The following is a 139969-nucleotide window of genomic DNA, read 5'->3' on the forward strand; positions in this document are numbered from 1 at the left end:
CTAAACAAAACAAAAACAAAAAAAAAAAAAAAAAAAAAAAAAAAAAACCAACAAACTTTTTTCCTTATTTTTCCTGTTGTTTGCATTTGTTACTGGATAAATGTTATATTTTTCATACCTGTCCAAAACAACAATTAAAAATAAATCCTTTACAAAATCAAGATAAATAACTCTAAACTTAAAAGCCAAGCTCATCTCATAGATTGCAAAATATATCTTGTTTTCCTCTTACAACAATCAATGCCTACCAAAAGAAAGAGAAAGAAGGGGCTTAGTTTGAAGGCATCCACAAATCAAACAGTTGGACTGCTTCATAATCACTGGAACATATCAGATCCCTGCAGGACTGGTGTGAATTGGTGCAAATGTCTTGCACATATGGGTTTTATCTGCCCATAGTGCAGGGGGACATGGCTTCTGTCTGGCTGTGAACCAGCAAAGAGCCACTGGACTAATAGGAAAAACTCCTTTACCTCATGGACACTTAGGGCTCAGCAAAAGTTTCTGTCTGTCAGCTGCCTTGCTGGTAGCCACTAGGGCATAAGGAAAGTTTGAACTGGTTTGAGTTCTGAAATCGAGTTCTCAAAGATTTTAAGATGTGTACATTCTTTGAACTTCAGTTTTCCAAAGATTTTTTTTCAAAGCTTTGCAGCTGTTGTTGCCATTTAAAAGCATGCTTTGAATGCTTTTTTTTTTTTTTTTTTTTTTTTTTTAAAAGATATACAACCTTTGGAAAAGAAGCTAAAGCCAGCTTCTCTCTTTTGACAAATACCATATCACATCAAGTTGACAGCAATGTTTGCAAAACCTTCTGCTCCTGGAGGGGCTTTCTGCAGGGCCACCAACACCAGAAGCCAGTGTAGAGGCAGGAGACTTTGAGAAGGAAGGCCACCAAGCACCCTCTCTGCTCACAGACTTGCAAGGTCCAAGAGTGCTCAAAGGCATTTTAGTTGCTCTTTCCTAAATTGCTCAGAACTACTTGCTCTTTGGCCAGCCACTATCTGGTCACATAAACGCAGAAGTCTTGGACTGAGCATTCTGGGACAGTGATGTTCTAAGGAAAAGGAATGTTCTGGACAGCAGGGGGTGCTGTGAAAGCACTTGAGAGAGAAACTCGAAAATGGTCACCCCACATCTGTAGCCCACAACAGGGCTCAGGTGAGCTCAGCAGGTGGAGGTGGTGATGAAGGCCAGGGTACAGGGCATTCGTTCCCCAGTACCACCTGTTGTTTGGCTGTGCATCTCTCAGAAAGTGGAGGAGACACAGTACTGTGGAAGCCAGAAGTAAGTCTCTTCATAGTTCCCTTCACATGTTCTAGTTGGTAATGAAGCTCACTGCTGCTTCTTTTAGCCTATTACTATCTAACTGTATAAAAAAATTATTTTCCCTCCTGTTTATAATTTTCCTTTAAATATTGGAAGGTTGTAATGAGGTCTCACTGGAGTCTCTCTTCTCCAAGCTGAACAAACCCAGGTCTGCCAGCCTTTATTTATGGGGGAGGTGCTCCAGCCCTCTGGCCATCTTAGTGAATTTCCTCTGGACTCTGTGCTGGGGGCCCCAGACTTGGATACAGTACTCCAGACAAGGCCTCGCAGGGGTAGAGAGGGACAATCCCCTCCCTTGCTTTCCTGGTCACACTTCTGATGGCACCCAGGATACAGTTGGCTGTGTGGGCTGCAAGCACACACTGCTGGCTCATGTTAAGTTTTTCATCAGCCAGGACCCATAGGTCCTTCTCAACAGGGCTGTTTTCAATGAGTTCTTCTCCCAGTCCGTATGCATACCCAGGATTGGCTGCCCCAGGAGTAACGCTTTGCACTAGGCTTTGTTGAACTTCATTAAGTTTATATGAGCCCACCTTTCAAGTTTGACAAATGCCCTTCTGATGGCATCTCTTCCTTCTGTCCTATCAACTTGACAGGAGTTGTGCCACTCAGCTTGATATTTGAGATATGTGAGGAGCGGCTGAGGTCCCTGAGTCTGCTTGGCCCAATGCAGAGCAGGCTGAGGGGAGGCCTCATGGTAGCCGTTGCAGGCTCAGTGTTGTGAAAAGGAGGGGGTAAGGCTTTGAGGTGTGGCTGGATTAGTATTAGATCATCAAACCATGTTGGTGGAGTAGGGGAAACAATGTTAAGGGCTCTGGAGGCTGGAGCAGAGATCCACAGGCATCACAAGAGGACCGGTCTCAACATGGTCTTGGCTGTGCCATGGATGGAGACCAGGAAGAGAGGTGGGACAGAGGCAGCTTTCTTATGTCTGAAGGTGCCCAGCACTACTAGCTATTTGATACCAACTTTGATACCAGCTCCAAGGTTCCAAGAGATCCTTCCTAATGAGCAGCATGCCAAGGACACTGGTTCCTGTAGGTGCTTTCCAGCATCTCATCCAAGTGCTGACCTGTCTTAGCTGTCCAGCCCCTTCTTGAGTGTTACTCTTGTTGGTCTTAATACAAAAGAAGGCAGCATCCTTTGGACCTGGTGCTAGAGAATCTTATTAAAATAGATGGGTTGTAATGGGCCCTCACTGGACCAGTCTTTAGTGAAAGGGATCTCCCTGCCCTACACAGGCTTCTGGAGACTTCTGAAACTTTGGAAAGAAATGTTAAGATGAGCTCTTGTGAGGCTTTATGATGAGCCAGCATGGGAATGGGGCCAAGGGCAGAAGACATGGAATTCAAGAGTGATACCATCCATGAATCAAATGTAGGTCTCAGCAGACATGGGCACCTTAGGCTGCCCTGCAGGTTTTGGGGAGCTGTGAGGAATGATCACCACTTTTGAATGACCTGAAACACTTTCAGATATTGATGAGTGTGCAGAGCCCCACCAGACACACACAGTATTACTCAGATTATATGCTTGAAGGAAGAAATTCCTGCAGTCTATGGAGAGAGAAGACAAAATGTAATGTTTTATCTGCACAAACAGTCACTGACAGATGCAGACGATCTCAGGAGAAAAGGCAAATGGGAAACCCATTCACAGGTTCACAGGTAATGCGCCTGATCCCTCTACTCTGGCCTCATAGCCCTTCTCTCTTTAGTTTCATTTCTACAGACCGTTCAGAGGAAAAACAGCATCTCTGGTCCTGTCCCCCTGGATGATGTCTGGACAGAACCTTCTGTGCACAGAGATGTCCCCACCTTGCAAAGCTCCTGACACACTCATCTGTGGTGTCCCACCAAAGCTTCTGCTCAGAGGCTTGCTCATCCGTGGTCTTTTGGTCCAGTGACTTGTGGGTCGATCATGACTTGGGGAGTACCTCCTGCTGTGTTTCTGCTGTTCAGCCATCCACAGGTTAGGTGGAACAGACCCCTGTAGGTCTCCAGCTAGTCTCAAAGCAGGACAATTTTCTAGCCAGATTAGGCTACTCCTAATCTTTGCTTTGTCCTGTTCAGTTTTAAGCATCTTCAGAAATTAACATTCCAGCAATCCAGGACCTGTTCCATTGCTTAATTGCATTTACTAAGATTTTTCCCTAAAATCTAGATGTATTTCTGGGCCTTTCACCAACTGCTGATCTTATCCTGCAGGTCACTGGGCAAGAGGTGGTTCGTTATGATGACCTTTCTTGGGACAACATTTGAGAGGTATTGAGACAGGAAATACCATTCCTGTTACACTGTAGGATCATTAGAAGTCATTAGACTCTCTGCTCTCTACAGAAGCAGCTTGCCCCACATGGGAAGCTGTTGCAAAAGCTTCTTCTTGATATCCAGTAACATCTCAAATATCTTATGCTCCAGCAATTGCATGCCAATGGCTTTCCCTGACACTTCTTAACCTTTTACTTATATCTACATTCTTCTTGGGTAACTCTGGTGAAGATTTTCAGTGCAAGGTAACAATGTCTTGCATAAAAGGAGCCTTGGATGATCAATTTGATAATCAAACATTATTTAACCATATGGCACTTCTCAACATTTTTTTAACTCTCCTTTCCTGCTTTGTCAGGTCCAAGTCCAAGCCTGCTTGGACTTGCTGCTTGAAAGTTTATTTGAGGGCAGGGCTCCCTTGCATTGGTATTCCTAGCTTGGTATTTTGCCAGCAGCATGTAGTCATTCTCTATGCAGGAGAGGCTGTAAATGTGGCCATATGGACTGAGTAGGAAAGCAGAGGGCAGTGAAGTCATGGGCAGAGGTGTTCGTAGGTGTCCAAGTTCCTGCAAATAATCTGTACATCTTGTGCTAAACACACTGCTGAATTTGCTCTATCCACCACAAGTACTGGCGATACATGCTCTAGTTTGCACAAGTCACTGTAACAGAGTTTGGAAAAAGACCACAAAACAAGCTTGCGGGTAAATAAACTCTGCAGTTCAGATTGCTCAGACTGCTGCCAGCCCTGGTCTGAGTCCGGACATTTGTGCTCCAAGAAACCACGTGTTACAAAACCAGCCCACTTCCTCTAGGACCTTGGTTGACTGTGGGGAAAAGGACCTGTAATTAAACAAAGCTCTTGCTAGTGCCACATCCTGCTATTTCACACAAGTGTTTCAATTTAGGAAAACTAATAATAAAACAATAATTCTGCCGATGAAAACCACAGTAAGCGTGGGTTCATCCAAGCCAGAGTCATTTCACTTTGACAAAGAAATATGCTAAGAAAAGGTGGCGATACAACACCAAAAAAGTGATAAGCGCTTTTTTTTTTTTATCATGCTGCCCTTCAGATTACAGAAGAGGAGGCTGCAATCCACATTCAGAAGTATGGAAAAAAATGCAGTTGTCAGATGTGGATATTCTGGATGACATGCTTGTTACCCAACAATTTGTTATCTCCTTTCAAGATGCATTGCTTTGCTCTTGCCCTCTTTGAGGTTCAGGACACCCTTCCTGAATTATCCTGGAGAGGAAGAGCAGGCAGCATCATTGCAGAGAGGTCAGGTTTTGTGTCCTTGATGGACAAACCTCAGCCTCTGTGTGTGCCTTTATAAGCCAAGGTAACCGGCTCATTTTGTGTCATTGTCCTTCCCAACTGCACGGACGGGCCTGGAGCAGAAGGTCAGGTTGAGCTGAATTGTGTACTTTCCTTCTAGCTCATGCTGTTGCTGAAAGAAATGTTTCCAACGGAGTCAAAAGGTGTTCTTTGTTGCTCCTGCTATTCATTTCTGCTTCTAGAGACACGCATCAAGAGCTTGAGCATTTTGGTCTCTGTAGTAGTTTCCTCTAGAGAGTCTGCTTTGCAGTTGTGCATCTGAGCAATGAGGGTTTTGTGAGCATCAGCTCTGCTGCAGTGAGCTCAGGGAGTAGTGCAAACCTCATGCCTCTGGTTGGACATTTTTCTGATTCTCTGTCCCTTCTGAGGTCATGTGTGTGTCTCCACATCGATAGCTTTGGCTTTGTTGGATCCTGCTTGTGTTATGGTCTCTCCTCTGAGAAAGGCACTGCTGGACTTTTGTCAAATGTGTGGGCTGTTGGTGTTTTCTAGTAGACTCCTTTGTTTAGTGCGGGGGGATAAACACTGGCAGGACTGGGTTAATGGACCCTCAATACCTGGGGTCTGAGCTCAGAGGTGCTATAAGATGCCGCAGAACCTCCAAAGAAGATGAAATGGGATCTGATGGGAGTGCTCTGCTGGTGGAAGCAGGGGATGCCCTGCTGCAGGCTGGCTCTGGAATGCACCAAGTACCTGCGGTATTTTCCAGGAGTACTGATGAAACTTAGATGTCTTGCATGCAGGAGATGTGGACCATCATTTCATTTGGGCTGTATGTGATCTTACCTATGTATTCTGAAACCCTACTGCCTATTAATGAACATGCTGAATGCTACAGTGTCTAATCTCTTTCCTTCCTCCTTTGGCACAGAGGTTTGATCTCTTGGGATAGCAGGACAAGTTGTTAAACATAAATGGGTAAATGACTAAATGCCAGTGCTCTCACTGACACTTGTGGGCTTTGAGTCAGAGCTTGTGCTAGGTCTGGGCTATTGAGGTGTGCCATTGCAATATTTAAATAACGTTGACTTGGACAGCAGAGCCTTCAGTCACGTCCTCCAGGTTGTATGCAACATCTTAGTGCTTCTTCCTACCGACAGAGCCCACTGCTCAGCTGGGTGAGGGGATGGGCTGCTGCATTTTAGAGGGGACTTCTGCAAGTCTTTGGTCCAAGTACTACAAGTGGGACCATCCCCTGTGTTAGATCAGATCACCCTGTGTACAGCCAAGCCTTGAAAACCAAAATGTAGATCCCTCTTTCTTTGTTACCTTGTCCCAAGGCAGCTTGCACGTCCTACACTCTTGCATGCAGTCTGAACCCCCCACACAAGTTCCTCATTACAGCACCTACTTCTTCTTTGTCAGCCTCAGACTGGCTGGCCAAAGGCAGTGCAGGGCTTACAGCTCTTCTGGACAGGCAAGGGAATCTTTCTGACAAATGCAGAAAAGCAGGCTCTCTTGGCACAGCATCTCTGACACAGCCTTGCTGGTCTTTGGCAGTTTATGCCATCTTAATGTCAATGGCTACAAAAAAAAATCATAATTTAAAGGTAAATAAGTTATGTTGTTGCAGTACCTCAAATTCAATGGACAAGGGGTTAGCATTGCTTCTCATTCACTGCCACATTTTACTATTTTTATAAGTAAATGCTACAGAAAGTTGAATACAAACAATTCTGTCCACCCCAACAAGGGAAAGAAACTGTTTCCTAAGAAGGGTGTGCAGCAGGAAAACACAATTGGAATGAAAATCTGGGATAAGTTTTGCAACAGGACAATAGTGCTGAGATTATTGTTATAACCTGTGGAAGGATGACTCATCTGACATCTGCTAATTTCTATGCAGGCCAGGCTTCTCGCTCCTTATGACCTGTGCTGCTTGCTGAGGTAGCTATTTCAGTAATATGGTCTGTCTTTGACTTCCATAGACAGGGCCTGGATTGGGAAGCACTGAAACCTGGGTTTTGGTGAGAAGCAACACCAACACACTAATGCACATTGCACAAAGCTGGGTACTAGCTAGCATTAATGGATGTGGCCCCCAGACTTATGCTGACAACATTCTACATCAGCATGGCCACATTTAGGTGCAGAGACCCTAGTCAGTCATGATGGCTGTGGCAGTGGCCTCCTGCCCTCACATGCCCCTTTCATCCCCTGGGGACACTCAGGCAATGTTTGGCGGTGCCCCTAGTACTCCATCTTGTTCACACCAGACCCACTGTCCCCTAGGTGTGACAGCGAGATGTGGCTGCTGTTGGTGGCCCTGGGCCTGGCCCAGGAGCTGGCTGATGCCATCCCACGTGGAGAACTGAGCCATGAAAACCCCGAGCAGTTCATGAACATTGTAAGTGCTTCAGGAAAGAGTCCTCCCCAAGGTACCCTGTTCTCTGCCTGCGGTCAGCCTTGTTGGGGAGGGCATGAGATGTGGCCAGAAACAAGTTTTTCTGATTTTTCTGCTGGTATCTCTCACTTCATGCCTTCTGCATGAAGTTGGCTACTCTCTGGTGGTTCTCCAGAATAGATGGCTCTGCTGGTGCATGTGAAGGTGACACCACGCCATGATGGCACGTTGTGGCCATGTCAGCCTCAGAATGCTGGACAGCAGTAGGTCACCTCTTCCATTGCCCTTCTGTCCATGCAGAGTGAGAAGATCCACTTCCAAGGGTACCCCAGTGAGGAGTATGATGTGCTGACTGAGGACGGCTATTTCCTCAGTGTGAACCGGATTCCCCATGGCAGAGGCAACACTGGGGACTCAGGTGAGGTTGATTTCACCAGGCAAATAGCATAGTTATGAACCTGTTCAGAAACAAGACTATGTACAGGAGGAAAGTTGTACAAAGCATACTTTCCTGGGGCAAACCCTCAGTCCTGGATCAGGGTTTCCTGACATCTCAGAGACAGAGATCTCAAATATTCACTGAGATCCATGAGGATATTTTCTTTCCATCGAGGAAGGGATTTTCTTGTGTAAAGTATCTGATTTCTTCTCATTCAGGATCCAGGTCACCTGTGCTGATAGTGCATGGGTTCAGCTTAGATGGTGGTGACTGGGTGGACAATCTCCCTGATAGCAGCCTGGGCTTCATCCTGGCGGATGCAGGATATGATGTATGGATTGGAAACTGCCGGGGCAACAGCTGGTCCCGACGGCACCTGAACCTCTCTGTTGACCAGGAGGAGTTTTGGGACTTCAGGTGAGGAAGAGCATGAGGATTGGGCCAGGAATCAGGGCTGCTGGTGTTACCCACCCCAAATCCTTGGGAGGTTGCGAACAGCTGGAGAGTGGGAAATGGGCATCCTCTCCAGCCCCTCTTTTGCTTTCCAGCTTCCATGAGATGGCCATATATGATGTCCCAGCCATGGTGAATTTCATCCTGCAGCACACTGGGCAGGAGAAGCTTTTCTACATTGGCCATGCTCAGGGCAACTCTCTGGGTGAGTGGGAACAAGGAGCTGGATGTGCAAAGAGTTTACTATGTGTTATGCCTTATTCTATCTTTAGATATGCTCCCCTTCCCCTTCTCTTCCAGCAGAAGTTTGTTCAGAGGAAAAGATCACCTGTTCCCATCTATCCCAGCTCTGAGCTGCTAGTCAAATCTCCTTCTGAAGGATCACTTTCTAACAACAAAAAAAAAATTTCAACAAGATCCCGGGTCAGAGATATCCTCAGTCAAACTAGGCATTTTGACATATATGGCACTATTGTTGCTGCTGGGGTTATTGTTATGATCTCTTGCTGTTTTTCAGGTTTCATAGCATTTTCAAGCATGCCACACCTGGCTGAGAAAATCAGGCTGTTCTTTGCTTTGGCTCCTCTTTACACCTTTCATCATGTTAAAGGCCCTGTGTTAAAGATTGCATTTCTACCAGACGCACTGTTGAAGGTATGGTAATATTTTTTGTGCTATTCCCATGCATTTTCCCAAAGAACTAATTAAATGTAAGTGATTTGGGTAAGTCACATCCTTTGTGTCGTGATAGCTCTCCAGCTGTCATTCAATGAAACTACACCTGCGCCTGGTCTTGAAGATCCCAAACAACAGGCTGTCCCTGTGTCCAGTTGAACACGCACGGGTTTTACTCTAAACCCATACTTGTTCCTGTTTTTAAACAGAGGGGAAGATGAATTGTATGAGACTGGCTATCTCAGGCAGAACTTTTGGAGCACCAAGATGATGGGCACAACAGCATGGGGTGGAAAGGACAGTGATGGCTCCATGCTGTTCTGAGGCTCGGATGTGATGTGGAGAAGCCTGCTTGTGAGGCTGAGTGGCTCAAATGTGTCCCCAGCCTTACTGAGTAGCTACCTGACAATGCTGACTGAGGTCAAGAGGGTCCTGCTAAGAGAAGACGTATGTTGCAGGAGATGCAGTGACCTGTTTTTTTCACTCTTGCAGATAATATTTGGAACAAAACAACTAACCCTGGTGGGAAGGGAGGAGAGAGCCATTCTTGCTAAGACATGCAGCAACATGCTAATAGCTGAAGTCTGTGAAAATGAGATCTTCCTTATTGGTGGATACAACAAGAAGAACTTGAATGTAGTAGGTGCATCAGCTTCTTTAGTCACAGTGACACACTCCATTTCTAATTTCCCTGAGCTTTCCCTAGACAAATGGAAACAGATACTGAGATTCAAAAGCCAGGGTTTCCTCATTCCTGGAAAGCACTGCCAGGTGATTTTCTCCTATCCTGCCCTGAGTGTGTTTTACCTAGATGCTGTGGGGTAAATATTCTCTGCATGGCAGAGATTAAGATGACAGCATGAGAAAGTGGTTATCAGTTATGCACCAAACAAAAACATCTTTGACTGGTCTGGTTGTATCTACATTTTAAAGTGATGGTTTATGACATATATTTAAAAGCAGCTACTCATCTCTGAATAGAGTAGAGATACTTTCACATGTAAAAATTACATAGCAGTTACAAGACAGATTTTATTATGATTATGATTTTCATCATTCTGAAATCACTTTGAAAATACTTCCTTTTCTTCAGAGTCGACTGGATGTATACCTCGCTCATTTTCCAGACTATACATCAGTAAAAACCCTTCTCCACTGGGGACAGGTAGTTACTCTGATTTTATAATTACTATAGCAAATGTCTTTTGATCTGTGAATATGGTATTTTAAAATGTTGCTTCGTTCACCCTAGAAGCGGATAAGGAAATAGTGTGCAAAGTTAACAAAAGTAATTTGATATTACTACACCAAAGAGTAGTAGATAATAGTGAAGAAGTCTGGTACAGTCTTGGGTAAGCACCCTATGGAGGTATTTTTGGGATGCTCTCTTTGCTCCAGTGTGCTTGATCCAGAGTGTTTGTTACCTGAGTTCTTAAAGCACATGCAAGGTGAAGACATGATCTGAGACAGCTAGCATGGCTTTGCCAAGGGCAGATAGTACCTGACCAGTGTTGTGGCCTTCTGTGATGGAGTGACAGTAGACAAAGGAAGAGCACCAGTAGACAAAGGAAGAGCAAGTGATGTCATGGACCTGGATTTCTGCAACGCCTTTCATATAGTCCCACATCACATTCTTATCTATATATTACAAAGGTATGGATTTGAAGGCTGGACTATTCAGTGTAACAAAAGCTCTTTGAGTGGTCATAGCCAGAGTGTTGTGGTTAATGGCTCTATGTCCAGGTGGAAGTTTGTGAAGAGTGGTGAAGATGGGTCCATCTTAGACTGCTGCTTTTCAACATCTTCATAAATGACACAGTGGGACTGAGTGCATCCTTAATAAGTTTGATGACGACACTAAGATGAATGGTGCAGAAAAAAAGGGATGCCATACTAAGGGACGCAAAGAAGTTTGAGCAGTAGGCCCAGAAGAGGGCTGTGAAGATGATGTGAGGACTGGAGCGCCTGTCCTACATGGAAAAGTTGAGGGAGATGAGCTTGTTGAGCCCAGAGGACAGAAAAGCTCCAGGGAGAAAGCAGCCGTCCCGTACTTAAAAGGAGGGAGACTGACTTTCTACACAGTCTGATAGCAATAGGACATGAAGGAGGGAGTTAAAACTAAAAGAGGGCAGGTTTAGAATATATGCTAGGAGGAAAGTCTTTACTCAGAGAGTGGTGAAGCACTGGCACAGGCTGTCCAGAGAAGTTGTGGATGCCTATCTCTGGAGGTGCTGAAGGCCAGGTAGGATGGGGCCTCGGGCAACATGGTTTAGTGGGTGGCAACCCTGCCCACAGCAGGGGGGTTGGAACTGGATGGGCTTTAAGGTCCTTTCCAATCCAAACTGTTCAATGATTCTATGATTCAATTATTCCACGATTATGATTCTTAACACTTTCTGCTTCAGACTGCCAAAACTGGGGAGTTCAAGCAGTTTGACTACGGGGAGAAGAATCAGGAGAAGTACAACCAGGTAGGCAGGAGCTTGTGGATGAAGAGGATGACGCTGGCTGTGTGGGATGAGGGTCGCATACTCCAGTGGCTGATGTGGCTAGAGTCTTCTAGGATGTTAGACACAGTACGTCACACCTATTAGTATCTATTAGCATTATTAATGTCATAGCCGATGAATAACTACCTCATTTCCCCCAGACCACCCCGCCCTTCTACAGGATAGAAGACATGACAGTGCCGACTGCACTGTGGAGTGGTGGGCAGGACTGGGTGAACCCGCCTCCGGAGACCAGTCGCTTGCTCTTCCGTATCACCAACATCATCCACCATGAGCACTTCCCGGACTGGAACCACTTTGACCACCATTGGGGTAAGGATGCCCCACAGCGCATGTACAGACAGATTGTCACTCTGATGGATAAAAATTAATGAAGAGACTACATGTTGGCCTAGGGTGAAGGAACCATTTGTTCCCACAATCTCAGTGACACGAGTTTTGGATGAGGTGTGCTGCTCTCCTCTTCCCTTTTAAAAAATATCTCCTATCACCCTATTCTGCACCAATTCAATGAGTTAAAAAAATCACTGCTTGAATTCTGTCTGCCCTCTGTGACTGGAAATTGCAATAAACTCTTGTATAACAACTTAACTGCACCTTTTGCTTGGTAGGCGCACCGTGTTTGTGCTTGCACGCCACTGCTGGGGAGGGGTGTGCAGAAGATCCTGGCAATATTTTTTTTATTTTTCTTGGCTCAAAGTATTGATTGTCTGGGGCATACTGTGGCCTGGTTGGCCCCAGGCTTCCTACCAATGCCAGAATAAGTTATCCCTTGGCTACAGGTGAGCTCCCACAGCGACCTGAAGAACCTGGGGGATGTGTAATACAAAAGAATATCCTTCCTCTTGCCAATGGAGAGTGGCCTCAGCCACAAAATCAATACTTCCTTGCCAGCTCTGATGCATTGCCAGTACACACAGCTTGATGAAAAGGCATTTTGATCTGACTTTTTACTCCAGAAATTGAGCATGTAATTTGGGGTGTGAGTTTTGGTGAAGGAGGGGTGGCACGAGGCCTCATCCAAGGACCTGGAAAGGTGAGAGTGGGATAGTGCTGACTTCAAGAGAGAAATATGCAACTTGGAAGAAAGTGGAAGAAAAGAAAGAGGTAGCTGCAAACCATAAGTCCAAGAGATTGTGAAAGAGCAACCCTTCAGTAGAAGGGAGATTTAAGCTAGGTAATAGGAAGAAGTTCTTTACTAAGAGGATGCTGAGGCACTGGAACAAGTTGCCCAGGGAAGCTATGGTTGCCTCATCCTTGGAGGTGTTCAGCTTCAGGTTGGATGGGAACCTGTGCAGCCTGATCTAGTGGGTGACCACCCAGCCCATGGCAGTGGGGTTGAAATTAAGTAACCTTTAAGATCCCTTCCAATACAAACCTATGATTCTACAATTCTCTAATTTGATGATCTGAGCTGTGTCGTTTGGCTAGGTCTTTAGTAGGAGATAACTCACCTAAAATAGTGTCCCACATGACCTCCTGGCAAAAATGACAAAAACTCAGCTATGCTTCATAACAATTTTTGAATTTAACATTCCTACATTGTTGTCTAAAAAAATATCTATCTTCTTAGTATCTTGGAAATCTGACTTTCTGTCTGTCTTCCTTTCACTCTCCCCACTCCTCTCCCTCCATCCATCTCTCTCTCTGTCTCTCAATATATCAGGCAGCCAGCCACTATTCCATAGATCTATTCATCTATCAATCCTATCCTCCAAATGCTATGTGATGTTCTGTCATGAAGCCTACTTAAGATGGAGCTGCATTTGAACAGCACTGTGAACAAAATGTAGGGGCTGAAAACAGAATTTCCTTTCAAAGAACCTTGGCATGACAGATTCCACATAGATTTTGTTTGACCCTGCTCTCACTGCATACTACTGCTGCCCTGTGTTTTGTTGCAAGGCTGGGATGGGTGGCAGGCATTGTCCTCCTTGGCTGGCAGCCTCAGAGTACTATGTGGACAGTGTTTGCCGTTTCAGGGTGCTCGAGGCCAGGGATCACCCAAACCCCTGGTGTTTTCAGTACGGCATTCCCAGACTGCCTACCTGTCCCTGTATGTTTGCTGCCTGAGCACCCTGTGTTAGATCCACAGGAGACAAGCTGTTCATGGCATGGGGAAAGAGGGGTGTCCAGGGGACCTTAACCTTGTTCCCCACTGCAGTGCCTAACCCGAAGCAAGCCCTTAATGGACCTGGGGAAGAGACCTACTGGGGGCATGAAAGCAATATGCACAAAACCAGACAAGATGGTGGTTAAATGGGATATCAGTGTTCGCTTCTCAAAACCATCATTCACTGTGCATATCTACTTCTGAGGGATGCTGGAATAGAGGCCTCCAAAGGCAACACTTCAGCGATCCTATTATAAGGGAACTGAAAAAATAGTGGTCTAATGGCCATGGCAGACCTTTGTGGCTTATTTTGCTGAATCGTTGGCCACAGGTGAAGAAGAGCAAACTCATCAACTCTCAGTGTGTTTTGGGTATGTGTGTGGGCATGTGCAAGGAAACAGGTTCCAAGAGAGGATGCAAATTTGCCACGGATTCAGTAATAAATACTGGAGATAGAAACTTTAGAAACAGAAGCAGTACCTAAATGATGTTTAATGATCTGCCCCATGATCAGAACAGATCTAGTTCTCATCAGCAACTCAAGGACTCAGGAGAGAATCTCAGCATGAAAATCTGATTAAAGAGCTGGATGATTACATACAGCAACTCCAGAAGATCAAAGATTTCCAAGAAACAGACAATAGCATTTCCCCATCTCAGTTTGCTCACAAGCAAGGGCACTTAGCAGCATTGGGTGTGGCAAGCACATTCAATGCACAGCCCAATAGCATGCTAGCCCTGTCTGTTGATTAAATGTGCTAACTGATTTCCTGTAGAGTTGTGCACGAGTCTGCCTGCAAGTCTCTACACACATTAACACATGTGCATTGTGGTTCAAAGAGGAAGGTTTTAGGAGAATCATAGAATAACTGATCATCCCGGGCTGGAAAGGATCCAGAAGGATCACTGAGTCCAACTCCTGCCTCCACATTGGACCACCCAGAAATCAGACTATGTATCTGAGATTGACCAAATACTTCATGCATTCCAGTGGCTTAACTTCCAGAACTCCGAAAATTCTGAGTACTAGCAGTCCAATGATAATAAAAATGTTGTCAATACAGGTAGAATTAAGACTTGTGAGGTCTGTTTGCAACATCTGAATGTCTCATCTTTTAACCCACATAAATATACTTAAAGAACAAAGTATAGCTTTTTATATTGTTCTTAAATATACTTAAAGAACAAAGTATAGCTCTAAACTCAAACTGACATCAGGCAAGTAGCTTGTGGGACTGGGATCCTGGTCTCAAAGCATCAATTGCCAGAAGGCATTAGGTGTGTACTCAAATAACATGTTGAGAAATGCAGGTAGCATCATAGTTAAGCCATCGATAGATTGCCTGATAGAAGGTTTATAACAGTAAATTAGACATCAGTATGTAGGATTGGAGGCTTTTGCTGTCTATTTGCAACACAATGCCAAGGCTAATGAGAACTAATCACGTACACACTTGAGATTGCACCTCTGAATAATACACTTTAGGTTCTTCTTTCAAGTTAAAGGGAAGTCAGACTTGTGTTATTTCGGCAAATAATAAGAACTCGAAGAAACTTCTGTTCACCATTTTATATTTCATTTCCAATGGGAAAAACTGGAAATACAATTACTGCCATGTTGCAAGGAGGCAGACGGGAATGCAATCCCACATCTGCCTTGTTACTGCTTCTTGTTCTGAAACAGGATCACAGGAAAATCCAGGGTGGATAGTCACCTGCTCCAACCACCTGCTGAGAGCGGGGCTGCCATGACAGAGCTAGGGGCTCAGAGACCCTTCATGCATAACTGAAGTCTTCTGGTCGCCATTGGGAAGCAGGGGTGAAGAAAAAAAGCCTTTTGTGAAGCCATGTCAAACTCAAATTTGCTGAAATCTGCCCAGAAGAACAGCTTGGAGGTTTACTGCCCCCTGATCATGAAGAACCTGTTCAAATGGGGGCTGGGATTTCCATCCAAAACCTCTCAAAGTTCAGTTGATGTGCTCATGATCCATTTTGCTCATACTGCAGTTTGATCTCTTCAATTATTTAGAATGGTAAAAATAGGGCAAAGATGTATTTCTTCCCACACTAGCAGTAATTAGCCTGAAATTCTGGAGAGCAGTCAAAAACAGAGGGCAGCATTTTGCTCTCCATCCAGACAAGGAGGTCAAAATACCAGGAAATATGTTGGCCTCACAGTGGATTAGTGTGGTTACTGTGGCCTCACAAATTTATGTTGTGAGTTGCTATTTTGGGAACAGGTGAAAAGCAGGGGATTGAGAAGTTCTTATGCTATGCACCAACAGATCTGTGCTTTTGTTGTTGGTGGAGGTTGTTTTTTTTTTTCCTTTGGGTTTTTTTTTTTTTTTTTTTTTTACCTTTTTGCTGTTTCTGAATAAGAAAGCTATAAATTTCTGTTCATAGCTGTTAAAAAAATGAACAAAACAAAACACAGAAATGAAGCCCTTGAAACTGGAATAATCCATGGTGAATGAGCTGAAATCTGGGGACTGAAAGACAGGAAAAGATATGAGTGGATGTGGAGAGGAAATACTACCTGTGAAATTTGTTTGTGCGCAGTGTGATTCTCTTGTCTGAACAGCAATGTGCTCATCATTCTCTGATACTAGAAGGAAACACAGTGCTGAGCCTGTCCCAAAACTCACGTTTTTCTGTCTCCCTTGGCAGTTCTCTGACTTCCACTCCTCATTGTCAGGAACCCACAAGGATCATCAAGTCAAACTCCTGGCTCCACATGGAACTACCTAAAATCCAGATCATATATCCGAGAGCAATGTCCAAATGGTCTTTTTCAAGCCAGATCATTCTGTGAATATTAGAGGACAACCCAGGCAGGGTTTGGGGATGTGACATGATGTTCAACATGAAATCAGACCACTGCTTTGCCAAAGGCATTGCAGGGTGAAAGAGGTGGCAGACCGTGCGGGTTGGGACAAAGACATGTGTCCTTCTGTGGCTCAGTTAATGTCACCTTCCTCCAGAATGACTGACAAGGTGCAAGTGACAAACACTAGCACAGGCACCAAAATCGCCACCTCAAACATCAGCAAGCTCATCCAAACAACAAAACACACAACTCTCTGTTCCCAAAACCAGGTCCAAGGAGCTCTTGCCCCAGTCTCTATTTCAGTCCCATGCCCACAGATACTGTGGGAGCAATCACTGTGGTTGTCTTGACACCCATGGTGGAAACGTATGGCACGTTTCACCAGGAGGAGCTCAGTGCAGGATGGAAGTATTATGACTGTCATAATTCATAGTTTCTCTTGCAGCAGTAAGCTGAGTTAATCCCTGAAGGACCTTCTAACCATGTTGTTCTAAAATACTGTGTCCCATCTCTTCTGCTTTTGTGCAAACATGCATAAACTCCACAGTGGTGCTGCACATCAACATATGATTAGTAAATATTAGTTGTTTCTCTGCACAAAATGTTCCACCATTGCATATCCTTGAAAAAAAAGCAGCATATTACAGACGTCCTAGTTCCAAAAGTGGGACAAGCTTTGTGTAATTTTCAAGTATTTCTATGATTTCCTTTTTTGCTTCTGTTCCAAGGTATATTCTAGCAGGCAAGACTCATTGGGCTCAGGCTGGAGGCACTGCCTGCAGAGCTGCTGCCCTGTCAGACCCAGCTGTGTGCTGGGAAAGAATTTAGCTTTTACTTTTATTGACCTTCTGGAGGCTCCTCCTGGCCATCAGGTGTCCTATTAGGGTTCATCTAAATGGTGGCCCAGTTTTGGGGGTATTAATTGCTCCTACCCAGAAAACTGCAAAGGACAAGTTGTTTCTGGGAAGCGGGAAAGAGGATTAAAAAAAATAAATTAATGTGTTTAAACAGGATTAATTTGAGCTAGATTTTGTGCTACTGAAAGATGCTTAAGGAATCTGTTAAAGATAGAAAATTAAACAATTGCATAAGCTGATAATCTGATCAGCTGATAAAATTTACAAATCCTTTTTTTTTTCTTTCTTTTTTTTAGAAGAGGCAAAAGTATTTACTGAAATACTCTGGAGACAGACTGTCTTGAAGAAAGTGTATTACACCAAATGGCAATTCTATAGAAAGTTTCTGCAGCAGGAGCAGAAGCAACATATTTAGAGGAAAAAAAGCATTAAATCATACATTATTTATGACAAGAAATGTGGCCTTGTGATAAAAAAGGAAACCACAGCGAATGCATCTTCACTTCATAAATAACTTTCATTAAGTTTTCATTTCTGCATGCTTACTCTGTTCTTCACAGAAGAAAGGCTTACAACAGGACTTATAAAGAATGCAGCAGATGACAAAATGCAGAGCATCATTATGTCAAGGAACAAATACAGGGCACGTTCTTGCAGGTTTCTTTTCCAAGAACTGTTCTATGAAACTTCTCACCAAAGGATGCTGTGGCTGCTGAAAGACTTCACAGAGCAAGTGTGCAACGACTTGCAAAATCCATCATGGAATATTAAATAGTATCACAAATGGATTGGGAGGATGGGAGATTATCATTCCTAACAATTCAGGCTGTGTTTCTCCAGGTATGCAGGAAGTCTGAAATGAAGAAACATTTTCCTGACGCTTGCAAAGAAATGCTGCAAATGCTCCAAACCTAATGAGTTGGCTAAGGCAGATTTTAACACAATTTGTCCCCTAACTGTGAATATACATATATGTAGAAGATACCTTTCTTAATGACAACCAGACTTGATCTTATTTCTTTGCGAATTACTCATATTGACAATAATATTCACTCAAATGTGGGCAGAACCTTCTGCCAGCAGCTATCTGCCTGTATGATCTATTGCACAGATTATGTAATATTACAGACGATTTATGTGGCACTCCTTGTTCTGTCCCATGTAAACACTGAATTTGAAGAAAGCTCTTTAGTCAGAAAATACGCAACTCAAAATAAATGATTCAGTCTTACTACCAAAATATCTCAGATAAACCCAAAGACGTAGGCAGTGCGTACGTTCCTTAAGCAGTTTCTTCCTTTGGATTTTGTAATCACATACCAGAATTACAGGACTGCTGGACTGTCCTTTTAATTGCTTTTCGGGATTTATGTTTCTCATTTATTCCTCTTTGGTTTCTCAGATGTCGAAAAGAAATAAACACATCCAAAATGTGATTAATTACCATTTTTATTGAATTTTAAAGACACTGGAGCCATAATGCATTTCAGGAGATGCAGTGTTGCTCTAATTTCTCTCCACAGATCTGCTAGATCTCTTTGATCCATCTTGGAAGATTTAAAGGTCCTCTACTGGTCTTAATACAGGAGCAGTAAATTTTGTGTCCCTGCTGAAGCCACAAGCCACAAATAAGCTAAATCATGATGGGGTAGTAATTATGTTAGCACTTTCATACTTCTTACATGGTATAACAGAAGATCCACCTGAATGAAAGGAAGAAGATAGTTTGACCAAAGATGGAAAGTATGGACTGCACTGTAATAAAATGAGCAGAGCTCAAGTGCAATTATTGTTCATTGGAAATAAAAAGAACATGCAAACGTTTTTTTTCTAGAAAGAAAAAATATTATTTTCTCTAGAAAGGTTATTAAAAGATGCGGTGCAACCTTATATGCAACAATTTTGCCATCCAAATAGGCAATCCTATGTTTTGGTGTTGGGTCGGGGCAATCCCCGACAGGGAGAAGGACTCATTAAAAACAGCACCGCCCGATCACACGGCGGCTTGCCGCCCTGCACAGCGCGCACGAGGCGTGGCTCAGTGCGGCCCCGCCCCGCGACGATGGCGCGGGTGCTGGTGGTGGGTGCGGGGTTGACGGGAGGTGCCTGCGCGGCGCTGCTGCGGGGGGCGACGCGGGAACGGCTCTGCGTGTGGGACAAGGCGCGCGGCGCAGGTGGGCTCGCGAGGGACGGCCGGGCGGGGAGCGGCGGGAGGCGGGAGAGAGAGCGCTGAGCGACTGTCCGCCTGTCCGCCGCAGGGGGCCGCATGAGCACGAGCCGCAGCGCGCGAGACGCCTCCTGCACTGCCGACCTGGGCGCGCAGTACGTCAGCCGGCGCGCGGAGTCGCGCGGCAGGTGAGCGGGGGCGCGCGCGGGCGGCGGCCGCGCGCCTGAGGCCGTGCCGGCCTCTCCTGGGCCGGGCTAAGGGAATGAGCTGGTGGTGGGTTTCACCGGCGCGTCTGCATCCCTCTGCTTTTCTCTTGTCAAGTTTCTACGAGGAGCTCCTGTCTCGTGGCATCCTGGAGCCGCTGTCTGCGCGCATTGAGGGATTGGCGGAGAAAGAGGGCAGCTGTGACTACGTGGCGCCTCAGGGCATCTCCTCCGTTGTCAAGTATTACTTGCTTCAATCCGGTAATGGTTAAACGCCTTTGTGTGAAATTAAGCCTTTTAATTGCTGCGTTCCCGAATGGTCTAACTGGTGACTTAAATGTGGAAGGTAGTAATTTGTTTGTTTTTATGGATCTTGGAGTTACTGAACGGCATAAACAGAACAGTGAGCATTGGACGTTTCCCGCCCTGCAGACGCTTTGCTGACTTCAGATGTGAAAAATGCCTACGAATAGAAGGTCTGCAGGACCTTGCAGGACCTTGGCCTGTGTCCCATGCCCACTTGGTGCCATCCTGAGCAGGTTCAGCCCACTGAAGTTGCAGGAAATCAATCTGGCAGTTTCCTATCCACACGTGGAGATGAATCACGTTATTAAGGACTCAGAGGAGTGCCAGCCCTAGAGCAAGGATGATAGGAACTTTCCAGGTGATGAGGATCATGGAACCATAAGGGTTGGAAGGGACCCTCTGTTAAAGCAGGTTCCCTGGAGTAAGTCACACAGGACGGTGTCTAGCTGGGTTTTGAATATCTCTGGAGAAGGAAACTCCACAACCTCTCCAGATCTGCTTTTTAGTGCAATATCCTGACTGTTAAACCAATGCAACCTGATTTGTGAGATTTTGCGCGTAGATGGTTTGTGTGCTTGGCAGTTAGTAAGCCATCCAGTTACTAAGAGGATCTACTGTGCATTTTCTACATGGCATTCAGCTATATGTATTTAATTTTTTCAAACCAGATGCAGATGTCTGCTACGAACGCCACGTAACTCATATCTCTCTCCAAGATGGGAAGTGGGAAGTCTCCAGCAAAATGGGATCACCGGAACTGTTTGATGTAGTCATTCTCACTATGCCTGTTCCACAAATCCTTCAGCTGCAGGGTGACATTGTAAACAGTAAGTGTATACCTCAAAACTGCAGGCATTTAGCCTAAAATGGTGATCTGTGTATCTTGTATAGCAAAAAAGCACTCAATACACTGAACTGTCTGTTCAATTCCATTCCGATAGGATGAATATGAAATTGATAGAAGACAGGTGATTTCAAGGCTGTATGGGCACGCAGTGTGACTAAAATTGTAAGTGCTATAAAGAGGGAAAAAGCTGGGAGCAGATCTCTTTTGTCCCAAGTCTAGAAGTTGAAAACTTGTTCCTTCCAGCTTGTTTACTGTTTTTGGCTGCCCCCTGGGGGTTGTATTCCCTAATCATTATCAAATCTCAATTATCCTTCAGTGATTAACTAGAATAAATGTGTTTAAAGTGGACTTGATGTGTTTGCTGTGAGACTGTTCCAAGTCAAGGCATGCTCACAGAATGGCCCCAGTGAGGATTTACAGGGCAGAGTCTGAATACAGCTCTGAGTGCTGATGCTCTGTGGAAGCCAGGAAGTGTAGCCAAGCTCTGGGAGAGCCATGTGTGAATTTATCAAGATAGCTGCTCTTCTGTACCAAGAACATACTGCATCTGGCTAATATATGCTCTTTGACTGTGCTTGCAGCATCTAAGACCAGCCTTGTGGCTTTGTTGTGAGTTGGCGTTGGTGTCACAAGGTTCGTTGCATCTTTGCTGCCAGCTCCTGAAGTAGACACTGTAAAGTCGGTGGGTTTCCAGCTCTTTGGTCTGTGGCAGCTACCCCGGTGTTCTGAAGATGAAGAGCTGACATTGGCTCCTCGTGTCCTGCTGTGTCTTGGGTTTTAACTCATTTAAGCTCGTGTCTGTCTGTAACGTGTCTCCTCCTCACTAGCTGCAAAAGATTAGGATGGCCAAGCTGAAAGCATGCACTTGAGCAGTATGCATAGCTTGCATTAGCTGGAAAGCATTGTACAGCCTTTTTCCAAGGGAAAAACTTTCTTTCACAAAATCACAATTGTAGGAGTTGGAAGAGACCTTTGAAAATCATCTACTCCAACCCCCCTGCTAAAGCAGGTTCCCTACAGCTGGTCACACAAAAAAGAATCCAGGTGGGTTTTGAATATCTCCTGAGAAGGACACAGCCTTTGTGGGCAGCTTGTTCCAGTGCTCTGTCACCACAGTTTAGAAGTTGTTTCTCATGTTTAGATGGAACTTTCTGCATACCAGTTTGTGACCACTGTCCCTTGTCCTGTCACTTGGCACCACTGAAAACAGTTTGACCTCATCCATTTGACTCCTGTGCTTTAGATTTTAATAGGCGTTGATGAGATTCCCACTGTCTTCTCCAGGCTGAAAAGTCCCAAGCCTTTCCTCGTAAGGGAGGTGCTCAAGGCCCCTAATCATCTTTGTGACCTTCTGCTGGACTCTTTCCAGCAATTCCCTGTCTTTCTTGAACTGAGGAGCCTAGAACTGGACAGAGTACTCCAGATACACTCCTCACCAGGCAGGGTAGAGGGAATGGATAATGTCCCTTGACCTGATGGCCACATTCTTAATGTACCCCAAGATACTGTGGCCACAAGGGCACACTGCTAAGATTGTGGTCAACCTATTGTTCACCAGAACATGCAAATCCTTCTCAACAGAGCTTCTTTCTCGTCCCTAGCCTGTATAGATCCTAACCTCCTGTAGAACTGTGTGAATGTGTTATCCCTCCCCAGGCGACTCTGCGTTTGCCCTTGTTGAACCTCATAAGCTTCCTTTCTGCTCAGCTCTCCAGTCCGTCCAGGTCTTGCTACATAGCAGCACAGGCTTCTGTTGTGTCGGCCACTCCTCCCAGTTTTGCACCATCAGCAAACTTGTTCTGTCCCTTCATTCAGGTAATTGATGAAGATTTTAAACGAAGTGGAACCTAGTACTGACTGTTGGGGAACACTGCTAGTTACATGCCTCCAAGTAGTCTACAACTGATCATGACACTTTCTGCTATGTCTGTCAGATGGTTCTCAATCCACCTCACTGTCCACTCATCTGTCCCACATTCCTTAAGCTTAGTTATGAGAAAGTTAGGGGAGACAGTGTCAAAAGCCTTACTGAAGTCAAGGTACAAAACATCCACTGCTTTCCCCTCATCTACCTAGTTGGTTGTGACATCATAGAAAACTACCAACTTGGTTGAGCATGATTTCCCCATGCTGAATCTGTGCTGATTACTGCTGGTAACCTTTTTTTTTCCACTTGCTTGGAGATGGCGTCCAGAATAAGTTGCTCCATTACCTTCCATGGTACAGAGGTGAGACTGATAGGCTTGCGATTTCCCTGCTCATCCTTCTTGTCCTTTCTGAACACTGAAGTGATTCTGGCTTTCCTCCAGCCCTCAGGCACCTTTCATTTCTCCGTGACTTTTCATAGGTGATAGAAGGTGGTTTGGCAGTCACCTCTGCCAGCTCCCTCAGTAGTTGTGAGTGCATCTCATTGGGGCGCATGGATTTGCATGCGTTGAGGATGATCTCTTACCAGACCCTCCTTGAACAAGGGAAAGTCTTCCTTTCTCCAGACACTCTCTCTTACCTCCAGGGTCTGTTATGCCCGAGAGGTAATCTTAGCAGTGAAGGCTGTAGCAAAGAAGGTGTGCAGTAACTTCACCTTCTTAGTGACTTCCAGGGCACCCACCTCATTCAGTAACATTTCCCTTCCCATATTGTGAAGTGTCTCAGTTTGGAAAAGCACATACTTTCCTTCAGTCCTGCTGAAGTTCAGGTTCCTTTGCAAAGTAGAATTGTTGCCCTGAAACCTTATTTCTGCTGCTTTTTCATTTTGTATATGATAGTAGTACCTTTACTTAATGTTTGTCTTTAAAACTATTTGAGTTGAACCAGACTAATATTAAATGATAATACAGGAAGGTAAAAACGTATGCATTTAAATTACAAACTTGGTACCCTGCATGCACTTTGGGAGACATTGTCTAGAGGAAAGTACTCTGGTGAAGGCTTAATTCTTCTCTTGTAAAAGCAGCAAGTGGAAGTACTGGAGCAAATAGATTGTTCTAGTGGAATAGTTATATGTGTATTGGCATCTTGAAGAGAATTTCCAATTTACATGACTGCGAGAAAGATTAAAGTTCTGAAATTAACTGGATTTAATACACATTTAATTCCCATGCAGTTTTGGTGGATGGGAACTGAATGAAGTACCTGTGGTATATGTGTGTAGTATGACTTTGTGGGCATTGGGGCTCTTCATTGGTTGAAACTGCATTAAAACACTTTGAAATAATGATAGCATAGAGGGGGAAAAAAAAGAAGCTCATAAAATTTAATAGAAACCAGTGGAAGCAGAAGACTTCCAAGCATGTGCCAGCTTTGCGTTTCTGTCCCCTTTTAAAATGTTGGCATGCCCTTTTTTTTTTTTTTTTTTTTTCTCCTGGATAATTGAATCCATTTCTGTCCAAAAAAGCAGCCAGGTCCCCTCAAGATGTAATTAAGGTGAACAGTTCATTTCACTTGCTCTTGGGTTGCTGGAACTGTCAGACATTTTTTGCAGCATCCTTTTCTTATCTTCTTAGTAACTGCAGGACTAACTTATCCAAGGGAACTCAACAAGTCTTCTTTCTTCCTACCCCTTCCTCTCCCTCTCTCTGCCTTTACTTTACAAGCTTGAGTATTCACATGAGCAAGCAAAGTGGTAATTCTACCCTTGCAGAAGTTTTACCTTTTGCTGTACGAGTGTGATGGTTAACTCTCTTACATCAGTATTTCTCTTCTACTTGAGCATATTTAAGTGTTGGAGTATTGTGTTTTTAATCAGTGGTCCTGCAAATGGTCTCCTTAAACACATGTAGTATGTCTCTTTAATAAGAATGCATTTTGGACACGTGTGCTATTGTTTTCAGAGATGCGTCCTGAAAATTGGACTCCTGTATTTGCAGTTAAATGAAAACTTCCTGGCCTGATTCACCCCTATGATTGTTATCCTTTGCTGGTAGTTCAGTCTGGCAGCAGTGAAGTTGCTGAAGAAGCATGAGCGCTATCAAAAGGGACTTCATCAGGATTGCGGTAGCTAGCTGACAGAGCAGAACAGAGATGGTATTTTCCTCTGTCCTTTCAGTGCCAGGGAGGGATACTGAATGGACCAGGAAAACTCAGCTAGTAAATACGTGGCTATGAGGCTGGTGCCATCACAGGAATTTTGGCTTTTTAAACCATGGAGCAGTTTACTTGGCACCTGTTCTTATGGCTGCAGATAGGTCCCAACTGTCTCAAAGGGGGAAACAGCTCCTAGCCCAGGAGCTGGCACGGTTCCTTGGGGGAGCTTTAAATTAGATATCAATGGGCAAGGGGATAAAACCAGGTTTGCTGGAGATGAGCATAGGGGAAGAATGGCAGGGCTGGGAGGTGAGGCCAGTTGCTCAGCTGAAGTGCATCTACACCACTGCTTGCAGCATGGGCAATAAGCAGAACTTGGAAGCTGTTGTGTGGCAGGCAAACTATGACTTAATTGTCATTACTGAAGCACAGTAAGATCACTCCCATGACTGGAGTGCTGCAATGGATGACTACAAGCTCCTCACAAGGGATAGGGAAAGAAGGAAGGACGATGGCTTGGCTTGCTACTTTAGAGAGTGTTTCAGTGTTGTAGAGTTTGAGGCTGGGGATTATAAGGCCAAGTCTCTATGGGTAAGGATTGGAAAAGGCCAGCAACTCTGACATCCTGGTGGGAGTCTGTTATAGACTACCTAACCAGCATGAAGAGACGGGCGAGACATTTTATGAACAACTGGCAGAAGTCATGCATTTGCCAGCCTTTGTTCTTATAGAGAACTTCCAGCTTCCCTGATACATGCTGGAAAAACAGTACAGTATAGAGGAAGCAGTCAAGCAAGTTGCTTGAGTGTGTGGAAGCTAACCTACTGACACAGCTGGTATGAAAGCCTACAAGGGGGGATGCCCTCTATACCTACTGTTCCCAAACAGAGGACTGACAGTAGATGTGGTTGTTAGGAGCTGTCTTGAGCAGAGCAATCACAAAATGATAGAGCTCTCAATTAGTGGTGAAGTCAGAAGGGAGGTCAGCAAAACTGCTACTTTGGGCATCTGGAGGGTAGACTTGTAACTGTTCAGTACACTGGTAGAGGGTCCCGTCGAAGTCCTTTTGGAGGGCAGAGGGGTCCAGGAAGGCTGGACATTTCCTCAAGAAAGAAATTTCAAATGAGCAGGAGCAGGATGTCCCCATGTGCTGTAAGATGAGCCAGAAAGGAAGAAGGTTGGTATGGTTCAACAGGGAGCTTTTGCTTAGACTCCAGGAGAAGAAGAGAGTTTACCTCCTATGGAAAGAGGAACAGGCAACTTGAGGAGAGCACAAGGAAGTTCCTAGGATATGCAGGAGAAAACTAGAAAGGTTAAAGCCAGCATGAGGTCAACTTGGGCACTGTAGTGAAATACAACAAAAAACTGTTCTTACAAACATATTAACAGTAAGAGGAAGACTAAGTTGAATCTCATCTTTCCTGGATGTGGAGGGGAATGTGTTCACATGATAAGAAAAAAGCTGAGGAGGCTCAGAGGAGACCTCACTGCACTCTACAACCTCCTGAAGAGAGGTTGTGGCGAAGAGGGATTTGGCCTTTTCTCCCAGGCAACAAGCAGGCCATGGGTTAATGGCCGCAAGTTGTATCAGAGGAGGTTTAGGTTGGACATAAGAAAGAACTATTTCTCTCAGAGAGTGGTCAGGCAGTGTTCAAGAGGCATCTGGATGACGTGCTGTGAGATATGGTTTAGTGCTTGTGGTGGCAATGGTGATGAGAAGATGGTTGGACTAGATGATCTTATAGGTTGTTTCCAACCTTGTGATTCTATGATTCTGTGATTCTCAGTGCCTTCAGTACTTGTCTCTAATTGACAGACCAGTCATCCTTTGGATACACAGCCTTCCCGACCTGGAAGTCTAGGGTGAAGAGCAGAATAAATCCCCTATGATTCAGGTGGAAACAGAAATACTACTCCACCTGGACTCCCACTTTGCTACAAGAAAGACATTGAGGCCCTGTGGTGTCCACAGAAGGGCAGCAAAGCTGTGATAGCTGATTAGTGGAGAAGCATGTGTCTCTACAAACCCTTTATTTATGTATACTTTTATATGTGTGTGTATATATGTATTTTGTTTTGTTTACTTCTATTGCTCTGTTTGTATTCTTGAAATTGATCCAGCATTTATCAGTTTTTAAGTGAAGAGGGGCAGAGAAGAAAGTGACTTGCTACAGTCAATCTTCTTAGATTTATTCATCTTTATCTTCATTTTCAGTCTTACTCTCTCTACAGCTAGTGCTCCTAAATTGATGCATCAGTTATGTATTTAGAAATAATAAAGGCAGAATTAATAACATTGCTACTGGAAGTCTTAAGCTTTGAAATATCTTGCAGTGGTAATGCCTGAATTGATGGGCTGTAAACTGATCATTGTTATGACAGCACCCTTTGATGCTGTTATCTGATGCCACTGCGCATCTCTGATTTGCTTTAGTCAGTTTTTGTCCAGGAACTATGTGTTTCTGTCTTGTGCTTACTTGAAATTACAGTGGAATCACGGAACGAAAGCAGTAATGAGGAAAAACAAAAACAAAAACACCTACATCTTCATGTTCTTGTTCTTTACAGGGCACGCAGTACCTAAAGAGTTGGTGCCTTCCTGAGCTTTAGACTGAGGCAGCAGAAAATGGTTATCTACTTGCAAGGTGTTTGGAACAACGTTAGGTGGCAGCAATCAAATGATTTTTAGGACTTTGAATTTGCTTGACTGTATTTAGTGCACTTAACTTGTATTTGGATTTTACATATTTTGGCAATAATTACTGTGGTTATGCAGAAGTTAAAAGGAAGATGAATATATGTGTTTATGAGTTTTGTAACGTAAATTCAGTGTCAAGAAGGAATACATTTGCTTAAAAGCTGAATCTTTGAAAGTGAGAAGATGAAATTTTACAAATATTTACCACCCGGTGCTATTTCAGACAAGGTCTTTCAGTTGTAACCTTCTAGAATCCTAGATTTTCACACAAATTCCCATGTGGTCACTAATCAATGTGGCCTTTTTTAATTTATTTTCAAATGAGACTGACAAACTTACTTATAAGTTCTGTTTTCTTTAAGGTGTTTGGCAACATGGCAATTAAAGATCACAACAATCCCAAGTAGATTCTATTTTTGCATTAGTGATGTTTTCATTAAGTTGCTTTTACTTGGAATTTAAAATTATAGTTCTGCATGTTTAATCTGCTAATAAAAAGGAATGTTGTGGCTTTTGTTTTGAGCCTGACCAATTTTTTTCATCTGTCTGAATGTCCCACATGTTTTAAATAATACAAGCTGATGAGAAGATTCAAGTAAAATAGGACTATTTACTTGGAGAGTATATAATGCGAATTAGGAAAGCAAAACTTCCACAGCTTTTCATGACTCTCAAGTTCTTGCTTGAGTACTTTATGTACATGTTTATTTTTGGATAGGCTTATGATAAATTCTCAGTTTTGTAGTTCCATTTCCAAGCAGTCTTAGCAGGCCTTATCCAGACCTTGAGTTTACTCTTCTTACCTAACAAATCTACCATGTCCAATGTACACATGTACGCTGAGGGGTTAGTTACTTGTTGGACCTAGGAGCTGAGGTCACACCGTGCAAATATTTGTGCTTTCTGGAAATACAAGTAGTTATTAATTTTGCATGAGAGTGGTTGTTGGTATTAATGTGGTCTTTTCAAAACAGGTCACTCCTTTGAAATGGTTGCATCCTAGTACTGGCTGAGGTTCTTGTATTGGAAGGCTCAGTGTTGGTGAAATCAGGTAGAACACTGACGGGGGTGTGAGGCAGCAGTTGTTGGGCTTAACAGTGCTCTTACAGAGATGTGGGACATCTTTCTCTTCTACGAAACCCTCCATCCTTGCCACAGGAGAGCAGTTACAGGATGCAGCAGGACACACCATGGCTCTCCTCTGCTGTAAGTCTCTGTTATGGTGGGACAAGTGAGAAGCAGTGCACCACTGTCTGTTCAACTGCTGTTGTAACCACGTTACCTGCATTTAAAGTGCCCTTAGCTGTTACCTGCCCTCTGACTTCTGCAGCTCAGGTAATGCCTTCCATCTCAGGGAACACTTTGTTTTTTACTTTTTTTTTTTTTTTTTTTTTTTTTTTTAAAGTCAAATTGCAACATCAGAAAAAGTCACGTTGCATGTTCTTCAGTGGCTGTTTGACTTACTTAGCCTATTTTTAGATTTATCTGGATTGTTTATAATGCTTTTTTTTTCCTGCAGTTATTAATTGAACACATTGAAGGCCTATCAGGTCAGATAGGCCACCACACTGATTTGCATCACTTTTGTCTTAGAAGTGTGAGGTTCAAACCTGTTGTGTGTGAGCATGAGAGGTTTGCAAAAGAGAAAGAAATAGCAGATGTGTTAGATAAAGTGCTGCTTTGCATTTTATTGTTGACAGTCAACACTGCTTCTTTTCTGTCTGTTAAACAGCTGAAATTTTGATTTGACAGATCTGAAAAAAAAGCAACAAAACAACAGGATACAATGCTAAAAGACAAAGCCTGCTGCCTTGTAGTGTTACGGGGAACACTTTCTTAAGCAGTCCTGTGAGTTGTTCCACTCTACCTCCAGCAAGTCTGTTGTATCAGCGCAGCTGTCTGTGAGACCACAGCAATGCAACTTCCCCTGCCCCAAAAGGCATGGAGGTTATTTTTAGTGGGATCAGTTGCAAATCTGCAGTTTGCCATGTGGTCCACAGACTTACTGGTGTAATGTGTGCTTCCAGCAAGGGGAGGGGAATAGCATAGGATCTGTGTAACCGTGTGAGCAAAGAAGTGCTTGTGATTCTGTGGTTTGAATTCTAAGCTTAGGTTTCCTGTCTAGTCCCAGGAGAGGTTCAGAGCACCTGCACCTTCAACTGTCAGCAGAATGTGTTGGTTTAGCTAAACTGATTTTTAAAAGTTACATCTGATATGTCAGGCAATGCTGCTTTTGTGTGTTGATGTGTAAGTCAGCCTGATCTACCCATCTGCAATTACTATAACCTGGCTATACTTTTTGTCCCTACTGTGTGCTGGTTGGCAGAATGCTGCAATGCCAATGGGTTTGATTTTGGGATGCTATTTAATGCCACTTGAGCATCTTTCATCAAACTGTAGAATGGCTTGGGCTGGAAGGGGCCTTGAAGTCCATCCAACCCATGCTGTGGGCTGGTTGCCCCTCACTACTTCAGTCTGTCCAGGGTTCCATCCAGCCTGGTGTTGAAGGTCTCCAGGGATGGGACATCTACAGTTTCTCTGGCCAGCCTGTGCCTGGGCCTCATCACCCAAATTTTATGTCATCATCTACGTGGGTTGCTCCAAAAGTAGTGCTTCCTACTTATTTCTTTGGAAACTACATTAGATACAGTGACACTGTTTGATAGAGCAAATTCTCAGCTACAAAACACTGTTTTTTGACACAGTCATGAGCATTAGCTATGCATTTTCACCAGCAATGGACAAAAGTCAATGCTATGCTCATGTAGGGGAAAAAAAAAATGTGCCACCAGAGGTGACCGGCTGCTACGATGGCATCATTGCTGAACACACCACCCACCACCTCACTGTGCTCGCATCCACCCTATGGTCTCCTGAGACATTCAGCAAGGTTGATGAATGTCAGTGGTGCCTTTTTTCTGCACTGAAGACTTAATTATGCAGCTTTTCTTCATGTTGCCATTTTGTCATGTGCACGTTTTGCCTTTTTGCAAAATAGTGAAGGTGTTGGTATACACAGACTGTACTTGGAACAGAACAAATAAGTGATCTAAAATTTATTTATCTGAACAATAAACACAGATACCTCTCAGTTTTTCCCAACAGCAGTCTTTGGTAATGTCCAGGGATTGCGTTTAAACAGAGAAATGTTTCCAAAGCTGCTCTTTGCTTTGAGCCTACAGAAAAAAATATTATCTGCCAAAAATATACAAACAGACTGAGCAACTCTGAAATTTCTTTATTCATGTTTCATGGAACATGCATTTAATGAGCTGATGGTTTCTGTGTTGTGAGAATCCCGAATGTGCCACTCAGAGCTTATTCTTCAGTTAAGTCTTGATAAGGAATTCATATTAGATTTTTATTTTTAAATACAGAATGTTAAGAAGGAAGAAGGGTGGGGGCTGTTGCAGCAAAAAAAATCAGACAGGTGTTTACATTGTCATAGAGGCTTAGAGCAATGGCCTTTTTCTTCTGTAATTCCAATCCAGAATATAACTTAGTATTTCAGCTGTATGTGTGGAATCTACCTGCGCTGTCTTAAAGCCCATGTTTACTCCTGACTGCACTTCCCTAGGATTTCCAAATCCACCTTTCCAGGGCTTATCCTGTGACAAGACTGCATACTCAATTCTGCACTTTGGTCACAACCTCCCCCGTGCAATGCTGCAGGCTTGGGGCTGAAAAGCTGTGCAACAGAAAACAATCTGAGGGCATTAGTCAACAGCTGGCTGAAGATGCAGTGTGCCCAGATAGCGAAGAAAGCCAGAGGCGTCTTGGCTTGTATCTGAAACAGTACAGTCATCAGGACCAGGAGATGATTGTTCCCCTGTACTCAGCACTTGTGAGGTCATGCCTCGGGTTCTGTGTTCAGTTTTGGGTCCCTCACTACAAGAATAACGTAGAGGCCCAGCTGTTTGTCCAGAGAAGGGCAGTGGATCTGTGAGGGATCTTAGGAAAAATGTTGAGGGAACTAGAATTGTTTAGACCTTATTGCTCTCCATAACTCGCTGCAAGGAGGTTGTGGCAAGGTGGAGGTTAGCCTCTTCTCCCACGTAGCAAGAAACAGGATGACAGGGAATGGCCTCAAGTTGCACCAAGGGAGATTCAGGTTGGATACTAGGAAAAATGTCGTCTTCTAAAGGGTGGTGAGGTATTGGAACAGGCTACCCAGGGAAGTGGTGTAGTCACCATCCTGGAGGCATTCAAGAAATGTGCATATATGGCACTGAGGGACATGATTTGGTGGGCAGTATTGGTGGTGACGGGTTGATGACTGGACTAGATGATCTTAGATGTCTTTTTGAACTTTTATCATTCTGTTGTATGACTTCATTCTTTAAAATAAATTAATAAAATAAAAGCTGAGACTTTGTTCAGATTCGTGTGATTTCACCTAATTTCAAGACAGAATCTATCTTCATAACCCAGTATTTCAGAAGTTGCTATTCAGGTTTATTGTTACTTTCAGTACTTTGTGCCATGATTTGTCTCTGAAAGTTCTTAATGTCCAGGGTGTGTTTATGAAAATGAGCTCTGTCCTGAGGCTTCTAATCGTGAGACCAAGTCCACTGTTCTGACCCACATGGGTTTCCAGCGAGCCAGCAGTTGGAGGCTGGTGCTCACCTGATTGTTTATAGATCTGGGACAGGGAATGGAGGTGGAAGTTTGTGAAAGTGAGCACATTTGTAAAACAGTGTGCCTAGAGGTACAATCTTGCATTTGTCATACACCTTAATGGATTGTTTAAGAAATCGAGGTATTGTTTGAACTTCATTGAAAAATCAGGTGTGAGGCTTACCAAAGTCCTTTGGGACTTATTAATTTATGATAATTTCTGTTTTCTTTAGGAACTGTTTTAGCATCTGCCATCAGTTCTTTGTTCAGGGATGTTTTGAGGAGTTGAAAACTTTATTTCACACGTGCTTGACGGAACAACTTTAAGTATTGCTTCAGTTTTTAATTAGTGTCATTTATAATGGCTGGTCTAGCTAATAGAAATATAGCAGTTGAATGCAAAAGATTCAGATGTTTCCTGATTTCCCCCCAGAATTGTTTTGGGCTTTGCTTTTTTCCTGCTTTTATTGATGAACTACTGAAGTTTCTGTCTTTATCTTTTATATGTCAAATCTGATGACAAGAAGATTAAAAACACTACTTCATAGCTTATCAGCAGTTGTAATGTGTGTAGTTGTGAGTGTTGGGTCTCACTGATTAGGATTTGCCATTAGAGTGATCAGAGTGGGCTTGAATGTGGTTTATGTTTTGATTAGAAAGCACCTGCTGCATCATAGTTTTCCCAATCTGCTGTTGTCCAATAGATTTAGCAGGCAGTCTCACAGCCCCAGTGCTCATTTAATACAGGGAATAGGTAGGCTAGGTGAGGAAAGATGATTTTATTGTTTGACGTTATAGCACTCTGTGTTACAAATTGTTAAAAATGTGAAGGCAACATTACTAATAGGGTCTAAAACAATTCTTTCACTTGATTTATTCCAAAGAACAGGAGTATGCAAGTAAGTCCTGTTGCATCAGTAGTTTCTATTTCCTGCAGTAATGCTTTAAAAACACAACTAAACTGAAATGTGGCTGATTGGTGCTCCTCTATGACAGATAAAGAGCATAATTGTATACCTGTGTACAAAGAAGGCTTTATTGATCTCTTCTCATGGTTTTGTACATCAGGAGATGTTTCTGCTTTGTTTTAAGTGAAGCTCAAAGACTTGAGAAAAAGTCATTTTGCATTTCTACCTTTTGAGGAGTGACCCAAACTAATATGTATGTGTGGACTTCAGCATCAGGTAACTTCTTGAACTGAGCTGCCAATAACTTAGATATCCAGCAACTGCGTTTGTAAAATGAGTGTTTCAAATTTGGTGTCTGCCCTGCATAGAATAAGTAAGCCCTGAAGTGTAGCTGAAAAAAGTATTTCTAAAACTATGTATGGCAGTGGAGTCGCTGTTGTGACAGTGTCTGCCAAAGTGGTGGTTGGGAGGGAATGGCAGTGAACGTGGCAGCTACAAGTTGAGCAGGACAGCTGCCTATGGAAATACAGGAATGCAAACTGTATTGAATGTATCATGTGCAGACAGCAAGTGCACTGTTTGTCTTGCAGACTGCTAAGTGACTGGAGAACAAGAAAGCAATGTGTGTTTTTATAAAGCATAACAGAAATAGACTTTCTGTCTGTTTGTGTATCCTTTCCTCACCAGCACAGCTGGAAGTGCATTCATCAAAAATAGTCTCATCTATTTTGAATTAGGAATGCTTGCTGCAAAAATAAGCTCAAAAGCAACTGTAGTGGAAATGCTGAGTCACGGCTTGACCCAGTGATTGAGCACCTGGTAGGAAGGCATGGCCAACTCAGGGGAGCTCAGGTGTATGCAGTGCAACTGAGTGACCTGAAGGGGAGGAGCCAGGATCTGCCGCTTCCCTGACCTCATTTAAGGGCTGGCAGTGGAGTAGGTAGGTAGGTAGGTGGGTGGGTGGGTGGGTGGGTGGTGGTGGTGCTTTATTGTTTGTTTTTTGTTGTTTTTTTTATACTTCTGCGCATGTTGCTGTTGTGTTTGAGCAAATCTGCTCTTGCTGCAGCCTGAGACCTTGCTGCTCTGCTCATTGTTGCACTTTCCATTGTGTTACATGATTGTGTTACGCCAGCATTCCTATTTTATAGCTTATATTATGCTTTGAGGTAACTTAGAAGCAGGCAAGAGAATTAAATTGGAAATAACTTGTTTTTAAGTAGCTGAACTGAAGTTTATGACTGACAGAATATAAAGATTAGCTTCTTCTTTAAGATACAGTTGCCTAACAAGAGCTTAATTTTCTACTCTGAAGAAGGTGTGGTTCTTCCCAAAACAAGGAAAGTTTCCTGTAATTTGAGTTATAAATGTTTATCTGCAAAGAATTATTGGAATAATTGAATACAAACTTAAATTGAATCAAAATGTCTGGGGCCTCAGTGTACATTCCCATACTTTCATTGCAGCTAATGGAGTTTACAAAGTAAATAGGTGCTTAAATTTCAGGGAAGATGTAAACCAAATTTTTTCTAATATTTTGTCAGTGTTTACAGGAGGCTATTTTCTCTTTACAGTACAGCATGGAATTTAAACAGTATCAAGTTGAAGAGAAAATAGAAATTGTCTTCAGTGTGCAAAAATGGTGTAGTTTGACATTTCTTCATCTCCATGTTATTACCACCTTATAGGTCGCTAGCATTTCCCACCTATTTTCTTAAGGCATTAATTAATAGATACCTGTGGGTAAGTGCAGAAAGTCTGTTTACATCATGCCTGTGCTACAGGACCTGACAAGAGGAGCACCTGTTAAGTTGGATAAAAGTAGCCGAAGTGGCTAAAAAGCAGGATAAATGTTCTCTGATGCCATCAGAATATGCCTTCCAGGAAGGCATGTAGTCTTAATTTGTGTATTGCTTAAAGTCCTGTAAAAGGTAATAATTTTGGCAAGGAAATGTAGTAGTGTTGTTTTTGTTTTTTGTGGGTTTTTTTTTTGTTTGTTTTTTGTTTTTTTTTTTTTTTAACTCCAACTCTTCAAGTTTTATCCTATTCATTCCTTAGATTCACATCTGTCTTTTTAGCTCTGATTTTTCTGATGAGAGCAGATACAGTGCTATGCTGTACAGTGGAAGAAGCGCAATACTGTTAGGTCTTTAGAAAATAAACACATGACATCCTTGTTGTTTTGTTTTGTTTTCTTTTTTATGTTTAGGAGGTGGTAAAATGTCGTACTAATCCCATGGGAAAAGATCTGACAGTTCCTTGTGGACAGCTTCAGCTCAAGGTTCATAACAGAAAATTAACTTTCACATCTTGCACGTGCTCTAAAATGGTGTGGCAGCGTAGGGCTTTGGCAGTGACCTAAGCAGGGTTTTCAGATGGCTTGCTGACCTGGATTATGTATTAATACCATTTTGACTTTGTATTTTTTAAGCCCTCGTAAATCTCCTGGCAGTGAAACTGCTGCTGATATGCTTGTATTTGCAGGCAGTGAGATACATACATACTTGGTTTCTTTTAAATGCACGTTTATTCTTTTGCTGTCATGTTTCCTTTAGCCATAAGTGTTATTTCCCTGCTTTTCTTTTTCCTTTTTTTGCATCAGTCTGGCAGTATCTGCATTTTGCTGTAAAGTCAAATGCTGAGTATTATAATTTTTTTCATGACACTTGCAAGTCTCTAAGCAGCATTTTATGAGATCAGAATTTTTACTACTTTTGGCTTTCTCAAATTTAGCTATTATTGTCAATAGTTGCCCCCCCAGTAGTTGGAAAAAAAAAAAAAAAAAAAAAAAAATTCTCAGGAAGGGCTTGTTGTGGCACAGGAAGGGGAGAGTTATGCTTTTTAGTACAGCTTTTGGCATGGTGTACTAACAACAAGGAATTTTTTTTTTTCCTCTTCCATCTGGTATTTTTTCATCTCCTGGTAGATTGTGGTTCATCTGTCAGTGACTTTCAAGGAATTATTTTTTATTTTTTCTCTAGTGTTGTGTTTAAAAATGCTGGTGCTCTACAGCAGAGACATACCTTTGTAACAAGTAAAAAAGAAAGACCTTGGGGAGCCAGGTTTTTAAATTTTATACTTGACTGTGTCTCTGAAGTTGTCTGTGTGGTATGCATGCTCTTATTTAAGAAAGCTGAATAAATTAGAGTGGAGAGAGGCCGTTTTCAATCAGATGCAGCTTGCTTTCCTAACATGTGCTATGCATATTTGGTTGCATGTGTAAATCATTCAGAAAGTCTGAGATGACAGGATGCGAAGTGAATGAATGTGTGATAAAAAATAGATAAAAACATGCAGCACACATGATACAACTGAAGCCACATGAAGCAACTTACCAGCTGTGGGTGAGGTGTTGCTTTTTTTTTTTTTTTTTTTTTTTTTAAGCTAATACAAGTTCTGTCTTTTAGTGATTTATATTTTAGTCATATCCAAGTATCAGGCAAGGAAATTACTTTTTAAAAACTATTATTAATGGAAAAGTAATCTAACAAAAACTGCTGTTGGAATGTGGACCTGTGAGCTCCGTAGTTTGAATGTGGTTTGTATGCTCACGCTGTTTCAGCTTTGTGGAAGACTTGCCTTTTCTTCACCAGTACAGCAGCCTGTGCAAATGGAAGTGAATGTGTAGTGCACGGACAAGCGCTGAGGGTTGGTTCAATTCAGACTAGATTTTGAGAGAAGATAGCTGGTCTGGTGCCTTTTCCAGTCTCTTGCTCTGCAGACCAGCACAGTTATAGTAAAGAACATGGAAGCATAGCATAGCCTTTAATAAAATATCCAATATTTACAAAACTTATTTGAATTAATCTACAAAAACTCCTTCCCTTGTATAGTACCATGACTTTTATGTTTTCAGGGTCTCTGAGGCTAATTCCAAGCATCTGCGTGACCTGTCTTTTTAGGTTTTCCATATTTGGAAAACAAGTCTTCATCACTGAAGAACTGTAATACTTAGAAAGTGTTGCTTTTGTTTTGCCCTTTCATTAAGGGCAGCCTTAATAGGAGGTGGAGCACAGTGAACAGTGCCGTGATGGCTGATCAGCTTTATATCTCTACACATTGCCAGGGAAGGAAAGAAAACTGTTCTTGGGAGAGATCATTGTGTAACTCAGAACTGGAAATGCTGAGTGGAGTTACAGCACTTCCCTTTTGGTATGTTTTAGATCACTAAAGGAGTCATGATAGAAGAAAGAAATGAGGTAGTTTAACACAGAACATGGTGAAGAAAGAAGTTTTTCCTTTGTCACGCATAGTTTAAAAGAACATGAGGAAGGAGAAAGAAGAACATGGCTTCAGTAAAAGAAACTGCTAGTGCTGCATGTTGGAGGTACACTTTGCAAAACCCACACGTTACAAATTTTATTGTAGAAAAATCTGAACAATTCCTAGTGGAAGCTATGTTTCTTTGCAGAAGAGCAGGTAATTCCTGAGCGATTTTTTTATATGTAGAATAGTGCTGCGTTTCTACCAGAAAATTCACTGATGAACACACTGCTTGTTTGCTTTTTTCTACTACAGGATGTTTGACTCAATAACGTTAATATCTGTGGCTTGTTGGTCTGATTACATCCAAGTGATTAGTACTATTTAAACAAATTTTTAAAAATTGATTATTTGGAAATTGATTGATGTGTATCTTCCTTTTCCAGCATTCATTGTCATTGTTCATTGTGGCAGATATTATATAAAAAGGGAAGCATGAATATTTCAGATCTGGATGTTAGTTTTAAATCTGCTCATACTTTTTATGGTGACTATATTGCATCAATAGTGGTAGCACAGACTTTGTCACGTTCTCCTGTGGTTTTCAGATTGTTCCTTATATATTTATTTATATTACAGGTATTCGCAAATTCGTTAAATATATATAAATAATTGAATGCTGTCAGCTGTGAACATTTCAGTCATTTTTTTCATACAGATTGTTTCTTTTTTTCCTGTTTTAATACCACTCCATGCTTAGAAGAAGCAGGATCTTACTGTGGTCTTATTAGCTTTGTGGAGTAGGGTTGTGATTTACCACCTATGTAAAGCTTGGGGCTTTCTGTGTTACATCCCCACGCAAACAAGTGAAGTTACAGTCAATTCTAGAGAGTAGATTTTGCCACTTCCTATACAATATGGACTTTATAAATGAAGCCAAAAGGCTTTATTCTGCTGAGTCACACTCCAGAACAAGACAGCTACAGAAAAGTTAATGTAGTTTGCTTCTGGTTCCAGTGCTGACTTTGAAGTTCTCTTCTGTACTTGCTTCTCTTTTTTTTTTTTTTTTTTTTTTTTTTTTTTTTATCCTTAAAAATAAAGTTTGCTTTTTTTCAACTCGAGTTGCAGTATGACTCAACATGCATGCTCCTGCATGTGTTTTCTGAGCTCTATTATTACAGTTCTCCCTTTCAGTTGCAGCAGTGTTATCAACTGTCAGCAGTCTGCAGGTTTTGTGCACTTCACATAAAGCTGTTTTATGAAAAAGGGAAGTGGAAAATGATCAGCTTTCACGAGTCTGAAGTGTACTGTGCCCCAAGGTGATGAGTAACAATAAATTGTTATTTTTGATGCCTATGATTCCCTGTTTCGTGGCTTTGAAATACAGCTGACAAGTCATTGAAACATTTTTGGGGGATGCAGGTTTGCAGCCAATAGAGTATAATGGTAATAATATAATTCATGAAAAAGGCAATATGAAATAGATGCCTGAAACTGTTGTGAGCAAAGACCATTTGCATCTTTTTTCAATAATGCTAACTATTGATTGGCTTTAATGCTAGGTGATATAACAATGCTTGACTTTAATTACCGAGCATTGGAAGAGTGTCATTTTGGTTCTTGCACCAAAGAGCAGTGGGGGACTTAACATCTGCTCCATATCTTAAAAGCTGCAGAGTCCAAAACTAAGTATTAAAGAACATAGTGTTGACTGATATTAGCAGCAGGATTGCAGGCTTATGTGAAATCTTTGTGATCGATTTAAATCTCTGACCCTAACAGTAGTTGGGTTGCTTGTGGGGTCTCCATCTGCTGAATGGCTTGGGAAGGGAAGAAAAGAAAGCCCGTAGAGAAATAAACCCTAGAGTTTAGTTTACATTCATATCAGTTGAGTCAATCCATTTTTTGCATGAAGAAAATCGTACTAAAAAGCTCCAAACGTGTAATTTTCAATGGTATCTTGAAGGCCTTACCAGTTTCTTCTTGAAACTTCTGATGCCACGCCTTTGTTACAATCACTGCTTGTAGCTTTATAGAACCATAGAAACATTAGAACACTTGAAGGCCATCTGGTCCTGCAGTGAACAGGGATGCTACAGCTACATCAGATTGCTCAGAATCCTGTCCAGCCTGACCTTGAATATGGAGCCAGCTGTGCTCTGATCATGCCTTTGATGCTGTTTGTGAATGAGCAGTGCTTGCACTGGGCCAGCAATGTGGGTTTGGGGACCTCAGACACAGCAGAGCAGTGTCTGGAGGTTTTGTTTCCTTGGGTTTGTCAATGGAGCGCAGCGTGATTGTATTTAAGTTTGTTCATCTTCAGGTGGTGCTAGTGGGCCAACCTGCAGCAGACAGCAGCGGAATGGTTAGTCTTCTGTAGGCCCCTCTTCCTTCTCCAGGCCCTCTTAACTACAGCCAACTAAGGAGCAGTGCTACTGTAATAATATTAAATGCTTAGCTTTAGGGAACTCTGCTTACCCTGCTTTGAGGGTTTTTTCCCCCCATTAACTTAATTTCTTGTTTGAATAAGAATTAGTGCTTTGAATAGAAGACATGGGTTCTTTTGGACTCCACCGGAGAGTTGAGATGTTGGGCCATGAATGAAGACATTCTACATGTAAGGGGCCGGAGGCTGAGGGGTGGACTTAGCTATGGATGCTATTGTACAGGTTATTCATGACTGTGTAACGTACCACAATTAAACAAGCCAAGAGGATGAAACCTCTGGGTGGAAGGGTGATGTCAAAAGTACGAATATGGGGAGGTGTGGCAGTTTGATTACATCACCTTGCCATGAACTCTTGATGGTAAGCCTTATGTGCTCACCACGGTGGAGGCAGCCACTGGGTGGCTTGAAACATACACAGCATCCCATCCTACTGCCTGAAACACCAGATTAGGTCTCAAGTCCTGTGGTGACGTGGCTCCAGAAAGAATTGAGTCTAATAATGGGACTCATTTCAAAAATTATCTTGTAAATACTTGGCCTGTAGATCGTGGCATTGAGTGGATTTATCATATCTCCTATCACCAGCTTCTGGTAAAATTGAATGATACAGTGGGTTGTTAAAAACTATGTTGAAAGCAATGGGTGGTGAAACATTTAAACACTGGGAGAAGCATTTGGCAGAGGCTACCTGCTTGGTCTGTACTTGAGGATATATCTATTGAAATAGTCCTGCCCAATCCAGCTCCCTAAAAGCTATGGAGGGAGATAAGATCCCTGTACTACATGTAAAGAGTATGTTGTGAAAAGCAGTTTGGGTCTTTCCAGCTTCTGGAAAGGGCAAACCTCTGTGGAACTGTTTTTGCTCAGAGACCCGGGTGTGCTTGGTGCGTAATGCAGAACAATGTTCAGTGTTTACCGCAAGGGAATTTAATGTTGGGGGTAGGCAGTCAGTAATTCCATGTATATGTGTGTGTGCTTAATGCATGTGAATTATTGTTTGTTTCTGTACATGATACATATAAAGCATGATGTAGTGATGTGCAATAAGGGATGGAATGTCATGGTTTTATGATTTTTGTTATTGATATTCCACGTCATAACATCGTGTAGTGCACTGGGGTTAATGAGTTAATGCTTCAGTTCCATGGATTGTTCTGTTCTGAGAACAACTACATTTCCCACTTCCTACTCCCAACTCCTCAGGAGTTCTTGAGAACTCCTCCATCTCCCACTGTTCCATTTCCTTTTAGAGGGAAAGATAAAACTGCTTGCCCTGGTCCCTTCATTTGCTGCTCATCACTGTGCTGTGTGCTCCCTAGCCGTCTCACCTTCAGCATTAGAGTGAAGTTTTTTATTTGGTTTTGGACACCCTCTCTCATTTGATTTATTAGCTTCAATTCCTGTTACATTGTATTAAATTGTGTTATTTTGCATTCTGTTATCACATTTAGTAAATCAGTTTTCTCCCTTAGCTTGTTGCTGCTGTTTTGTTTTTAGGCCCACCTCTATACTGTTTCCCCTTTTTCCTCCTTCTCCCACTCCTCTGCTCCATTAGTCACAGAACTGGGCTGAGCCAGCCCAAAACAGTTGACAGTGTTTAACTGCAATTTTGGTATAGGTATTTGTTTTGCCCCAGGTTAATTTTAAATCTGTTTGTCATAATTGTGTGGAAGACATTTGAGTTAGAGTTGGTAGGAGACAATACAGCTTGTGTTACTCTGGATTTCTGTGTTTAGGTAGTCATCTTGGGAAAGCTTTGTTAAATTAGGAGAAAAAGAAATTAAGGAACTGCCCGTGCAAAAAAATAAATAAATAAATAAATAATGTCCCAACAGAAAGGAAAAGTGGAAGTAAAATATGGAATCCCTGAACTCAGGAATAGAAGGAAGAAAGGAGAGTAGTCAGAAGAAGAAATTCTGATTATAAAATCGATGGAAAATATTGAACATATTTAAAAAAAATAATTACACGAATATGCAGTAATGTGTGTCTTCTCAGAAACATAACAAAACAGGAGTAAGAGAATCTTGGGATAGTACATAGGAAAAACAAATCTGTTGTTAAAATAGTTCTGTCAGAAATTAATCATCACCAAATAAAGGGGAGGCTGGATCCTGTAGTGTGTTCAAGTCTTAGCAGATAGCAGAGTCTCATTGACTCTTATCATAACTAGGTTTTACTGAGTGTACTGTTAAGTATATCGAGTGTTGAAGGAGGGAGGAGATTGCCTCTTTCTTTTTCAAGAAAACCAAAACATGAAGACCTGTCTTCTGAAGAAGGATATGAGCCCTGTAGAGCTACTGAGAATGAAAAGGGGAAAAATAAATCTGGCTGAAGGTGAGGAGAGGTATTGATTTTCATGGGAAAAAAAGTAGCTAAATTGTAGTTCACAGTCTATGTTCTCACATGCAGATATGATTGAGGCTCTTAGTGCAATGTAAGGATTCAGCTATGTCTTGCTATAGAAAAAGCCTGAAATCTGCAGGCTATCCTAAAGAACTTGACTGGGTTTGTTACAAACATAACACTAGCAAAATTAAAACCAATTCTGAATGTTGTGTAACATCCTGCCTGTAGAAGGCACAGCTGCGTTTCAGTCAGCCAATTTGAAAGAAAAGGTAGTTGATCCCCCTGTGCTAAAACGGTGAAGCAAAGATGGTAATTGTTAAGTCTTGCAGAAGAGAAAGATAATTACTACCAACCACCATAGTTATTTTTTTTTCCCCCAAACTGTTACTTGATTAACATAATCAAGTTACAGTTGGAGCAGTTGTTCTCAGTTAGTACTTGGCTTGCCAATTATGGCTTCTATTTCGGACTTGAAAGAGGCAGGCAAGGTTAGTGAGCTTGATCGCATGTCTATTCCTTCTCTGCGCTATCTGCTAAACTAATGGAGGGTATGGCTTCTCTCAGCAGCATGTGCCTCACTTAGATCCTTAAACAATCAAAGACACAGCAGTGCAGTTAAATTTAAGATACTTTCACTTCTAAGAAGATTTAGCACTTCTATTTCCTGACATTTTTTAAATCTTCCCTGAAAACGCATTTCAGAATAAATAAAAAGCTAATTTAGGAGACCTGACAAAATGACACGAGATGACACAGCTGCAAACTGAATTGAAAAATCCTCCAAGAAAGGACACTTACACACCGTAATTCTGAATATTCGTCAGAACCAGTCCCTTCAATGTCTTTTCATATGAAATTTCCTAATGTGTTAGATGCAGGTTTTTGTGTCAGTAAGGGAGGAACTTCTCGTCAACCTTCTGTCCTCAGTCCCTCCTGGATATCTAGTATAGACTTTCCCCACCAGATGACTAAAACATGTCCAGCAAGATGTCCGTTTTGTTCTTTCTGTTATGTGTACTACAATTGACAGACTTCTAAGCCCATGAAACTGCCTTTTTCCATTTCAGGCTGGCTTTCCTGGATACTGCTCTGTGTGGTTGGGTTAAAGTAGAGCCGTGTGAGGACTATGCATCCCAGTTTTCTGCATCAGAAATATCTCAGTCTTCTAGATCTTCTTAGTTTCTCCTTCACAGTTCTCATATCAGGAGTTTTCCTTTTTCCTTCTCAAGTCTTGGTTCTTCTGGATGTCTGGTGTTAACGATTCTGCAGTGGTAACAAAGTGAGGAACTTTTCTCAAAAGACGTATATTTTCCAGTCTGTCTTTCTAAGCCTTGTCCTTACCCCCTTGCATATACTGGGTTTCTGGCCAGCTAAACACATCATAGGACCAGAGAATATTTCAGTTTGAATGGAACCTTGGGAGGTCCCCCAAGGTCTTGCTTGAAGCATGGTCAGACAGTGGAGTCAGAGCAGACTGCTCAGGGTTTATCTGGCCATATCCTAAAAACTCCAGTTTCAGAGACTGCACAACCTTCCCGGGAAACCTGCTACTCTGCTTGCCTGTCCACAGGGGTGAAAAGTTTTTTGTTGTGTTTTGTTTTTTGTTTTTAGTTCTGGTGTGAAGGCTCCCAAAGCCTTTTCATCTTGAGGCAAATTCCCTCAGCCTGTCTTCCTTGGGTAGGTGTTGCTCTTGCCCCCAACCATCTCACTGTCATCTTTTGGGGTCCTCTGATAGCTTTTACACTATCACAGAGAAAGACAAATAATAATTCCATTACTAGAAAGTTGAATCAGTTTTTGCTGCTTACAAACCACCGTTGCTGTTCAGTGTCAAAAGTATAGTTTATGTTTTTGTCTCTGAACTGGGCGAACTCCTTCTAAATGGTAGCATGTATTAAAAGTACGTTCTATTTCCTGTTATTAAGCAGTCCCCAGCGCCAGTGTTTTGACTTTCCCATGGTCCTTTGACTCTGTGCTAGGAACCCTTGTGTGCCTCTCTTAACCAGCAGTGCTTCTGATTTTAATACTCTGCAAGCTCCAGAAGTTCTGTTCTTTGCTTCTGTTAGCGTCTGCCTTCATCATACATGGTCAGCAGAAGCTTATGGGATTTAATGAGATTTTTAAAATACTTTGACCGCGAGAAAACTTACGATGTTTTTCCAGCAGATGTCTGGAGTTGAAAACTTTCAGTCAAATAGGCATGGAGGCAGTTCTGAAAAACTGGGGGTCTGAGGTTTTGCTGGAGCAGTACCCACTGCTTCGAGAAAGGGCTGTGCCAAGATGCTGCCAGTAGCACTTACCTGTCCTGAAGAGCAAACAAGAAGGGGAGGCAGAAGCATGAAGTAAAATAAAATATATATTGTATATATATTAATATGTGACACACAAGCCACACTTCCTTGTTGGTTATGTCAGTTCTTTGTATTTTTCTGTGATCTAAAAATTTCTTTCTTTGCTTTATTTTATTTTATTTTTTTTTCCCTCTGTTTGGGGGAAATTAGAGCGAGTGTTCCCTTCATATGGGAACAGTTGGTATCAAAACTGGCTTCATTTCTACATTAATAAATGCTCATGTCAGAGCGGTGCAAGTACTGACTTCGGTGGTCTGGCTGACTTTCTGCAATTTACATAGTTTTTCAATGGTAATATTTTATTCTGTAGAAAAGATCTGCAAGGAAGTGTAATCAAATGGCCCCAGCAGGGGTTGGAGTGCCTTAAAAACTGCTGAATTTTACAGTGGCTGCAATAACAAATGCCTTTAGAAAATGAAGGATTTTGCTCTTCCCGTATCATGCCTGCGGTCTGTATATGAAATGAAGCGGTGCATACAGGTGTTTGCAGGCTGAGCTCTGGGTCATTTACCAGATGTTTCTGCTTAAATAGGAACTTTTGCTTAAATAGGCACTTCTGAGGGGTGCAGTACTCTCAGCTTCATGATTTTTATAGTTTGCCTGGGAAATGACGTGTAGAGCCTCCAGACCAGTTCCCTAGACCTTCAGTCACTGTTGAACAAGAAAGTTCTGTTTCCATCAATACACGCAACCAGACCCAATTGTCTTATGATTCATGTGTATGGGCATCAGCATTACCAGAATTCAGGAAAGGAAAATACAGGTAGGCTGATGAGCAGGATGTGCTGCTCCTTGGCCTTTGTCAGTTTGTTACATCAGTTTCATCAATGCTGCAGTACCATGAAAAACTATGGTGTTGTCTAGGAGAGTCTGAGATCTTTTCTCAAAATGTTGTCCAGTGTGACTGCACTCTTATCCTTTTGCACTTCAGTGCATGGGGGTGTTGGTGGAGTGAGAACCTTTGATACAAAGTAAGCCTGTCATAATCTAGCCTGACAGTTTCATCAGCCTATGTTGCACAGTTCCAGAAAAGTGGGTTGGATCCTGTTGCACAGAGATTTTTGTGCTGTATGTTTCTGGGCTGCCAATATAGCGTGGTTTGTCTTCTGCTGTGTCTGCAGAAGTCATGCCTGTGCATAAGAGGGAATAATTTATCCTCTTGTATGAAGGCAGACTTTGCTCTTCATTCCAGCCACTTGCCAGGCTTTAGTGCCTCTCTGTGATCCCCAGTGTCATGTTTTGCTTCTGGGGGTTGTGTAACAGTCTTTTTTTATATGCATTAGCTCTGCTTCATAGGAAGTTCATATGATGCAGTTGGCAGAAAGGTGGGTAAGGAAAAATTAGAGAAATAAGCCTGGTGGGAATACAGGGTTTGGAGCATGGCAGCATGAGCTCTGTGGGAACATGGAAGTAGAACAACATGGGAGCAGATAATAGAATCACAGAGTGGTCTGGGTTGAAAAGGACCACAATGCTCATCTGGTTCCAACCCCCTGCTATGTGCAGGATCGCCAACCAGCAGACCAGGCTGCCCAGAGCCACATCCAGCCTGGCCTTGAATGCCTCCAGGGATGGGGCATCCACAACCTCCTTGGGCAACCTGTTCCAGTGCCTCACCATCTTCTGTGTGAAAAACTTCCTCCTAATATCTAACCTAAACCTCCCCTGTCTTAGTTTAAAACCATTCCCCCTTGTCTTATCACTATCTACCCGTGCAAACAACAGTAGTTATCACAGAAATCACAGAGAGGAAACAAAGGCTAGATTGGGAGATATTAGAAGGCCTTTGTACTGCTCAGATGACAATAGCTTACCTAAAAAAAGGGATGGGAACTCAGCAAGGAGTGCTGGAAAAATAACAACTTTTTAGGAAGATTAAATTCAACGTCTTTCATGCAAGAGGTTCCATAGCAGAGATGCTTAAACTTTTTAAAACCAGGCAATGCAGATTTGCAGTAAAGAGGCCCACCAGTCCTTCCCATTCAGCTAGGACAGAAAGGGACACAAGCTGCTTTGCTGAAGGAATTGGTTTGCACTTTTGTTCACCTCCTAGATTCAGGCTCTGATTTCATGTACAATTCTGTACTTTCTTGAGATGCTTTCTAACAAAGAAGAAAATAAATCAGTATTGCACAGGTATAGTATGCATTTTCATAATACACGGTTATGTGTAATCTCTGCCCTAAATTTCGAGTTGTTTTTAGAAATGCTGGTTAATTGATAGTTCATTACCCGTTGAGGTGTAAACTTCAGAAACTCTCAATGCATTTTTTAAAATATATCTTCACAAATTTCCAGTGGCTGTGATCATTTGCGAGATGTCCTTTCATTACAGAGCACTTAAAACATTGTCTCACAGAACTGAAAGAATTAGCTGTAAATCAAAGGACAAAACTTGCAGGTAATAAGTTTTTCATGTGGCCTGTCTTTAAGTTAAGGTTTTAATTCTGCACAGAGAATATTCTACTAGAATTCTTATTTTGGAATAGAAACCTTCTGCTGAGTTCTCATCAATTTTTCTCCTGTAGGAAAGCTGATAATTCAGGCACTCCTAATTAGACCTTGTATCTCTGGTTCTATTTCTGGGAGGCAGTTGGCTAGCTAACAATAAATGGGCATCATTATCGTGCCAGCTCACCATTGTCAACGATTTGATGTCAGCAGTTTCACTTATTGAAGCTACAAATCATAAGTCATCGATTTTATTAGAATTACAAATCTGATGGAAAATTTGGAGATGTTTGCTGGATATTTTTTAACTTAGAATTCTAAGTATTTTCAGGATGATGAAGGGGTCTAATGTCCAGCTCAGCTGGCTAATGTGACAGTTTGCTTATAACACAGGAACGGGGCAGTACTGCAGCACTTGTTATATGTGAGCATGGGAGCAGACACCTCTGCTTTCTCTCTATGGCTTTAGACCTTCCTTGGGCCTTGATAAGATCTGTGCACAGTTTCAATAGAAAGCTGGCTGCTAAAGTTTGCAGTTTGGACTGTTGGACACCATGGGAACACAACATTGGAGATGATTCTTGCAAAATGAAGTCTGCTGGCCATTTCAGAGAATACCTGTTTTAGCCTACTTATCAACATGCTTTTGTGTGCAGTGATCTGATCCAGCCTAGCAGACTCCTTCTGTAAACTGCATCTATGACAGCACCATGTGTGGAAAGATTTGGAGAAAGTCTGGCTGATGTGCACGAGCTACAGGGGTACTTTAGGCTTGCACAGTTTTTAAAAGAGAGTATATGATGTGTGTTTCTATGTGTCAGTGGGTATACTCACATTGTGAAGCACGTACATCAGCGCATACACAGATACACGTACGTACGTGGTATCCTTTAAAATTGTAGGGTTCGTTTCATTGATGAAGTTCCCAAAGTTGACAAGCAGTGCATGTCATTTTTGAAAACTGCCTCTTATCACAGTATTGAACAGTCAAATGGAAACGTCTGGAAAGTCAGTAGTTCCTCATCAGAAGGTTGTCCCTGAAAGGTTCCTTGCAAGTCATGTTACATAGCTTCCTTTCACATTTCCTCTTATCCGGTATGTCTTATCTGTTTCAGTTTCTTCTCTGCATTGATTCCGAGGAGAACAGGAGTAAATGAAACCCATTCAGGAGGGATTCAAGATTGCCAGAGGGACATACTGGCACTATGTAAGCTAGAAGGTGACAGGAAGCTTCAAGTGGCAATGAAATTAAAGGAAATCAGGGCTCTGATTGCCCAGTAAAAGAAAATTCCTTCTACAAAGGTGGTAGTTCATGGTTTTTTGTGTGTTGTTTTTCACACAGTCGGATTGAATAATGTTTTTTTTTTCCAGTGGGTCTTTGACTCCAGCTGTCAAATGAGGTGATCTGTTTGAGTGTTCCTGTTAAGTAGATCGGATAGATACTAACTGTCTGTCTGGGGTCTGCTTAGGGCTTCAGTTTGACATGGGGTTTTGCTATCATTCTTTTAATGAAGTTGGTCAGACACAGCTGCAGGGTAAACAGGATGTGATTATAGCAACTATAGGTACTTTTGAACAGACCATTGAAACGTTGGAGTGAATCCAGTCTGACTGGATAAACATCCTGATTATCTGAATCACTGTATTGGAAATTTGATCTTATGATAAGCTAACCACTGAATACAGGTCATCATCAGACTTCTTAATGTAGCTTTTAAATAAGCTTTTTTTTTAAATTCTTTTTTTATTAAAAATTAAATTATTTAATATAAATAAATTATTTAATTATATTTATTATTTAATTATATATTTAATTATATTAAATATATATTTAATTATATTAATTATATATTATATATATATATTTAATATATATTATATATTATTATATTATATATATTATATATATTATATATATATAATATATAATATTATATATTATATATATTTAATTATATTAAATATAAATTATTTAATATAAAATAAATTATTAATTTATTAAAAATTAAATTTATAAATTATAAATTAAAATATATTAAATAATAATAAATATTATTATTAAAAATTAAAAATTCTTAAATTTTTTTTTTAATTCTTAAATAAGCTTTTAAACCTGCTTAGGCAAGTAAGATCTTTGAACTTCTTCACTGTTCCTTCCATCATGTGTATACAACTCCATGTCAACTAGAAAATCGCCTGTAATCTGCATGAGCTTCCAGATGAAATGTTGCCAGCTGGCACTCTCAGTCTGATGGTGACAAAGCCACAGTACAGTGATGTGATCTTAGTCCTACAGTATTCTGTTATCTCGGTATTACAGTGCTCAGCTCTAGAGAGGACATGCCTTGAGTACTGTGTTCAGTTTTGGGCTCCTCGCTACAAGGACGTGGAGGCCCTGGAAGGTGTCCAGGGAAGGGCAATGAAGCTGCAAGGGACCTGGAGCACAGGCCTTAAGGGAGCGGCTGAGGGAAATGGAATTATTTAGTCTTGAGAAGAAGCGGTTCAGGGGAGACCTTACTACTCTCCACAGCTACCTGAAAAGAGGCTACAATGAGGTGGGGGTCAGCCTCTTCTCCCATGTAACTACCAGTAGGACTAGAGATCTGTAGGACTCAAGTTGCAGGAGGGAAGATTCAGGTTGGATGTTAGGAAATAATGATTCTCTGAAAGTGCGGTCAGGTGCTGAAATGGGCTGGCCGGGGAGGTGGTGGAGTCACTGTCCCTAAAGGTGTTCAGTAAACCTTTAGATGTTGTACTGAGGAACATGGTTTAGTGGGAAATATTGCTGGTAGGCAGACGGTTGGACTGGATGATTTTGGAGATCTTTTCCAACCTTGGTGACTCTATGATTCTGTGTTTCTGTAATTCTATCTGTGACTGCATGTCTAAAGCTTAATTTTCAGGTGGTGATAATTCTGTTGGTTAGATGCTAAGGGCTGTTTGGGGAAGCCTGTAATATTTCAAGTAGTGTGAATCCCTTCCCTAGCTGCTGTCAGGTCTTGTGCTATTGTAGCCTTGTTCGTTCAGGCTGAGAATTGTATTTTCTATTTGTATCTTTTAAAATAAAAAGAATTCCATAAGTATTCATGTTTGAGTTACTGGTTGATACATATGCATTTGGGACTTTTTCTTCCCTCTATCTTCCATACAGTTTACAAACCAGGGTACAGGTTTATTCTTGTCTCACTACTGAAGCCCAGTGCAGGCTTTTATAAATGAAATCAGATTTCAATGTAACTTGCAGTTGTTAAGAATTTTTTTAGTTACTTTTCACATTTTTTCACATATTACACAGCAGCTAGGAAAAAGTAATCTGCTTTAGTTTGGAGCTGTGTATTCTATATAATATGGAACAAAGGGGGTATGTGAAAGTACTTGATAAGCAGTTCCATTAAAACCAAATAAGCAGAAAGCACATACATGCACAGTGTTTTAAGCAAGCAGTGGAATTGTTGCCTTGAGATGGCAGTGAAGCTGGCAGTTTGACTTGACAGCATTCCTGTCTGGCAGACACCGTGGAGCTTTCTGATGGCTGAGACTTGTTCTGACAGACCTTTGCAGGCCTATTGGCATGAATTGGCTGCAGGAGAGGAAGGACTGAGACTTCACTGAGCACCTGCCGGGAGTGGCTGCCACTGGCAGGAGTGCCAGAGTAAGTAAAGGGAAAAAGAGCCAATGTTACAGCTGGCTCTGTAATGCCCTGCTACATAGGCAAGCAGGGAAGGCGCATATGAGCTCAGGGGCAGAGCAGGGCCAGTGGGAACCATCCCTTGGAAATGCAGTATCCGCAATTTCGTCTGCTTGAAATGAAGGCTGTCGCAGAGTTTGAGGTAGTTCCTCTGCAGGCATAGGTAATTGTGTATTTTGAAGAAGTAGCACTGAGCAACTTTATACAGTTTAGTAGTTACTTTGTTTTCTTTGAGAAATTAGTAACTTCAATTTGGTTCTGGCAACTGTATCAGTTTAAAATTTGTCTTTGTGGCCTTGTTCATACACTCGGTTCAGGTGGGATGGTACTCCCTGTTCTGGATTTAGTAGTGAAGAGTACAAGGACTCTTCAGGCTCAGTGGCCCTGCGCATCCAAAGAAGATGGTGCTGCAGCTGGTAGTAGAGCTGAGAGTGGCAGTGCAAGGAGGGGCATAGGAGGAAACCAGGGAAAAACACAGTTTGGTCCTTACCATGGAATCCCCCTCCAGGCCCTTTCCCAAATCCTATAGTGTGGTGACAAAAATTCCTTTCTGGATTGGACATCCAGGAAGCTGGGTGCAGCAGGGCCTGCACTGTGACGGGGTGGGCCATTTGGAGTTGCAGATAGCCACAGCTCTCTGGACTGATGACACAGCAGAGTTTCCATGTTGACATGCTCCCCACATACAGCACTCTTGAGGAAGTGTGGTAGTACAGATGTGACATTTGTACTTCCTTTCTGTTCCTAACCAGCAGGATTTGTTTTAAATAGGCTTTTTCTTTTTTTTTTTTTAGGGTGGTTAAACAGCAACATTTGCACTTCTCTGTTTTGCGGAATTATTAGTTTCTTCAAAACTGTGGAATTTCTAGTTTAACTTGAACAGGACTTGAGTCTTAAATCTGCTGCAGGAGCTGCCTAAATTTGTAGATGCATTGCAACTTAACCACAAAGCAGACAGACATGTGTTCCTCTTCTGCTAACTGAAGTGAGAAAAAATAGTTATGTACAATTTAAACTACAGAAAATTGTTTTCATTTTCCTTTTATGAGACAGGTATATGTTTTGGAGAGTGATTTGCATGGTTTTGGGGTTTAGTTTCTAAGAGTAAAAGTGGAAGGAAGTCTGCAGTTTATGGGACTCTGAGATTGAATGAGTACAGAGTGGGCATTTTTGGTTACAGAGCTGCACGGGGCTTAAATCTGTTATGCAGAAAAGGACATGGGACTGTATAAACTTGTTTTGGTTTTTATTCCCGTCTGCTAAGCTGCTGTGCTTTTGGCTTGTTAAAAACGTATGTGACTTTTTGAACTTTTAAGTAGTATGCACACATGCTAGTCAAGTCTTTGCTGTAATATTGCAGTCAGATCTCATTGAGCTATTTGTTGTTTGTCTGGCTGATATGTTCTTTGTGTGTATAGTTCATTCATTTTAGTTGTAAAGGAGCTCCCATTCATAAGCTCATGAGGTACAGACACCAGTAGATTAGAAGAATGACTGCCTGTCCAGGGCACTGCAGCACTGCCTTCCAGAAAAACTTGGAGTAATTACTCACACAGCTCTTGCGGAATGAAACTTGACTGCTTGATACTTAATAAACAGAGGTCTGCTTATCATATAAGAAGTAGGAGATTGTTGATTTCACAGCAGTACTAAGTGTTTTCATTTATATTCAGAATGAGAAGTACATAAAAAAAAAAAAAAAAAAAAAAATTACAGATGAATTTCCCAAGGCTTGGAATTACATAATAAAAATTGTATTAGAAAAATGTAACCTGCAAAACACGTTGTTAAAAGGTTCCTTTGTTTTTTGTTGTTGTTTTTTGTTTTTTTTCTGGAGCCATACTAGAAAAACATGAGCAAACATTCAGGGTTTTTTGGGTCTCTTTTTGGAAATGCACTCTTTAGTCAGGTAGACGTATTATTTATTACGTAAATCTTCCCAAACTTTCAGAAGAGTTAGCCCCAGGTGAAGCTTGCTGAAGTCATAAGCAGGCAAGTAGAAGAGCCACTCGGCCACCTCACTCTGGCAATTTCGGAAGGAATTGAAAGTGATCTGGAGCAAGCTGGAGCTGGTTCAGGGCTGAATGTAGAGACCATGCTTAAATATGTCTGTTTTTCAATTTTGTCCACATTCAAACACCAGAATTTGCCAGTTGGAGATGGAGACGTGCATTAAATTATGTATGTTCTTAAATATGATGTCATTAAACCTAACACAGCAGGTACATATTTCACTCTCAGACTTTAGGGGGAGACCCATGAATGGAAAAGAAACATCCTGTGTTGGTTTGAGTGAGCAAGCTATCTTTACTCCTTCCAAACAAGTAGAATTACTGTATTTTCTCAGTAATTCTTAATGGTTTGATCCTTATTATGTGTCTCTTGCTGTGTCATCTGATGAATGCCACGAGTTAAATATAGTACACTCATTAAGCCACCCGCAAATAGACTTTCCTCCTGTCTCATCCCAGCCAGCTTTAAGAGTGACTGGTATGTGTGTTCATTTACCATATCCCACACCGCATGACTTTCTGAGGATGGAACTGAGAACACATAGCAGTCCAGTTCCGTGATTAGAAATGAGATTATGGATTAGAAAGCCCAGAAGGACCACTATGACCACATAAAACAGTCCCCTGCAGGCCATAACGCTGTTACAATCAGGGCCAATGGGGGAAAGAAAGACCCAATCTTGGTATAAGCATCTTCAGTGTTGAATGACACAAGTGATGCTTGGTACATTAGTGGGATTTGCTCTGGTTTTTGATTTTTGGCTTTTGGGAAGAGTGAGAGTGCATTCATTCCTTCCCTCTGAATGTTTTGTTTCTCTCACCGTTACAAATGTCAGGCCTTTATGTGAGTCTAGATTTAGCTAGCTGTTCACTCTTGTTAGACTTGTGTCTTTCGGAGTCAAAAATGCTCTATCGAATGTTTGATTCCCATATTTATGCAATTACAGCGTGCTTAACTTATTTCTTGGCCTTTTATTTATGAGCACTTTTCATTAAAAAACATCTTTCAATGCCATGTCTCCATGTGTTCCTGAACAGGACTTGTTGCGTGTGCCAGTTCTGTAGTTACTACGCTGAATAAACTTCAATGTTAAGATATCTTTTATGTGGCTGGTTTTATTGTCACAAAATTGTCCAGTATTCCCTTAAAATATTTTTGAGAAGGCCAACTACAAAAGGAAGTTAGCAGTGGGGACATTTGCTTAAGCACAGATGACAATTGCAGGAACTACGAGGGTAACCCACCTAGAAAAAAATAAAATTACCTGTGTCTAGAGACGCTATCTGTTCCAACAGTCTTCAGCATCCTGCCTCTGTCCTCCTCAGAGCAGATTGCTTGCACTACTTAAACCCGGAGGCAAAAGTTTCTTCTGCAGCTTTGCAATAGCACTGAGGCTGTGGCTGGAGTCGCTGGTGCGATGATGCAGCCTTCTTCCCACAGTTTCCCTAGAGACAGATAAGTTCTTTTGAAATTAACATAAATGACTGGGAAAGGATCCTGTTTGCCTCTGGACAAAGAGCAGTGGGATTAGACCTAGACACATGGTGTTCATGCTGAAATGAGGGCTGGAAGAAGATGGGAGGCTGTGTGCTGGGAACATTCCTGCTTGGGATAGGCAGACTGAAGAAGTCAGTGTGCAGTGCTGTTGAAAATAAGTACATGCATGCTCTGAATCACTTTGGTAGAAAAATATTAATGTCATTTTTGTATTTATCAGCCTTTGTCTGTTTTGATCTGTTTTATCAGCATCTGATGAATTGCTGTCATGAAGTGTCATTCCAGCAACCTCTGTTTCTCTACAGAGTAGGTGATTGCCTTGTTCATTTTGGGTAAAACATGGGTTCTGAAGCCACTGGTGAAATTTCCAGTGACTTTAATGAGGTTAGTATTTAATCTTAGAAATAAATATTGTAGACACTATTCTTTGTGAATGAGGCAGCAGATTTGAGCCAAAGCTATATCAAATCTCAGACCTGGAAGTCTGCTTTAAAGGTCATTTTTCATTTCATGGACAGCAGTGGTTCCTTGGTGCTGTGGGACATGTGGATGTCCATGATTTCAAGTCACAGCTGGTTACGTGAGCTGCTATTCAATCTTTCTTGTTTCAGTCCAGGGATGTAGAAGTGATCTCACTCAAATGAATTTATTTATAGAATCACAGAATGGCCTGGCTTGAAAAGGACGACAATGCTCATCCAGTTCCAACCCTCTGCTATGTGCAGGGTTGCCAACCACCAGACCAGGCTGCCCAGAGCCACATTCAGCCTGGCCTTGAATGCCTCCAGGGATGGGGCATCCACAACCCCCATTTGAAATCAGAGCTCTTAATGCAGAAGTCAGTCAGTGCCTGATGTTCTCTGCAGAACCGTTGTTGGTAAACAGCATTGTTACATATCCTTTATGGTCATCATGTAATTTGAGCACTGAGGTGGCTTTACTTTTTGTTTGATAGTATACAAAGTCTCTTATTAGACTGGGACCTGGAGTGCTAGATGTATTCCAGATGCAGGGACAGGGTTTTGCTCTTTACTGCCCTTCCTATAAATCACAACACAGCAAGTGGGCAGGGACAATGTAGTAGGCCAAGCCACTAGATATGATGGCAAAGTTAACTTCTACTTGTGGAGTATGATACACTTGTTCAACTTTGTAGCCATAGGAAACTTAATTAAAATAACATGTTTTAATGAGACAGGTGCACTATGTGTGAGCTTAGAGAGCAGACCATCTGTTAAGATCTAGAACACAATTTTGGGAAGGAATTACTTCCAGGAAATTGGGTAGTTTTTCTCTGTATCAGGATGTTCGGGTTTTTTTTTTTCCCAACTTCTGGTGGGTAAAGTGAAAAAATCCCCTGTTAGCTCAGGGTCAAGGGTTCAAAGCCAGAATCAAAGGGACACTTCCTGGCAACCAGCAGTGGTCTCCCTGAAAATCAGACTGTTTTCTTCAGGCCAGTGTCTGACCTGCTGAGTGCTCGTGTGCATTGCATGACTGTAGGATTCTGCATGTGATGTAGAAGTTGGAAGTTACCTGTTACTTACCCTGACCTAGGCACTTTTTCCAAACTGAAGATAGCTGGGCTGGTTGTTAGGTAGAAGGATTGATTTCTTGTGGACAGACTGAGCTGTAATTGATTTTCCCTTCAGTATGTAGTTGTTTAGAGATCCTTCTAGGACAAGGAACCACACTAGTAGTTTTCCAGCAGGATGGTCTGCAATGTAGGAAGATTTTCATGGATCTTTTATTCTTACACATGAAGTTTGCTAATTTGGGTTGTCTATTTTTAAGTTGAAAAGGGCTTCTATTAGTTACTGTTAATATGATAATGTTTAGTTGTTTATTCTGGATGATATTTAAACATACACAAGTTGATCCAAGGAAGCAAAATAATATTCTGGGAATCCTGGTCCGCTCACACAACAGGTTTCTGCTGCCTTTGTGACAAGTTCAAGTTCTGCAGAATGAAGAGATTTGTCTAAAATAAGTAATTTTCCATCCCAGTGATGGAGAGTGAACCTTCTGAACAGTAACTTTAAGATGTAGTGGCCATGTTATTCCGCTTTCAGTGTGTTGATTTTGGACCTTTTCAGGCTTTTTCCCTTATTGGGTATGAATTAACAGTGATACAACACAGAATAAAAGGGTAGAGTGGAATGTTATCCAGGAAATGATCGGTATCATCTTTTCCAACAAAGCAGTGCTTATCGCTGCAGTTCTATGCAACCTAAATAATTTTTCTCTAAACACTTCAGCAGGAGCAGGTGTCCTGTGGCGTTGAGGGGGTTTCTGCTGTGAAAAAGATATTTGGTCCCAGTTTTGTAGTGCTCAATCAAGGTCTTTGTTTTTTTGTTTTTTTGTTTTTTTTAATGTAATTCTGCTCCACAGAAGAGTTTTTAATCTGCTGCCATAATTGTTATAATTCTTTATCTTTTCCTGACTTGAGCTTGTCTGTTACAATGGAGCTTCAAGAGTTTTCTCTGGCAATACGTTGGTAGAAAGCTTTGATTGTGCCAGGCAGCTAGTCAGATAGAAATAGTGTTTTTGCAGCAGTCAGGATTGTATTTTTTCATGTGGTTACAGCAGTATATCAGGTTTTTATTCTGCAGCATATAGTGGGTTTGGTTTTGGTTTGTGTTTTTTAAATCTGGAGTTAAAGAGTCACCTTATATTCTAAGCTCCTTTGACCACATTTAAATTGATTTTAAGCTTTTTTTTAGTCAGTGGGCAGTTATAAAGTGTGAAAAGAAAGGTCAGAAAGCAAACAGACTCAGCTCTACCCTCATTGTTGAAGCCTGACCTAGAAGCTGGGCATAGTAAAGTTTAGTGATGCTACTAACAATATAATGTTTTACACAGCAACATCAGTTCCCTAAAACCTTTCTGTGCAACCATTGGTGCCTGAGAGCTGGAAGTGATGTTGCCCTGCATGTCTCTGCGCTCCTTTGGCTGACATTCAGCCCACTTGCAGCAAATGGCTGCACTACCAGTGCTTTTTGCATGCCTGTGTGCTGAGGGCTTGATGTGGGAGCAGAGGTTGGCATCCTGCTTTTGGGACTCAATGTATGCAAGCTCTGTCTTCCCCTTAGCCAAGTTGCAGGCAGTAAGTTGAATGGGCTGTTTGGCTCAGTGCTTGGGTACTTTTTGCCCTCTTTTTTTCCTCTATCTTCTATGAATTCTATTTTTCACTAGGACTCCACTGCTAAAATAGGAACTTCCTTGCCATTCCCATTCCTTAGAAATTATTCACTAACGCCAGACAGTCACTCTTCTTTTAAAAGAGTCTGTTTGGTAACTGCTCTTGCCAGCTGTTTGGTAAATAATAACGGCTATTTCATCCTTATAGCCTTGTGTCTTATCAGAAATGGAGTACTGTGTTTCCTCTGTCAAACCATGTACAGAATGAAAAGCAAGAGTAATTGAGAGATACAATAGAACATCCCTTTTCTAGCTGAGATACTAGGTCACTTGTTTTGAATGTGAAAGTCATAGTTTCGTATTATCTAATGTAAGCTGTACAGACTGATATCCAGTAGGGCAAAGGGCAGAGGGAGCAGCACTTTCTCCTTCAGATCTGCTTTCTAAAGGTGCAGAAAATTCCTTCATGTTCTTCCTCTGGGTCCCCAGTCCTTGTGAGAGTATGGTCTGCATGCTACCTGTGCATGAATCAACCCAACCTTTGGAAGAAAAGCCAACGTTCAAATGCTCGCTGTCCTGTAATTTCTTCCCAGCTACAAGGAGGAGTGGGGTAAAATAAAGTGACTAAGCACAAAACAGCTTTCAACTCACTGAAACATGCAGATTGGGGTCAGAAGGCAGTTTGCACAGCTCCTCTTTAACTATCCCACCTCTCAGACATCTTATTCCTTTGGATGCTTCTTAAGACCAAAATTGGACGCAGCATTTCGGTATCCATCTGATAGGTGTTGTACATAATCTCCTCCTACTTGCTACTCTAGCTTCCGGTGTTTTTATACATATCTTTATAAATAATAAGAGCTCTCTCAGTACTGCATTTCTATTTTCTTATGCATCCTTGTCTGATAAAAGCTCTCTCACTTTTTTCTTTTCCTGTCTTTGGGCAATAATATAATTGAATATTCCTGCATTCATTACATTTTTAGTGTATTTTACCATGGTATCTGCTGATGAGCCTGACTGATTGTGCGGGCCTGTTCGTTTATTGTCTTAACATTTCTTGTTATTTTATGCAAATGTAGAATGAAGTCAAAACCTGTTTGTGATTAGTCGTAATGTTTGTGATTAGTAGTGATTCAGTTACAGAATACAATATTTTTTTAAATTTTAATTTAATTTTAATTACTTTATGAGAGAGATCTATTCTAGCATGGCTTTGTGCTTTAGAAGAATAATCACAACTCATATTCGTTGGGAGAAGAAAAGAATTCCCTAGGCAACTCTTCTGATCATTTACAGTGGAAGTCTTCAAACAGATTTTTAAGTTTGGACAGTGTGTCTTAGAGCCTGAGGCTTGCCATGGTTTTCAGAGATGGGGAGAAGATCATTTTTTTTCTCTTTAATTTATATTTTATTATCAAATGTTAAGCTATAGACAGTAGTAAATTAAATTTCTCTGCTTACTAACCTAAACTTTCTAAGAAGCCTGCAAGCTGTGGGTAGCAACACTTCTGAAATTCAGGCATTACCAATTGTAACCCTTAGTTGGTCTGCTAACCTCTGGCCAATACGATGGGCATTCAGGGTAAAACCCTGTGAGCTTGCTTCCCACTTGAGCTTTAAATACAGATCTAGCATGTAGCGATGTGTGTAGTCAAAAGCTGTCTGCATAACACATCTGGGGACGCAGATCAGTGCTTTCCGGGTACATCTGTGCTAGCAGTAGCAGCGTGGGATGCAGTGGTCCACTGTGAGCATGATATTTAGTGTTCTGCAATTACAGACAAAGAGTACTGGTTTAAGTTAAATGCAGAAACAAATAAATTGATTGTCTTTTTTCTTAAGGAATTCACAGTGACATCTGTAAACCTCATGTAGACGTACATCTACATTTGGATGGACTCCTGTCAGTAATAGTCTCAGTAGTATCCATCAAACTGGATTTATTCCATCAGCATGTTTTTGTGTCTCTTACATCAATATCAAATATTTGTTTAAATGTTAGTAAGAAAACGTGAAGAACAGAAGGGCCTACCTCTTTGTGTGGCTGTGATCCGGACCTGAAGAAAGTGCAGGGACCCCAAAACTGGTTTCTGCTGCAAAATATTGCACAGATGAATGAGAAAGTAGAAAAAATGGTCTTATCTTAAGCAGTATCTCCAATAACCACAGCACCCCAGAGTTAAGGTAACAGAACATCGTAGAGGCTTTCAGACATACAGTACCAGCCAAGGCAACTTTAATTATTAAACCACATAATCGAAAATGAAGTACCCTGCCAATTCAGTAAAAGAACTCATCTCATTGTCTTGTCTAAATTTAGGGAGACAGAACATCTGCTATGGAAATGCACAAAAGTATCTGTTAATCTTAGTTGTGAGCCTTCACTCTGACCTACCTCTGCCTTATTTTAGTTCTCTTTCCCAATTCACATTTTTCTCGATACATCCTTTACTTTTTTGAAAAGTGACCATCCTTAAACTTTTTACTTCATAAATCTGTTATCTCTGCCATGTTTTACATCATCTTTTCTTCCTTCCCTTTTGCCTTGTAAATACATCTTGTCCCCCTGTACGTACTGCCTGGTGCTTTAATTCTCATCTCTTTTACTTCTTTCCCTTGCGTTTCTTTATTCAAGTACAGTTTATTCCCTCCTCTCCCCTTCCTTGCCCTTTCCACCCCCTGCATTAGATTCTTACATTTGCTGTGCTGAAATATATCAGAAAGTATGTTTTCCTCTGCTCTCTCATCCTCGTAGAGATGTTACACATAAGAATTCAAATATGCTTCTAAAAATAGTGAAGTGTAAAACTGTTTCAGTTTTTCAGTCTTTGCTGTATTAAAATTGGGAGGAAAGCCCCATGAAATCTATAACTAATTCAGTTGCAGGAAAAAAAATAGGAACAAAACAAAAACAAAAAAGAAATATACAGACACTGTGTATGTGATTAAAGAAAAAAGAAGTAAATGTAAACCTCACATATAGCACATGCAGCTTGAAGTAGCATTTCATATCCTGAGACTTTTTGCCTGTGTGGTGGGGATTAGTGTGCATTCCACACTTCTGGTGGGTAATACTAAAGGCACTAGAACTTGGTGTGAGATTAAAAGAAAATGGTTTATCTGGGGAAGGTTTTAAAGAAGGCATGAGAAATGGGTTCTGAAAGATGTGGGATGGTAGTGCAGGAGATGTCTGACAAACAGATGGTTGGGAAGCCTTGGCATTTCCCATTGTCCTGTGGAATCATCCTTTCCTGCAATTGGATGTGTGTCATCTTTCAAAGTTGCTTGAATGTTTCTGAAATGAAAACAAATGGATTGGATTTTTTTTTAACGTTTTTTACGCAATATTGTAAATAATAAGCTTTATGTTATATACCAGTTTTCATGACATGATTAGAAAGTGTGTAAGTGATGTTAAGTATTAAGTGATATTCTAGTATGTGATGTTCTAGTATTATGTAGCTTAATCTCAGGATACAGATTCTTGAAACTTTGTGTCTTAAGTTCTGTTGAGCTAATTATTAGTTGACAGCTTGTAATAATAAACTTTTCCTGTAGCATCTTTTGTAATAATAAAATTTGTTTTTCAGAAAAAAGATATTTTCTTCCTGAAAGCATAAACATTGTGGTTTTGTTTCCTTACAGCACCTATAATAACAGTAAAGCAGGTAGACAGATTCACTGGTTGCATTTAATAAGAATTTGGGGTGAATTAAAGGCTTCATGGTAGCAATAGGATGTGATTAGGCAAAGCTCTGGCAATCAGAAAATTGCTAGTGCTGGGTAGCAGATGCCCTGCTCTGGGTGTTGCCTTTATACATGCTTTTTTATGACAGGTTATGTTTAGCAGCCGTTTGTTTTCTTGGTCACAAGGTGAGAAACAAGCATCTTTGCCTTGTAGCATCTTCCTGAATCTTTCACACTTTCTGCCTTGTGCTCTACTGTCTTTCTTCTGATACCTCTTGTGTTTTCCTAGTACTTATTTTATAGGTAGGCATGTTGACAAGATGAGCATGGTCCTCTCATTCCTCCCCTAGTGGAATATGAGCCCATCCTCTAAAATTATTTGTATGCCTTTGAAAACAACAACTTGAAAGCCTCATTGGGAGTTTAAACTACATTTGAATATATTCCTATATTTAAGCTCATGATGAGAAGATTTATTCCAAGAGTAGAAAATGACAGACTTTATCTAAATATAGTTTAGTCCGTATTTTCTACAAAATATTTGTGTGATTTGTCATTAATTTTCTAGGAACTTGATACTGGAATTTCTCTGTACCTGTGCCTTTCCTCTGCTTCTTACCAGTAGCTTTCTGAAGGGATTGCAATCCATTTTAATTTATAAAATACATTTAATATTATTATCAACAACTCTACTTTACACCCTTCGCTTTTACTTCTTCCTGATAATAAACTAAGAATGCTTGTATGCTTGAAAAGGAAAGCAAAAGAAGTTAATTTTTTCTGATAGGCAGAGATTTCTAGTGGCTTCCTCAATAATTAATGCCTGAAAGCATTTTCTCCATTACTTATTTAAATTGAAATATCTTTGTTACCCATTATTGTGAAGCTGCATTTTGATCCTGTGAGTGCGCATTACCACCGTCTGATATTGTGCTGCAGGTATTGACTTAGTTTAGCAATAGGAAGACATGGCAAGGACTGGATCTGAGCTAAGATCTTGAGGGCAAGCCTCTGATAGCTGTGCAAAGCTTGGCGTGCCATTAGGTTCATCTGCTGCAGTCAGTGAGGAGCTGCATTGCAGCAGCCACAAGCACTGGGCAAAATTCATGTATTTATTCCATCCGAGTCATTACACAGGGAAGTAAGACAGCATTTTTCCTTGTTGCCATGAAAAGCTTTTAATGCTGTTTTGGCAACTAGTGTCATATTCCAAGAAAATAAATCTTCTCACTTCATCATGCAGCTCAATGCAGTGTACAGCAGGTGCATAAATAATTTGCTAAATGTTTTATGATTAAAATTATGTAAGTAATGAGCTTTTACGTTTTGGTGCCAGAGAATAAAAGAACTCTATGTAACAGTTGGTAACTTATGTAGGAAGAAACTTATGTTAAGTCCTCAGTAATAATAAGAGACAGCAGGAAGATGAACCTGAATTAATTTGTAGATTAGTTTGTGAATTAATCCAGAGGAGATGTGGCAATGAGCTTAATTTATTTTTTAGTAAGTATTGCTCTGCTTATAGTATGAAAAGCGTGTTTGCAGTAGTGCTAATGAGAGCAATGTGATAGCATAGCTTATACATTCTGTGTTATTATCTGCAGATGCCTACAATGCAGCGTGCATTTGTGAAATATATGTAGATAATATGTATTATATACAGACATACAGTATGTGTGTATTACATGTATTTTATTCGGTCTTTATTACATAATTTCTTGGAACTGTTTGCAGGTGTACCAAATTTCCAAATAAATCCCAAATCTCTTGTCCAATCCTTAGTACTCAGGTTCTTTTTTGGAAGGAGTCAGTATGTCTTCCTGGCTCCATACAGGTTTTTATTTCTTTTCCTTCCCCAGAAAATCTGGAAGAAGCATAGAATCATTAAGGTTAGAAAAGACCTCTAAGTTCATCTAGTCTAACTGTCCACCTACCAACCAATATTGCCCAGTAACTGTGTCCCAGGTACTACATCTAGCCTTACACCTTCAGGGATGGTGACTCCATCGCTTCCCTGGGTAACCTGTTCCAGTGCCTAACCAATCTTTTGGAAAAGAAATTCTTTCTAATATCCAACCTGAACCTCCAGTAGCACAACTTGAGGCCAGTGCCTTATGTCCTGTCACCACAGCCTCATTTCAGTTGGTTGTAGAGAGCTATGAGATTTCCTCCAAGCCTCATTTTTGCAGACTGAACAATCTCAGTTCCCTCAGCCGTTTCTCATAAGGCCTGTGCTCCAGACCCTTCACCAGATTTTTTGTCCTTCTCTGGACACACTCCAACGTCAAAACGTCCTCTTGCAGTGAGGTCCTAAAACTCAATACAATATTCAAGGTATCTCACTAGAGCTGAGTATAGGGGATGATCACCTCCCTGGTCCTGCTGACTGCACTATTTCTGATACAAGCCAGGATGCCATTGGCCTTCTTGGCTACCTGGGCTCACATTCAGCTGAATGTCAACTAACACCACCAGATCCTTTTCCTTTGTGTAGCTTGCTAGCCACTTTGCCCCAAGCCTGTAGTGTTGCCTGGAGTTGTTGTGGCCAAAGAGCAGGACCCAGCACTCGGTCTTGTTGAATTTCATCCTCTTGGCCTCAGCCCTGTGAACTGGCCTGTCCAGATCCCTCTGATGCCTTCCTACCATCTACACGCTTACTGAGAGTGCACTCAATCCCTTCATCCAGGTCATCAGTAAAGAAATTAATCAAGACAGGCCCAGTACTAACACCTGCGGATCACCAGTCGTTACCAGTCATCATCTGGATTTAACTCCATTCACCAGCACCTTCTGGGCCCAGCCTTCCATCCAGTTCTTTGCCCAGCAAAGAGTGTACCTGTCCAAACCACATGATGCCAGCTTCTTAAGGAAGATACTGTGGGAGACAGTAATTGAAGGCTTTGCTGAAGTCCAGATACATCACATCAACAACCTTTCCCTCATCTGCCAGACGGGTCACTCGATCATAGGGGATGAGGTTGGTCAAGCAGGACCTGCCTTTCATGAACCCATGCTGTCTGGGTCTGATCCCCCAGTTGTCCTGCCGTGAGATCTCCCTCAAGATAATCTGTTCCATAACCTTCTCTGGCACCGTGGTTGGGGTGACAGGCCTGTAATTCCCTAGTTCATCACATTGGCAAATTTCTGGTCATTTAGGACCTCTCGTGTTGACCAGGACCACTGATAGGCAGTGGAAGGCATATTGGCAATCGCATCCACCAGCTCCCTCATCACCCTTGGGTGAATCCCATCTTACCATTAGTTTATTTGTAAAAACATTTTTTGTTGTCCTTAATCACAATGGCCAAGATGAGCTAATGCTGGGCTTTAGCCTTTCCAATTTTCTCCCTTCATAGCCTAGCAGTTTCCTTGTGCGCTCTCCCTGAGTTGCCTGTCCCTTCTTCCCCAGGGGATAAATTCATTTTCTCCCAGAATCTCAGAAAAAGTTCCTTGTTCAGCCACACAAGTCCTCTTCTTTTCTGGCTCATCTTACGGCGCAGAAGCTTCCCAGCTAAAAGGTTTGCATCTCAAACCATGACAGAACTGCTTTCATTCCCTGAGTGGGTGGTGATGTGATTTTAAGGAGAGCTCAGACCGTGATACTCAGTTCTTGTCTCCTCCTTCAGTTTTACTTGCTTATGAATTTCATATCCTGTTCTTTGTAACATGGGGATCAGGTCAAAGGCTGCACTCATGGCCTTCTACCCTGCTACCACTGCCTAAAAATGTTCTGTTTCACTCCTTACAGCAACAGTTGACTCAAATGCAATGTACAGTGTTGTAGGAAATAAATGTGAATGTTTATTGTGCAAATTGATGAAGATTTTAGTTTAATAATTATTTGATTGGTAGTCATCTTGGTTAGTGCAGCTAGGGGACATATATTGAAGCTTAGCTCTTCTCAGAATCATTAGAAACCTCATAAAAATCTGCTTTTTTTTCTGCTTTTTTGCTTTCTGCTTAATTGTCATTCTCTAAATATGCATTTGACTTTCCTTCACGTGCCATAAACTTTAGATAAAGTGGCTTTCTGTCAAGTCAGTCAGGACTACAATGATTTGAAATAATTATTTAAGTTATCCTGAGGCTGGACATGCACACAAGACCAAGCACTGCATTGCATTCAAACAGCAGTATTCAAACAGAGCCTAACAAGAAAAGGCAAACTATATAGAAGTGTTCAGTGAGTATTTCAATGCAAATACAGGCGCAGTTATGTTTAACTGTTCTGCTGTGTGTTTTAAAATCTCAAGCAGTTTGATAAGGAAGCTGAGCTTAAAAGCCCACTCATTCTCATAACCTCTGCTCCCTCCTACGCAAACACAGAAGCAGGAACAGTCTGCATCTTGAAATGGTCATGGCAGTGGCAGAGAGCCAGCGTCATGGCGTGGTGTCAGCTCTAACGGCCATGCAGCAGGGGACTGCCTGGGTCTTCTCTCCTTTTTCACCCTGTGACTAGACACCTTGGAGCAACAGCTTCATGCTCAGGAAATCCATGTACAAGCTCAACAAGCCTTCTTAGGAAAAACATCCTTCATGGAAGGCTTCAGGTAATATACCACTCTGAATAATTTATGTTCCAAACAGAGCAATAGTAGCAGCACTTCACCAGCTGTGAAAATAAGCGGTGTCTCCATGTACTTCAGCTCAGCTGCCTATGCTGCTATAAAATCTATTAACATGGTACCAGGCTAAAAATATGTGTTACCGTTTAACCACAGAGTTCCCTTTTAAACTTTTTTTTACTACAGATGACCACGAGCCACTTAAAGATATTTGTGTCACTGATGGCATCTAGTTGATGAATATGTGTCAGCATATCAGTAAGTCAGATACTGCAAATAAAGTCTTGACCAAGGCAATCTGAGAAAATAACAAAACCTTATGAGGATAGCATCAATTGCGAGCTTATTGAAGTGAGAAGAGTGTATGACTACAGAAATAATGTGTGGAAGAATGGAAAGCCTTTCTACTCAAGGAGCAAGTTGAGCAGCATTAGGATATCCCAGGGGTCCTTGTGATGTAAAAAGTTTTAATTCATCTGCTGCAAAACATTCAGTACCTACCAAATTTGGAAAAGATGGCCAGATTCCTCCTGGGTGTAGAGGCATCTTGTTATCCATCCCTGATGTTGACCTTTCAGGAGAGCAGGGAACATTTTCTTGGCAAATACTTCGAAGTGGGAATGGGTGCCGAGGCACATTTGCTGACAAAGCTTCATCCAAAATTTTTGTTGCTGAAACTCAAACAGAGGGGGGTAAAGGGCAACCTTCCTCCTGTAATCCCTGAGGATGGATACTGGAGGCTGTTTCATTCCATTACACAAATCACATTAGCTGTCAGGCTGTTTCCATTTCTCATTGTCTGACCTGTTTGCTACAAATGGCTTAAGGAAGTGCAGAAAGCAGGCCTACGTGGAGCAGGGGTGACACTGAACTGGGAGGATAGTCCTGGAAGGTCATAAAGCTGAACATAGGCTCTAAAAGCATTCCCACTAAAGCTAAAGATGTACCAAAGTTTGTCTGTACTTCCCTGTGCACTTATCCCACAAGAGCTCAGTACAAGTATCCCAGCTGAGCTCTGGAACCATGTGGGGACTTCATGGGGAGAAAAGAACACGCTGGCTTTTAGAAGTACTGAATTAGGAATAGTAAAACATTCCAAAACATTTTTTTAACTGCATCTTACATTTTACGATCTTCTTTTCCCTGTGGTTTGCCCTATTCTCAGCAGCTGTGACTACAGCAACAGGTGCGCAAAACTTTGAACTGACCTGAATCCTTTGGCCTCCCGTTGTTCCTTTCCTATCTCTGCTTGCTCAAAAGTGCAGTTGTGAGTCCAGTCCTCACCAGAGTCCCTGCTGGTGAATGGTTCGGGTGTTTCCTTTCTTCTGCAGATTAAGGTGCACTTTTCAACCCTTCCTCTGCTTGCTGGTGAGGCTTAGTGCTGAACTCCTGTGTGGTGCAGTGCCTGTACTCCCTGCTTGCCAGCTGAAAGCTCTCCTCATGTTGGCCAAAGGGGATCTCTAGGTCCTCTCCTTCCCACAGTGTGAGTGAGGCAGCGAGGTGACAGTAAAGTCCTGGAACAGCAGATAAAAGACCCTGGCTGTATTTATGGGGTGTGAAAGATAAGTAATCCACTCTGCTGTCAGTGTCTGGAGAAACAGCAAATAAAGTATACATATCCCTTGCTTTGATGTGATGGAATCTCCAGAGGATGCTTACTTCAGTGGTGTTCCCAGTGCAGTTGTACTGAGTTTTTCAGTGGAAACTGTATGATTTTTGTGTCTTTGTGCATTGCTTCAAAAATATCACTGTGGTTGGCTTTTGTATGCTGGATAATTCTGTGTTCTGAAAGCTGTTTGGTTTGGGTTTTTTTTCCCCCCCCCAAAATGTTATTAAAATCATCTTAACCAGTTTTGTTGGAATGGCAAAAATTAATAATTATTTTACGGTTTCATACACAACATTAAAGCAACAGTCTGGTTTTCATTTAAATCAATCAAAGCATGGAAATTGAGAGTGAAGGCTCTGTTCGTGTCCTTAGATCAACTTGCCCTTTTGAAACATAAAAAGAATGAAACATCAGCCTTAAAACCTGTAGCATTGGTCTTGCATACCGTTCAGGTTTTTGGTTGTCAGTTTTGCTGGTAGATTTTGACCATGATATCGCTTTATTGTCATCTCAAACAATATAATCTTCCTCTGCCTTTTAAATTTGACTGGCAGAGCACAGAGGGTCGTTGTTGGTGGTGCAGAGTCCGGTTGGAGGCCTGTAACTAGCGGTGTTCCTCAGGGGTCTGTGCTGGGTCTGGTCTTGTTCAACATCTTCATCAATGACCTTGATGAGGGGATAATGGCCACTCTCAGCAAGTTTGCCGATGATACGAAGTTGGGAGGATTGGCTGACACACCTGAAGGCTGTGCTGCCATTCAGCAAGACCTGGATAGGCTGGAGAGCTGGGCAGAAAAAAACCGGATGAGGTTTAACAAAAGCAAGTGTAGAGTCTTGCATCTGGGGAGGAATAATTCCATGCACCAGTACAGGTTGGGGGATGACCTGCTGGAGGGGAGCTCTGCGGAAAGGGACCTGGGTGTCCTGGTGGACGGCAGGTTGGCCATGAGCCAGCAGTGTGCCCTTGTGGCCAAAAAGGCCAATGGCTTACTGGGGTGCATTAAAACGAGCGTGGCCAGCAGGTCAAAGGAGGTGATCCTCCCCCTCTACTCTGCCCTGGTAAGACCTCATCTGGAGTACTGCGTCCAGTTCTGGGCTCCTCAGTACAAAAAAGACAGGGATCTCTTGGAAAGAGTCCAGCGGAGGGCCATGAAGATGGTGAAGGGCCTGGAGCATCTCCCCTATGAGGAAAGGCTGAGTGAACTGGGTCTGTTCAGCCTTGAGAAAAGGAGACTGAGAGGGGACCTGATCTGGGTCTATAAATATCTAAGGTGTGGGGGGCAGAATGGCGAGGCCGGACTCTTTTCAGTGGTGAGTGGAGACAGGACAAGGGGAAACGGCCAGAAACTGCAGCATAGGAAGTTCCGCACAAACATGCGCAAGAACTTCTTTACAGTGAGGGTGACGGAGCACTGGAACAGGCTGCCCAGGGAGGTGGTGGAGTCTCCTTCTCTGGAGATGTTCAAGACCTGCCTGGATGCCTACCTGTGCGACCTACTGTAGGGAACCTGCTTTGGCAGGGGGGTTGGACTTGATGATCTCTGGAGGTCCCTTCCAACCCCTACAATTCTGTGATTCTGTGATTCTGTGAAATTTGCAACAGTTTAGAGTCTCATGAACTACAGGCATACTTTTTCAAAAACCTAGGCACCTCTTGTTGATCTTTCTGCCAGCATTGTCCTTCCAGGCTCCATATGTAGGTATGGGCTTAACAACTGTCTATAGAACTGTAACTTTACCTTGGTGACGGCGCTACTCTTCAGCATCCACCCCCCAACAACCCCAGACACCTTCTGCAACTTTACAGCCTGTGAAGACAGGTCTGTAAAGCAATGTCAAGTCTTAAACGAGGTGCTTAGAGCCAGCTGGCTGGCAATACTGAGCTTGTGAAGGTTGTACCCACTGAAGCACTCCACACAATAAACAAGCAAATGTCACTCTGCAGGTATGATCTTACACAGACCAGAGGTGGGATATAGAGCGAGCCATGCAGCCCGAACACCGCTGCAATTTTTACCAATCTCAGATATTCGCAGAGCACGAAGTTTTCTTTGTGCTAAGCTCTGCTGGGGGTATTTGCTTCTTGGGTTGAAAGAGGTTTTGTTCATTTTCTTCCCTCCAGGAGAAATAATTGCCAGACAAAAAGTGATGGTTTAGATGGGATATTACAGCTTTATATTTATTTGCTCATTCATAGGATTTTAATTTTCTTTTGAAGCACAGCAAATATATGTAAATACATTGTGACTACTTGTAATGAAAGGGGCCCAGTGGTGACAGACTCTTCAGAATTCCACTGTTCATAGTCCTTACCTGGATGAAGTGACACCCAAGGGCAGACAGCAAGGCTGTGTTCTCATGTCTTGCAATGCTGGCTGGGGAGAGGGAAGTGTGAGAATGGGAATGTTGGGACACATCTGTCCCCACTGTCGTGTGATCTATATTTGGAAATTGGCACAAAGTGTTACTGAAGTTGGTAACATCGCTGTTTGGAGTAGGCATGGAAGGATCTCCGAGACAGCTCGTAGATGCTGACACTGAGGGCCTATACTGTTGAATTCACAGCTTGAGAGGAGAGTGGGGAATGTTTCCCGTTAGGTGGGGTGCTCAAGGTCTCATCATGTTGGCATCCTTTTCTCTGGGGCAGTTCTCCAGCAAGCCCCATGTGTGTGCCTAATCCCCTTCTTGACACTGATGGGAGTCGCCTGGTTCCTCAACCAGGACATGCTTTGGGTCAAGTGAGAAGAAATGGCTTTGAAGAGCAGCTCTTGCATCACCATTACTGGGTCTTGGTCACAAACCAATGGTAAGATGAATGGGATACTACACCATAATTTAGGTGAAGGCAGCTTTGCCAAGGGAAGTTGACCACAGGCACCAGGGGGTCTTTGACCCAATACTTATAGCACTTTCTGAAATCCATGAGGAGGAACGGATCACAGAATCACAGAGTGGCTTGGGTTGGAAGGGACCTCAAGGATCATGAATCTCCAACTTCCCTGCCACATGCAGGGCTGCTAACCTCCACATGTAATACTAGACCAGGCTGCCCAGGGCCCCGTCCATCTGAGCACCTCCAGGGATGGACGGGGCAGCCACAGCCTCTCTGGGGGGAATCACCACCCTCTGACTGCGATCTTTCAACCAATTTCTTATCATCGGGTAGTCCAACTCAGCCTTCATCTGTTGAAGCCAGTTTTCCTTTTACATTTACCAAAGGAGGTAGAACAGATCCTCCTTAAAAAGATACAGGTCCAGGAGCAGGTGTCCCCACAACTTCGCAGAGGGGAAATTAAACAGGAGAGAGAAAGGAAGCTTATTAAGAGTACATTTTGCTCATCCAGTCCTGTCTCTTGTCCTTTGTCTTCCTCTTGCCACATTACTACCATCTCCAGTGCCAAATCCTTTATTTCTCCTCCTTTCCCCTCTCCAGCTGTAAAGGACCAACAAGAATCTGGTTACCCCTTATGGAATGTGACACCAGTGTTCACAAGTTGATTGTTGCTTTTATCTGCCCCTCATATTTCTCTGTCTCCAGAAGTATTTATACTAAAATAATTTAAATCTCTGGGCCTTTTAGGGGGGTGCATTTCAAGGTTTATTACAGAAGAGATTTGGGATAACATCTGACTTCCAGTGTTCTGGTGTGCTGGTGATTAGGTAAAGCTGGTGTAGGTGCAGAAGCTGTGATAAAGTGGGGGAAAACAGCCAGGAACCTGAGTTAGAACAGCCCTCTGAGGTCACATCTGGAAGCTGACAGCAGTTCTGTGTGGGCACAGGAATGGCACCATTACCTACTTGTCTTCTGCATGTAAAGCTTTTTAGTGTGCTCATGGTCTCTTCTGGGCTTCTCTGTGCATAGAGCAGTTTATGAAGCTCAAAGACTCCTCCTCCAGTGCATAACACAGATTAGATGCCCCCCATCCTGGATGTGTGAAGGCCCTCACAATATTTCTGCTGGGGTAAGCTTCTTTTGAGCAAATGATGTAGGCTGGGCAAGACCAGGGGATATGCTGACCTCAGTCTGGAAAGCGGCCATTCCCCTGTGAGGTGAATGTTTCCTTGAGTTTGCCACCAGGTCCAGCGCTGAAGAATCCTCTCTGGCACTTTTCATTCACTAGTATACATACAGTTGCTGCATGCTGAAATGGCAGCCAGAGCCCTGACATGTCTTTTATAGTATTAAATAGAATCCAGACGTCAGCAGCCTTAATGCTTGTGAGAGGTGAGTACACCAGCAGCAGTGGGAATGGATCTTTTTGCTGACCAGTAGGCTCTGAGTTCCATGGCAGTTTTTGCAAGGACTTCTCAATGTGATTGAATATGCTCTCAGCTGTGTGTCCTGCAGTAAAATGTTCTGCTAGCATGGCTGAATCAGGACTCAAGAGTCCCTTGATACTGGACCAAGCAAGGAGGTTTGATTTATAGCTTGGGTACTGGACTATCACACTGGCACAGCAGGAAATATCTGTTCCCAAAGAGAGAACACATGCTGGTGTAGCATGTGGTGAAGCCTTTCTGTTTTGGATGTTTTGAGGAGCAATGTTAGGCATGACAGCAAGGCCAGTCATAATTTGATGCATGCTAATGTTGTCATATGGAAGTGGCTGTGGAGTGGGCAAGGCATGCAGGCAAACCAGGCTTCATGCGTGGGGCTTGTCTATCCCAGGATGAACTACTTTGGGCAGCATTTTGTGAAGACTGGAAAACTGAGGCAAAAAGCAGATGTTAATGGGAAGCAATTGGAAGACAGAATTAATCACAGGGAGAAGTGGATTCACAGTTGCTCTGAAATGTTCTAACCTGCCATAAAATGCCTTCAGCTAAAGTTATTGAACTTCACTACAAACTCTTTGTGGAACCTTCTCCTTTCTGAGAGTTTCTCAGGTTGTCCCCGCTCATGCTGTGCTAAAAAATATTTAGGATAAGTTCTTCTTTGCTTTCAATCACAAATGTGCTAGTAGTCTGGCTATTTCAGTACAACCCAAAAACATAGTGCTGAAGTGAAATGCCATGGTGTTTTTTATGTCTGTTTGAATTGCAGTTAAGACACTGGAGGGTCTATGTGGCTATTTCTCCCAGAAGTTCAAGAGTTCCTGTGTTTGTTGTTTGGTTTTTTTTGTTTGTTTGTTTTTGTTTTGTTTTGTTTTGTTTTTAATATATGAAGTCATTTGTTGGGTTCTTTTTGCAAAGTCATGTGATCGTTCACTTTATCTGTTGGGGCAAACTGACACATTTTATTCCTGCCAAGAAATACCTGTTCACCTTCAGAGAAAATGTTTGGGAAGAGGTCAGCTGGCATCAAAGTCTCGCAATGTTATCTAGAAGATAAACAACCCACAGATGGGGAGGGTTGCACATGAAGGACGTACTCTGTATAATGTGCCATTAAAACTTCATGAAGAGGTGTCCCAGAAAAATATTACAAAGCACTAGGGTTAGTATTAGATTCTTAGTTTTAGCAGTCTGGTTGTTTTCAGGAAGGAGTAATCAGCTTAACCACAGAATTCATGCATTTAATGTTCTGAGAGAAAAAGGACAGTCTGAATTGTCTCGGCTTTTTTGCATTTTTTTTTTCCCCCACAGTAATTAATGAAAGGCAAAAGCAGCAACTGGAATCAGCAAGCTACTCCTCCCGCTATGCTCTGGGACTTTTTTATGAAGTCGGTGCACGGATTGATGTCCCCTGGGCTGCAAAGTACATCACCGATAATCCCTGCATACGCTTCATCTCCATCGATAATAAGAAACGCAATGTAGGTCAGTGCTCCCATTATTTCCCTTAAACACAGTGACAATAGAGGGAGTAGATCATGAAAAATGCTGTTTAATTGAGTGTTGATATTCTGAACAGAACAAGTATTTAACTCTAAGCCATGGTAGATAGCATTTAATGTCACATTTAGCCTGTAATAAAATACACAATGAAAGCGGGAAGGTCCTCAGAAAATCACCACCCAACACATGGTTTACATTACTGCATTTATGAAACCAGTGTCAGGGGATTTGAAACATCAAAATGTTGCTATTCCAAGAAAGTGTTTGAGTTCCTTTGTTTAAACATTGATTCATAACCATGCCAATTTATCTCCCGTCATCCATTACTTTTCAACTCCTGTTCTTTCCACTAACTACACTTGGAAGTAGTAACAAGTTATATAATTGAGGCTGCCTAGTCTAATTCAGAGTTCGCTAGTTTGCTTTCATAATCATGGAAAAATCCTTCAAATGGCTGCATGTTGTACAGCTGCTCAGTAAAGCTTGGAGAACATCCCACTAGGTAGACACTTCTCATCTGTTTCTGGAAGATAGCAATGAAATAGCTATATGTTTTATTTATTAAATATATTCCATATACCAAGAGGTCTGGGAAATATATTGGCATAGAGTATCTCTAGAATAACTGCTAGCAATCAAGCAAGTTGGGAACTGAAAATACTTCCCAACTCTATTGCTTGCTCACATTGAAATGATGACTGAGTTTAGCCATGTTGGTGAAGGGGGAATGAAAATCTGCACACCTTTAGGGTGCCATAATAAGCATGGTGACACACTGCTACAGAGCAAGGAAGGATTCTCATCATATAAAAATTCAAGAGGTAGTTATTACACATCATGACATTCACTGTGCTAAAACATGTTCAGATTTAGATGTAGGAGACTCCTGTACACAGTCTCTCTTGTTCAAGCGGGATTCATTATTTCCTGCCAGCAGTCCATAAACACCAGCGATGTTACTCACACTGGGCATTGCAAACTTTGCCCTTACATCAAAACACCCTCACCAGTTTATGCTGAGAGCAATGTTGATGAACAAACTCACCGCTGTGCAAGCCCAATTTTATTATTTGTGCAAATAATTTAGTGTAGTTGTATGAATAGGCTAAATTCTTAAAAGAAAAAAAAATGGCTGACAAATAATATGCTGGTGGGCTTCTTCCTGCAAGAGCCAATAGCAAGTGCATAAGAAAGAATATTAAAAAAAAACAGATACAGAGTGATTTTCTTCCTCTGTCATTGTCTTCTTGTTGCTGACAAAGTGCAGCTGGATGTTTTCCTGCATGCAACATCTTCGCTGTTGAGTTTAAGGATGAGTTACCTGGTGGTTAATAGCACCTACTGGTGTTTCTCTCCCAGCCACCTGATTCTGGTGGAGCAGAAGACACAGCCCAGGTGAGGAACTCACCCATCCTTTCCTTTTCTGATCACTCGTGGATTCGGAGCACCAACAATGAGAGCAATGAATATGTAACAAAAATCAAGTTATCAAATCAGCAGTTGCTGTGTCTGGTAGTTCCAAAGGAAATTCATCCAAAGAGCAAGCAAAGTATTTGTTGGGGCATATTGTTAACAGCTAACTACTAGAACATCTGTGTTGACACATACCTTTCTCACTGAGATTTCCTATCATGAGAGAGATCTGTTTACACAAGTCGTTTTTTTCCAGCAACTGAAGATGATTTCTGTCCCATGAGGCCCTCCTTGTGATATATAAACAGTCAACCATATGTCTTAGCTGTACTGTCTTTCTTGGTGAACTTGCATTTTGCAGATTTGAGCTTAGGTCAAAGGTGTGTAATCAACAAGTATACAGATGTTGAATTGACAAGTATACAGAGAACCTAGGCTGGTCTTTAGAGAGCATATAGCTGAAAAGATTATCATGTTGGAAAGGGATCATCAGAAATGAATGGAAAAGCTTATCTGTGTCCTGGGCTCACAGGAAAAACTCCAGGAGGAGCAATCTTGAAAGAGAGATCCTTCCTCAGTGTCAGTCAGCCCTTAAATGGAGTCCAGGCTCCAGTCCTTCTGGTCACACAGCTGACCAGACATTCATCTTTACTCCATTCTTCAACCTTAACTGATCTTGATTCATCGGAGGAAGATGGGTGACAATGTGTCAGTGATCAGAGAGAGAAAGCAGAAATGTTCAGGCCAAAATTTATGTTAGTGTTCAGTTCCCTGGGTGAAGAAGCAGCTGAAACCTATCAGGACTGATCCTTTCCAGAGAGCCAGCATATTAATGCCTGAATGCTCCCTACTTCCACTTCCCCTCCTCTAGGCCGTATACACTCTCCTATATACATTGTATGCAGTGCATCCCTCCTTCATTACTTCAGTCTTAGGAGGGAAATTTGCTTTTCTGCCCATCGGATGTGGCTGCAGTACTTATCAGGTGTGTGTTCTCAGCAGTGTTGTAATTATACAACAGGATCAGTTTGTTGGTACGAATTAGAAATGGCAGAGAGGCGGGTCTGTCTATCATTCTCCAGAAGTATCAGCCTTTGCTCCTAGGGCTGAATGCTGCCGTGAGGACAGCTTTCCCATATGCAGTGTTGCAGTGAAGTACATCTCCATCTATAGAGGTAATATGCTCAAAAGTTACATAAGAAGGAGCCTACAAAAATGTATGTTGAATTCCCTGCGCACTATGTATGAATATTAAATATTTGTCTGATTGGCTGCCTTAAACACTCCATCAATATTTAAAACTGGTCGGGTTGGGGAGGGACAGTGGTAATCCTTCGGTATTTCAAGCCTCATTTCTGAAATACTGCAGTCTTTGCAGTTCTTTGTATTCCAGAGGATTAAAGATAGATGACGCACAAAAATCGAAGCAGTACTCTTCTTTTACGTGAGGATTGTGACGTTATATAATTTAGAGGGAAGGTTTATTTTGCAGGTTTTCAAGATCAGTGTAATTTGAGTATCTTTTTCTAATTTTAAAATAATTTTTGAAAGTGAATCCTCCCATGCTTATTTTCTAGGATTGCTGAAGTTATTCATTATTCTTTTATATATATTTTTTTTTAAATTATTTTTTCCCCCTAGTTTTATGAGGCTCTCTGCACTGTCCAGCAGTATTTCTATGCACTTTCCTCTCAGCCCTGCTTTTAGAGTTTGTTTGACATGGCAGTGATAAAACCCTTTTCCTTCCTCTCATGTTATCCAGAATCAGAATGGGTTTTGGACATCAAAGCACAACTCCCAGTTCAGAGTAAAACTTCCTTAGGGGTAGGGAGCAACCAAGTGTTATTTTTTTTCATTGGCATCTATTCTGACTCCAGGTTTTGCACCACTGGACAGGAATGAGAGAAATTCTTGACACAATTCCTATAGGAGCCTGTCAACACATCATACTCCCAGAATCCTATGGATACCGTACTGACCACTTGCCAAATGAATACTAAAGGTCTCAGGCACTGATGGAGTTCTTTGCTAAAGAAACATTCAGCTTCAGGCCTTTGTGGATTCCAGGGATCAAGCTAATTGCACCATTTAAATCTCTACAATTTTTTTTTTGGTTCAGAGACTCTGAACCCTGACCTTGGGATAGATTCTTCAACTGTACCAGACAAAAGCAGCTTTTGCATTTTGCAAGAGAGAAGATTTTGATGAGCAGACAGTTCACACTGGGCTTTCTCTGACAAGTGGTATGCTGTACTTTTATTGGGGTGTTCATGAGTTTTTTGGTTCTGCAAACACTTAAACTGTCTATTCCCTTCCTTCCCTTAAGACTAGTGGTAAGGAGGATGTGGCCACAATGGGAGCAGAGTTTACACCTGGGCTTACCATGGTGAATTGGGTACTCTAGGCTTACCAGGGCAGAACAAAGTCTCTGTGGGAGGACTTGGCAACATGAGCTGTTCATATTGCCACTACGCTGCTGTAAAGAATGAGTGCAAGGAATGGTCATAAGTCTTTATTATCGTAATAGTGCAACCATGCTTCTAGCCCTAGCAACTTTGCTTCACCCAGGACACCGTACTTTTCCATCTTATATTCTGCATTAAATGTGCTATCCAAATGTAGAAGCCACCTTTCTGACACCAGATGTTCCTGAGTGACAAGCCAAAGTGCTGGCTCTGTTTTTCCTGGTCTTTTTCAGAGTAACTTTTATTAGCTCCGTCATTTTTTCTGGACGATTATCGTTCTAGCAGGCTTAATACTGCATACGTTCTCTCAAGTCCTTTCACTTTGAACTTCTATAAATAGTTTGGCTCTGTCTTCAGCCCTTTAGGATATGGAAGATGCACTTAGATCCTCTCTTTTTAATTCCTAGCTTCTATTTTTCAACCCTTTTCTTTTCCCCTTTTCCCTTTCCTTGGATTTAGTTTCAGACTTACTAAGAAGTTCTAGTCAGGCTGATAGTGCAGCTGGAGTTTGATCATAGAATCATAGAGTCGTTTCAGTTAGAAAAGACCTCTAAGGCCCGGCTGTTAATCCAGCACTGCCAAGCCTACCACTAAACCACGTCCCTAATCTCCACATCTACGTGTCTTTTAAAAACCTGTGGAGTTGGTGACCTCACTGCTTCCCTGAGAAGCCTGTTCCAGTACTTCACAACCCTTGTAGAGAAGAAATTTTTCCTGATATCCAGCTTTAGCCTTCCCTGGCACTACTTGAGGCAGTTTGCTCTTGTCCTATCACTTGTTTCTTGGGTGTAGAGACCCTAATATTTTTAACTTGTCTGGGAGGGAGTGGTGGAACTTCCTACTTTGAAAAAAAGAAACAAATTGTTCACATCCTTCCTACCGCTCCTTTCAGCCCTTCAGGCTGCTCAGAATAACTCAGGTAGTTAGTGATCGTGGCCAAGACATGGTGGTGGCAAAGATGTCTCTGGGAGGAAGGTTTTGTTAAATCTGGATCTCACATCAAAGCCTGGCTCTGCCCATCTACTCATCCTCATGAAATAGCAACTCCAGCATCTTCGAGGTCCTCAAAGCGGGCATGTAGCCACTGCTGTGACAACACCACTGCCACAGGCAGGATGTGGGGCTGGATGGGAAAATATGCCAAAGTTCACACAGTTCCTTTCTGTTTACATGGATGCACACTGAGTCTTGAAAATCCTCATGTTCTTCACTTTTCATGTGCTGATGTTGATTCTGTTTGATGAAAAAGAAATTCACTCTAAAATGAAGAAAACACTGAAACAAAGAAAACCTACATTTTTAGGCCTGCATCTTCTATATGCCACCAAGGAGAGGTTGAACATAGGGCACAAGTCCGGATGCCAGCACTCAGGGGGAGGCATGACATCAGTGCAGCTTTGGTGTAGCATGGGCTGGAAGGACTAAAACACCAGGCAGAAGCAGGCTGCTCCCAAGTTTCCATGGGATCCCTCAGTGACTGTGGATTGGAGGGGGTACTCTGCCAACACTGGCAGAATGGCTGCTGGCTAATGATGTATTTATAAAAGCTGCAGCCAACTCTGCTGTCTCATCTGAGCTCTGATCTACCCCTTCCACCACATCAACTGATTGGATTAATTGCTGTGCAGCTGGGATGAGAGGAGGGAGAACTGAGAGCAGATGAAAGCTTTTTGCTGCCTCCATTTGCCTTCACATCATTACCCACACTTTGCCGAGCATTCCCTGGCTTGCTGCATCTCCCATGATGCTTTGTCATCTACCATCACGGCCACAGAGTGTTCACATCTCACCACAAATAAAGGAAATGAAAATCTCATGAGAAGCCCTGCCAAGTTTTTAGTTTTTAAACTAACCATTACAGCCTGATCTAAACACACTGGGAAGAAAATACCAGGCTTGCTCTTGCTGCAGCTGAACTTGCAGTCATTCATACCTGGTGCAAGAGCTCTAAGGCACTGAGGCTGAGATACCCCCATTGCTTTCAGGGAAAAATCTATTTTAAACTCCTCCGTTAGCCAATATTTTTGTAGGAAAAAAAAAAGACTTGAAGCTAAATTTGATCCCTGCAGTCTGCGTATTTCAGTACTGGAAGGCTGTGACTCAGTGGTCTCTGGAAGCTCTCCAAGCTATGAGTAGCTCTAAGGAGGAATTAAAAACTCGAACTGCCTGTTCTTCTGAAACTTGCTTTGTACATGCTATAGAAGAGATGTGAGATCTGGAAGAAGCAGGCCCTGTCCAAGAATCATTGGCTACAGCAAGTCACAGCAAGCAATGAGTATTTATGGTAATAAAATGCTTAGTTGTTAATGAGCGTTTTTACCAACTTTATGTGGAAGAATTTGCCAAATCACATGTACGAAAAAAAAATATCCGCTTCCCTACTTCGTTATCTATCCCTGGCAATACATACAGACAACAGGCTTGGAATACCTGTTTTCCACCTCAAAGTGGGAAGGACAGACTGAGTGGGGTTCCCATGAATTTTGCAGACATTTGAAAAACCTGATGTGAACAGAGGTAATGGCCTGTGCTAGTTCGTGAAACCAGTGTAGGGATGGGAAATCTCAGGAAGGTGAGACTGAAGGTTACCCTCAGGCAGCCAGTTCACCGGGGAAGAAGATGGCCTCTTTGGTTGAGTCTCTGCTTCTAGGTCTTGTTTCACTCAACTGTCTTCACACCAGATCTGCCTTACCTCCATCCGATATCCACGCTGGTTGTAGATCATGCACTTTTTTTCCACCCACATTTAGTAGAAGTTGACTGAGCCACTTAAGAAAGAGACTGAGTGTAAGGATCATCCAAGTTGAAGTGAAAACCATCATTTCATGTTTTCTGTGAGTGCTTGGACTAGGCCCTGATGTGTCTTAGTTGTGTAATCTGAAGAGATCAGCAAATAAGCAGAAAGTTTATCAGGAAATGAAGTTTAGGTTGCTTCTGAAAGGTGGAATATGTTGGCTTCTCAAAGGAGGAGCCTTATGTATCCACAGTGACAATGAAGATGTAAAGATTTCTATCAGGTTGGTTTCTATGGTTTGGAAAGCCTCTTTCTGCATGGATTATCTGGTCAGAAAATGCTCATTTTCTGCAAATGAAATATTTTTCTAGGAATTTGATAGTTCAAACAGAGGTTTAGCCTGAAAAGACTTTGCTTCTAAGGGAGGGAGTAGCAATGTCTTAGGCTGCAGCAAGCATTTGCTCAAATGCAACAGCCGTGGGCACAGAAATAAAGGATGTAAGCTGCTTACCTCTGGGAGGTCTACAAGTAGGAAGGGATCTCCAGAGAGATACCTTTGTATCCACTGCCAACCCTTCAATGAGGTCTTGGAGGGTGTGGATCCTCACTCCATCCCTTCCAGTCACTCAGGTCCATTGCATGTACCTGAGCTCCCCTGGGTTGGCCCTGCCTTCCCACCAGATGCTCAATCACTGCTTCGGGCTGTGACTGAGCATTTTCACTACACACAGATTGCATGAAGCTTAACACTCTTCAAAACCTGTATGTAGACAACCCCATGTTGATGTCCTGGAAGTCACTAGAACAGCAAAACTAAAGTTGAGTTCACTTGTGTAGATCAAGATAATGATTTATCAAGCCAACCTGTCCTGGCTTCTGTTTCCCTTCTCCTCCACAAAAGTAAAGTATTGGTTTTATTCTAGTGTCAATTATGTAGGTAGTATTGCATGGCCAATATGCAATCCATTATAGAGTAAGCAGATGTTTTTCACTGCAAACTCTGCAAACACTATTCCTTCTTTTGTCCTTTGCCTTGGGGTTCCTCTAGGAGAAAAGTAGAGGTATTGCAATGGGAAAGCCATTACAAATATTGAAAAAAGTCTTGATTTCTCTACTGCGCTTCTTGTAAATAACTTGTATTGTTTCTTGTGTTTCTCCCACTGGAGGAACAGGGTGGTGCTGCAGATACATATTTAGTTCTAGGCTAGAGAGAGACACAATGAGCAGTATTGAGGGAATGTGTAATTAATGAGTAATCTTTAAGAAGCATCTCTCTTCTTCATTTCAGAGTCTCCTGAAATTGGACCCTCAGTTGTAGTTCATACAACGGTGACGTTTGGAAGAGAGCATCTGGATTCAGACCCTGCAGAGGTGCAGCAGCTAATTCTCAGCCACCTGGAGAATCTTGTTCCCTCCCTGCCCAAAGCAGCTAGTGTAAAGTGTCACAAGTGGAGATACTCACAGGTAACCCATGGTTGATCAAGCAGCTGGGAGGGTGTTGTTATGGAACAGGCACAGTGGGTATCCTGAGAAAAAGGACATCATGCAGCCCGGTGGTGTTCATCCTCAGAGCCAGGAGAAGGAAGAGATATCCATGCAATATCCATAATGCCCTCCTCCAAGTGGCCACGAGCAGTGTTCATGGCTGGCTAGCTATAGCCAGATCACTTCTAGTCATGTTTTCATGTAGTAGACCTGGCTTAGTGTTAAGTTATGCAACAATCCTCATAAGAAGGAATAGGAGCAGTGCACAGGAAGGAAGTAAATCCCACATGCTTTGCTGAGATTTTTTTGGTATTTAAAAATATGACTAACTCTGTCTTTTCTGCCTCTGAAAGCATGTGGCTTTATTAGCAAAACTCCTACCCTACCACAGAATAGTGAGAGTTCTTGTGTTTGGATATACTAATTGTTACTATTTGATTTGGCCCGCTTCAATTTAACAGTATGTTATGCAAAAAGTATTTTAATGTAAACTACCTAAGGGTAGTAAAATGTGTATATTTTACAGACGTCTCTTAAAAATCCAAGGAAATTGTTGGCAATTTCCTCACGGATTGGTGTATATCTACGTGTTTACCCAAAGCCTCTTAAGTTAAATTACATTGGTGAAACTGAATGTGGAAGTCAATGCAAAATATTTACTTAAGGCAGTCCCCTAAAAATTTCTCCTTTTATGAAGTCTGGAAAAGTTACTGTAGATGATGGCTGTGAAGTCTGCTTGTACCCCTTGATTAGCATCCAGCGACGAGAATCTGGTCTCGTTAGGACAAAGTTTATTTTTCTGTGAATTAGTTATTGGTAGTCTGCAAGTCACTTTCCAGTGCACAGTGTTTGTTGTCATATGAAAAAGGCATTAACATATGCATTTATGTGTTAGATACTTCATATCATGTGTTTTGTATGTTCCTGTTTATTGGTTCAGGGTTTGTTTTTTTGTTAGTTATGGCATGTCTGTACAGTTGCCATTGTTAATTCACCCTTTTCTGATTCTGTCTTCTTTTCTTCTGCATTACCTTTTTCCTTCAAACTGCATGTGAGCACAAACGCTGGAGGTGTTACGGAAATTTTGATCAAGTGCTTGGTTGATCAAGTCTGGAAAGGGCTCCCAAAACAAAGTAAGAAGTATTTCTAAACAAAATTAGACAAGGCTATGCTGGTAAAACAGTTGCTACCAGAAATCTGTCACTTCATCCACACTTATCGTGAAGAGAAACAGCATGCAGCTGAACTATGCAATTCTGCCCCTGGGATTCTTTTTTCTCTTAGCTGCAATAACTTTAACACTGTGTTCAGCCACATTTCCACCAGATTGCAGGAACAATGTTTGTTCAGAAGATAATGCTGATGTTCATGACATTGAACTTTTCTCAAACACCATGCCACTGTACAACTTAAAGCTCTTCCCACTATCTTCTGCCTCTCTTGCGTGCTACCTACTCTGCTGCTACCAACTAAAATCACCAGTTCCAGTGGTTGCTTGAGTTTTATGTCTGTGTCACAGGAAGAATTATCGCTAATCTTTAATTCAGTGGGTGAATGTAAATATGTAATTGCGAATAAGTTAGCATAGGTCAGATCAGTTACCTCAGTAAGAGATCTCTATTGCCAGGTGTGCACCCTGTAAAATAATCACTACCGGAATTAAATATCTGGAACAGAGTTCCCCCTTTATCATAAAGCTGTCTTTACTTTCAGTTATAATAACCTGTTGTCTTTGAAGCAAGGGGAACTGATAAGATTGGTGCATCTTTCCCCTGACTCTTTTAGACAGGATTTATCCTGCTTGTTAATTAAATCCGTCTGTAGTGTCCTTCACATGGCCAAACACAATCCTGGGATTAAAATGCAGACATTACAATTATCCATGGCAGATGAGGGATTAGGACTTCCAAACTTCTACTTACACTACTGATCAGCGCAGATGCAATTCTGGATCCCCTGCTTTAATTATGATAAGACACTATTAGCGTTCAGAGCCACGAGCATCCCAAACCATCCCTTGTACAGAGGCACTTTACATGTGCAAGGGATTTTGGCAAAACACAGAATCATAGAATCTGAATAGAATCAAAACACAGAATCTGGACCACAGAAAGACTTCTTCAGGTCTCTAGTTCAGCCTTTTGCTTAAAGCATAACCGTTGCCAATTCTAGATCAATTCCACCATGGGTTTTTCCTGCTGAGTATTAAAGTCTTCATGGAATCATAGAATGGCCTGAATTGAAAAGGAACACAATGACTATCTCGTTCCAACCCCCTGCTATGTGCAGGGTCACCAACCAGCAGACCAGGCTGCCCAGAGCCACATCCAGCCTGGCCTTGAATGCCTCCAGGGATGGGGCATCCACAACCTCCTTGGGCAACCTGTGAACAGTGCATCACCCCTCTCTGTGTGAAAACTTCTTCCTAATATCCAACCTAAACCTCCCCTATCTCAGTTTAAAACCATTCCCCCTTGTCCTATCACTATCCACCCTTGTAAAAGTCACTAAGTCTTCCAAGGTTGGAGATCCGGCAGGGTGGGCTATGTAGCTGAAAGTAATTTTGGACAATACCTGTTCTAAATGCATATGACTGGGATTTTTTTTGTTAGACTTCACTACATACACCTGTGCATTGCATCTCACTTTTTGCCTCTACATATGTATATGTGTGCATGCTTACTGCTTTTGTAGTGAGGATTATTTTTGGTAATGCACTGATTTCTGTGGCTGCTCTATAACTGTGGGCCTTCTTCTTGCCAACGGTGAGCTACATCTGAGTCACTGGAAGAATTCCCTGGACTTGGCAAGTTGCCTTGGGTCTTGATCTTGTTCACTGGAGCTGACACTGCCACAATAGAGCTCAGTAACAGTTTACTGTACAGGAACCCAAAACGTATCTTTGGACCAAAAGCAAGGCAGAAAATCAAGGGAATATGGAAAAAAAATTACATTCTGATTGATCTCTGTTTATGCTCCATTGTTGTGCTGCTTTTTTTCCTCTCTCTTTGTCACTCTTGATGTTTTTTCTTCTATTTCAGCATTTCATCCTTGGGTCATGTTTCGTCATTCCTTTTACCAGAACATCTCTTCCAATGTTTCTTCTCTCATAACTACATCATCAATCTGTGCTGCATTGTCTCACTCTTCTCTTTTTCGTTTTACGTGGACCTTCTTTGCCATCATGCTTACCATTGCTGCTCCTGCTACCTTATCTCTGTTCTGACATACACCAGTGCTACTCTGGAATGTACTGGCTTGGTACAATGTGGACAGTCAGTGTTTTCCTTCTCCTGCCATGCTGTCCCACTCTCTGGCTCTCAGAGGAGCCAACAGAGGGGATATATACAAGGAAAAGAGGAGCAGAGCTGGTCCATGTGAATCTTTTGGTTCCTCTGGGGCTGTGCTGCTCAACTTCTGTCCATTAAGTCAGTGTGGCATCACAGTGATCCTAATTTAAGAGAATAGACAGGATAACATAAAAAGCCAATGGCTTTTCTAATCTATGTTTAGATCTTGTAAGACCATGAGATCTAGCACACGTGCTTGGCCAGATTTCCAGCATAGTGGTGTTGGTGCACAGTTCCCGTGCCTGCTCTCTTTGTGAATCAGAGGGCAGAGGACTTGGTTTATTTGGATTAAATGTCTTTGCTCTATTAACATTTAAATGCTTTGCCTCACCTGTAGTCTCAGATGATGAAGGAAGCAAATAAAGCCAACAACTATGGAGCACAGTAGTTGAATCCTTCGAAGTTTCTGTATTGATTTCTGTGTGTTCAGGCCATGAACTTCTTTACTGTTTGATGTTTTGTCATGTCCCATTTCAGAGTGTTTACCTCCTGAACTCCTAATTTTTTTACACATTTTGTGATGGGAAGATTTTGAAACAAAAGAAACCATTTTCATGTGAAGGCTTTTGGGTTGAACTGCCCATCATGAACTATCCAGGATCAGGCTTTATTTCTGCTGAAACAGACTGAGAATAAGACAGGACAGGGCAGTAAAATTTCTGCTTTCCATATGCAGGAGAGCATTATTATAATTACTTAACTCCTCAAGATAAATATTTTACTATTTGATGGTTAATATTAGAATCTAAACTCTGGGATGGAAAGAGCATTTCATATGAAGACATTTTTCTAGGTAGTACTGATCTTTCTGGCATTGAATCCAGGTAAATAATATACTTTCTTTTGTATCTCCCTGTTTCTTTTCTTTTTCAGGTTACAAAAGCAGTGCCCAATTGTTCAGGACAAATGATTCTTCATACTCAACCTCTCCTGATTTGTGGGGGCGATGGATTTACTTGTTCCAACTTTGATGGCTGCATAGAGTCTGCCATGAGTCTTGCAGAGACTGTGAGGTCTAATTTATAACTGTTGCCGTTCACTGCTAAACATAGTCTAGATTTATGATTAATTTTTTTTATGATGGATTGAATTTTAGTTTAGTATGAAATCCACTGGCTTCTATCTTGCAAAAAATAAAGTAATAAAGGAAGACCTAGTGGTGTTCTGTAATAATTACTGAAATGGAATTTAAATTAATTTTCCAGGGTCTGTGATGAGTGGTTACTTTGCTTGATATCTCTAGTCAAAGCCACTGAGTTCTAGCAGCTGTGCTTTCCAAGTTGGATGGCTTGCTGTAATTCTAACCATGTCTCCTGGTGTGGACAAAACACAAAGGAGGCATTCTGGATCTCTGCCACCCTGCTTTCTTACCCTGCAGCTTTCTGAAGCCCTGGTTGCGGCTGGTGGAAGAGCTCATGACAAGAGATTGATGCTGCTGCAGGAAATGATGTGCCCCCAAAATAGACTGTTGGCCATGTTAGAGTGACCAGTGCCTTGTGTCTGTGTGCTGGCACAGGCCGCCACATCAGGAACAGCTTTTTCCTCCTCCCAGGCAATGGAGCAGTCACGGTAACAGCAGCAGGTGGCTTAGCTGCTTTCTCTGGCAAATGCAGAGAAGGAGGGGAAATAATTGAAGCATATTCCATGATAGAGTGTTAATAAGAAAACTATGCTGACGTTTCCCATTTGCAGTTAAATCACCACTGCAATAAAAACTAATTTAAAGTAAACAGTTTGTTTGAAAGCAGGATGAGTTCTAGACAGCTCTATACTTTTCTTTGGCAGAACAAGTGTAGAAATGCAGCAGCAGGTCTAGGGAAGTATATAAATACAGATGTGAGTGAATGAACAGGGAATATGATTTGAATTCCTAAAATAATAGAAAACAAGTGTAACTGTGTCGAAAATACTACCTGTCAGGTTCAAGTACTTCTAAGTACTTCTACTAAACAACGTTTCTGGGAAATCCATTTTAAAATTGCTTAGTAATTAACCAAAGAAATCATTTATACTAAGTTTGAATTTACCTTGCCCTCCTAAATCAAATGCCACAAGTTTAGCACTTCTATGTACTACAGCAATAAAAACAAAAAATACTACTTTCCACAGGCAGAATTTTAACCATGCATCCATTAAAGAACTACAATTCTGCCTCTTCCTTAAATCCTCTAATTTCACAAAAAATCCTGCATTCACAGGGAACTGAACATAGTAGTTTAATGCTGCTTTTGGCTATTCCTAATGGAGTATTTTAAGTGACCAAGAATGTTAAGACTTAAATTATTTTTTAAAACATCTTCAAAATATATTTTATGGCACCAGCTGGATTCATTGATTATTTTCTACTTTTCTGAAGTAATCAAGTATAAAACTCAATGTTACTGTGTCTGCTCCAATCAGCTCTGAACCTGTAGGTTTCCATCACTGAATGGTGAGCACATATGTGAGCAGGTCTTCTGCACTTGAATTCCTTTTTCCCAAGGAGAAAGGTAGCCATTCTACATGGCCCTGGAATAAACTAACTTGTCGAGGAGTTTAGTACTGGTTTGGTCTAGCTCAAAGGCAACTGAAGTCCAAGCTGAATCAAAGTTTGATATTGCAGTGTTGGAAAACCTAGATGAAAAGAAGCAAAACAGAGGAACTAGTTATATTTTTCATATTTGCTTTTCAGCTTCCATCCAGGTGTCCTCCAGGAATAGGTTCTTAAAGGAGAAACATTTATTCTCTGATGCTGAACCACACACAACAGTATCCCACTGGGTGGTCAGTACCCTTAGAAGCTGCCACCATGGCAGTGGGGAACACCATTGCTAGACCCGTTTGATGGCTTATGGGACTCTATCCAACCAGTTGTTGTCTATCCAAACTCTGCCTTAGTGCACAGAGAAGGATGTGGGAATAAAGTCAGTTGTGTCCTTGCAAGAGTGAAGGGGCAGCTTGCAGGTTTACCTGTCTGCTTGGATATGCTCTTTTAGTCTTCGCTCTTTCTGTCCCTTGTTTCAAAGCCGCTTAAAGCACACTAAAATTTGCACTTCCTTTCCCTTCTTCAATTCTGAATGCTACTGAACCACTGAAAAGCCAAATGTATAACCTTCCTGAAAAGCATGTGGCATGCAGAAAACAGAAAATGAGACATCTTTGACATAACACTAAATTGTCTCTGTAGCTGCCTCACAAATAGGGATGCTCCAGAGAGTAATGATGCCTGACGTCAGAAGCAGACCTAAGTACTGCAAATGGCAGAAAGGCAAAGCTACCTCTGACCCTAGCCATTCAGCCATCCTACAGTTTTGGTCATTGTTAGACCTCAGAATACCTGGTAATCACAGATTCAGAGATTTTAAGGCCAGAATTCTGATCAAACTTGAATCATGGTGAGTCTCAAATGCTAAGTGCTCCCATCATTCCCAATTTCATGACAGTCTATCAAAATGCCTCTTTCTTATTGTTTCTTCAGATTCAGTCAATTTAAACAATTTTTTTTTTTTTTTTTTTAAGATGGAGTGTTAAGTACTCACGGACACATTCCTCTGCAGGAAATCCCCAGCATGGGGCAGCTTGGTCTCCCTGTAGCAATGTCTGATTTCCTATATACAGGGAGACAATGTGGCCAGGTTTCCCATTCAAGGTTGGTAGTGAGTGGTGGGTCATGAGTGGTGATGTTTCAAAGAGGCCACTGCATCCTAACAGATACAGGCAGCAGACTTGTCTGGTGGATTTCCTCAGCCTTGCTCAGATGGAGGGAATTTTTGGTTAACTGGCATATCCATCAATTATGAGCCATGTCTCCCTGTTCCCAGACATGGCAATGGTTGTGTATGATCTGCTGGATGTCACAAACCGCAGCTAATGCCCAAAGACTTCAGCTGAGTTAAAACATTTCAGCTCTCAAATGACTACATTATTGTCTTCCTCTTGAAGGAAAGATGGGGCCATAGATGTTCAAAGCATTTTAACTCGCTGTTGTGTTAACTTGCACCCAGTGACTATCCCTTGGCTGAGCTCTTCATCCCTTCACTGAACCCATCAGAGCCACAAAGCTCATCTCCAAAAAGTGCTATTACAGACCTGTTTATAGAGCTCCCTTTACTCTCAGCTTTACAACCATCCTGATATTTATTGGATAAGAAACATGGCCTGGCACACAAGGCCCAGGTGGTTTCTGCAGTATGCTGAAAGATAACTTTCTGACACAGGTGGTGGAGGAGCCAAAAAGGAGGGGTGTGCTAATTGACCTTGCTTTTACTAACAAGGAAGGGCTTGTCAGGGATGTGAAGACTGGGGGAAGGTTGGGATGCAGTGATGATGAGATGGTGGATTTCAAGATTTTGTGTGGAAGAAACAATGCAATAAGTAGAATTGCTTCTACCCTGGACTTCAAGAGAGTCAACTTCTTCAAAGACCAATTTGGAGGTATCGTATGGATTGGAGTGTTAGAAGGTAAGGAGGCTCATGAGAGCTGGCGCTTAAACACCACTTCTTCCAAGCTCAAGATTGGTGCATCCCTAAGAATAAGAAATCAGGGAAAGCGGCAAGAGGCCTGTGTGGATGAACAAAGAAGTCATGGATAAACTGAAAGGAAAGAAAAAGGTCCATGAAATGTGGAAAAAGGGCCTGTCCACCTGGGAAGAATGTAGGAATGTTGCCAGGGCCTGCAGGGATCACAGAATCATAGAATGGCCTGGATTGAAAAGGACCTCAAAGTTTCAACCCCCCTGCTATGTGCAGGATTGCCAACCAGCAGACCAGGCTGCCCAGAGCCACATCCAGCCTGGCCTTGAATGCCTCCAGGGATGGGGCATCCACAACCTCCTTGGGCAACCTGTGAACAGTGTATCACCCCTCTCTGTGTGAAAACTTCTTCCTAATATCCAACCTAAACCTCCCCTATCTCAGTTTAAAACCATTCCCCCTTGTCCTATCACTATCCACTCTCATATACAGCTGTTCCCACTCCTGTTTATATCTTCCTTTCAAGCATTGGAAAGCCACAATGAGGTCTCCCCAGAACCTTCTTTTCTGCAAGCTAAACAAGCCCAGTTCCCTCAATCTTTCTTCATAGGAGAGGTGCTCCAGCCCTCTGATCATCTTAGTGGCCCTCCTCTGGACCCATTCCAAGACCTCTGCATTTTTCTTGTACTCCAAGCTTGGGTGTAGTGCTCCAGATGGGGCCTCACAAGAGCCGAACAATCCATCGTTGAAATCCATACCTCTCCAATTTAGAGAGAAGAATATGGTGAGGGACCACATCAAAGGCTTTGCAGAAGTCCTAACAGATGACATCCATTGCCCTTCCCCTGTCCACTGATGCCATCACTCCATCATAGAAGACCACCAGATTGGTCAGGCACAATCTGCCCTTGGTGAAACCATGCTGGCTGTCTCAAATCATCTCTTTATCTCATATGTGCCTTAACATAGCTTCTAGGAGGATCTACTCCATGATCTACCCAGATACAGAAGTGAGGCTCACCAGCCTGTAGTTCCCCAGGTCATCCTATTGACCTTTCTTAAAAATAGTTGTAATGTTTCCCTTTTTCCAGTCACTGGGGACTTCACCAGACAGCCATGATTTTACAAATATGGTGGAGAGTGGCTCAGCAATCACATCAACCACCTCTCAGAACCTTAGGATGGATATGTGGCCCCATGGACTTACATACATTCAGTTTCATGAGGAGGTCTTAGACTTGTTCCACTGTTACAGTGGGATGGAATCCACTCCTCTCACCCACACCTAGGGCTTCAGGGTCCTGGCAGCCATGGGGAGGAGCCTGAACATCAGTGAAGACCAAGGCAAAGCACTTACTGAGCACCTCAGCTTTTTCCACGGCAGAGGAAGCCAGATATCTGTCCTCATTTATCAGAGGGGGAATGCTCTCTTTGGCCTGCCTCCTCCTGCCTATGTACCCGTAGAACCCCTTCTTTTTATTTTTCATGTCCCTTGCCAAGTTCAGCTCTATCTGTGCCTTGGCTTTCCTAATCTTATTTCTACCTGTGCAGACAATGTCCCTATATTCTTTCCAGGCTACACAACCCTGCTTCCATTTCCTGCGCTTTTCCTTTTTTCTCTGTTTAAGCTGCAGTTCCTTGCTCAGCCATGCTGGTCGCCTGCCTCCCCTGCTCAACTTCTGCTGGGGAATGGAGAGCTCTTGTGTTCTCAGAAGGATGTCCTTAAAGAGCTGCCAGCTTTGTTCTGCTCCTATACCCTCAAGGACACTTTCCCAGGGGATCCCATCTAGCAATTCCTTGAGTAGCCAGAAGTTTGCTCTCCTGGAGCTCAGGGTCCTGACTACTTTTTCTAGGCCTGCATTCCTCCAGATCACAAATTTCATAATGGCATTTTCACTGCCTCCAGTCTGAACTTCTCTAACACTTTCCTCCACATTTGTGAGCACCAGGTCCTGTAGGACTTCACCTAGGGTCAGTCCATCAAATACCTGGACCAGAAAGTTATGCTCAACGGACTCCAGAAATCTCCTGGATTGTCTGCCACCCGCCGTGCCACTATCCCAACAGATAGGGTGTTGAAATCTCCCATCAGAACAAGAGCCTGCAAGAGCAACACTCCCTGCTGCTGAAGCAAGGAGGCCTCATCAACAGGCTCCCTCCGATCAGGTGGCCTGTAGCAGAGTCAGAGGGTGGTCATCAGTAGCGCAGAGCCTGACTGGAGGCCTGTAACTAGCAGTGTTCCCCCGGAGTCAGTGCTGGGTCCAGTCCTGCTCAGCATCTTCATCAGCAACCTGCTGATGATACAAAGCTGGGAGGAGTGGATGGCATGCTGGAAGGCTGTGCTACCATTCAACAAGATCTGTACAGACTGGAGAGCTGGGCAGGAAGGAACCTGATGAGATTTAACAAGGGCAAGTGTAGAGTCTTGCACATGGGGAGGAATAACCACATGCAGCTCAGGGGCTGACCTGCTGGACATGAGCTCTGTGGAGAAGAACCTGGGGGTCCTGATGGACAACAGGTTGGCCATGATCCCCCTGTGGCCAAGAAGGCCAGTGGAATCCTGGGGTACATTAAAAAGACCCTGGCCAGTAGGTTGAGGGATATTATCCTCCTCCTCTACTCTGCCCTGGTGAGGCCATATTTAGACTGCTGTGTCCAGTTCTGGGCTCCCCTGTTCAAAAAAGACAGGGATCTCCTGGAAGCAGATCAGCAGAGGACCACAAAGATGATGAAGGACCTGGAGCATCTTCCATATGAGAAAAGGCTGAGTAACCTGGGTCTGTTCAGCCCGGGGAAAAGAAGACTGAGGGAGAGATCTGATAAATGTTTATAAATTTGTAAAGGGAGGAGGGAGGTGAATTGATGAGGCCAGGCTCTTCTTGGTGGTGCATAGAAATAGGACAAAGAGTAATGGCCTACACTACATGAACATAGGAAGTTCATGCTAACATGTGGAAGAACTTCCTTTACATAATGGTGATGGAGCACTGGAACAGACTGCCTAGAGAGGAGGTGGATTCTCCTTCTCTGCAGATATTCAAGACCTGTCTGGATGCCTACCTGTGCAAACTCTTGTAGAGAATCTGATTTAGCAGGAGGGTTGTATTGATGATTTCTTGAAGTCCCTTCCAACTCCTGCAGTTCTGTGATTCTGTAATCTGAAATCCAATATCCACAGTCCCAGCAAGGGCAGCTCTGCTTGTCTGGTGTCCCATGGGTCCCTCAGGACAGAAGCTGGGTGCGGATAGTATCCATATGGGCTGTGGTGAAAAGAGGTAAGCCTTGTGGGAGAACATCCTGCTGCAGGCTGAATTAGTCTTGGACTAGCTCTCAGACAAGAAGCTGGGGACGTATCCAGCAGCCCAAGCCCATAGCTTCTTCTGAAGACCTCCAGTCCTCCTCTGCTGTGGCCAGGCACAGCCTCATCCCAATTACTTCATCCAGGCTGCCTCTGCCAGGCTGCAAGGCAAACATCTTGCCATCCTGCCTGCACAGGTCACATGGGGGCTGTTAGCTGGAGTAACTCTCAGAGCTGTAAAATAAAATACACATTGCTCTTGGAAGACATAAAGATGTTGTGTTGGATGCATTTTATAGGAATTTAGCTCATTTCTAACAAGAGCTAGGAAGAGATGATGGGTGCACAGCTCCTCAATTCATAAACTGGATCCCTTTAATGAGGCCATAATTTTGTGCAAGCATGTAAAAATAAATTGAGGTTGATTTAGTTTAGGTATTTTTGTTTGTTTGTTTGTTTTTTAGTTTTTAAGAGGCAGCTGCAGATGGGAGGTGCTTCCCAGCTGAAAACACACGATGGGTTTCCATGGCGCTGTGACATCTCCCTACAGCCAAAGCCTGCTTTCCAGGTTTGGGGATGCTTTGCTTGGCTGCCCAGTGCTGCAAAGTGCAGCGTGACCAGGAAGTTGGCGTGGGGCCAGGGGCAATGAGGGCTCTTCCCAAGCTGCTGGGAGCTGAGCCTCTGTGACGAGATTCTTGTGGGGCCATAGCTGGCTTTGGCTTAATCCAGGCTCTGGCTCGGATGTTCTGTTCATAAGCCGCTTTGTGTGGCAGAGCTGAAACCCTCAAATCTGGAGCTGCCTGCTGCCACTCTGCCCATCTCACCATGTGGCCCTGCTGTGAGACTTGCCCAGATTTTCTGAACTCTAACATTTCTCTTGCACCTTTGGTAATGATATTCCTGAGCATCACTGTATTTGGGTATCTTGGGCATGACGTCCAGCAGGGAAAAGCCTAGTGCACTGAGCAGTTCCTGGCTTCCCTCTCCTCTTGAATGGCTCCAAACATGGAGACAGGGCTCAGCAGGGCACGGGGGTGTGTGCAGCTGTAGGAATAGAGCCTGCTCCACACCGGTCACGAGGACACTGTGGTGAACCACAGCTCAGTGGGAAATTATCTTTTGGGCACAGGGTTCCTGCCAAACCCAATGGCACCTCCTCCTTCACCTGTGCTGGTGCTGGAAATGTCCTTTCTTTCTCAGTGCTATCACCCTGCAGATCTCTGCACCAGGGTATCATGCACGTCACGATTTACAACGGAGCATGCCCTGTTGCAGTGCTGAGCTTTCATTTCCCTGGTGTGTTTTGATTGTGGAAGTGATGCTTACAGCATGCGCACAGAGCCCTGGGCAGATTTGGCCATCCTCTGCCTTTTTCAGCCCAGAAGGGGTGAAAAAGAAATGCTGGCAAATAATGCTCAATGAGTGCTGGGATATGGATCTCATATATATGTAGAACTGGGGCAAAGGAGGAGGAGGTGAACTCAGACCACTCTTTCACTACCTTCCAAGCTCAACACCCCAAGTCCTAGCTACTGGGCAAGTGATGGACATGCGTGTGGCCATTCCCCATAGTGGGTAAAGGAATGTGATACGCCTTATATTCTGTCCTTTTGCTCAAAACTACCTAAAAATATATGCTTGAAGTTTTCTCATGGGACCTTTCCTCTCTCCTTACTTGCCTGCAAGTATTGCTTTTGAGTTTGGTCAGTAAGAAAATGATCCATTCCTGCATGAACTGTTCTAGAAATTTTTTTCAGAAAATGCATCATTTTTTGCTTCTGGTTTTCTCTGGAGGTTATAAAATCCTAAGCCACCCACACAAAGTGAGTGGAAGTATTTGGTGACAGGAGTGGTGCTCCTCCTGGCCTTGGCACCATGGCTGACTGTTGAAGGGGTACAGTACACAGCTCATGTCCTGATGAAAAAAGCTGATATGGGGCATCCTGCCATGTCCAGATTTTCTGTGTCCATCTGTGTGTGCAGATGAGCAAAACATACATCCCAAACCCATGGGTGTTAAAGAAATCCCTGCTTGGAGGAGACCAGAGGGGTAATTCTGGCTTGATTGCACTCACTCTTTGAATAATGAAATTAGCTTTTCTGGAGTCTCATGGAGGGCCAAGTCTAATTTTCTTGCAGAAAAATATACACCGTGCTCTTGATGCACATGCATTTATGGTGAACTTTGAGCTACACATCAGCTATAAAAAAGTAACTCTTATTCCCAGTTGAGAGTTGCTAGAACAAGAGCCAGGCTCCATCTATGCCTGAGCATATTTTTGCTAGCTGCACTGAAGTCCAAAAAGCAGAGCAGAAGTGTAGCTGTAAACCTCACTGAAAAAGCACTGACGGCCTTAACTGTGTTTGCTGGCTAAGTGAGAGCCAGGGATGAGCTCTGTGAAAGGCAAACGTGTGGCTGATCCACAGCTGAAGCTGACAAAACTTCTTTAATCCACACAGCAGTTTCCAACCAGCCGTGGCTACAGGGAGTTTCACTGGTGCTTCTGCTCCTTGCTTCCGGGTTGACAAGGAGAGATGGCCTTGAGAGCCACACTTTCTGGAAGGATTTACTCTCTGTGGGTGCTGTATTTCCTAGCTGTTTCCCAAAACCCTGTTGGGAATGGGGTCTTCTCCCCATAGCTGAGCATGCTGCAGGCTGGTTATGGGAAGATCATGATAAAAGCAGAAGGAAATCTTTGGAGTCTACTGCTCACGTGAATTCTTCATGTCCCTGTCAAACAGGGAACTCTGTGGGAGTGGTACCTGGCATTTTACAGGGCTGCTTGGAGCATCACAGACCCAATGGGAAGCAGGGGGCCTCTCACAATTATTTGCTGTCATTGCAGTGGCTCATCTAATCCTGCCTTGGCAGTGGTCATGTTGACAGACGGCTGTGCAGGCTGCTGAAATAAAGCCACAGAGCAGTGTCATCTCTTGGGTGACTTCTGATCTGCATTTCATCCCTTTATTGGTGGTTTTAAAAAACCAAAAGGCATTGACACCAGGGAAAGGCGTAAAAAGGCCTAAGGATGCATTGCTCAGCCTAAGGATACGGTGGGCCAGGTAGTTGCAGAGGCTCAGGTAGGGATGGATCCAGTCTGAAGCAGTAAGAAGGAGCTGTATATTTGAGGGAGAAATTGCAGTTCTAGTGCTATCTCTGTGCCCAAAGCTCCTTACCTTTATAAGCAACGAACGGCGGGACAAGTGTGTAGGAAGGAGACTGAAATTGCAAAAGCTGAAGGTGATTTGTGTGATGCTGTCTTACTGGAGACATTAGTTCCCAAATGGATGCATCATTTATTAGTGCAGGCAGCACTGATGGCATCTGTTAAACCATCACTGATGTTGTACATGTGGTGGCAAAGACAGGAGTCTGGCATATCACGTTTGCACTGGGAAACCTTACCCCTAACAACTGATGTGTGAGTTTTTGGCTTGTAAATAGGTTAATCAACTCCCTTTACCTCTTCTGGGAAAATGCCTCCCCATCCATCAGCATGGGGTGAGACACACCTGCATGTCTCCCAAATGGAGATAAGGGTGATCATCAGCAAGCAAGTGGAGCTCTGCGCATACCACCGTAGGGCAGTCCATACTGACAGTGCACGTAGGGATGGAGAGATGGCTGCAAAGATGAAAGCAAAAATCCTTTCAACGTACAGGTCCAACAGACATCTTGGTCACTGGTATGTGTAGAATTGACCCTTTTGTTTTGGAAGGTGTGCATTATCCTCAGCAGGTAGATAATGCACAGGAATCAAACAGCTAATAATGCTGCGTAGCTGAGGATCTCACATGCTTATCTTCAAATATTGCCAGAGAGACAGTGCTTGTTTGAAATGATTCATCTGACCTGTAGCAGCCCAGCTCAAGGGAATAATAGAAATAGGGGTATGGGGCTAGATGATCTTTTTCTTTTTTTTTTTTTTTTTTTTAACCCAAGCCATTCTATGACTCCATGATTGACTCGACTCTTTGATCTACTCCCAGGGAGAGATCTTATGTAGTAGAAATGCTAAGTCATGGCCTGAAATAATGATTGAGCACCTGGTAGGAAGGCAGGGAGCTTAGGTGTAAGCAATGAACATGGGTGACCAGAAGGGGTGGAGCCAGGATTCATCATTTCCCAGACCTTATTGAAGGGTTGGCAGTGGGGATCCCTTGATTTTAATGGTCAGGATCTGAAGGGGTTCAGGATCTGAGCTGCTTCAGTCTAAGCAGAGCAACTAAGCAGGTCTTTCTCTTCATTGGCAAAACCTCTGAAGCTCAATGATGTGGTGAAATGAAACAAAGAAATCACAAAACAAAGAAATGTTTCCTTAACTGTTCATTAGTACTTGGTGCTCCTTTCTGGGATCTATCCAAACAGAAATTCAACGATACACATCTGTGGCTTTCCGTCTTCCTCACTCTTTGCTCCTGGGCCCAAGGGAAAATCTAGAATGGGAAGAGCTGGTGAGATGCAAAGAAGTGACACAGCACAGAAATGGCCCTGAAGACATTAGAACCAGGCCAGCCCCCAGAGGCCTGGTGGGTGCATCATTGCAGCGGAGAGCATGTGGGCCAACCCTGAGTCCTTCCTGTTTGTTTTAGGGGTCTCTTTCTCTCCAGGGAAGACCATAATGTACAGGTGACTAGTTTGAGCCGGGATGGAATTATTCTCTTCAGAGTGTCAAACATCAGTGTTAGTAGATGCAGAATCACAGAATGGCCAGGGTTTTCCAAGGGACCTCAAGGATCATGAATCTCCAGCCACAGGCAGGGCCACCAACCTCCAAATTTAATACCAGCCCAGGCTGCCCAGTGTCCCATCCAGCCTGGCCTTGAACACCTCCAGGGACAGGGCATAAGTGACGCAGTGATGTACAGAGGCAAGGCCATGCTCAGTGAAGGACCTGGGGATCTGGGAGAGAACAGAATGAGGACAGCTGACTGAAGCTGGTCAAAGGAATATTCCATACCATGTGACATCATGTGCAAGGAGTTCTGAAGGTGATGGGAGTTGGTCTTGCTCTCTTCCACTTGGGGGGCTCGTTGGGCATTTGCTGGGTGAGCAATTGCTTGTGTACTGCTTGTTATATGCATTTGTTATATGCATTTAGTCATAACTACATTCCTTTTCTCTTAGTAAATAGCTTTAGCTCAATGCACAAGTTCCACCTTTTTTTTCTTTCCCAATTCTCTTCCCAGTCCCACTGGGAGGAGGCGGGAATGAGTGAGTGACTGTGGTACTGATCCACCTGCTGGGTTTAACCACCACAGCTGAATGCAGCCTGGAGCAGCTTGTAGCCCTGGAGTTGGCTGTACTAGTGAGTGGGGGCTAGAAAAGAGCCTTTTACCCCAGGGTGCCTCCAGGCCCAGGTTGAGCAGTGGTCTGGTAGCGGCAGGAAGACACGGACAGGTTCTGCTGGCCCATCCAGCTACCTAAGCCTGCACTGGGCTGGTTCTTAACAGGAAATAAATAGGATATTACAACTGTCTCTTTGTTACAGGCATGTTTATAGCTGTTCCAGCCTGTGGGGAAGGAACAGGTGAGCTGGCCAGTTTGCAACTTCCAAAAGATCAGAACAGGCAGCTGCCGTAACTCTCCGACTGAATCAAGCATTGAGTTGCCTGCTAAGTTTGTATTCTCTGATTCAGATAGCTATCTCAGACAGAGACATGCATATTATTCTTTGATAATAGCAGTCATTATTAATAAAATCAGGCTTTTTGCAAAGTCTTCAAAATTAATCATAGTAGTTCCAGGTTCTTTTGCATTTGAGGTTTCTTTGGACTAGTTGTGTATTGTTAGCATTATTCTTTCTAGTTTTAAAGCAGTGAGACTTAGAATTTCACTTCCCTGCTCTGCATACAGTCACAAAGCTGTATTTTAAGGAGGGTCCTAAGACAGATTAGCTGGGAGCAGGAGCAGGAAACTTCCCAGAGAAAAAGAAAGCTCAGTGAGAGAAGTAAAGCTATCCAAAGAGGCTAAAGCCAATTAAAACCAACCTGTGCCGTTTTCTGAAATGCAAGGCAAACCTCAGATCACTGAGTTTTGCTTTTGCTGATCTTGACGCATGAAAAGCATTGTTCCTCTTGTTTTAGACTGCTTTTCCTCTTGGTACTTTTCCGATGAATAACCCTTCCATGCATATGAGGAAAATGCCTGGTCTATCTGTGAGCTGGTTTCTAGGAAGGTGGAGGTGCTCAGGAAGAGCACATTCAAACCTATGGATCCCTCAACATCCTACTAAAGGCTTTGGGAAATGCCAGCAAATCCCTGTGTGAATGTTTAGAGATTGGTTTCCACTGGAAAATTTCTGAGCAGCACTAAAGAATAATCTGAAACCATACCATTCTAAAGCCTCTTGTTTCCATTTTGCTAATGGTGAAGTACAAGTTAGTGGAAGGAAAACGTACTAGCACTGCCTTTGCAAAGGCAGAAAATCAGAGCACTGCATCCAAGCTCTGCCCTATGGCTTGTACCTCACGGGTGTGATTTTGTTGGATTACTTTTTGGGCTGTATTTATGTTGCCACTACCTACCTTGAATAGGGTAGTCTATCCTTCTGATGCCATAAGTGGAAACTAGCCATCATGACTCAACCGAAAAAAAAAGTAGGTTTTTTTGTTTGTTTTTGTTCATTTTTTGGTTTTCCCTCCAGACAGGAGTTCACCATCAGGAGGAGTTTGTACTATCCTGCATGAAATCTTCCTACCAAGAGATCTGAGCAACGTGGCTTTGGGCACAGTGTTTAGAGAAAGAGCACTGTGAGGCCAAAGGAAGGACTCACCTTGCTTCTTGTTGCTCTCATTTCAATCTACTAACAGTCTGGTCCTGCTAGTCTAGAGAATGAAGGCTCCTGCAGACTGAGAATCCATGGTGATGGTGGCAGATGAGCTTCCAGTCCTCACCTATCACAAGACTTTTTTTCTCATTCCAGTGTTACAAATCTGTTTATTGTAAAATCTGTTTATTGTAGCAAAACTGAGAAGTATTGCAAACATTGCCATCTTGGGACATCAGAAAATTAAACAAGTTCCACGGAACGGTCTCAAACTGTAAACTGGAATGTGCTGTATGAAATAGTGTACTGCCCAAACCAGCTAGCTCAGAAATGGTGCTAACATCGTTATTTTAAGAAGCACTTTGCATTTACCTACTGAAGACACTGACTTTTGAGTCAGGCTTTCTTTACAGCAACATCCAGAGACAGGTCTCTCTATAAAATTACCAGCAGGCATACAGAACTTTACAAAACAGGTTTAAAACAGGGAAAAAAGCTGGAGCCTGTAGTTCCATAAATTCTGGTATGTGACTACACATGGTAGCATAAAGCAGGTACTGGGTCTAGAGTCCTCTATGGGCCAGCTCAGTTGAGTAGATAAAACATGTTCATGGTGCCACAGATCTTCCCAAATAATCATCAATTTCTGATCATTCAATGCTAGATGGCCTTTGGAAGTCTCTAATCCTATCTATTGCCCAAAGCAGAGATAAATCTGATTAGCAACTAGAATCAGCTTTTTGAGAAAAGCATTCGAAACAATGCAATCAAAGCATTCAAAGAAATTGCCAGCTACTTTATTGAAAATGTAACAAAGATCATCATACCTTATATTGCCCTGTTCAACTAGAAGTCATTTTACCTATCAGATTGATAGTTGCTTTTAATTCTTTTTAGTCAAGGTCCCAACTTCTGTTAACATTCAACACCTAGTCTGTCAAAGGCTATCTGACCACTAGTCTGGTAATTGCCACCAGGTTTTCTTTGTTCAGTCCTGGACCTTAATCCTACTTGCTTCCTCACCTGTCTGCGCATACCACTGCCCACATCTGAAACTTAAAGCCTGGAAAATTTCTCATGTAAACTGAAAGCTGGCTTTGCAGAGGGCATTTTGTCTCACAGATATAGTGGCACTCATGCAGACACCAGTAATTTGGGCTATTATCTTGCAAACTTACATACACGTGCAGTTTAGGTTAAGTTCTGAAGAGTTGCAGACTTGTAAGCCTTTTCAGAATCCAGACCTTGAATTTGGTGGCTTTGTTTTTAAGATTTCATATGTAGATACTCAGAAATGTAAATATGCACAAGAACCACCACAGGCTTCCCAGAAGCTTTACTTCCCATTCACACCTCCTAAAAGCAGCTGCTGATTCAAGGGCTTGTCTGTAAATTTGACCTGAAGGATGGTCAGGAGGAAAGATGCCTGTTTCAAGTTTAGTTGCTTTTCACAGTATTTTAAGCCTATAACAACTGGGCAGATTCATGCCCATGAAACCCACCCCTGGCTGCAAGATGAGGAAAGAGCAGCATTTTGCCGTGGAGAATCATTGCTCCTTTGGCATCAACACTTTTGCTTAGATGGCTTTAGGTCTCTGATTTAACAGCATATAGTTCATGGTGTGTGTCTTGTGTTTTCGTTTATTCCTGGCTGAAATCAGCATTGAGTCACTTCCAAATTTGTTTACTTTGCCGTTGTCAATAGAAACGAAAGGTCAAATAATCAGAACAGAATCTGTGGATATAATTCAGTATCTGTTTGTATTTTTGCTGAGAGGTATTAATAAAAATATTTATTTGGCCAAGGAAGCTCCACGGAAAAAAACAAAGGTGTTCATGTAGTTGGGAACTGGAGAAAAATAATCCAAGCCTCCCCCCAAAAGAAAATGCACAGCAGACTTTTTCAACCTGTTCTGAAGATTCTTGTGTCCACTTCATTGATGGAGAAGCACGGGTCAGTTGGAGGAAAGCCTGCAGGACGTGCCTGCTTTGCTGTCACCACAGTTTTCCATACAGGATCACACTAAATGAGCACCCCTTGGAGTGGCTAGCTCTAGGTATCTCAGCTATCTAGGTATGCAAGAAGAAGATGAACTAAAAGACTAAATGAATACATTTCTATGCTGCTAAAGCACAGAGTTGAACTTACAGTGTTTTACTATCTTTCCCCACTGGATCTGTACCTCACTGGTGAGGTTCTCCTGGGTGTAAGATCAGTACTTAAAGCCCACTCATCTCCTCACAGTGAAGAGCCAAGATTATAATCGAGTCATTAGTGTCTGCCATGAGCAAAAAAGTCTAAAATAAGGACCAGTGCAGAACTGGAATGAAACTTGAATCACAATGGTAAAAAAAATAGAAGAGTGGTAAGATCCCATTTTCAAGTCATCTGCTCTGAACATCTGTGGGTTTAAAGGGGGATAAGCTGCAACATACTTCAATAGCATCACCCAACTTCCGATTCATTAGTGTGTGGCTGTGAGTAATTTCAAAACCCTCACCCCTGAAGTGGAGCCAAATTGCAGCAAGTGAATCGCCCAGGAGACTGAGACCCTCTTCTGCTGGCAAAACACACTGCAAATATATTGTAAAACTGTATGCATTTCTTTGCTTATTCAGCAGTTCACTGCAAGAGGCTTTTATCTTGTCAGTGTTGCTTACTGACTCAGTTCGTGAATTATGGGGTGTGAGATACCCTGTAGTCTTTCTTTTTTTCTTTTTTTTTTTTTCCACAAGGAAACCTAATAGCACAAGTTCTCTGAAACAGAATGCTTTTTCATACTTCCACACAAGTTTTTTTCCGTCCTCCAGTCTCTGAACTCTGGGCTTCATCACAGAATGTTTAGCATGAATCAGGATATAAAGCAGAAATGCACAATGCCTTGATCATTATATCCATCTTCACAGGGGATTGTCTCTTTGATTTCCTGCGTCAGAAGAACACGATAATGGCTGTATTGGCTCAAATCCACTAAACCCAAGACACTGTCTTGAACTGCAGCCAAAAACACAGGGAAGGACATAAGAACAAGGAAAGCACCCAGGGAAATTTTAGCTGGTTGCTCTTACAGCTTCTGAGACTTGGCTCTTCAGGGACTTTGTGAAATTTGTTGTTTGGGTGACCAATCAGCAACTCTTGGGTTTTTCCTGGACGCATGAAAGCAGTTGGCATTATACATGTTGGGCTCCGGCATGACAGTGAGGTGGTCCTGAGGTGCTGCAGGATCCACCACAAGGGATGGGGAGGTGCTGGTGGCCACTAGGAGGGATGGGGAGCAGCCCCCGGTCTTGGCCTGGGCAGGAAAGGATGGGAAGGATAAATAGGGCCATACCTGTTTGTATGAGCATTGCTAAGAATTGTTCCACCACAGTAGCAGTTGGAAACCTAGTAGTGGTAAGAAGGACCAGGACACTTCCAGCAGTCTTTGTAACATTGCTTAAGTCCAGAGGAATGTGCATGGAGCTCCTGAAGTCTGCAATGGCAAGGAAAAAATAGGGTTGCCTTTCCACAGAAGTTTGTCCTAGTTTGTGAGCTAACATGCAAATACAATGAATACCCTTATTTGTGTAGGATTCCTTCTGTTTGACATCAGAGGTAGTTCAGTTTCCATTCCTCAGATGGCCACAAACCTGTTAGGACCAAAATAATGGAAGCAGTACCAATCCAGGGAGGGCAGGCAGTGTTTTATATCGAGTACTTCCTTGTATCTAGTATGGGACAGCAATACATTTTGTAGTAGAGTAAAACTTGGTTTAAACCACTCCATTATTATGCTTTTTTGGAAGTATGCCTGGGAATACAGTGAACTTCAGCAAATGGAAACTGAAATCCTAGCACTTTTTCATTTATTAGCCACCACTTCATGATTAACAGAAGACATTTTTACAAAGAGACTTTCTGAAACCCCAAGAAAAAATAAATGCAGCATGAGAATGCTCATTCAGCTTTAGCCATGCTCAACATTTCTGTGGTCCCAGAGCTGGCTGAGGCCCCCAAAAGTTCCAGTAGGAATTCCACCCATGAGTGCCAGCCCAGCAAACACCATTCCCTGTGCAGGGCTCCATCTATTTTGCGATGTCCACCTCCCCTAGCCACAGAGTCCTGCTCTTAGCCCCACATATCCCACTGCAGGTGCTTGTACAGCTGGAGAAAAGGATTCAGCTGGGCTGAGTGCACTTCTAAGGGCCATTGCAGGAATTTCTTAATTAACCTTACACCTAATGTAAATGTAAAACAGCGTGGAAGTGCCAAGGCTAATCACGGGACAGCTGGTTTGCATAAGACATTGGTTTGGTTTTTTTTTCATGTAGGAACACATGGATTGCATTAGCATTTTGGCTAATGTGGCAAGAAGAGGCTAAACATTTCTTGCTGTCACCTCTTCCTGCCAGTGCCAACGCTGATGATCTTTGCTGTGGGGCTGCTGGCTGGGATGGGGCTAGGCACAGGTTTAATTGGGCAATTTGGAAACTCATGCCTGCTGGTGCATCTCATGGACTCAGTTCTTGCACGCTCCTGCTGCAATGGGATCATCCATCTGGAAGCTGCTGGCTTCCCTGGGAATTTGGCCATGGAGATGCACTGGAAGGCAACTGAAAAGCAGGATGCAGAAGGATCTGACTCTTCTGCAGGCTACAGGCTGGACTTCAGGACACTTCAATGAATATATTTTTTAAATACTATCACATATTCTGGTGCTTACGTCGTTTATAGGTGATCTTTAAGTCAATGATGAGAACAAATTCCTTTATAGAATGAGAGAAAAGAGAACATGGTCTGAAACATTTTCCTAAACAAATAAAAGTTACATAAATGCAAAATAATAGAATAATAGAATATAATAATAATAAAATATTATAATATTAGAAAAGTTGGATTTTTCTGTCCAGGAATTCCTGTAGATGAGGATGAGTTGTGTGACAAGAGCTTACTGTTGCACATACCTTCCCATCAGGTCTTCAGTGGAAGAAAAACAATGCTTTGCCCACTTGCTCACCTTCTACATAGTGTATCAGCGCAATCCAACATGGCCATAGCCCATCTCAAGGTTTAAAAAATTCATGCAGGGACCAATACTAGGCATAATAAACTTTCTAATTCTAAAATTTATTTAATTGATGTTTAAAAATGAAAAACAAAATGTATCCTTTCTATTTGTTACTGGATGTTTGAAGCTGCTGGCCCAATTCTCCTGCTGCGGGCAGGAAGAAAGATTCTGTGAGCAGGGTCCAAAGGGCAAGATCCAATTCTGTGACCTCACCAAAGAACAAAGGATTTGGCTTCTAAGTTGCAATTAAGAAGCGAGATGTTTCCAAGATGTCAGAAGGTTTAAAGAATCAACAGGAATGCATTGTTCTTATACTTGGTTAATTCTCATTTTCTACTCTTTAAATTAAGTATGTTTTTAAAAAGAAAAGCAAGTGTGTTGAAGAACAGAGGAATGTTTTTCCACCCTGGGCCCAAACAGACATAGAGGATGTTCCTTTTGCAGTGATCAGATATCTACATTGCCTTGGGAAGTCCATCACTCATGAGAAACGGAAACAGTGGCAGCCCTCAGGAATGAGGGCAAGATCTTCTCCAAAGTCAAAACCAGACAACACCAACAGATGGAAAACCATGAAGGCAATAATATATTCATTCCCAGCTTTTGGTATCCACCGATCAGCAGGGAGGGCTTTCTGCAGTAAAAGAATGGCCTGTGGTGAGACTCCACAGCGAGCCCTGCAGGCACTGGCCTCAGAGCACCAAAGAGAAATGTACCAAGGGAAGCTTTGAGGTGATTTCCAAGGTGCACCAGAAGTCACCAGAGCAGCGTTTCTACCTCCAGCACGCATCTGTTTGTTTTCTGTTCTTTCAATAAGATTTTCTGTACAGCATGAAAACAGAATTGGATCCACAATATTTAAATATCAACAGTGGGAGTTCAGTCTCTACCTCCATGCAAATAAGCAACTTTTAATGCTTGTTTTAATATCAAGAATCCCCTTGGCATGTAGATGTTTCTTCCAGGGCAGCCCTGGAGAAGGTAGTCACTTACAAATGAATATTTTTGCTTTTATCATGTTATTGTTCTGCCACTACATTCTCACATTCATTAGCTGAAGGCTCTGCATCATTCCTCGGGTTGCCTGCAGGGTTTTGCATATTGTGGTTTATTTGGTTCCTGCTCTAACAAGGCTGAAAACTCCCTGGTTGCTGCCTGTTTTGCTATATGGAAACTGTTTCTTTAATCAAACAGACCATCAACATTGAGGTCATGACGTGAGTATCTTCGAGAACTATCTTGTATGATCGAGGTGGGTTAGTATTAAAATCAGGGCTTGCTAGATCAGCAAGCTGTGACCCTGCTTCCAAGTTCAGCAGGTCACAGAAAGAAATCATGTATATCACATGGCACTATGCAGAATACTGCTCCATTTAGGCAAGAAAATTGACTCTAAAACCAAAACAATGAGTAATGGAAACTAAGCTTGAGATTGTTGTATGCATTCTCACACTAAAGATTGGCATGCTAATGATTGGTGAGAATGAGGAAGTTCTTTCCATCATCTGCTATGGATGATTGAGGATTTACACTATCAGTTAAGAACACACCCTCAAGTCAGCAGACGAAAGCTGTAAACAGGATAATATTCAACATTTCACTGGCTCATATAAGCAGTGTGAAAAAAAGTATTCAAAGGACGTCCATTTCAGGAACATTGAAATGTGGACCACTTCTAACAGCAAAGGCCACAGAGTGGTCCTGTAGACAAAACAAGGCCACTCACCTGTACACCAGACAGCCAAGGGAGTTCAGCATTAGTATAACAGCCAGCAGAGAAGATAGATATTGATGTTGACAACACATTTCTGGCTGTTGGTCTGTTTTTATTCTTCTATCAAAGTCACTTTTAATAAAAGCTGAGCCTTCTTTCTCTCTTACTGAAGCTCTGAATGCCTCATATGGTCAAGAAACCAAGATTCTTCATAACCGTAGACACTGCATAAAATTTCTGCTTGCTATAACTCTGTCCAGATGCTAGTACTCTGCTTACCCATAGAAATTAGGCACTCTCCTCTTTCCAGTCTCTCTAAGAAATTCAGCACTTTGACTTACAGTCTTAAAAATAAATAAATATGTGGAAGAATGGAAAGAATACATGCAGCTCATAGTATGTTATATGTCCTAAATCTAGTCAAAGGGAAGCAGAGCTTTGATACTGAAAACAATAAAGGTCAATAATGTTGCTGGAGAGTTATTTTATCTTGAGCAACATCAAGATTTTTCTGCTCCTTGTTCTCTGAGCAAACAGTAGACACTGCATTTGGTCCATACAACACTTGTCTAGTGAGGGAGAAGCCCTAAAAGTGAAACAAGTGAAGGTGGAAATAAGGGTCAAAGACAAAGGTTTCTTTGGAAACAAAAGAAGTCTTTCTCCAGATTTCAGATAAGAAATTCCTGCAAGAGCTAAAGCTACAAGAGGTAGTGGATTTTAGCAAATGGGGTGACCACAAGTAGTCTGAACGCATACGTTTTTGAAAGTAAATATTCTCATCTGCACTTCCCCATTGATGTAACAAAGTAATGATCCTATCCTACATAAAGAAAAAGGCTCCCAAGGTTTAGCTCTAACAGACAGCTTGTATTCTCTTAGAAAATCTCCAGCATCCAACCATTTCCTGCAACTGAGAGCTAACTTCAAGTTTGACATCACAGCTACATTGGAGAAGAGCTCCAGACATAATCCCACATCCCCAGGTTCACATGTGTGATTGAACTCCAAGGGAATTGCCTGATTTATTGTGGTTACCCAACCTATATGATAAATGTCCATTCTGATGATGGACAGGAGTGCTTATCTGGTCTTCCCTTGAGTTCAGTGACAGCTGACCATGGCTATATAGACTACAGGATGGTAGGAAGTTCCAATCTTCATGCCCTAAAGACCAAACACACATGGAAAGGAAGAGAAGGATCCCTACTGGGAAAAGACAGTTGGAATACGAGAGGATGTTGCCAACATCCAGAGGTCAAGACAATTTACAGAGGTCCCATCCAACCTCAAGAATTTTGTGAAATTTTTGTGAATTTTTCTCATTTTTCCTCAAATTCCTGAAAATGTCTTCTTATTTCTTTCTCAAGTTGAGCATCCTTCCCACTAACCCCTCCACCAAATCATCTAAAAGTTGGATGTTTGGCAGGACAAACATGCAGTAAAACCAGGGAATAAGAATCTGATTGATGCAAAGAAAATCAAACCTCAGCTAGCTCATTTCTGTCATGGAAAGCAAGTGGCTCAAAGACACCCCAGAGTCTGTTTCTCTCTTGAACATTGACTCAGGCTCTCATGTAAGGTACATATTCACCAGGGAACTCTCTGGGACTAAATCTGTAGTATAACAAAAAGCAACTGCCTGAACTGATAACACGGTGTACATTGCTTCTAGAAAAAGAGAAGTCAATGACCGCTTGGTTGAAGCACAATTCATCATCTCCTCTGTTCTTTACAAGATGGAGAAAATTGCGAACTACAAACACACTGAGCATGGTGTGGAAACAAAAATACAGCCCCAAGGGGTCATACCAGTGTCAGTGTCTTGAAGGTATCTTTTGACACCATGAATTCCTAAGTTACAACAGGCTCTAAAAGAACTGTCAACTTTCTTGCGTGTTTGGGGTGTGTTGAGTTATTTTTAACTGCTTGGGCAGCAAAGAATTAGGAAGAGTTAGGAATATGGCTGCAGGTCAGCCAAATGTGTGTATATGACTCCTTCAAAACCAGCTTAAGACTTGGGAAGAAAAATGGGTGACCAGGGAGCCACAAAGGAAGGCAGTCAGAAGATGGTCAGAGATAAGTGAAGCATCTATAAGCATATGCTTAAGCAGGCTACGGGGAAAATAAAGAGAAAAACTCAGAATAGAAACAGGAGACTTCAAGTCCAGCAGCAATCAATTGCAACTCACAAAGCACAGCAGCTAGCACTACACCTTTAGGCAGGGCAAGGGAAGTGATCAAAAGGGATTTCTAAGAACCGCAATTGGGAAAACCAGTGAGAAAGTTTCAAAATGCAGTGTCTTTCTTCGCATTGCATTTGGCTGAAACACCACCTAGACTGGCAGAAACCACAGTTATCTGGAAGTACTTGAAATCTTACTTGTGATAAACGGTAAATTAGAACACTGAGCTTCTGTGCAGCTAACCACACTGAGCGTGGCTGGCAAACAGCAAAGCACAACTGAGATACCGGTTGCACGGGCCCATTGCTGAAGTGGCACGGAGAGATTTGCATGACTATAACCAGAAGCAACCCGGTGATTAGGTGAAAACCTGCAAACAGCAACTGTGGAGTGCCAGCTCCATTGATGGTATGGGGAATTCTCCTTTGCTTCCAAGAAAAACCCAGCAATCAAAAGCACATTTCTTGGGCAGCTCCTCATGGATGTCGTTTTGATGTCCTTTTGCTGCCTGGAGTTAAGAAGGGGTAGCACAATGAAATGAGTATCTTTGCATTAGATGAGTCCTTTATTCACCCTGTGGAGCAGAAATAGAGGTGGCAGAAATGAATTTTTTTAATTCTTTCTGTTATTGTAAGTATTTGCAGCATGGGGGGATACATGATCTGGATTTCCAGACTTCTTTGCCTCTAATACTACAGGTCTGAAATGCAATTCCCTTGCTCAAACCTTGCTGTATGCAGTGACAAGCTAAGCTAAATTGCATTTTATTTTTTATATTACAGCACAGTTCCTTGAAACAAAGCAGGAGAAATGTCCTTAAGTTTCAAGAAAACAGTATCATTGACAGAGAGATCTCTTTGCAGAACTTTTCTCAAAAATGGAGTGTGTTTTTCAAGATTCTGATTTTCTATAGTTTCCATGGTCTTTTATATCTGCATCATTCATACCTAGGGTCTTCCCCATTTTTCTCAGGTATTACATATGCTCAGTCTTAGGTGTGCTAACAGTGAGAAACCTGGCTTCTAAAGGGAAGTTGGAGAATTACACTGGTGCACACTGTCAGTGGCTGGATATTCTGTATGAACTACAAAAGAGAGCTTCCTCTCTATGTTCTACACACAGGGAAGAACTGTGCACACCAGAGGGCTAAGGGGTGTTAGGATAGGGACATATGATTTGCCTCTTGACCTAGGCTACCTTCTTCCCAGCCACTCAAAAGTGACATGCACAAGTATTCAGGAAACATGCTAAAAAAAATGCACATGCCACGATTCGCAAACACCAAAATCTCTTATTGTGGTGTCCTTTGGCTTCATGCAAAGGTTATGATACTGTGGAAATCTGTAAGAAAACAAGTTTATGATGGGTTGTGTCAGAAAAGTGGTGGGATGCCAGGTTGGCAAGCTGGAAGAAGTTCACCACCAAGATGGTGAAGGGCCTGGAGCATCTCTCCTATGAGGAAAGGCTGAGTGAACTGGGTCTGTTCAGACTCGAGAAGAGAAGACTGAGAGGGGACCTGATCCAGGTCTATAAATATCTAAGGTGTGGGGGGCAGAATGGCGAGGCCGGACTCTTTTCAGTGGTGAAGGGTGACAGAACAAGGGGAAACGGCCAGAAACTGCAGCATAGGAAGTTCCGCACAAACATGCGCAAGAACTTCTTTACAGTGAGGTGACGGAGCACTGGAACAGGCTGCCCAGGGAGGTGGTGGAGTCTCCTTCTCTGGAGATGTTCAAGACCTGCCTGAATGCCTACCTGTGTGACCTGGTGTAGGGAACCTGCTTTGGCAGGGGGGTTGGACTTGATGATCTCTGGAGGTCCCTTCCAACCCCTACAATTCTGTGATTCTGTGATTCTGTGAAAATTCACAGCCCATGTGATCCTCCCCAGTAGATGAGTGTTTCCTCTATTAGTACTGCTTAAATTCAAGGCAAAGGTGTGTTTTCATTCCCTGTAAAGAGTCACTTCCTTGGAAGCAAACAGATGTTGTGTGGTCTTTATTCCAGGCATTCCAAACCACGAGCTGCAAAGCAGTTATTACAGATGTAGCTTACGTTTGGCTCAGATCCCTAATGCAGTGCCACCAACTCATCAACACCATCAACATTCTCAAGCATCAGTACTCTGCTGATAGGCATTTTTGGATCAGAGTTTAATTCTAGAAATGAAATAGGGGTTGAAAAAAGCTAGTGCAGAAGAGGAGTTTGACCACACTGCCAAGCTACTGAATGCCTTGTATGTGGATTCATTTGTCAAGATGTGGTTGCTAATAGAAGCATGTGGATTCAGACCTTACTATCAGACTCCAAAATTCCAAATATTTGATAACACAGACATTTGAAAGGAAGTATTTGTGGTTTGCTTCTTCCTCCCTTTCCTTTGCTTTTTTTCAAAAACAAGAACTCACTAAATAAATAAGCTGGTATCTCCGAGAACTATCACTCACCACTAAAAAAAAGGGTTGATGGACTTGGAAGCAATCAGTGCTCCTCCGCTGTGACCTCCATCCACGACCTGCGGACAGAATTCCCTGCTCCTTGTTTTTTCACCTCTGGTCACAAGATTGTCTTGCAGAGTTATGGCTCACATCTCCAAAGCAAATTCTTGTGTTCACACAGCTGAAAGATCTGCACAGCAAGACTGCAATAGTGGAGACTTCCCAGTAAAATCATCATATGCTTCTCTTGATGATTGCAGCCAATCTGAGACTTCTCCTAGAAACTTTCCTCCAACCACACTAATTCAAGGGACATTGGTGCTCTCATGCTAAGTTTAGGAAGCAAATTTTGTAGAATAACAGATCCATTTTGGGAAAAAGAAAAATCATCTCTATGTGTAGATCAACCCCTCCAATAGATGTACTGTATCACCATGACCAAGTCTTGCTTGACTGCTCTCAGGACATCTGAAATGGCTGTAAAAGCAAGATGAACTCACCTGGAAAAGAGCTGTGTGGTACTGTAGGGAGGGACTATCATCTCTCTAAATAAGATTTCCCTGCTTTGCCTGCTCATGGGGCTGTCATCTTGAAGCTTCACTTCCCATCTCGTCTTGCAGGACTTGCTAGGACCGCTTGTCCTAGCCGAGGAAGCTGATTGGATATCTCTTCCTGTTGAAGTGGGACAGGGTGCAGAAAAGAAACACAAGATATGGGTGGGTGTGAAAGAGCCTGATTCTGGCACCCAAAAGGAAATGGATTTCCCAGAAAGATGTTGGTGCTCCAAGAAGGCTGCTGAGGCATTTTGCACACATGTACCTTTGTGGGAAGAGAGCAAAAGGCAGTGAGTTTAACAGAGGGCCATGAGTAAGCAACAAAGCCCAGCTCAAGGACACAAACAGACAGAAGGGTGACGCAGCCATAGCCACCAAGCTAGAGTCCTCTCTTTGGAGAGATTCCAAAGGGAGGGATTTTCAAATCAGCTATTTTCACAGCCCTGTTGAGTGTGAAATCAGGGCAGAGGTCAAAACTCTATCCCATATTTTTCCTGTGAACTATCCAAAGCCTTCACTTCCAATTGAGTTTTCTCCAAACTTGCAGGCTTCCATACATCTTCTACCCTCATCACTCATGTAGAGTTTCCCAGGCAGATGCTGAAGAGAAAGGAAATTACTACAGATCAAACCTGCATCCTTATCATGACTTCAGCAGGGGCTACTAGTTCACACTTATTACTGAAGAACAAACCTGTAGATCTACTACCCCAGAAAGCTCTAACAGGCAATTTGCAGCTTAAGTCTATCACGCAATTAGGGGGTGTATCAGTATAAATTTGCATGAATGTATTTTTCCGGGAATATATTCCCAGCAGATCTGTCTTCCATGATTTCATTCCAACTCCCTTTGAGCCCTTGGAAACTGTCAGCGCCTTCAGCATCTCATGGCAGAATGTGCCACAGATCTACGCCAAGCACCATCATGTCCTCTGTGGTGCTGCACGCCTGCAGGTATCCAGCCATGACCTGAATAGAGGAGATGACAAACTCCTTTGTCTGTGCTGCTCCCAAGTAGCCCCAGATGGGATGTTCTGCACAGTGACAGCACATGTTGGCTCACAATGAACACAGCACCCACCATACCTGCATCCCTTCCAGCGGGGCCAGCAGAACTGTGCATGAGGATTTCCTGCTCCCCATGAAGGACGTTGCACGTCTAACTGCTGAACTTCAGGAAGTTTCTGTCAGCTGAATCTCCACGTTTCTCAAGGTCCCTCTGGACAGGCACTGCTGATCAGCATGTCAGCCGCTCCTCCCAGATTTGCACTGTGCGCAAAAATTGGGTGCATTTCATACAAGGGCATGTGTGGGACGTAAGGCTCAGAGAATGGGGCAAGGTGAGGGAATATTCAACACAAATTGTGGCAGAAAACTATGATGGCTGTCTCTGAGTTTTGCCCCAGTTTTGCCAGGTGGCGTGCAGTGGTGCTGTGCTGGGGACGTCTGCTGTACGTCATGTACAAGGCTGTCAGCTGCAATAATCAGACACAGTGTACTCAAGAAAACCTTTTGAATAACCGCCAAGCAGGATTTATTCCAAACTCCTTGTACACCACTTGTAACCCTTCAATACACATTGCTGTGAGGAAGAGCAACTCCCTCCCTCTGAATCAAAGAATAAATAACACATTTTTATCCTACAAAGGAAACATGAGACTCGGAACATGGGCTGCTGTCACCAGCTTTTTCCCAAGAGTTTGCATGGTGTGCCTTGGCCAGTTTCAAGTTGAAGCCAGCGTAGCAGTCCTGCACCAGCACCTCTCAAGGCAGAGCAGACAGCTTTGTGGGTTAGCAAACCCTGAAGAAAAAACAAAGAGTCCTCAAAGGACTGAAATAGCAAGCCTACTACAAGCAGACCTGAGTTATGCTTAGGTGCTGCTGTGCCCAGCAGCTCCCATGGCTATGCAAGCCAGGAGCCTGGGCCATGTCCTGCTAACAGGAGCAACCTTTGCAAACAGAAGTGTGACTGTGAGTCCAGCGGCAAAAACAGGAATAGGTCTGGCAAGGGATATTTTCCCTTTCCTTTGCTTGCTCTCTCTCCCACAGCTTCTGTGTTTTGTTTTGTTTTGTTTTGTTCTGTTCTGTTTTGTTTTGTTTTGTTTTGTTTTGAAGATCAGCTGTTCCAGAGCACAACGCAGAGGAATTCTCTCTCTGTTTAAGAGCTATCTCCAGCCCTACTTTAAGTTTGGAAAGTCAAAATCTGGCAGGAGAAGTGAGAGAAGTTCCTTGGAGTTGCTTTCTGTGAAAGGTTTGGGACTTCAAAGTTACATACCAGGGACTCATAGCACATTTTGTACCTATTTTATAATAATATATCCATAATGAACCACTCAGGAGGACTTTTCAGCACATATCAGGCCAAATCAGCAGTGTGCTGGGAGACCTAGGAGCTATGCATGCAGGCACTGCTTGGGTAGTGAGCCTGGGGCTTGCCAAATCTCACTGGAAAGTATTGTGGCCATATATGAAGCACTGATTTTGCACCAGTGTCCTAAGTCCCTCAGTCATTCTGTTGGGAGCAGCTATAAATTGTAACTCTTTTGGCAGAAAATACTCAAACCAGAAGCTCTAGCCAACAGTCCACAGAGATCTTGCAGTTGGCAACACTGTCTTTGGCATGGGGGTTGGAGTTTGGTGACCCTTAAGGTCCCTTCCAATCCAAGCATTCTATGATTCGATGATTCTGTGATCATAGTGCTTCTCTGCAAGAGAAGGGGTCTTTCCTGCCTTCAGTAAAGGAGGATGTTTTTTTTTCTGCTTCTATGCTTGCGTGTGGATCTTGCATCAATAAATACAGAGCTGTAGTTTTATCAGCTGCTTTGTTCTGTGCAAGTAATTCACTCTGCTTGCAGCTCTGCCTCTTCCTGCAGTTAAACTCACATGCTTTGGTCTGTCATGCCAGCATGGTCTAATTCCACAGATCACAAAAATAATATTCCTAGTCTAATCCCAAAGAAAGGATTACAGGGGATCAAATCCATTATTTCACAATAAATCCCTTTTATGCCCATTTTTTTTTAATCAGTGATCAAAGCAAGTGGATTTCAGTTCTAAAAGCACTGCTGCCACACAACAAAGGAGATCCTTGCCCTCGTGTAGGTCTCAACATTTACTTTCATTTTTTTACACTGTATTGAAGGAGATTTATTTTTTCCCTTTTTCCAAAAATAAAGTCTGGTCCAGATACTCAGCTGCAGCTGAGGGCTCTGGGAGAGAAAGAGCTGCCACTCATTTTGCAGCTTCCCAATCTTTAGGGCCGTTTCTAACTTTCTTAGTTGTGTGCAGTCCCACCTCCACTGTTCCTACACTCAGGAGTCTGAACCAAATAGCCAAACTCCTTTTCAGCGAAGGGCAATTCAGAGACCACCCTAGGATTTTTGCTTCTAAACATGAGGCTGGATCCTGCTCACCCATTCCAGTTTCATCGCTATTTCCATTGCTTGCTGTATAAAGCTAAGCTCACAATTCTAGACTTTCGTGTTTCCTTTGCCCAGATCTGGAACAGTGCAGATCCAATTCCTCACATACATGAGAGCATTGGAGGGTTACTACAACAGAGACAGGGCCATCATATGCAATCTTGGACCCAATGGCCTTGCTAGAGGGAGCGATAAGATGGGAAGGTCCCAAAACATGGGAATTTGAGTGCACAGGACTGCCACTACCCCATGTATCACAACTTCTGGAAGGCAGACAAGGCACCAGCCTTGACAATGTGCTACATATAAATAGTATGAGCCTATCTGGGTAAAACAGATTGCTTGTCATCATTGCTGTGAAGTCGTGCTCTTTATGGTTCCTCCGCTAACCAGACCATATTTTTAGTCCTAATCTCAATCTGCTTGAATTAGCTCAGCTAAAATGAACAGAATTATACAGGTCAGATCAATTATTAAGAAAAATTCAATTATGATAGTGCCATATGCAGCACTATAAAAAGAATGCAGCTGTACATGTGGCTGGTGAAAGCAACAGCAGTTAGTGGCACGAGTGTCCACAACACTGTGATGTCCTTTAGTCCTTCATTGTTTTCCACACTGGCCACGCTGAGAGGAGACAAAGGACACTCATCCTTTTCAGAAGATTCACCACCTCACAAACATCCCACCTCAGCCTGACCCTCCCCAAAAAAAGAGTGATCCCTTGGAGGCTGCACGAAGCGCTGAGAGCTCCTTTTTGGAGGTGGAGTTGATCTTGCTTATTTCACAAGTTTCCACAAAAAAAAAAAAAAAAAAAAAAGAGTTGTCCAATATTCTTTAAAGAAAAGAGTGGTTTTGTTTCCCTGCAGAAGCTTGTAACTACAAGGCTCTAATTCTTTATACCTGAGTAGTCTCTTAATGGGAGGACAATGTGCATAGGCTGTCAGATGTGTAGGTTGAGCCAAAAGGACACAGGTATCTGCAGGGATGGGACTTGAACATCTGAGAACATAAGCTCAGAGAAACGCTGTATGGACTGGGGGTGAGCCCCTTATCCCAGGACCAGGGATGAATTTCTCAGATGCAGCACTGAAGCAAAGCACATTAGGAAAAGTCCTGAACAGCAACAACAAAAAAAAAAACAAAACACCACCACAACAACAAAACAGAGAACTTTCTGCTCACAGGAACCAAAGAGATCCCAGGCATCCCAGAAAAAAACTGGGAAGAGGAAGAAGTTCTTGTTGTGCCCTGGAAAGAGCAAGATTGTGCAACCAGCACCCTGGCTCCCTTTGTGTTGTGATTTCCTGCAGATCTCAAAAGTGCTTTTAGAGAGAAGCACCACTTCCCAACTTTCCTTTAATGAAAAAAGAAGCAATCAGCATTACCAAATGAAGAAATATCTTCTGAGACATTCCCATCAGCTTAACACACACACAAAAAACTGTAGTGTGCAAAAATACATCCAAAGGATGCTCTTCCACTACTAACAGCACTGGCATACTCCTGCACAGCCTTCCAGATGGTCCATCTTTCCAGCCTTTCCTTTCTTTTAGGCAATAGCCTGAGGCACAACAGGACCATATCACTGCTTTATTTAGAGCACAGAGAATAAAAAGTTCTCCTTAGCAAAAAGAAATTATTTTTCTAAAAATAAAAATCAGTTTTCTCAGATTTCCTTTTTATCCTTCTTCCCCATACAAACACACACTTTTTAAAGAGCACAGCTCTGCTGAGGTTTAGAGAGCCTTTTGGTGGTTGATAGCTCCTGTGTTGCAGTCCCTAATTCACAGATTCTTTTTTTCTCAAGTCTAAATTATGCACTCCGTGCTGGATAACTCTGACTGCATCAGAATGGGATAGTTTTTGAGCCGATACAACTGTAAATCTGTGTCTTAAGCAGCTTTCAAGGTTTTCAAAAAGGAGACATTAAAATGATATCACACTCCAATTCAGAAAAAAAAAAACAAACAAACAAAAAAAAAAAAACAACCTTATTTGTTGGGGTCTACTATGAAACCAATTGACTTCAGGAGGAAAATTTAAAATCTTGATAACTACGGGATGCTTAAATGTGACAGGCTGACCAGAGAGGTTGTGGAGTCTCCTTTTTTGGGTCTGGATGCTGTTCTGTGCAACCTCCTCTATGGAGCCTGCTTTAGCAGGGGCTGAACTCAATGATCCCCAGAGGTCCCTTCCCACTTCTACAGTTCTGTGATTCTGTAATATTAGAACAAGTCATAATATCACAGAATATCAAGGAAAATACCTAGCCATGCATCTCTAGAGGTTTCAGGACTGTAAACTGAGTAAGTTGTTTTCCCAGCTCTCTGTTCTGAATGACCAAATGAGCATTTGGTGTTTCTGCAGGCTTTGTACAAAATGGGCCTCTGTCTCCACTGTCACCACGCTTCATCACAAACTGACATGGAGCAGTAGAACCCAATATTACTACACTTGTGCAGTCCAACAATACAAGGCATACTCGTTAAATCTGCCTAGAACATGCACTGCTAAGAGTACAGTTGTGCTGTCTCACCCATGCCCAGCTTCAGATTTGAGTGTGTTGTCCTAGCTCTAATCAGAAGAAGAAGAAGAAAGGCATGAACCTCACTTTGATAGTGGTTATTTCCAATGTGGTCTCTGGGTCCTACAGGAAGAATGACCAAGGAAAGAGTGGGTAATAAAAAAGAGCACGCATGTGAGGTAGAAATCAAAACACTTTACTATTTCTCTGTTCTTCCTTCAAATATTTGCTACACCCACAGAATCCTCTGCAGAATGGAGGGATGGATCTATCAGAGATGACCAGGATCTGGATGGACATATCCCAGCCATGCCACAGATCATGGCCATAGCTGCAGTGCAGTATGCTGATGTGCTGGGCTCCAAGGCACATCTCCTCCTGAAAACATACAGCTTAAGCAGAGACGTGGGAAGACCTTCAAGAAGCTGTTGGTTTAGGAACCTTTCTCACACACAGTCATCTCTCATGCTTGGATTTTCTTGAGAGATCACTGCTGGAAGATTCTACGATGAGCAACGTGAGTCAATCAGAAATACAAAACCACTCAGTCTGAACAAAATGCTTGGTTGTGAGTCAAACAATACAAGTTTTGAAAATTATTTCAGACTAAATTCTTCCTCAGGACATAGCCTCCAAGGGTGAAAGCTTGGCCCCACTGAGGCCAAGAGCAAAATTCCTGCAGACCTCAGCAGGACCTGGCTCCTACCCAAAACAAGCTTTTCAAGTCCCAGCCAAACTCTTCATCTGCAGACATTCATTTCTACTATTTTTTTAGCCTTTTTGTCCTGCAAAAAGTCCTTCTGCACTGGCCATCCAACAGCCAATAACAAGATGGAAGAAATATAATTTGCTGTTGAAAAATGTCTATGTTATTTTTTTCAATTAGAAGCAATATGCCCCTAACATGGTCTCCAAGTGTGTCAGTGGCAATCTGGTCAGTGGAAGAGTCCTGCATAGCTCAAACCCTTCGGGGACCAGGACTGTGCTCTGTTCTATTTCACCTAGCTCCACAGGATTCTGCATCTGAAACACGGGCCTTCCAGGAACTTCGTAAAAGCAATTATAAATCAAGTATTTTGATTTTAGCCTTGTTGGCTTTCCTTCTGCCATTATTGTTTGTCATTCCCAGCAGGCTGAAGGCGTTTTGCCTCATGGGGAACTGCACTGTAACAATGATTTTAAAGCACTCCAGTTTTACATTTGGAACAACATTAACAAGTAAAACATGAACTGTCAGTTTTACAAGTTTTTTAATTTCTGATTATTTGTTTTAAAGCTTGCACTCCTGAAAACCAGTAGTTACATCAGTCTCAATTCTCCTTTATGTCAGAAGAAAATGTCTAGGACACGCCTAAAGGGTATGGATCAAAACGCTGACTCCAAGCATGTCGGCAAAACTAGAAAACAAATAGACCATGTTCTTTGAGATCACCAATAATCTGACTGTGTCCTCACATGCTGGCAGTGCTTCACGTTAAAATGTCAAGGCCAAACGTCAAGAAATTGTGCCACAAGATTTACCTACTGTACAGCCACAGGAATATAGTCTAGACCAGACCTGAGTTCAGATCCCAACTCCCTACCGATACCCAGACATTTTCACCATGTGCTTGTAATTATGAAATCATTCTCATCAGCAAGAAACACAATACACTTTAAAGGAAAGAAAATAAACTGGGCCTTAATTTTACCTTCAACTACTCCCCACACACTCTGACATTTTTATGCAACTGGAACAGGGACTCGCCCTTCTCATTTCTATATGCCAAATTGGTTTGCTGCCACATTATTAGAGCCCACAAATCTCTGGCTTCATCCAGAAAAGGAAGTCAGGCTCCAGCAAAAGCAAGCTGCATTGAACTTGCTCACACATGCATATTTCAAGCACAGTCTTCTCCCACAACCCAAAGGACATTGCGACACCATCCAGATAAAATTTTAGTGCAACATGCCAAAGCAGTTGCTTACATTAAAGTTTGGTCCAAGCCACTAAAAGTAGATGTGAATGTAGATCTCGAGAAAAGCACGGCTATTTTATCCTCTGAGTTTTCCAAAGCTTTTGCCCTTGGACACAGGAACTTTCAGCTTTCACGTCATGGGACTGCCCGTTGCCATTGACCTCAGGTCAATTGATTCCACTAGTATTGGCTCCAGCTTTTTTCTCTTCTGACGCACCATGAATATGGTTACAACTCTGCTTATGGTGACAAGCAGCAAGGGCTGAAAATTGTAGTGATACCAAGTGTGCATTATTTTGGCATGTCTTGAGTCCATTCAATCTTCCTAATTGCAGCATGGAAGGAGGAGCTGCATCTCTGAAACAAGCTGGAAGTACTAGTGATGACTATACCACAGCTGTCTCTTTTGAAGCCCTTCTAGTTCTCCAAAAGAGATACAAGCAACAGAGGACAGGTCAAGCTTGAAAGTAAGGCTACAACAGACCCAAACATGTTCCTGTAGAAGCAGCTGCAGGATGGCCCAGATGCATGAACTTAATTCTGATTCAGATGTGCTTTCAGAGCAATTTGGCACATTAGAAAGTATTTGGTTGTGTTCACAAATACCTCAGGAAGTTTCTAGTTTTCCAGATACACTGGCCATCTTGTATTGCTTTCAGGCAGCCTCCCTCATCTGGCTTTCACAATTTAACTGAATCCCTGAGAATATTTTGCTGTAAAACTAAGTTTTGCCAGAGGGAGAACTTCACATACAAATGACTTCTGCATCACTCTTGAAGAACCAGTCCACAGAGATACATAAAATGTCTCCTTCCTCTATCTGTTCACCTCAGATCAACCCCTTGTAAGAAATTTTAAGTATTGCAGTCATCTGTGAGTCATTTGTGGCATCTATGCCACACATGTAGCCACCTGAAGTGAGCACCACAGCCAAGCTTCATGCTCTGGAAGAACACGCTGTTCCCTCTGCCACACATCTCAGTCCACTGGTGGCTGCCGTAAAGGCCCTTCCTCCTGCTATGGTCACAAAGAGAGAAGGATGGAAGACATTTTATGTATATAGTTACACTCACATTAGGTGTACATGTATAGTTGAAAACAAATGAGTGTACCAAATAAATGGGGAGTTTTTGTGGAGCTGGTTATCTCAAAGTTGATTCTCCCTGGGATCAAAGTCCAACTTCTACCACAGCCCAACCACATTCTGACCGAATTCTGAAAATTCCTGTTCTTCACCCAAAAAGGAAGACAGGCAGCTCCCACTGCTTTCTAAGCAATGTGCTCTCCTCTGCAGCAGAGACCCTTTGTGCTTTTGACAACTTTCTCAATCTAGTGGCATGTGAGAAGTAGATGATGTCTGTGGTATACCAAAACCCCAAAGCCCTGACGCACACTTGCCCTGGATCATGAAATGAGTTGCAGAGTGATGACACTGTGAAAATGCTAGATAGCATCAGCAAAAGCCAGGGTTTCTTTGAAGGAAGCAGTCATTTTCCCCTCCCAAAACAAGCTAAAGTGTAAGAACGAGGAGAGCACACGTCTTACTTATGCAACTCTCATGGTGAGCAGGGTGTAAATCTCCACTCTAAGCAGGACAACAGTTTATATGCAGGAGTAAGGGCTCAACGTACTGGAGCAGTTGGTACGTGGCCATGGGCGCACAAACTCTCTCTCCTTTACAAGTCACCATATGCTTGTTTCCACCACAGTGGAAATAATAAAGACATTTTCTTTTCTCTTTCATTTCAGGTGCTTTTGAGGGTTTTTCTCAACAAAATGTTGTTCCCTTTTTAACCCTTTGGCTCTTCGTAAAAACCTGTGGGAATAAACAGTGGCTTGAATCTCAAAGGCTGAGGAAAGGACAAACATATTTAAATTCCTACTATAATTAATTCATCTCACACATAGATCTTTCACTTCTATTTAGTGCCTGATCTGAGATACAACTCTCTCCTCCCTTCCCAGCCCAAAGTCTGCCTTCTTGAGGCTTGTGGTTTCATCTGGTTTATTGAGCTTGGCAAGGTAATGTGACCCAGTGGGTAAGACATTCCCACTGGTGGGATTGACATATTATGAGAGCTCTGACCCCCCACCATGGGCCAGAAAACAGGGGTTTCTCAGCCCTTTTCCCTGATGATCTTACCTCCAGTCGCTTATTTGCAAAGTATCATCAATCCCACCAGGCTTTGAATCAAGATTCAAAGATGCTTGGGAAACCACTTGCAGCAAGTTGTTTTCTAGCTGGCCAGCTTGCTGTTCAGAGAGGTTTTTCTTTTTTCCCCAGGGATGCAGAAGGTTTACCCACCATCTCTGTCATTTGTTCTCACCCAACCCTGACACAACCAGCAAAATACTGAGTGTAGCTTCACCCACTATTATGTGTTATCGATTCAATTTTTGAACCTTTGTAGTGTTTCACATTGTGGTATTTATCTATCACATAGCAAGTGCAGCATTGCAACCTTAACACTTCTAGGTCAGATGAGCTCTTGTTTCCATATATTTGGCCAGAGCACAAATTTTGTTTCAGCAGCTGCTCTTGTGATTTCAGATAAAGTCTTCAGTATCTTACATATACCAGCAATGCTCAAGCTGTTCACTATGTAAAAAAAATTATCTTGACCCATCATTAAAGTATTATAGTAAATTAAGGAACACCAATTTTCACAATTTTTTGTTCAAGGACCTCACAAAGTTTTCTAAGTGTGAAGCAATGGCAGCACGTGGTAGGTGCAAGCCTGCTCATTGCATTGCAGGGCTTTGGTACAGGAACATTGCTTGCTGAAAAGCACATTAGATCTCTTCTTTGAGGAAAGCTTTATCCGTATCGCTATTAAATACAGAAGCCAGTAGAGCCCACATAACTCTCTCATTATTGCACACTTTCAGCACCTGCAATTTAACCCATCCCATATTTTTGTACATATCTTTTTGTTTGAGATTGCAATCAAATGAAAAGCAAAGAAACACAGGCTGTGGATAACACCTCAGACATATGTTTAATCGGGAATAGCTCTGTTCTTATGCTATACAGGAGCTGTAATTGCCTCAAAATAGTTACGTCCATAGCAGAGCCTCTGTGCTGCCCCCTGGATTAGAGAAGTTAGGTAGGAAGCCGTGTGTTCTGTCTTGTAGCAGACACTGACAGCATCATTCAGATGCTCTCTCCACCCCAAATAATTTATCGTCAGTTATCCACATGAAGATGTGCTGATGCACCTCATGATAACTGATGCTGGAGCAGGTGCTGTTTTGCCTGGCAGCTCTCCTTAGCTCCCGTGCTAGGTTCATATGGGGCATTTCTTCTTCCTCTGCATCAGCAGGCAAATGACAACTTCCTCTATTGCTTACTAATCCCACTCAGGCAGCCAACATCAGATTCCAGCCTGGGGACACTGAGATGCCCTAGTCCAACCTTCCCATCCACAGGAGTCCTTGGCCTCACTGAAGGGCCGAGAACAGCTTTGGCATCTGCCAGTCCAGCACTGAAGGGGCAAGCAAAGCCCATCTTGCTCACTGTCCCATGGCTGTGAGATCTTTGCCACCTTTCTCCCTTCTCCACAGGCAGCCCAAAGGCTCAGCAGGGTGTTATGGCTCTGTGGCTCTTTTCCCACTTCAGCGAGAAGTGGGAGAAGAGCAGCTGTACCCTCTAGTGTACAGAGCTTGCACTAAAAATGCTAATTTGATAGCTCAAAATTAGACGTTCCCCTTTTCTGCACAATTACAACTAATTGTTGCATTAAGGCAAGATGCTCAGACAAGACCCTTCACTTCCTGGTGTCTGAATAAGCAATGCTTAGGGTTTTCCCTTGGTGCTTGGTTGTGATATATTCCAACAAACTCAAAATTAGAAGCAGTCCAGCAGTGTGGTCATCATCTCTCAAGCCCCAGAAGCTAGCTCCGGCTGCATGGAGGACACTGTTTCCCTTTACCCAAGGCTTTCCAAAGGATCCAAATGACCACACTAGCAGAACACAAATGCATAACTTGACCCTGTTGCAGAGCCTGGGCTTGAGATCTCACAGCATGAGAGTATGGAGCAGTGATGGAAGCAGGGGAACAGAGGGCTGGATCCATGCTCCTGCACACGGGGACCCTACACCCAAGATCAAAGCCAGCAGTGCCTTTACAGGATGTGCTTTACATCTCTGCTCTACTTGCAGGTGAAACCTTAAATCTGAAATTATCACTAAACAGCAAGATTATTTCCCAAGTATTAATTAGTGTCGGTCATATTTTTCTAACATGACATCCAATAAATGATCTTGAGATTAACACTTGGCTATCAGTCTGTAATACGTAGGCAATGCCAATTGCCCAGATGAAACAAATGAATTCAAGAATCAGCATGGAGGCAGATCTGGCTCCTATCTGAGTGGCCTAGCTGCCTGCCATTGCTTCACATTTTCACCCAGTGTACTTTTTTTGCCCCTTCCCAGCTACACGTGGCTGTTGTTCAGAGCTTTGATCACCTGTCAGAGGAAGAGAGCAAGTCTGTTTTACTCAGCTTAGGAATTAGCTATCACTATGAATCTGCACGCACCACAGAGGCAGCAAAGCACAATTTAGAAAAAAAATTGAAGCTGAAGTTACCACTGAACATTGAAGTTGCAAAAGTTTCAGTTATGTAAGCAGACACTTCCTGGGTGTGAGCATCCGACACACTGTAAATTAGGTGAAGGAAGTTAATAATTGAGCACAACAAGCACAGCTGGAAAGTAAGTGGATTTGAAACTTTCTAAATAAAATCAGTCATTCGGACCTCTGTATTTTGAGTCAGTCTGTGGAATCTCAGCTGAGCAGCTGTGCATAGATGCTTGCAACCATCTCTGGAAGACTGCGTTTTATCTTGGTTATATAGGTATATAGGTCCACTGTATTTTGTTGAAATGTGTATTGCAGGGAGGATTTCCTTACACCCATTTCAAAATATCCTCAAAAAGAAAACCCACTGTTTTCAATTTCCTTGAAAAGAAGCTTGGGCTCCTGCCCTAGCTCCACGGGGCCCAGGGCCCAGTGTGGCCCATTTGCAGATCTCTCCCTTGTATCCCTCCTGAGGACCCAGGTGTGACCTCCCCAGTGCCATGTACAGAGAGTTATCCCCATCCCTGAGCTGCTGCTTACACTTTGGCTCTGGATCAGCTCAACACTTCTCTCCATTTTCCCCGTGCCGTTTCTCCATCCAATGTCACCCATGTAGATTCCATACCTCACAGGCTATCCAGATCATCATGACATGTTTACAAAGTTGCACTGGTGTCACCTCTAAAGACAAGCTTTTGGAAGCTACTCAGACAGGTTTAGACCATTGGCCTCCTGAAGATCAAACCCAGTCTGCCCTCTTTGCAGCATAGTCAAATAACAGGACTGAGTCACTCTTGACATTAGCAAGAAATAATAATTCTGTTTCCAGATCAGTGTTCAGGATGAATTCTATGCATAGTTTTCTTTATGTTTATTGCTCTTCACTCCTTTTTGTCCCCTGTCATAACTACATTCGAAAGGCAAGCTCCTATTTCACTCAAATTTCCACTGTGAGAAAAATTTTCATAAGTCTATAGAATCAAGCAGCAAGTTGTGCTGAGGTTTCAAGTGTCCTTCAATTTTGTCCCTGTTATCAAATCCAGAAAAGAAACCACAGATCTCCATAGCCAGAGTCACTCAAGAAAAACTGAAAACAAACCAAGTAACAGGAACTCGGCATCCAAAAATAACCGCACATCTGTCATTAGCGGTTTGGTTGCTCTTAGGGAATCACAGTTCAACAAGGTCATAATCTGTTCCTGTGTGAAAACCATTTGATTTTCAAAGGGAGAACAGATTTTAGCAAAATTCTAAATGTAAACCAAAGACTTAGGAGTTGAGAGTTGTGATGGTTTATTACCTGGGTACATTAAGCATTGCATTGGACAGCATGCTGTTCTTTGGTGCTTTCAGCATTTGGTGGAACCTGCAGCTCCTGCTGTAATGTCAGCCTCAGTGCCAAGGTCATGAACAGGTGTTGAGTCCTTGCATGCCGGGGTATTTTTCTTCTGACTTTAAGAATAGCATCTTGTCTTGCTCCCAGGGTCATTATTCAGCTTTGCAGCTGGCCACGGTGGAGGCAGCAGACAAAAGAGGAGGCCTTACATGATTTACCCAAATTCTGTACTTGGTCTTTCTGAACTCTACCTTGATTTTATTAGTGTGTGACTTCTTATTTACAAGAAAACTTCCTTTTTTTCCAAAATAACCCTTTACTCATATGTTGGGACCTTGAGCCTGAGCAGCAGATGGGACCCATTGTCATTGTGAAACACAGAGCTGGACACTACTTGGCAAGCACCAGCACCAGCACAAAATGATATTTGTGCAGTGGGATCAAGGCCAAGCTCTGGGAAAGCTCATCAGCACAGAAGTTCATAAAAATGCGAAAACACCACTGGGAATGAAGTGCAATGCAAATATCTACTGTGTGATATGGAAGCACTTAAAGCTGGGAGGGCTTGGTCTGCTTCAGGATGTGGTCTCGTGTAACTTGTAGGCTTGTGTAGGCAAGATAAAGTATGATGGTCACTTCCATGGGAGCAGTTCTCTTGGCCTCTTCCACCTGCAAACCTGTAGCACAGGCTTTGTATTTTATATTAAAAAGTTGAAGAAAATTCTTATTTTTGTATAAAAAATAACACATGGCCAAGGACCGATATAAGCCAGATCCTCACTTTGGGAATCATACCCTGCAATTACACTTAGATGCTTGTCCAGTCCCAGCAGACTAATGCTTCATGCACATTTTTATATGCTTCCCATACAGGTTGTTCTACATGATCAAATATAATGCTGTTATGGACTTAATCTGCACAAAATTCCATGTTTAAGTCTCACCTATCATGAGCAGAAAAAGCTAGAATAGGTGTTTTCCTGTGGCTGCCCACCGAGCAGAGTTAATTACACACACACCTGGTCAACCTGCACTTTTTCAACAGCTTGCGTTGTCTTCCTGCATTCTCTCTGGGTGATAAAATATCTCAACAGTGGGGTTTGGTAGCTCTCAGCAGCCCTTAGAGCTCCTCAGATTCCTTCAAAGTTCTCAGGAGCTCCTTAATCCAAAAGCAGAAATCTTCCTCATGGTTGCCTTCCTGGTGAATTTATACCAATGTAATTTGTCATCTAAGGTCTAACACTCTTTGCATTCACTGTGAACTAATTCTACTTATCTGAAGACTCAGGTTTTCAGATGGTGACAGTGGAGGACTGGAAGCAGCAGGGGGGACAGTGGCTTTTATCTTCACTTTTTAATGCTACTGGCCAAAAATTTCTTGCTGTTTCCTTTACCTTCCTTGTTATTAACAACTTCTAACATCTCATTCACATCCATGTCTCTCCACTTGCTATTTTCATCTCCTGCAGACTGTTTTGAAGCTTCATTTCGTGTAAGTCGTGAGTTTGACTTCCCTTCTATGTTCACTTGTCTTTTTCACCATACTAGATTATAGAGTTAGGAGCAACTGGTAAATCATCCTTGAGCAAGTCCCAGGAAACTGAGACCAAGCAGGAGCTAATTCCCACATCGATGCCATTTCATTTTGTGTCAAGTTGATGTTCAATAGATTTCATCTGGCTCCAGGATACATTCAAAGTGGAATTAGCATCTATAATATTTAGCAGTTCCAAGAATATTTCATAATTCTGACAGACTGCATCACCCTCAATCCTGCCATGGCAAACAAGCTTTACCCTGTCTCTCTATTGCAGATGGCAATTTAGACGCTCAGGGAGATGTGTTTGCTCTCTTGTTTGTGCCAAACACTACTATTTCTGTTTGTTTGGTGTTTTTTTTTTCCTGGAAGGACACTGACCTGCTGACATTCAAGAGCATTTTTCCCTTCCTCATCACAAGCTTTCCGCAGCTCTGTGATAGATACATCTGTAACAAGAATGATCCTGGATGTCACATGCCTTTCTAAGCAGGTCTTCAAAATCAGCATTGTAAAGTACCAGAAGAGCCATCCCACCCAACCTCAGTTTGCAGGCAGAATCTCGTGGCATTGGTACGATACAGCTTCACAGGTGGCCTGGTATTGAGCAAAGGCCAGTCTAGAAGCCTCCGACAGCTCCTCTGACCTAACTTATTTTCTGATCCTAAGTCCCATCCTCCCTCCTTTGCTATACACTTCTTCATGTTCTCAAGTGCTTTAGTTCACTTCCATGTCACTGTGCTCTGCTAAATGTAGGTATGGCTTCTGAATCACCTCCTTTGGAAACACTATAGTACAGCCACATGCTGTGTTAGACAAACCCAGTGTGTCCGTGCAGCACAAGAGCTGAACTTCACATCCTACCAAGCAGCTTACTACCGCAAATCCTGACAACCAGGGGAAGAGGAGGAAATGACACAATGGCACCAGCTTGGGCCACTGTGGTCTCAGATGCAGTTTCACATCACTGCTCTTCATCTTGGGGCTGGATAGGAAAATTGGTTAAGTCAGATAACCAGCAAAGGAGAAACCAAGCCAGAGAAGAGTTCATCCAGGACTGTCCATTCGCTTTTCTGGCAATTGCACCAAATACCACAGCTTGGCCATTCAGACAGGGTATAGCCTTAATGGTGAAGAGATTTGGCGCTGCCTTAATAATATAGGAAGTAATTAGCAATCTTTTCATTTAAAAAAAAAAGGAAAAGTTTTTAATGATGAATTTTGTAGAGCTTTAAAGGATCACAGATCTGGGTCGATGGGTGAGAAAATTTTTTAAGGGTGCAAGAGATAATTTATTTAAGAAAGCATTTTAAAACTTCCCTTTCTTTCCAAGGAGACAATAAGCATTTCATAAACAGTAACACAGGCATTAGCTTTCCAGTGCAGAGAAACCAGTGATATTTCCTGTGAAACACAAAGAGCATGACAAATAGAATTAATAATTAGTAATATTAATGAACAGTAAGTACAAATATTGCAGATGCAGCAGTAGTAACTTTTATCAGGTGATCAGGTACAAGCTATTTCATGTTTTTGCTTCTTCCATACCCTGTAGCACTTTGGCAGGGCTCACTCACAGCAACTTAGCTTGTAGTAGTCTCTATTGACTCTTGCAAGAAAAGCTTCAATTTTCACCCCCAAATGAAACATTAGCTCTGAGTATAGCCCTGCATTGGACAGCATTGAATCATAGCACACTCTTCCTCACCAAATCATCTATTTGGTTTCTAACCACAGATTTAGTTTCTAACCAAATATATGGCTCACAAGCACTTCATCTGCAAAATGTAATTAACAGCAGCCCCACGCCCTGGCTTCAGTTTGTTTTAAATTAGGTGCAGTATTTTTGGCTTTGGGAATAGCTGAAGTCTGCATCCGGCAACCAGACAGGGAGATTTTCCAAGGGGCTTTGCAAAGCGATGGGATGGTGACAGGAGAGCAAACAGAGATGCTAAAAGGTACCTGCCTGGTGCTAAGACTGCTGAAGTTGAACAGGGGAAACACGCAAACATGAGAACGCGGTTTAGGAGTCAAAAACTGGCGAGGTGTGAGATAAGTTTATACTCATGAGCTCAAAGGGAAAATATCCGAAGGCAATCTGAACTTCAGCAAGAGCAGAGGAGTTCCTGAAACGTCCAGGAGGGCAGCAAGTCAGTGCTATTTATACGCCTGTGCGCACACCCACACCGCGGCTTTGTGACAGCAGGCAGATTGCATCCAATCTGGCGTCCGGCAAACACTCGGGTTTGGGAAGGAAATCGCTGCTAATCAATGGCAGCAAAGGCACAGGCCGGAGGCCAGGAGAGGAGTGCTATACTAATGGACAAAGCAGATGCTGCTGAGTCCATCGCCGAAGCCAGTGGGCCCGTGGCCAGGGGTTATGGGAGCAGCACGGCCCAGGCTCTTGCTCGGCAGGCTCGGTGATGTGAGTGGGCTCCGGCAGGGCTTGGCCTCCAGCTCTAGCCCAGGACATCTTCAAAGACAAGTAAGTGGAGACTGCTCATCCTCCACCCGGCTGGATGCAGATTCAGTCCTACCTGTCACAGATGCGGAAAGTTCGATCCTCCTGCTGCTGTCAATCGGTCCAATTCGAGCCCCTTCTGCAGAGCACCACAGATTTGCAGATGTGGCTGACTGTGTTTACAGCTCAGCCCTGGCTGGAATTTTTTCCCTGAAAGCTCACACAAAGCCAAATAAGGAGGAGCGAAGGGCAATGCAAAACCCCAGATATCTCCCCACTCCTGTGACAAAGCTAACTGTTGCTTACAGTCCTGTTCTGTGGCCAATATAAGCTTTTTTTGCCCATTTTAGGTACATGTGTATTAAGCTGAGAGCCGAATTGTAAGTATATAAGTCAGACAACCTCCTACACAAGCTCCCACTGGCCTTTTTGTTTTATTTTAACACAAACACAAAAATTGTGAGTAGTTTGAAGATCAATCAAAAACAAAAACAACGAGAACAAAACAAAACAAACAAACAAAAAAAAGGATAAAAGTTACAGCTACAAGAAGGAAAACCGTCAGTAGGTGAGTCTTTTTTTCCCTACAACTGAGCACATTGCCCACATCCAACCACTGATCATCACAGTAAGGCAAACACGAGAGCTTTCCTCAAAGTGAGCCGATCAGCAGAGGCAAATCTTTGCTTCTGGGCTGTATAAATGTTCTCCACTGAGAAGAGACAGCTCATGTTTCTTCACTGCTGTGATTTTATTTTAAAAATATCCAAGAAAGTCATTTAACTGCAAACAAGCCATGGAAAATGTTAGCCTGTTGGAGAGCTTGAGAAAATGACAACTGAAAACAGACATGAGAAACAGGGAGATTTTCTAACGTGGCTGCAGCACCGCAGCATTAACTTTTTTATTATTATTATTACTTAAAAAAGACAAAAAGCAGCAGTACAACGAGGCTTGGTTATTTTATTTTCCCAAGTCCCCATGCACGCAAACTCTCAGAAAAGAAAACAACCAGCCTCAGCAGTAGCACACAGAGACATTTTGGTGGAGGCAGTGCAGACTTTCAGGAGCACACACTAAACCACGTTAGCTCTTGCTGTCTGAGCAGCCTCTGAAGCAGCTGTTAAAACATGCTGTAAGATATCAAAGCAGCCCTAATTAACTTCCTGCTCTAGCACTACTTCAAAGTATTTCAGAGAGATCTCAAACCAGAATTTTTGTAGACCGGTTGCTAAAGGAAAGCAGTTTGAGGGTCATTCATCTCAGACTCTAAACACAAGATTCCCCAGTTGATGTTTTTTTTATAAAGGAGACAAGAAGGCTATATCCATGGAACATTTCTAGCACACAGCATCATCTGCAACAGCAAAAAGCAGAGTCAATCTCATCTTCCTCCAAACCATCACCTAGAACCAGATTAACCAGTTTGACCCTTCTGACTAAAATTGTCTTGGAGTCTAACTCCAGTTTGCCCAAAAAGGTTAAAGCTGTGTAAATGCACATGCAACTTTGGGTTTGAAATACACTCACTCACACTTAGATTTTTTGTCCAATCTGAAATAGATCACACTGCAGACAGTGCACAACCTGCTGTCCAGGGCTAGAATTTATGAACATACTGGCTCACCACTCATGATGTCACATCTGGATGATCTTTCCAGATAAATTCCCAGTTCAAGACAGATGCAAAGACCTTGGTAAGGCTCTGCGTCAAGGCCTGGAGCAACCAGCCCAAGAGAAGATGAAAGGGAGCTGGGCTTGAGGAGGGTGAGGAATAGTTCTCAGTCACAACATGAGCAGCAGTGGATGCAGTCAAGCTCTTCTTGGAAGTGAAAGGTGAGCAGAAGGGGTCATGGCCATGGTTCATAGGCTTGGGGTTCTGGTTGGATGTTAAGAAACAACTCATCACTCAAAGGACATCACACATGGAAGTAACCACAGCCAGCCCCTAAGAACAAATGGTTGCTCATTATAGAAGAAGGCAACATCCTTCTGCATCATCCTCAGGGAAGATCACTTCTTCCCACAGGCTGGGTGGGAGCAGCCTCACTGCCGGCTGATTCCACACCAGGAACCAGAGTGATGGCTGGAGCCTTGAGCTCCAAACAGCTTTTTGGGTATCTGCCACATTGTTGGCCCTTTGCTCATGCAGGGCTTCCCAAAGCTCCTGAACGATGCTGGTTTTTTGATCCACCACCACTCTCTCTCATTCTTGAGACATGTTTATTTGTTTTGTCTTTTGTTTTGATCATTTTTGGTCAAAGAGATATTTTCACATACACCCAAGTCTGCCTCCACTCCAACGCACCAGGGTCTCCATCTAATCCACTTAATGATGCATTTTCTTAGCCTTCAGTTGCAAGAACAGCATTAATAACTTCCTCATGTGTCTGTCTGAAGTTTATTTGCTAAGCCTCTCTCCATTCCCATTACACATTATGAAGACCTACACACATGAACCCTTGCCATGCTTTGTTTAATAATTTTTTTTTTTTCCCAGAAAAGTTGTCATGGCCAAAAATAGAACATTTTTCCATTCTGAAGAGCAAGCAGCATTCCTGAGAATTAAGACAAATAGTGTTGGTCAGAAAATTTCTAACAGACACCAGCGCAGTCTGCGACAACCCAAATCTGCTCTGATCTCTGATGCGGGAAAGTTCAGCATCCTTCTTCCTCAACTGTGTAGAATAAGATCAAAAGCAACACGTCACTTTCTATGTCTTTCTCCATGAGAAAATCTTGCTACTCTCCAGAGAGACAGTGTGTTGTTTTATTGTTTTTGTTTTTTTTTTTTTTTGTTTTTTTTTTTTTAAGAGGAAATGTCTCTTGAATAAATCTAATGCACAAGCCATCCTGCCATCACTATGCACAATACTCAACACTGATATTTTTAGCAAGGCTTACATTTTCTTATTTCCTATTGGAAAGCATACAGGATTTCACAGAACTGTGTAGATTAAAGTTACGTATAATAGTGATTATATTTTCTTTCATATACACAATAGCAAATAAAACTATGTAATAGTGAAACTGCACTGCTGAGGAAAGGCTTGTACAGCAAGAAAGTTCTGGTGATTTTTAGTTTTTTCAGGAAAATTTTCAGTGAGTCTAATACCTCATTAATCACAAACCTCTGAATCTGAATTTCCCTGGGAGATTATCTTGGTTTAATTGAGTCTGTTTAGAAACATGGGTTTTGGTTACATCCATGCAAACAGGGAGCTCCACTTTCAAAGGCATCTTGGGTACTTTAGGAGCCTCCAGGCTCTTTTTTTAAGAGTGAAGGGCAGGGCAAATTCTGAGTTTCATTGACCTTCAGCTATGCTTTAATCACTGATTGCCTTGAAGCTGACTTGGACACTTGGAAATTTTACTGACAATTTCATTAATCAAATACTGTCAACCAAGCTTGAGCTAGCAGCAAGTTACACACTGACAACAAAATTATTTGCATCTGAAGATAAAAGCTCAAGTCTTTTGACAGTATCGTGAACAAATAGCAAAAATAACGCAACTTCAGAAAGCAAAAGCTTTCCTGAGGATCACAAGGACAAACGAACAAACCCTTCTAACCCAAGCTGGGCATCTGGGAGGTCCTTGATGGCCAGTTTTGGTCACTGTCACATCCCCAGAGAGCAAGCAGCTACCACAAACCAGTACCCTTTAACTTAGTGCAAGACTCCAGTGCTGCTCGAGCAGATGTGCCCTTGCAATTCCAAGCAGCATCATCTTCTGTCTGGCTGCCGCATTCATCTTAACTCTAGGTTGATCTCCTATCACATCAGCTTCCAGCTTGTTGGCAGTGGAGACCTTGTTCTACCAGTTTCTGCACACTTGGGCAGAGTTGCGTGTTACTGGACTTCCACAGCACTTTTTCGGAGGTTAAACATGCTACTGATCCTTCATTTACAGGGGGAAAAAGAATCGTTTCCTATTCTATTAGACAAATTTGTGGCAACATTTTACAGAATGGTCTGGAAGACCACTGCCATTAAATTGAACTTAGAGAAATATTTGCAGCTCATGATTTTATTGTTCTCAGAAAAACTCACCCTTTTGGCAAAAGTTTTCATGCAAAAACATCCATCTGAATGGAGGATTCTCTGTGTAAGTTGTGGGGCCTTCAGCAGTGTTTGGTGGAGGAGAGGATGAGCTCTTTCCCAGCTACAGAGGAAAACAACATGCTTGAGTCTCTATTGCACCTAACAGGAGGCCAATAGCTGAACCTCCATCCCAAGCGCCACTGAACACAGGATGCTCCACTGGCAATGTCTGTCATGGACACAGGGATGCTAAAATCTGAAAATCTTTTGTTTTCTTTCTTCGTTTCAAAAGAATAGAAAGAGTAGGAATCCTTAATATTCAAAGCATCCATGGGTTTGGAAAACCACCAGCATCCCAGCTCAATGGATAACTCTGGTAGCCTGGAGGAGGGAGAGAGGCTGGAAAGATCCTAGATGAGGTTGCAAATATCTCTTGCTGATTTGACCCATAGCTATCACCTAATGGACTTGTGGAAAATGTATTTCATCTGCGTGGCATATACAGGTTAATTTATTTGCTTAGCTTATTCCAAGTTTAATCCAAACAGCCAAAAGATTCCTATGTAAGAACTGGCAAAGTCCAAGCACATGCAAGCCCCATGAAAACCTGGTGGGTTTATGCTTTGTCAGGCCTCAGAGATTTGGTGAGAGTCAGAGATGTGTTGGCAAAGAGACTTGCTGGATGAAGAAAAAGAAAAATCAGTTTGGGCTTCTTTTTTGGTATCTAACTCAATAAAATAATGAAATATATAATCCACAGAATTAAGTGCAGAGCTGGTCCCACATCTGAATAACATTTCCTTCCACTTCACATACAAGCTTTGATATGAACAAACAGTTGTTACACAAATACAGAACAGAGACCCAATCGAAACAGTATATTTAACTTTGTTATATAAAGTTAGCACACACTCGTGAAGAAGGAATGAACTGCAGGCTTCAGATTTGGACACATTACCAGGATTCCAGCAAAAGAAAAGAAAACCAGATGGATACAAGGAAAAGCTACAAGGAGAGAGAACAGAGGGGAAAGTACTCACTGGGAGTACACGATGGGCAAGGAAAGATGGACACTGCAAAATATCAAGAGATGGAACGGGCCATTATTTGGCCTCCACTGTCACACAAAGAAGAGCAAAGCCTGTACTGACTGGCCATGGGCATTGGAGGAGAGAGCCACCTGATAGCATCTACCATGGATTTACTATTTGATGCATCAGCACACAGCTTACACCTGAGGTTCGTGGGTGCTGGATATGGCCTTGCGGTTGGTTAGAGGCTTCTACAATAAAAGGTCATAGATCAAAGCCAGATGTCTGCCACCTCCAGGCTGAAATGGTCCACCATCAGCATATTTAGGATCAAAAATCCTTAAAAGGATGCTTTGGCTCAAGCTGACGTTGCATACAGAAGTGGCTCTGAATGAGGAAGCCTGAGGAGGTTGGACTGAAGGATTACAGCTGCTTTTTTTCAGCCCTGAAGAGGCAGGTACCAATTTAGAGAAATCTAGAGCAGCAGCCAACAGAGTAGATTATTTCTGCGTGGAAGAAGGGAAAAGGGCTCAAACAAACCAGATTTTTCTCAGGCCCCAGCTGTTCCGCAGGAGCCCCAAAAATCTTTGCCAGTTGCAGTGAGTCTGATGCATTGCACCAGAAATCAAAGTGGGAACCACATCAGCTCACAGTGAACAACCACAAATAAGATAAAAATCAGCTTTCAGTAGCAAGTGGAACAAAAGCCAAGCTGCAGCTACAGAGAGATCAACAAGCCTGGAGGCTGCAGATGGGCAGTGCTCCTGCACGGGGCATTCCAGACCTGAAGCAGCAGCTGATAGCCTTTAACAAGGAATATAGGCCTGGAGTATCTCATGAACATGGTGCAGAGACAGAGCACCAACTCCAACATGAGATTAAAAAAAAAAAGTATTACTAGGCAGAAGCACTGCTAGACTGTCTCATTATTCAAAACATTTATCCAAGAGCAAGTCTCCCAATTGAGCTACTCAGCGGGCTTCAATAAAAGAGAAGCAAACACGCGCTTGAGATTGAAAATGATGATTACACTCTTACGATGTTAGATTCAACACACAGTCCAAAGAGAAATAGCATTTTTACCAATAATACTGCATCATCTACATCGACAGCCTGTACTACACATGCAGCATACTATACGCATACACTACCAAAGACCTGTATTGTTGGCACATGCAATGGCCTGATGTACATATAAATCCCCTGGAGAAAATCATCTGCACCTCACCAGGTGTCAATGACATGCCACTAGCTACATCCCTCACATAGAGGATGACCCAAAACTGAACGACCTCATGGGAAATGAAAACTTTGTACAGGACCGTAAGTCACAGCTGCCATTTAAGTACCAAGGCATAATGTAGTAGCTGTGCAAATCACTTCTATAAAAATGCTTTTACTGTGGTATAAAACATCAGATATTTTTTTTTTCCCCATCTTTCAGTCCCGAAGTATTGCTTTGCCAAGTGAAATTCAAACTAGAAGTCTTCAGCCTGGAGAAGAGATGCCTTTGCCAGAGAACCCCAAAATCACAAGTAGAAGAGAAGGGAAGAGCAGAGGATTTGGCCTCCCGCTGTCTCTTCCAGTGCAATAACCAGAAGTGATTAACTGCATTTTGTAGTAAAACTCATTAAGGAGCTGCTTCTTCTCACCCTAGAGTTTTAAGATCTGTGAAAACCCTTACCCAGAGGCAGTGGTTGCAAAGAATGCATCAGTTTGAAGGGACACTGGACCCGTGCTTTGAAAAGAAATACACTGAAAATTACTAAATAGTGCAGCTGGTTCAAGAAATCCTGAGCCACCAACTGGTTTTGGGTGCAGGCTGATCTCTTATACATGCACCCTGCTCTTAATCATCTCTGCACAGCTGTCTCCAGCCACAGAGGCAGGACAGCGCTTTCAGTAATCAGAAAGTCGAACAGTTGTATTGCTGCACAGATGCGTACTCAAAACTGTTATTCTTACACCTGCAGCAAGACGCCAAGATGAAAAAAAAAAAACAACCACTGTATCAAGTTGTCAAATCACTGCCAAATTTCAGATCTGCCTTCGGATACTCAGTTATTTGGACACGTAGCATTCTTTATCTCCCTTCCATCTCACTTTGCCTCACCTCCACCTTCCCAGCTCTCCCTGCTGCTTCGCCAATCTCGCTTTGTCCAAACTTTTGGAAGAGTGAAGTCAGAAGGTATTACCCAAATACACAATGGTGTAACTGCTCCCATCATCGGGTTGCATCTCATCCCTAGGGTCTCTTAATTCTTCATTAAGAAAGTGGAAAGGAACCACGTGCTCCACATGGAAGGGAACTGGACTTGTCAAGTTTGCTGCACATGAATGCACACAATTTTAAATCAATCACTCTAGCCCAACAAGCAGATGTGCAAACATGCTGAACAGCAATGGCTTTTGCCAGAAGGAAGTGACAAGCAGCAACAGGCCCATTTCTGCCATGAGTCACCGTTGCGAGCAGTTTTTTGGAGAGAAATTGCCCAGAGCAGTGGGCATCAGACGGGGAGCACCAAAGCAGCAGTCAGCGTTGATCACCAACCTATGGGCTTGGAATTGTGCAAGTCCAAACGAGCTCACAGAACTGCTGCAGGAAGCGGGCTACTAGATAAAAAGTTCAGCTGCAGGCACGTATCAGATGAACTGGGTATGTTGTTTCATCTGAAGAAAAGGCCATGAACCTGATTAGAAAAGCACACTCCTCAGAAGTTCGATGAGTATCAAAGCAGGAACATCAGGTTGCTGCCACCAGCAAAATCACGCCCTGGGCATCTTACCATCAGCAGATGATTTGATTTTAGTTTGCCCAGGCTGCTTCCTCACCCTGCTGATGTGGCCAGCATGTTTCATACCATGGTTTTGAGAACCATTACGGTCAGCTCTTTTCTCTTAGTAACCACTTATGTTGCACCTTCTGTAAGCACTCCTCTTCAAACTTGTTTGCCACATGGACTCCTTTTAAGAAGTCAGTCCTTCCTCCTGTCGCAAAACCTTGCAGCCACAGCAGCACAACTGCCTCTCAAAGAAAGCATAACAGCAATTACCAGCCTGATCTCAAGCTCTCCCATCTTGCCTCCTCTCTCTACTTATAAAACAGGGCTGGCTTAGAGATCCCAAACCAATCTCCTTTCTCTGGCATGCTGCTGTACACAGCCCCTCTCTGGCCATCAAAGCAGGTCCAGGGCACATGCACCTCCCAGTGCTGCCTCTTCCCACTTCCCTGGCAGGACTGGACTACGAGCACCAAGCAGAATAAGCAGCACAGTGAATGCATCTGCACACGACAGCATTCACCCATTCATCCCCTGATATTGCAAAATGTGCCAAAGTCCTAACAGACAAGTCCCATCCTTCTGGAGGAGCTTGGAGCTGTGCTCCTGCATTGCTCTGAACCTAAATAATCCAAATTTCTTGCTGCAGAACTTATTTAGGGAAGAAAGAATACCCAACATATGACCCTGACCACTGTGGCTTTCACGTGGTTGTGCTGCACTCTCGTTTTTTTTCCTCCTTTGCTTACTTAAGAGCTTGGCTTTCTCCATCCAAGCTAACCTTACAACAGATGTAACAGCTCGGAAGAGGTTCCTCAATCCTCAAATCCATTTCCATTTCAGGCAATTGTGAAAGAGGACAGGGAGGACAAGAGGAGGAGGAGGAAAAGCAGGTCCTTAGAGTTATCACAACTCAACCAGACAAAGCCAGATTGACAAAGGACACTAGTTCTGTTCCAAACAGGAGGCTGAACTACAGACCCTGCAGAGCATAAGCAACATTTCCATGATGCTGCAAAATAGGCATCTGCAGGAATGCAGTATTCTCCTGAGAGCACTGCTCACCCTGCTTCTAGCTGTCACTATCCTTAGTGTTTCACATGACCAAAAATACCCTCCACAGGCCGACAGTTTAAAATGTTGGGGATTTACTTCTACCTGCTTGATCAACGCAGCCACTGGGCACTGTGGGGCAATGCAAACTACAGGCTGGCACGAAGAATTCCATAATTCCACCAGCAAATCTTGCAGACATTGGTCAAGAGAAACTCCGCCAAAGTTGGGATTTTTATCAAGTAAGTAGGCTTTTCATCCTACTTAAACAAAAGTTGCCCAGTCCCATCTTATTGCCCTATAATACGATCTCCAAATCTTATCCCCAAGACTTTGCCAGATGGGGGCTCACTGCAGCACTGGTCATTGGATGTTTCTCTGCAAACTCAAGCAACGAGATTCAGAGCTTAAAGTCTCATTTTGTAGAAACTTTGGGAAGTGGCCTTAATCCTGTGGTGCAGAGGAGCCTCCAGGCTGTTATGAAACATTGAAGAGAGGACAACTTTCAAGAAAGGAACAGTTCAAAAGGACGTCTTTAAGAAGGTATTAGATGCAATGAAGACATCAGAAATGATGAAGCAAAGCATTTCCACTAGACCTGAAGAAACCAGTCTGGTTTGCAGCAGGTACCATTATTCATGTACTGTGTGCTGATGTAGGACATCGTCCTGGAGAGACACTGTAAGCAGCAAATTCCCTGGTTCGTTAAGGAGGGCACAGCATACAAGCTGTGATCTCAAGTTCTCACACCAAACCTTTCATCCCTTTCTACACAGAAGAGCTAAGCTGAGAGCCAGTAGAGCAGACAGCCCTCTGGAGTTCACACAATCCCAGCCTGGCAGAAGCACCTCCCTTCTCTTCTACTCTTCAGTATTACTCAGTATTTTCCAACTCAGCATTTCCCACATTTCCAGCCCATCACTCTTCCAATGACTAAAATCAATGATGTTCAAGCCAACCTCTCTCCAAACTATCTCCCTTTTGAACTCAGCCCTCCAGATGGCTCTCAGATCTTTCTCAACAGCTGTTTTACACTATTTTTGCAAAACCTCATCACATCTCTCTGATCACGCTCCATCACTCCTTTCCTTTCACAAGTTCCATGTCTCCACCCATCTATTTTCAGTATCACCTTTTCCCACCATAGAGCTATCTATGTGACACAAGGCACAAGAAGAGTCCTCAAAAAATAAAGCTGCACAACTCACCATTCCCATTTGGCTGCATGAAGGTGAGCAGGTTCCCACTACACATCAGCAGCTGAGCCAAACCTGCTTGCTGCTCTTATGCTCCTCCAGATCTATTCCTTGAGGAAAGCAGCCTAAAAGCCTTTTCTCCTTGCCATGCCTTCAGAGTAGAGCTAAATAAAGCTGAAATAAAGCTGAACAAGAGAACAAAAAGGAGTCATCTGCCCTATGCTGCAAGAAAGACACCAGTGCCTAAGATGTTCAGAAGCACAAAGAAAAATGAGCAGAGAACAAGAAATGCACAAAAGAAACAAAACACCACGAAAAGCCTCAAAACGCAAGGAAAAGATGCCAAGAGGGGGGAAAAAAAAGTGCATTTTTACATCACCACTCATTTCATCACCAAAATGCCAAACAACTAAAGAAAAATGAGAAAAAGCATTTAAAGCCAGGTTGCTACCAGTGTAACTCCTCCCAAAAGAGGAGATTTGAAACTCAGTCCGCAGTTTTTAAAAAAAGATCCGGTGAATTATTAACAACCACATTACAGCAGTCTTTCAAAAAGAGATCTGCACAAGGCACGCTGCTGCCTGCTGCCCCATAGGGGCAACGAGGGCCAGCAAGCACCAGCAGCACAGCTGGGCAGGTGCTACCAGGAACAGCGGGTACAGGGATGGGCTAAGCACTGGATCACACGCCCTCCAGCAGCAACAGGATGGGAACAAAGGAGATGTTCTACCCACATCTCAACAGCACTTTCCACCAATCTTCATAAGAGGACCTCCTCACAAGACATGCATATACTTAAGGAAGCCGCTCAACAGACTGAACGCTGTCCAGATTGCTTCCCATCCCTCCTTTCTACATCACCTTACTCTCTTTTCATTTTCTGTCTGAAAACTAAGCCTACCCGAGGAAGCAGTGCGTACTTACAAACCACAGAGCAGTGGTTGCTGCTCTACCACAATGGTGTGAAGACCTAAACTGTGCCACTCACAAGGAAGGGGCAGGGCACCAAACATCTCAGATTTTGATGCTTAGCCAGATATAACACAGGGCTAACATTAAAACCAGGGGGAGGGAAAGAAGAATAACAAGTTTATTCCTGGAAGCTCAAAGGGCCACCCTAAAACTGAAGGAAAAGAGAAGGTATTCCTTAATTTAAGGGCAGAAAACAAGTCTAGCTTGAAAATAGCCAAGCAACAATAGGAAAACACAAACTTGTCTTAGTGCATGTAGAATAGGGCTATTCCACTGGGAAAACGCAGCTTGTTGCTGACTTAGAGCTGGAGATGCACCAGTTAACATTAAAAACAAAGTCACAAATGTTCTCTTGAAGAAGGATTTAGCTCCCCTGGAAGGCAGTCCTGCACCTCATCACAACAGTGTCGGAGGAAAGAAACAGGTTGTGGAGGTCAGTGCGCACAGCTCGTTCTTCCAG

The 139969-nt window shown here is 42.7% G+C and overlaps 2 protein-coding genes across 4 annotated transcripts; both read left to right on the plus strand.

Moving 5' to 3' along the window:
- Nucleotides 1–1142: 1142 nt before the first annotated feature.
- On the plus strand, nucleotides 1143–11865 carry LOC125693372 (lipase member M-like). Of its 2 annotated transcripts, none has more exons than XM_048945228.1 (10): nucleotides 1143–1284; nucleotides 7171–7285; nucleotides 7583–7700; nucleotides 7940–8138; nucleotides 8270–8379; nucleotides 8692–8828; nucleotides 9342–9488; nucleotides 9943–10014; nucleotides 11255–11320; nucleotides 11500–11865. In XM_048945228.1, exons 1-10 carry the CDS (start codon nucleotides 1184–1186, stop codon nucleotides 11728–11730), a joined length of 1296 nt encoding a protein of 431 aa, XP_048801185.1. In that variant the 5' UTR covers nucleotides 1143–1183; the 3' UTR covers nucleotides 11731–11865. The 2 variants fall into 2 exon arrangements, with proteins under 2 accessions (XP_048801185.1, XP_048801186.1); XM_048945229.1 differs by lacking the exon at nucleotides 1143–1284 and adding an exon at nucleotides 6806–6825.
- A 7329-nt stretch (nucleotides 11866–19194) lies between these two features.
- Nucleotides 19195–85300, plus strand: RNLS (renalase, FAD dependent amine oxidase). 2 transcript variants are annotated; one of them, XM_048945780.1, is made up of 7 exons: nucleotides 19195–19330; nucleotides 19415–19511; nucleotides 19645–19787; nucleotides 20501–20659; nucleotides 72512–72685; nucleotides 80604–80779; nucleotides 85024–85300. In XM_048945780.1, exons 1-7 carry the CDS (start codon nucleotides 19219–19221, stop codon nucleotides 85174–85176), a joined length of 1014 nt encoding a protein of 337 aa, XP_048801737.1. In that variant the 5' UTR covers nucleotides 19195–19218; the 3' UTR covers nucleotides 85177–85300. The 2 variants fall into 2 exon arrangements, with proteins under 2 accessions (XP_048801737.1, XP_048801738.1); XM_048945781.1 differs by lacking the exon at nucleotides 72512–72685.
- The last annotated feature ends 54669 nt before the right edge of the window (nucleotides 85301–139969 follow it).

This window comes from Lagopus muta, chromosome 5 (genome assembly GCF_023343835.1).
Source record: "Lagopus muta isolate bLagMut1 chromosome 5, bLagMut1 primary, whole genome shotgun sequence".
Classification (NCBI taxonomy): domain Eukaryota; kingdom Metazoa; phylum Chordata; class Aves; order Galliformes; family Phasianidae; genus Lagopus; species Lagopus muta.

What these genes read in the sequence shown, in the direction of transcription:
- RNLS (XM_048945780.1), top strand. Translation starts at nt 19,219, where the DNA reads ATGGCGCGGGTGCTGGTGGTGGGTGCGGGGTTGACGGGAGGTGCCTGC. An exon ending in CGCGCGGAGTCGCGCGGCAG is followed by an intron (nt 19,512 to 19,644) that starts GTGAGCGGGGGC and finishes TCTCTTGTCAAG; the next exon opens with TTTCTACGAGGAGCTCCTGT. An exon ending in ACAAGTGGAGATACTCACAG is followed by an intron (nt 80,780 to 85,023) that starts GTAACCCATGGT and finishes TTTCTTTTTCAG; the next exon opens with GTTACAAAAGCAGTGCCCAA.
- LOC125693372 (XM_048945228.1), top strand. Translation starts at nt 1,184, where the DNA reads ATGAAGGCCAGGGTACAGGGCATTCGTTCCCCAGTACCACCTGTTGTT. An exon ending in CCGAGCAGTTCATGAACATT is followed by an intron (nt 7,286 to 7,582) that starts GTAAGTGCTTCA and finishes CTGTCCATGCAG; the next exon opens with AGTGAGAAGATCCACTTCCA. An exon ending in CCCTTCTCCACTGGGGACAG is followed by an intron (nt 10,015 to 11,254) that starts GTAGTTACTCTG and finishes TTTCTGCTTCAG; the next exon opens with ACTGCCAAAACTGGGGAGTT.